The 121,896-nt window shown below is 44.4% G+C and overlaps 3 protein-coding genes across 4 annotated transcripts; 1 reads left to right on the forward strand and 2 right to left on the reverse strand.

Moving 5' to 3' along the window:
* Positions 1-27,731: 27,731 nt before the first annotated feature.
* LOC138103298 (V-type proton ATPase subunit S1-like protein) lies at positions 27,732-41,465 on the reverse strand. Of its 2 annotated transcripts, none has more exons than XM_069001503.1 (7): positions 41,377-41,465; positions 36,459-36,499; positions 35,581-35,642; positions 33,787-34,028; positions 30,603-30,653; positions 29,513-29,756; positions 27,732-28,351 (listed from the first exon to the last, which is right to left on the reverse strand). In XM_069001503.1, the coding sequence occupies exons 1-7, from the start codon at positions 41,463-41,465 to the stop codon at positions 28,049-28,051; spliced, it is 1,032 nt and encodes a 343-aa protein (XP_068857604.1). In that variant the 3' UTR covers positions 27,732-28,048. The 2 variants fall into 2 exon arrangements, with proteins under 2 accessions (XP_068857604.1, XP_068857605.1); XM_069001504.1 differs by lacking the exon at positions 41,377-41,465 and adding an exon at positions 36,746-36,809.
* An 8,146-nt stretch (positions 41,466-49,611) lies between these two features.
* Positions 49,612-51,450, forward strand: RPS23 (ribosomal protein S23). The gene is made up of 4 exons (XM_069001478.1): positions 49,612-49,704; positions 49,949-50,108; positions 50,913-51,033; positions 51,257-51,450. The coding sequence occupies exons 1-4, from the start codon at positions 49,701-49,703 to the stop codon at positions 51,401-51,403; spliced, it is 432 nt and encodes a 143-aa protein (XP_068857579.1). The 5' UTR covers positions 49,612-49,700; the 3' UTR covers positions 51,404-51,450.
* A 3,109-nt stretch (positions 51,451-54,559) lies between these two features.
* On the reverse strand, positions 54,560-116,339 carry ATG10 (autophagy related 10). Its single transcript, XM_069001477.1, has 8 exons — positions 116,266-116,339; positions 114,061-114,186; positions 109,772-109,891; positions 78,329-78,455; positions 71,711-71,808; positions 57,567-57,664; positions 57,172-57,291; positions 54,560-56,802 (listed from the first exon to the last, which is right to left on the reverse strand). Exons 2-8 carry the CDS (start codon positions 114,172-114,174, stop codon positions 56,790-56,792), a joined length of 690 nt encoding a protein of 229 aa, XP_068857578.1. The 5' UTR covers positions 114,175-114,186; positions 116,266-116,339; the 3' UTR covers positions 54,560-56,789.
* Between the last annotated feature and the right edge of the window lie 5,557 nt (positions 116,340-121,896).

Genomic DNA, 121,896 nt, shown 5'->3' on the forward strand with positions numbered 1-121,896 from the left:
CACCTGGGGATGAATCCGCCGGACGATACCTCAAGCCACCTCTGGTTTTCGGTGACTTACAATCGCATGGCGACATTCCCAGCGGAGATACAGATGCCTCCGGGGTTTGTCTCCACTGTCGGGAGTCGCAAAGTTCCGTTTAACCCCAAACCCTGACTTCCCCGGAGGTTCCCCTCCTTGGCATGCCCAGGAGCCTCAGCTCTGGTCCAGATCTGTAAGCCTGGCTTTGCTAAGCCTGGAAGGGGTTCCCAAGAGAGATCTTTGGGTGCCTTCGGGCTTTGCTCTCCGGGATGCAGAAAACACAGCGGCCGCCTACCCCACTGAGACGTGCCCTAAGCCAGGGTGGGGAAGAGCCACCCTTTCCATTTCCTAGGAAAAACACCCATTTTGGGGGTGTGGGGGCTGAGTGCTCCCCTGCTGCCGCAGTGGTGAGGCTCTAAGTGGTGGCATCACATTGAGAAGTCCTCCTCGCCCAGATTTGGAGACTGCCAAAACCGCCCTCCTGAATTCCACCTCTCCGAGATAATGAGCTCTGGAAAAAGAGGGGTTTTCAATATCAACTTCCTTCCTTGCCAAGCTGCTCAGGCTGATGTCTCACTTCCCTGAATTCTCACTGGCTCTTTTGAGCATGGCCATGACGTTGATCTCACACCCTGAATAAATTCCTACCGGTCGTCTGGAGACTTTCCCACCCTCCTATGGGAAGCCCTTTCCATCCAGGGACATACAGCTGGTTGTTGACCAGTGGGTTTACTTGAGAATTTAAAAATTCTTGCAACACACTCAATTAGCTTTGAAACAGTCGTGATTTTTTTTTTTTTTTTTTTTTGGTAACAATGACAAATTACTTCCTGAGCAAAACAATGAGATGTCAGCATATTCACAATATTTCAACATTATGTGCTAATCCATTTGTATCCACAATGATGCTTCTAGAAAAAAAAAATAGTAGGCCAGCATGATGCCAAGGATACTTCAGCTTATTATTTTTATTTCTCCTCTTTTCTCTGCTCCTTTTTTTCTTAATTTTTCCTTTCTTTTTTTTTTTCCCTTTCTTTTTTTTCCCCCTTTTTTCTTTTCTTATTCAAAGTATTCTGGGGCACAGCCTGCCTCAGCCTTGATAATTCGGAAATGAGACCAATTTCCTTCTCAACGTGGGCAGTCAAAGTAAACAAAGATAATATCCATCAGTGCTAAGAACCATTGTCCTTCTTCTGAGAGAACAACCTCATCAGAGCCAAGGATGCCAGCACTGCCTTTTCTTCTCTGGTCCAGACTGCTATCACCTCCCAGTTACTGCTCTGGAGCCTAAATCCTGGAGACAGATTTATTTTCCCCAAAGTTTAGGAGGTATCCACATCCTCCAATTATTGTCAAATTGGCTGGTTATAATAAAGCATGAAAAGGCATCATGAAAATATATTAAAACTTGTCTTTTTCTACTGGGTACCTTACCTTACACAAAAGGAAAAAATCCAACTAACCAACCCACTAGAAAACTGGGCCAGTGAGCCAAGAAGATTTATCCTCTTTTGAAGAGCTCCATTTGGGAAAACCTTTCCAGAGATTCTTTAAAAACATGTGTTTGGGAGAAGGTAATCATGAAAGGAAAAAAGAAGACTCAGCTCAACAATAGGAGCTGGATAATTCCCACAAATGTTATTACTGATCCTTGCTTCCAGGAAAAAAATCCCCTCTGGATAAATTCAGCTTTCTGGAAAAGGGTTTAAACTTAACACTTCCATTGTACTGGTGTTTTGCTTTCCAGAAGAGATAAAAGATAATGACTGACTGAACGGCATGAAATCTTCTTGCTTATCCACACCTCTGGAAAATATTCTGGGCTCCACTTCCTTCCCTTCCCACATTTTCACCCTGACATAATCTTTCCCATGTGTTCAAAAAAACTGAAGGTTTCTTTGTATCTGGAGAGTAATCAAGTGCTCACATGCCCTGGTGATGTAAAAGCCAATCTGTGTCCAAGGAAGTTCTACTGGACTTTAGGAGCAACTCCTCTCAGCCATTGTTTGTGCCTCTCCTGATGAAACAGCCCAGAGATCACCAGAAATCCTCTGCTTTATCTGAGCACCAGAGCAGCAGCCCTGGCACAGGGGGAGCATCTTAGCCCCTCCACTGACGTCTCACCTGGGGCTGAGCCAAGCAGCCAGGGAGCAGGGGCAGGTGGTGGCAGCCCAAAACGCGTGAGAGAAGCTCCTGCAAGCAGAGATGATGCTGGAGCTCAGGTGATAGCTGGGAAGAGAATTGTTTCTTGGTGCAAGGCTCCAAAGGTGAAAGCACCAAAGTCAGCTGCACTCAGCATCTTTTGGGAAAGAGCCTGGACCTGAGGTGTTGTCTGGAGTGGTCCTCAGCTGTCACACCTGCAGCAGCCCCAGGGAGGGGATGCTGCTGCTGGGGCTGTGGTCTGTGCTGGCCAGGAGGGCTCAAAGCCGGGCAGCAGATGCACACAGGACAGCTGAGGTTCCCACAGGCTCCGCTCCCCAGGCACCCACAGCTCCTGAGGAAGCAGCCCACAGCCTCGCTGGGAATGGAGCTGGTGACAAATGAGATCCTGGGAGAGGAAGTGTCAGGGCAGTGCCTGTGCCTCTGCGAGCTCCTCTGAACGGTGAAGACATTTAGTTCACATTTCAGGCACCATTTATTTCACTGGCATCTGTGGCTTTGTCTTCATTTGCTTTTCCTCGCTGAGCATCACCCTCGTAGTGAAACTATCAGTTTCTGGGGGATTTAGAATCAGAGGAAATGCAAGCACCTCTAAAGAAAAGATGCTAAAACTTGTACATTTTTACACTGCGTTCAATATTCTAGCAATCCCCCTCTTTCTCTGCTCTCTGAAACGCAGGAGAAAGAAAGGCAAAGAAGAAACTGCCTCATATCCCTAAGAGTAGGGTAAATCTCTCACAACAAAGGGTCACGGTCACCACTTTCAAGATGAATTTCATTGCCTTTCCTGTGCAAGCCAAGGTTCTTCATCTCTGTATTGATGAAAAAAATCCTGCCCTCAGGCTGCAGGAGCACAGTGGTTCACCCTAGGGGAACACGGTCTGGTTTTACCCTAATTTAGAGGATGTGAAATGCAAGAAATAGTGTTCACAGCACAGGAATGATCCAGTGCTCTTTGTTTCTGTTATCCCCAGGCTCCCTGCTCAGAGCTAGACACGCAGGGCAGATTTCTAAATGTCTCTGGCTGCAGCCATCTTAGAAACCTCCATTTGTGACAAAATCCTTTAAAGGAAACAGCAAAGGCCACAGCGTGAGGGAAGGTTGGCACCATCCGGTGTTGCTCCATCCACTGGTCCAAGAACCTTCCCAAAAATCTGAATCCAATTTCCAGGATGCCGAATGGTGACAATGTACCAGCAGCTTCATAAGCTTTTTATTTTCCGTTAAGAAACCGATTGCCTTGGATTTTGGATGAGAACTAAAACAACCCAGCTCCCTCTCGCTGTTTGTCCATTGTTCACGGGCTGTTCCCCATTTGCCCGGCTCAGTGAGCTATTGTTCCACAGGGGCACTGCAAACCTCGGCGAGCACAAACTCAAACCACATTGTAAACAGCACATGGCTTTGTTTAATCCGGAGCAAACCCCTCGGCTGCAGCTGGAGAGGCAGGCACAGCAGAGGGACCTGCCCCGTGCATCACTGCCTTTCGGCGTTGCCCACTCTGTTGCGGTGCCAGGACACTGCTGGCCTCGTTTATAATTTATTTCTGAAGGTACTGCAGCATGAAATGCTTCCCGGCGCTGGCTTTGTCGGGGTTACGGGATGCTCTGAGGGTTTCCATGCGCTGGTTAAAGCAGCATTGTCCTGCTGAGCTCTGCCAGCGAACACTCCCCTCGCTGCAGCCTTCAAACGCAGGCTGCGGATGCCCTCTGCTGCTCCGCCGCTGTCACTTGAGGGGCTCTTGCTGTTTCTGCAGAAATCCTGTTGTTCCTGCAAAGATTAACCTAGTAGGTATCATTTCCACTCCTAATAAACACGTGTGTCCCGCCAACAAGCTCTTGCAAACATTTTGCAGCTCAGAGATCTATTAACAGGCAGCAGAACAAACTGCTCATCACAGTTTAAATTGTAGGTTTTCTGTTTTGAAGAGGTGACATGCTGTGCTGGTATTTCAGCAGTTCCTACAGTATCATGGGAAAGGAGAGGAGGCCATTGTAATAAAAATACCACTTGTTAAGTGCTCCGGTTCCACCAGCATTCACAGCTGCCACCCTGGGCTGGGAGCAGTGAAGAGCCAGGTCATTGCTCTGACAGGGAGAAGGAAAACTCAGCAGCCAGTGGTCCCTCAGCCTGAGGAGCCACCTGGTCTGATCCCCAAGGAAGGACAGCAATGGGGGGAGAGTGTTAAAAGCATTAATTTCTGTCTTCTCTGGATGAGCACAGAGCATGAGGAGAGCGTCCCTGCGCAGCAGCGGGGGGAGGTTGGCTCTGTGGGGCGATCCCGCAGCACTGTCACCCTTTGCATTTCGAGCAGCTAGCCAGAATCTGGGGACAGACATGCTGTTTCCATTAGGAGAAGTAATTGATGAAGAAATCAGATACTTGTCTGATGCACTCCTATTTTTCTGCAGTGAATGTACAAAGCCCCATTTCCCTTCCCCCATTGTGTTCGAGCAGCAGGAGACGAGACTTTTCCGTTCGAAACTCCAAAACTTTTTCCAGCTAGGACCCTTCCTGAAGACTGTTTCTTACCCTTCTCCCTGTGGATGCTTTGCAAACATGCCTTTGGCTGTCTGTGGCCTCTCTCTCGCTGGCTTTTCCTCCCACACTGCTCTGAGGGCTGTGTCCCACAGAGTTTGGTGGGGTAATTCCGAGCTCTGTACTTCTACATCTGCCCTCAGTGCAGGCAGCGCTCCCTGGCTCCTGACCAGCCCCACACCTGGCCTGCACCTTGTTTCCACCAGCTGCAGTGGGAAGGAGCTCCCTCAGGGGCTTTTTTTTCTCTTTCCCCCACACAGAGGATGCCTCTCCACCTCCTCGGTGTGAGATCTCACTCCAGCCCTGGGACCGCCTTCCAGCAGGACGCCTGAAGAAGCATTTTCTGTCAGTGCTCGGTCCTTGAAATACAGATTTCCTCCTGTTAGCAGGTACTAAATTAAAAGGCAATAACCACGTGAAGAAAGCAACATGGGGAGATGATTTCTCCCTCCAGGTATAAAGAAATCTTCCGCCGCAGGAAAAAAAATTTTTTAAAATCTTAAAACGAAGAATAAATAAACCTTCCCTCTCTTGTGCACACTACACACAGCTGTAACTTCAGTGCTTTCTGGAGAAGGTCATGGAGTCCATCTGCTAATGGGTTTCCTGCCTGAGGGTATTTACAGGGAGAGCACATTTGATGGACAAGGGCCATCACGGGTGAAAACAATTCGGCAGCGCAGAAGATGAAAGCAGAGAGTGACCAGAGCAGCTCAGGGCAGTGTCCTTTGAGGACGTGTCACAGAAACAGCTCGGACGCCGCACCCTCCTGGCAACAGCTTTTGGACAAAGAAAGATGCTTAAGAAATGCATTTGACAAGGGCTGTCATGAAAAGTGCCGCTCTGAGCAGAAAACAGGGGAGGGACAGAGGGAGGGAGGGAGGAAGGAGCAGGCGCACGTGGAGCCTTCATAAGGAAGAATTCCGCTCAGGACATACTTTTTCAGGTAAATAAAAAGCAGGTCTACAAGGAAACTGGCAAAATATGCTAAGATTGTGGAAAGCGATAAAGAATTGATCAAGCTTTTATCAGTAAAGACATGATAAAACTCCCTTTTATTATTATCCTTCATATTGCAAAGTGTTAAGAGCTGGAGAAAGAACCACATGGGAAAAGTGCACAATGGGGGTTTTTTGTCCCTCAGAGCGCAGGAGTTGCACACTCCGACCATCACACACTGGCTCTTAATATTCGCATTATCCACCTCTTCAAGTGGCAGTCACCTGAAATTACTCTGATCACCCTCTTTGTCCCGTGCCCCTGCACCTCCCTCTCCTGCTGTGGCATGAGCAGATCCATCGGCAGCACTGCAAATTGCACCTGTAAATGACAGTTCCTGGCTGTCCCCTAATCCCAGCTGTCTGCTGAAGGTAGAGGCAAAGGTTTCTGTTAAGAAGAGGTTTTGAAGCCTGGTTAGTGAAGCCCCCATCAGTCAACCTGATCCTTGGCCACGTGTGGTGCAGGGATGGGCACAGGAGCTGCTCTCCTGCAGTGTGGAGAGGTTACCCCGTAGAATTGTGGTTTTAAAGCCCATTAAGCTGCCAGCCGAGCTGCTGCCAGGTGTGGAGCTTGCCTGCTTGGGCATGCTTCTATGCAACCCAAACTTGTAGCTGGGCAAGCCAGCTCTTGGCTTTGCTCCTCCAGCTCCAGCCCAGTGGGAAGCAGTGAAACCCCTGTTGTCCAAGGAGATGTCACTGTCACTCTCCACTTGGCACATGCTTCCAGTCTTTTTCTGTCATTGCTTGCAAAATGGTTTGGTTTGGGGTTTTTTCCCTTGCAATAAACTCCTGCAGCTGGCAGTTTATTTGCCTTTCTCATGTTTCCCCCCATAGTACAGGCATTGTTTCTCCCTTCCTCTCGGGCCACTCTGTTTCTCATTAGTTTGTGTTTGTCTCTTGTTTTATACGTGACAACCGAGCTCCATTATTATTACACTTTCAGCTTTCATCATCAATTCTTTTCTGCTTTGCTGCTGCAGAGGCACCACGGGGACAGTGTGAGGAGTGGATGGCCAGCTCCACAGTCTGCATGCTTTGGGTGCTTCACCTTTCCATCTGCAACAGCGAGGAGGACCAGATGTCTGAATCAAGGCTGTTGATATCTTTTCAGGAACTTTGGCCCTGCGTGAGGGCACAGGTCCCCTTCCCACAGAAAGGAAGGCAGGGAGGGGGCCAGGAGGGGTGCTCAGCTCTGGGAGCATGCAGCAGTTTAGGCAGTGTGATTGTGTCTCATTTTCTAACGTGCAGAATCAACCTGTCCTAAACTCAGAGGTGTCTCAGGGGGCAAGCGGCGAGTTGGAATGCAGGAACCATGACCATGGGGAACAATTAACTGAGACAACCTGAGTTAAAGTGAATGTGAGAGACTGGACTCTGGTTAATGACTCAAACACTGGACCTGGTGTTGGACAAGCCGGGACTGTTGGTGCTGATCAACAATTGTGGGTGCTCTGCTCATGATGCACAGAGCAGCTGCCGGGTGCAGAACCTGAGGCTGCAAACTGGGTCCCCAGGTAAGGGAGGAGGCTGAGTAAGACTCGAGGTGGGCTAATCATATCATGGCAGAGTCCTCCCTTACACACTGACCCAGCTGCAGAATCTCCCCTCTGAAGTCCCGGGACATTCACAGGTAGGATGAAGGGTTCACCTCTGATGGGCCACGATGGATTCAGGTACAGAGACCTAAGCAACAGCTGCAACATCCTAGAAGGTGTCAAGGACTCTTAAGATGTCCCTGATGCACACTATCACACCACCCCAGTGTCCCGTGGCCCATTACAGTGTCCAGTGTGAAACTCCCTGCCCTGGGGGAGGTCCCTGGGCATTCCCACCTGAACCTGGGCGAACACAAATCCAGCAGAGGTTGTGTTCCCTGAACTCTTCCCTCCACCACCCGATGGATACAGTCTGCAGCCACCAAGAAGACCAGAAAAAGAGCATCAGTGGGACTTCACCAGAATCTACAGAGTGGTGATTTTTTTTCTACTTAACCTGTTTTTCTGTCACTCTCTTTCTCTCCCCCTACTCCCTCCCAGTCCTTTTTCTTATCTTTCTCTCAACTTCACATTTACTGGTAAATAATAGTCCATACTATTGACTTTTGCATGTGGTCTCAATTGCACCTCAGCTGGGGCAGAGGCATCTCTCTAATAATTTTAATAGCCAGATCTGAACAGCGAAGGACCAGGTAAAACGACCAGCAGAAGATTTAACAGAGGGCAACTCTGCCGGGAGAGGGGATGTCCTTTCCCTCTGTTACTTTTCAGGCCACCCTGAACCCAGAGGAACCCAGAGCCCCTTCCCATGTGCTGCTCCAGCCGTGATCCCGATGGGTGTCAGGCGGGGCAGCTCCTTCCCTGTGCTGATCCCTCCTGGCAGGCGTTTCACCCCGGCACCCTCTGCTCATCACCAAAATCCCGCTGAGGAATGGGGCTCCAGGCAGGCGTTGGCACTTGCTCTCTCACACAAATGCCTCAGGTTAAGTGGTGTTGGTGGAAGGTCCCTTGAGTGTTTTCCAGTAGGATGAGCTGCTACTGGGCAATGCCATAATTTTTTCACCTGCAGGAGAATAAAGGGTGTGTGCAATTTGCTAACATTGCACTGTCACTTTTGTGCTTTAAAAATAAAAGCAGCCCGCTGCAAACTCCCACCAGCTGATCTTGACATCCCAGGCAGAAATCAGACTCTGCCCCTGGACACTAAATCTATCCCAAAGCACAGTGACTCTGCAGGTACTTTCCTTGGAGAACCTCATTTGTGCAGTGAACAATTAAATCATCATTTTGATTTTCTTCCCTGTCTGTTCCTCTTTACAAAAGAAAGCAACTCCTGTCCCACCTGCTTGATTAGGAAACTGAAATCACTCAAATTTTAAAAAATTTAAATTCCTCACGTTTTCTGATGCTTTTGAGACATGGCAAAAAGCTGTGCAAGGAATTTGTCAGAAAAAAAAAAAAACCAAAATGAAAACCTGTGAAATATTTGGCTGTTCTCTCCAGGGTTTGGTGTTCCTTTGTAAGTACATGCTCCCATATTTACAGAGCCACGGAATCACCAAGGTGGAGAGAGACCTCCAGGATCATCCAGTCCCACCATCACCCCAGCACCACCCTAACCACCCCTAAAACATGTCCCCAGGTGCCACATCTGGACACCTCTTCAGACAGTGACTCCACCACCTCCCTGGGCAACTTACTCCAATGCCTGACATCTCTTTCAGTAAAAAACCAAATTCCTAATATCTAATCTGAACCTCCCCTGGTGAACCTGAACCTCACCTGACTAAAAAGGAACATCCTCGTGGAATTCTGCAGGCCTGGTCCCATGGGATGTCAGCTCCTGAGCAAGGGACCAAAGGCTCACAGCCTACAAATCCAAAGGGCTACAGTGAGCTTCAGCTGTGGCCTCTTTTTATATCCAGAGGATGGGAAAACCCTCGGACTTCTAAATTAGGTCCAAAAAGAGATATCCACAACAAACTAAGAGAACCTACCAAAACACCAGCGAGTGCTGGGTGCGTTTCAGCTCAGGTTCCTAAGCTCCTTGGTAGATCTGGGTGTCAGGACCAACCAGAAGCACAATCTGGGGGCAAAAGAGAAGAGGAGATGGCTGTGCCACAGTTGTGAGCAGTCCTTCGGTGTGGTGGCCCAAGTGCATCTGCAGTGGGCACCATGGGCAGTGAGCAACCACCCAAACCATGCTGGGCTTCAGTGGCTGCAGGAAAAATCTTCTTGTGGCGAGTCCAAGGTGGCCAGAGTAATTTCTGTTTGAAGGCAGGCTCTTGACTGAACACTCAGTAAGGAAACAGCCACGTTTGCCACACTGTCCCACGTACAGCTTGGTCTTGGAAAGCATTCACGGTTTGAAACCCCAAAATAGCTTCAGCTCAATGATTCCTTTGTACCTTGTGAAGTTAATAACTGCAAGTTAATAAAGGCCAACTCAATTTTCCTTCAAACGAGAGCGTCAGGTCTGGTTTTAATCATTGCTGCAGTCTAGACCAGGAATATTGTCTAATTAGAACCCGGATGCAGACAGTGCTGGGGTCGCGCTCGCAGGTGAACTTGGAACCACAATTTCCGCTCCTCTCCCTCCCCCAGTTTTTAACCAGCCTGAGATGAAGGTTTCATTGTAAAATTATAAATCCTTCAGCCATCCCATGCCAAAATTAAGCCAGCAAGCATGGTTTACAGCTTCGTCATCACAATCTTTTTCATTTGCCCGTACAACCAGAGAGGGACTGTGCCAGTGAGTGAGCTGCATTTGCCATGTTTTTGATTGTGAGCCACTGACCAAGGCTTATTCTCACTGAATTTCCCTGAATCAAAGACTCAGAGCCATTTTTAAGAAGGACAGAATTACCCAGAACAGACAGAAGGATGGCATTAACAATGTGGGTGTATATGATTGGTTTATAAAAACTTGTTGCCTTCACTCAGGTGCAGTGCCCAGCCCAGCACAGCACTTGGAACACACGCCTACCTTTAACTGCAGTGGAATTCAAATTTAAACCCAAAAGTTTAGATTTAAACCCAAAAATCATGATGTTTTTTTCCCCCACCATCATTTCTACTTCGTAAAATTACCAGTGAACGAAGAGGGAGTCAGCCCCTGTCCAGTCTTTCACAGCAATGAATGTGCAAAATGATAAATAATTTGCCCAGATTTTTGCTTCTTTTCATATAAGATAAGAATTCAGATTATACATCCATAACTGCATATGCCAAGAAGTGTGTTTTCTGTAACTGTGAGCAAAATAAGGGGACCCTGTGTTTTGTTGGGTTTGGTTTTTTTTTTCCCAAAGCAAATGTCTGCTTTTCCAACAGTCATCAGACATTCCTAATTAAAAACAAAAACAAAAAACAAACAAACAAACAAACAAAAAAATCAAGCATTGAGCTTTAAAAAGAGCTAGCATTAAATTTAAAGCATGACTCAGAAGAACTCTGGAGAGCTAATGTGTGCTGCTTGACCTGGTTCACTTGTCAGACCTTATCTTTCATCAAAAGTGATTTTTATGCGGGCTTTACCTAGAATCCTTTCTTTTTTTTTTTTTTTTTCTTTTTTTTTGGCTATTATTTTAGTTGTTTTTTTGGTGGGTTTTTGTTGTCATTGTTGTGGGGTTTGGGTGGGTTTTTGTGGGTGGGGGAATTGGCTTCTGGGGTGGGGATTTTTTTTTTTGTTGTGGTGGTTGTTGTTGTTGAATGAATATGATCCAGAATTCTTAGTCTGAGAAAAATACTAGTTTTAACAATTTTTTTTTCTTTGGCTTTCCTATATGCATATGATCACAATAGCTTCTTTCTCTGTAACAGAACATAAAATAAAGCACATACTTCTGTGAGAGTGGTAATACTAGAACCTAGAATTGGGAAATATGGTTTTTGTCAATGCAGTGCCATCACTGTGAAAAAAAAAATAAAATAAAAAGGTGAATCTGCCCAAATTTTTCCCTCATCAGTTGCACAAATAGCACAGGCAAAAACAAGCAAACAAATCACGCCTGGGACTGGAAGAAGCTAAAGCACTCAGGGCATTCTGGAGTGAAGTGAAAGATATGATACTGAGTTTGCATGTTGAATTATGTATATTTCTGCCAAATACTCTCCCCTCACAGAGCCCTGAGGCTTTGAATCTGGTGGTGCAACTCATTGATGCAAGGGTGCAACCAGATTCTGAAACTGCTGCAAGTGATGGTGGAATAGAGTGATTTAAGATCTGAGTTTGTATTTCCGTGACATTACATCTGTCCCTCTGAAATTTCTGACTTTGGGCATGTATGTGTGTGAGAAAAGGTGGGAAAGGGAGAGGGAAAGGGAGAGGGAAAGGAGAAAAGGAGAAAAGGAGAAAAGGAGAAAAGGAGAAAAGGAGAAAAGGAGAAAAGGAGAAAAGGAGAAGAGGAAGGGGAAGGGGAAGGGGAAGGGGAAGGGGAAGGGGAAGGGGAAGGGGAAGGGGAAGGGGAAGGGGAAGGGGAAGGGGAAGGGGAAGAGGAAGGGGAAGAGGAAGAGGAAGAGGAAGAGGAAGAGGACTCTTCTAGAGAAAAATAAGACAAAAGTGACAATCTTTCCAGTGTAAAGATGAATTCCTCTTTCTTCAGATTTCAGCACAAACTGTGTGCTGTTCCAACCCACCCTTATCCTCCTCCTCCTTCCCTGGCCACTGTGCTGTGCTTTGTCACCTTCCCTGTGAGAAATGAGAAATGTGAGAAAAAATCATTTCACCTATGGCCACATCTGCTCAATCCTTGAACTCACCACATAAAATTCTCCTCTTAGACTTGTCCCATTCATTTACTTCTGATTTTTCGTTTCTATAGTTTAAAGACAGAGGCCTTATTTCTGCCAAGTCTAACACTGCCCTGTTTTAATCAATACTGACACTATCCATTCATTTGGACTTAAAATTATTGCACTCTTTTCAATTTGTCATTAACCTCTGCTTTCCCTGCATTTCTTCATGAAAGGATGGTTCATCCAACCAGATCTAAATCCTTTCCTTGCAAGGACTTACCCTTTGCAGGGATGGGAGCTCTGCACTGGGCAGCAGTTTTGGTGTAAATCTCCAGAATTTTCTCTGCTGAAGTTCTCTACCTTGTCTCCTCACCTTTGAGTGTCTTACAGCTCCCAGTGCTTGGAACTTCAAATCCTTCTGTAGCACCCAATTTGTGTCAAAGGGACAGTTGCATCCAGTCCCAGGCACTGAAATTGTTTCTCCACCTCCCACGGACCTGAACTGCACCCCCAAACAATTATTTGGGCCACCTCATCTGTACACACTGGCCTCTGCAGCTGCCAGCTCCTCGTGTGCTCTGCTTATCCTGGTTAGATACAGGTGTTCCTCCTCCTTTTGCCCTCCAAAGTCTCTCAGGTCCTTATTTTCCATCCCAAATGCCACCAGTTACGTGGATGGTGTGGCTTCCATCACGCTCCCACCACCAGCAACCAGCAGGGATCACAGCCCACGTGCAGGATGTGCCGTGTTCAGGAGACACGGAACGGCTCCATCCCGGAATGCCAGAACTGCCACACGGAATTGCACATTCAACGCCAAAGATTTCTGTGTAAAACTGTGCAGTTGGAGTGGTGATGCCTGGCTGGAGCCAAGCAAACCCCAGATGGGGGTCAGGCGTGTGTGCCTGGTGCACTGATGAGCACATCAGACCCTCCTCCCCATCAAAGCCGGGGAAATGCATCCTCTGGCTTATCAGGCGAGGGATCCAGGAGACAGGTAAGCCATTAATGCTCTTTCATTAAACAGGGATGAACCCTCATCTGGAACGGCCTTTGCTGCTGAGCCATCTGAGTTCAAAGAGGAGCTGAGGCTGGAAGTGGAGCTGGCTGGATTGCTGGGGACCACTGGGGAGGAGCCAGGGCCATCCCAGAGGATATGGGAAAGGCTTGCTTAGCATATCAAAGCGAGGCAGCCGGATTGATCTCTAAAAATACACCAGTGGGTAAACCCTGGGGAGGAAGAACGGCTGTCAGGCTAAATCACAGCACTGGCACAGCAACAAAAGGGTGTAAACCTCGTGATGCTGCACAGCTTCATCCCGAGGGCAGCTCCGGTCTCTGCTCCCTGGGACAGGGACAGGACCCAGGTCACAGGGCAGGCTCAGGCTGAGAGCAGGGAAAGGTTCTTCCCCCAGAGGGTGCCGGGCACTGCCCAGGCTCCCCAGGGAATGGGCACGGCCCCGAGGCTGCCAGAGCTCCAGGAGCGTTGGGACAGCGCTGCCAGGGATGCCCAGGGTGGGGTTGTTGGGGGTGTGTGTGTGCAGGGCGTGGAGCTGAACTGGGTGATCCCTGTGGGTCCTTCCAGCTCAGGATATGATCATCTATTCTATTCTATTCTATTCTATTCTATTCTATTCTATTCTATTTAAAATCTGATGGCTAACACAGAATTGGCAGAGGCAGTGAGAGGCAGAAATTAGTAAGCTTTAAATAAGCATTTGACAAGTGAATCCTAATTAGACCATGATAATGGTCTGACCTTGACACAATAGTCCATCGTATCCTCTATCGTTTTTACCTTACTATTGACTCCTATTAACCATGTCAAATTATTTCTAAATCTTTCATTCAGGAATTGTTTAAACAAAGTCCGTATGGTTTTGCCTGATTGGTAACATGGGACATTATTTTGTCACAGTTTTCTAAGTTCCTACATATCAGCCATCAGCCTTGCAGCCCACAGAAGCAAATTCTGCCAGGCAAAAGTGCACGGAGCAGCATTCTTCTTCAAAAGTAAAAATAAATAAATAAATATATAAATAAATAAATGAATGATTTTGCATCTCAGCTCATTGAATACAGTGCCACAGATGTCTTTATAATTTAGGAAATGCTTAACTTCTTTTTTTAAATGGCTTTTTTTTTGCCTTTTAAATATATTAGTATTTAAATTTTATTTCAAATAAATATTTTAAATATTTAATTTGCCGTTTAAATACAGAGTATTTTTTGACAAAAACTTATAGTGTTCCAGTTTGAAAAAAACTTAATTATTCTTTTCTGAATTGTAATATTTGCCTGAACCTAAGTTCTTTATTGAATCAATCATAAGTTCACAAAGTCTTTGGGTCGACGGAAAACTGTAGTTACACAAAACCTTTCAGCCAGTCTAATAAAGCAAGTGATGTACAAATACTTTTACATGACACAGAGCACTCTAAAAAGAAAAGAAAAAAACCCACATGTGGCATACATTAAGTAGCAGATTTCTAAGTGTAATTGTAAACAGAAAAGCAAAAACAAGATGAGCTTCTACTGCAATCACAGAAATGAGTTATTGACTCTATACCATACAACATTTTGTGAATGATCCTGGGTAAATATTTAAAACTGTTGCTGCTGGACTTGGCAGAGGACAGCAAGACTGGGGCAGTAATAAACAACGAGGAGAGAACAGGACAGAGCTGTGAAGATCCCTAATGCTGACTGAAGAACAGGAAAATCTTTATGGTCCCTTCCAACCCAAACCGTGCTGCGATTCTGCAGTGATTCCGTGGTGATTTTAGGGGGATTTTCTGGTGATCCTGTGCTGATCCTGTGTTACCACCAGCCCCTCCATGGGCTGGTGCCCCGTGGCTGGAGGGTCCTTGCTCCTCCAGACAGAAATTTCCACTGCTCAGCACCCACACTCACCCCACCTCAGCACTCCCTGAGCTCTCACTGTCTTCCAGGGACAGGCAACAGGGACCTGACAGAGCCAGAACCATTCTGTGATCTTCTACCACACTAGCAGTCTGCTTCTGAGGGTGCTTCTTTATTTGATTGTTTGCAGAAATTGCCAAAAAATACCTTCAAAAATTTCTATTTATAATCATGGTAAGGAATTCATAGAAATGAACTTTGTTTGGTGAGTTTCTTGTTTTTTCCTTTTCAGATGAAGCACACAAGATTGTCCACAGACTCCTCCCTTTTTCCATCCGCATTCCACGTCTTCCCTTCCTCTTCTCCCACAGCACCCACAGGCAGGCAGCAACAATCTGCATGCAGAGGTGCTGTCACAATGAAGGGACAGCTTTTACCTTCAGAAAACCAAAACTGTTTTTCCCCATCTACATCTTTTTAAAGATAAGAACATATGAGGTAATATCACAGAATCCCAGCACACCTGGGGCTGGAAGGGACCTCTGGAGCTCACCCAGCCCAATGCCCAGCCCCAGCCAGGGTCCCCTGGAGCAGTGGCACAGGAACGTGTCCAGCTGGGCTGGGGATGTCTCCAGAGAGGGACACTCCAGGCCCTCCCTGGGCAGCTGTTCCAGGCCTCTGCCCCTCCATGGACACAAGCTCTTCCTCCTGCCGGGCTGGAACTGGGTGGGGTTTATTTTATGGCCACTGCTCCCCATGCTGTCCCTGGCAGCACGGAACAGAGCCTGGCACCATCCTCTGGCACCAGGGGACAAACAGCTCTCTGTGGATTTCTAGCAGATCACTCAAAGTCCAGAAACCCTGGCCTTAGGACAGGGACCACTGGCTTTTCATCAGGGACCACGTGAGGAGTCCATATTCTCCACAGGAAGCCTCTTTTAAAGGGGAGAAAGGAGTGTGAATGACCTGGGACAGGGCGAAGCTTCTTTCCAGAAGCATGGGGGTGTGAGGGGTGAGCAACATTCCTGCTGTGTGTTTTGAGCACGCCACAGGTCCTGCTGGCACTCCAGGAGTAACTGCACTTGCAAAAGTGGCAGCAAAGAACAGCGAAGTCGCAGGGGTTTAATCATGCAGCAGCTGGGAAGTATTTTAAACAAGCTCCTTAGCATGCTGAATCCACATGTCCTGCATTTTTAACCAAAAAAAAAAACCAGAATCCAGGTGTTTCAGGTATCTGCAGTGAATTTTGACCTGCACTGCATCAGCTACAGGGAAAGTCCTGTCATGCAGAAGAGAGCATCTGCTCCCCATCTACCCACGTACCGTGGAAATAATCTTGCAGCCCTCTTTAGTGCTGATAAATCCCTTCTGTATGTAGTCCTAAAATAAGTAACAGCTAAAAAAACAAATAATATTAATTACCTGAGAATCTGTAGTTTAAGATGACCCAATTGTGCAGCTGTTGGTCTTTTTTCTCTAACTGAAGCAAATTCAGATTCTTACTCCACGGAATGGGTCAAAAAAAGTCTGTGCCAACCTTCTGTTTGATCTGGTCCAAACAGAAGGTTCCTTGAAGGGCAAAGATCTCCCTGAATCCACAGTAAAAATGTAAATCTTGTGGTATGGAGGAAGCTGGGTTAACTGGAAATGGCCTTGACACAAACGTGACCTCACATCTTTACACCTGCAGCTGATAAACTCTGTTCACCTCTAAAATGAAGAGTGTTGCTCCACAGCCCCAGCACATCAATCTCTAAGGCAGATTTATGTAGGTAAAGTTACCTAGGTAAAAATTAATGTAATTAAAATTAATATAACTAAAAATTAACCATGGTCTAAAGCAAAACATCTTTAATTCTGCAGAAGCGCAGTTACTTTGGCTTTACCAAGCCCATGCAAACAAAACCACCCCTGGAGACCTAGCACTGGTTAATTTAGGTTGAATAAAAGTCCATGAATTAACCAGAAAATCAGTTTTTTGATGTCTTAAGTTTACCCTGAGATCAGCAAGCACCAAAATCATCTGGGCAGTGAGGTATTGATTGGTGATCCCTTGAGAAATTTAAGAAATATTGACTTGTACGTAAGAGGGAGGCAGAAAGAGAAGGAACAGCAGAGGAATCTGTTGCTTTTCAGTGTTTCTGTTCTTTCAGCACTGATGCTGCAATGTTTTAATTCCAAGCAGGCTGCTTCCAACAGGAGCTCCAGTGTGCCAGAAGAACACGCGGGCTTTTTAGTTGCTTTGATGTAGAGAGAGCATGAGACCTCTCAGCTGCTTAAAGAGTTCAAAATAAAAATCTTTACTCATTTAGATTTCATTAATTTTTTGTTCCAGTTTCTCCCTGGACCAAATGAAAGGCTGAAAGGTATCTGTCAGATGCCTGCAGTTTGCCATAGTTTGTGGTTTCCTGCAAAGCTAGCAGGAAATTTCTGTGCACCCACCTTCTGGAAGGAGCATCTATGCCCTCGGTTTCCCCTAGGTCCTGTGTGGAGTTGCTGCACTCCACAGTAGTTAATAATAATAATAATAATAATAATAATAATAATAATAATAATAATAATAATAATAATAATAATAAATAAAGACATTTTCAGGAGGGATGCTGTGGTCAGTGCACCCTGGGGGAGGTACCTGCTAAACCTCCCTCTGCAGGGCTGGGTGTTGGGTGCAGGGTCAGTCAGGGAAATCTTAACCAGCCCTTCTCTCCTCAGTCTTCCCTGGACTTCCCTGGAGTCCTGGAAAAAGTCACAGGGGACTATAATTAAGAGACAGGAGAGGGAGATTTATGCAAGGTGCAGCAGATGATCCTGATGCAGGACATTCTGAATTCCAGCTCCCTGCACCAGCACGGGCAAGGCTGGTCCACAGCTGCAAAATACGATTATATTAATGAGGACAGGGACAATCCTGCTAAACACACTGCCTGTCTCCCACCAACCAGGAGTGAAATCAGACCTGCAGTTTGCAGATTTACCCAGAAAACATCACACAGAGCAAAACAGCATCAGGGTCAGACATGGACCTGAAGGAGGGAGCCATCTTCATGCTGCTCTAAGGTGGAAAGTGCAGCAACATCTCCTGGGGTCCTTCTGATCACTGTCTGGAAAAATGGTCTGGGTTTGCCACTCTCAAGCTCTGTCCTCTCCTGGCCTCTCCTGTTCCCACGTCCCTGGAGGACACCTGGCTGTCCATGTCCCCACACACAGCATGTGCAGGTGACACAGAGTCACCCATCCTGGCCCCCCAGTCCAGAGCTGAGGACTCCTGAGCTATTCAGCAGCTCTCATTCTCCAGGAAGGGTGTCAAGAGTCATTGTCTGGGTTTTCAGATGCTGCCTTTGAGATGCCATAAAACTGCTGGTAATGGAATCCCACGAGGGGGTGTTTTCAGAGCAGTTTGTGAATCAAGCTCTGTTAACAAATAAAGGTTTTCTTGCGTTGCACCCTGAAGGAATGTGATTCTGCAGATCCTGAGGTTTCCGGGTCATTACCACAGCTCGGGGAAGGTGTCTCTCAGTCAGGCTGGGCACTGGGGCAGCGTGTGTGGGCAGGGAGGTGCACAGGATCTGTCAGCAGGGGGAAGGTGCAGGAGTGTGGCTTTGCAGGGACAGTGGATCAGCCTGTGAAACACCTGCTCACGGTGCTTTTCTTCCAGTGGTGGAGTGCCCACCCCTGGAGGTGCCCAAGGAAGGCCTGGACGTGGCACTCAGGGCTCTGGGCTGGGGACAGCGTGGGGATGGGGCACAGCTGGGACCCGATGGTTTGGGAGGGCATTCCCAGCCTCAGGGATTCTGTGAGTCTGTGATTTGGGTAGCTGCCACCTGCCAGGGACAGCTTTCACCACGGAGCCTCCTGGAATGTGGCACAGGACCCAAATCAGACATTTGCAGTTGCAGAAGTAAAACTCACAAGCAGAGTCTCCTTACCCTAGGGGAATGATGTACTCCAGCTGCCCAAGCATCCAGAGGAGGTCACTGCACAGAGAACCAGACCCAGGTGCAGGCAGGGGAGAAAAAGGCCCCTTCCCAGTGGTGCAGAGCCACAGATCCCCTCTCCTGCTCCACCAGCCCACGTGCCCGACAGAGACAGCTCCCATCTGGGGAGAGGGAGGAGAGCACTGTCTCCCTGTGCTGACATGTGCCCAGCACGGGCTCCTCTGGGCACAGTCAAACCCCGGGGCAGCTGAAGGATTCCAGTTTCTGCAGCTGAAGGATTCCAGTTTCTGCAGCTGGAGGATCCCAGTTTCTGCAGCTGAAGGATCCCAGTTTCTGCAGGTGAGGCTGGCCAGAGCAGCCCCATCCCTCTGCACCCCAGGATTCCCTTGTGCTGTCCTGCACCACACATGCACACAACACAAATAAATTCAGCTGGCTTGTCTCAGAGATACAACCCTGCAAAGTGACCCCATCTCCTTGGATTAAAGGGTTTATGTGAGAAAATACCTGGGTTTGCATCTTTCAATAAAGTTCTTTGTGCTATCGTGTTTCCTCCTGCTGTTCAGATTTCCATGATAAGTAGTTTTGGTGTTTTTAAAGTCCTCCTGACGTGGTTGCCCCTCCCTGGGCAGTGGGCAGTTTTCAGTGCCACACTCCAGACCCTTTCCACCACACAACAGCTCCCTTTAAACTCTTCTCCAGCGAGGCACAGTCAATGCCACGAGGTTTTCAGGATGCAAGGAGGAAAAAAATTTCCCAATCTTTAATTGGAACCAATTTGGGATTGTAGGAGAGCTGCCTTCTTCCCAAGCATCTGCATTCCCCTTATTAAATAGATTGCCTTCCCCAGACTGGCAAGGCCCATCACAGCCAGCCGTGACCTGACCCTCTCCTGGAAGAGGAAGAAGCGCCTGAGGCTGGTGGCTGCTCCTCTGCCTCACATCATCCGTGTGCAGGACCACGGGAAATCACATCTGACAGCCACAAGGAGTGAGGATGGGAAGCACAGACCCCAAGGAATAAATCTGCGGGAGGGGAGGCAGCAGCACTGCCTGGGTTTGTGGAGGATAAAACCTCTCAGAGTTCAAAAGAGGTTGGGAGGCAGAGAAGGAGAGGGAGGAGAGCAGGAGGAAGACAGGAGGGAATTCCTTGCTGTCCTGTGAGGTGGGGTGAGCAGCCGTGGAGAAGGTCAGGCAGGAGTTGTGTGACAGGGCCACAAGCAGAAGCCAGCAGAGGGGAGGAGGGTGTCAGCAGCCCTGTGTGGCAGGAGGGGCACGGGGACAAGGCCACAGGCAGGATGCTGCTGGGGCTAATTAGGGCAGGTGCCAATCTTCGTGAGTGACAGCCAGGAGGGGAAGATCCCAGTGCAGGAAACCAGGCAGAGCCAGGGAAGAGGGGAGTGAGATGGGCAGAGAGAACAGGAATGAAGCTTCCCAGCAAACACGGGGCCAGAGGCACCTCCTCCTGCTGGAGGGACCCCTGGGAGGCTCCACATGGCACAGACTGCTGGGGTCACCACAGCTGCCACCTGATCCCAGCTCCCCCTGACATCCCCCGCTGCGAGGGGGGACACAGGGCTCTGCTCTGACCCACTTGTGCCAACTCCAAAGCTCACTGGAGAGATCCCGCTGGTTTTCCCAGTATTTCAGTCAGATTCCTGTGTTTCAAACGTGGCCAGAAGTGGTCGGAGTAAATCAGGCAGAGCAGCACATTCAGCCTGTGCAGTGGTTTACACACCAGCTGAGGATCTGATTCACCAGGCCAAGGAGTAATCACGACCAAGCAAAGCCTCTTTATGAGGCTAGGTGTGTTCTGTGCTTCACTCTCCAGAATTCCTCTCTGAGTTATTATTACCTGCATTTCCCTCACAGTTCCCAGCCATTCTTCCCAGTGTGTCCTGGGAGCAATGAGATTTTACTAACTCAGAACAATTCAGGCGTTATTGCAGTAACTCAGGCCTCCTAAAGGTCCACCCCATCAAACCTCTAATAATTGCAACCACTAACTGACTTCAGAGTTTGGAAGGAAAAAAGAGAAATTAGTGAGGTCCCAGCATCAAGCCTAGACCCTGCACAGCTTGCACATAAAGGGAGAGTTCCCCCTAAAATTACTTCTGTGGAACCAAGAACAACAAAAAGAAAGTACTAGAACCTGGCCTAGAAATGTCTTGCTCGCAGTTAGCCCAAGGAACAGAAGCAAACGTGCTCAGGCACTGCTGGACTGTGATGCTCCAGCCACTTCCACACAAATTGCTACCAGGGATTTATGTAATTCACTAAGCAGATTTTCAGGAGAACTGAAGATTTCCTGATCACTTTAATGACACGAAGAATCTGCCTTTGGAGAGGTTTACACTATCACTGCCGCTCTGGTGGTGACCCATTAACCTTCCCAACGCTGCAGCAAGATTGTACGTGTAATTCTGCACCTTTTTCATTTTCCCTGCAGAGTTTTGCACAATTCCAGGGGCTGCCTGGCGTATCCTGGGGACAACGGTCCCAAGGGACTTGGGCAGAGCATCAGTTTTACTGTAACTGTGTTTATACAAACCAACCCTTAAAAATTCCCAGCTGGCACCACAGGCAATGGCCCCAGTACAAAAGGGATTTAAGATTCTTTCTTGTGTTGTACAAGGAGCCAAGTCACCTCAAGCTGGCTGAAACAGAAGCAGATCTGAAATGGAAGAACATCAATACTGAGGATATGCTTGTTTGGGAACAGGTTTCAGGGTTTCCACCAAATTCATTTTGCTGATTAGGGGCAGGATGGGTCACGATCCCACACTCCATTTCACAGGCTGTGTTTGCAGAGTGGTTGAACGTGGGACTTTTCAAGAAGTGAAGTCAAAACTGTCCCTTTCTCTGAGGCTTCACATTTCTGAAGTTGTGGATATAAGTGGAACAGAGCTTTTCAGTCTCTTGAAGAGCCTTGATTAATATTTTGTGACAGAAAACTGCAGCTGGGAGTGATAAACCTGCCCAATGTTGATAAGACAAAATGCTGCAAATTCCTTTTCACTGGAAGGACCAGCTTTAGCTTGAAGAAAACAATGAGAAATCACATCCAGAGATGAGAAACTTGGATTTGGTTTTGTGCATGTGTGTGTTTTTGGTTCGGAGTGGGATTTTTTTGGTGGTTTATGGTTGGGATTTTTTTAGTGAGAGAAGACTGATAATGAATTCTTTTCATTCCAGACATATAGGCATAGCAGAAAAGCTGTAGACTGGCTCCAGGACACCTGAGAGGCAGCTCAGTGGTGTGAGAGGTATCATGGGACCAAACCAAAGTTGTTGCTTCATTTATTTGGAAAACCTACTTTTTGAGCTTCCATCCCAAGTCAATATTCGTTTTTACTCCCAAGCAGCAGCACTTACCTACAAAAAGCCTAAGCAATTATTTGCAATAACCAATTCACATATTTAGGCAGCCAGCACAGGGCACCCTGGTGCACCAGAACCAAAAAACCCACCCAGAAAAAGCACTCAGAAGTAGCTGCAAAGTGCTCAGGAAGGCTGCTCCAAAAATTTGCAGGAATTGGAACTCTTTGTTACGCTTCAAATACAACGTGAGTCATGAGTAAATTTACACTACTGACTGAAGAGAAAGAAATTAAAATGTGTGATGATAAGCTGTCTGCTTAAAGGAAAAAAGTCAAATATATATAGGTACAATTTTTAGCACTTTCTTCTGATTTCTTGCAGCTTTTGCCTTATAACATCAAATTTTGTATTGATTTACTGTCTTGTTAGAGTGAACAAATTAAGGGGTGATCTAGAAACTATTAAATCAGATTTAAGGCTGTAGCAGGTTCAGTTCATAAATGGGGCAGAAACACCAATTAAGTGTAGTGGTTTGGTTCAAAACATCCATTACTTACTTATTTTCCTTCTGTGAGATAAGAATCAGGAGAAAAGCAAAGCAGGTACAAAACTTAAAAGAATATAAAGAAGTTTATTAACAGACCTAAAAGAAAGGAAAAAAATCATACCACACCTTCAGAACACTTTCCTCCCCCCACCTTTCTCCCTTCTCCCACTGACAATGCAAAAAGACAACCCTTGAGATTTTCAGTCGGTTTACCACCTCTATAATAATCTTTTTCAGTTCACTTAGGGAGAGGAGTCTCTCTTGCTCATGCTATGGAGACATCTCCACAAGAAACAGTTCTCTCATGGCTTCAATGTCACAGCAAGACAGCTGCCTGGGTTGGTTTTCTGCTCATGTGAAAGTCCCTTCCCTCGACCTACAGCCTTCCCCACAACTGCTTTCAAGGGTCCAATCTTGAGCTGCTGGGGTACCATTTTAAGGATGAGCTGTTCAGAAGCAAAGGTTCTCTTCACATATCTCTGGGAGCATCTTCACCTCTAGGAACAGAGGTCTTCTCCTTCCCTGGGAGCAAGGGTCCTAATCACTTTCATTTCTCTCTGTTCAAGATTCTCATCAAATCCCAGCTACTTCAACATTTGCTCATTTCAGCACAGGTACTTTTGCTCACGATTGCAATTTGAAAGCTCTACCCCCCCATGCTTCATGAAATTACAGCAGGTACTCTGATGTCTCAGAGTCCATCAACAGAGCTTTACAACAGAACTTCAGCTTCTAAGCTTGAAGCATCTCCTCTTTCTCCTTACCCAGGGTTTCAGCTCTTCCTTCTTCACTTTCTTCACTGACTTTGGTGTCTTTATGGTGTTTTCTTCACTTGCCTTCACCTTTCCCTTTCCTCTGACCTGGGAGAGGATTGATGTCTGCAGGCTTCATCTGTTCTGGAGAACCTTGCAGCACTGAAAGGGTTCATCTCAGCCGGCCCGCAGCTGGAATTCGCCTCTGGCTGTTGCTCACCCCGTTCCTGCCGGGTGTGCAGCGAGCAGAAGCCGCTGAGATCTCAGCCAAGCCACGCCGAGCAGGGCCCGGCCCCGCTGGGCCGCCTGCAGCCCCCAGTCACTGTCCGAAAGCCAGAAGCAGGAGAGCCTTCCCGGGCTCTGTTCTCTCCTCAGCGTGGATCACAGAGGCGTGCCAAGCTTCGTAAGGGCTTAAAAGAGAGTTGCCAATATCCAAACCAGCCAGGTGATTGGTTCTGTTGGGTCTAGAGGAAGCTGCAAGCACCTCTTTGCAAAGAATCACTTCCGTGGCTGATGGAGCCCTCTTGAACTAAAAACCCAAACTCTGCTAAACCATGACAAAGGCCTATCACACACCAGTTAAATGCCATGTCACAAGGCTTACTGGAGATGGAGAGCACCTCTGGAGGTGTTCAATAATGGCAAAGAACCAACTCACCCTGAAAAATGCTTTCTGAGCTCCTGGGGACAGTTTCTGAAATGAGAGGTTGCATCCAGCTTTTTGGAAATCCTTGATCAAAAAAAAAAAAAAAAAAAAACAAACCAAAAAACAGAAAAAACAATAGAAATACCAAAGCTGCTATGGCAAGAACCAGTGTTTCCAGGAGGGGATGGAAATGCCAACACTTAAAAACCTTGAAGGAAAGAAATAAATCTATTTCTCTGTCCCCCTGGGATTCAGTGCTACTCAGCAGCTCATGGGCTCATGGGTTGTCTCCCTGCCTTCACAGTGACACTGGCTCTGATTGTTCCTTGTGCATTTTTGATTACTACTATGCCAAAACTCCACCACTTCAGCTCAAACAACAGTGCCTAATGTGATGCCTGAAAGTCTAGTTTCCTGCCAATGTAAAGTTGCCAAATATTGGGGTGAGGTGCAATTATACAGCATTTTGACTAGAGGAGATGAAACCTGTGAGGAACACGTGTTCATTTGCTCCTTTCAGCATTATCACAGTCTGGGAGATTTCTCCTGCTTGAGTTAAGGAAGGTGAGGCTCTTCCCTTTGGCTCTGAGTGGGAGTGGATGGGACCCTGAATTTGAAACAGGGAATGGGGTTTGGAAAGATGCTGGGAGGTTTTTTGTTTGAATGAACACACACACATGTTGGAAAGGCTGCTGTGTCCTCGTGCAGAAATAAACTATGCATGTAAAAGAAGCTTATATTTTATAAATTAGACTGTTCATGCCAGCGCACTTTACTTCTGCAACAGACATATCATTTCAACTGGAATTTTCCTGTTTCAGGACCAAGGCAGTGAATGTCTCTGTTGTTCCAAAATGTGCATTTGATAAGGATTGTTTGGCTCACAGCTTACTGGAAATATAAGAATACACATTTTTGTGGTTTTCAGCCATGGATGCTTGCTTTTATGCATGGCACCAGTGGACAGAAACTGCAATTAAGATGATTTTTTTTTTTTCTTCTGGTGCACTTTCCACCAAAGCATCAACTCCTTACAAATATATGGTTCCTCCTTCCAGTCCTGTGATGAACTTTGTATTTCCTGTCTAATTCAAGTAGTGTATTTATCCTTTCTAAATCCTTCTGTCATTTGAGTAGGATTGTGATGATACAGAGGATACCTGGCAGAGGAGCATTACCTGCCACTGCCAGGCAGAACTGCAACACAAAAAGTCACAGCAGAGATAACTCCTATGTGTACTCCTTTCCCCAGGATATCCCAGTCATCCCATGGTTTAGAAAAAGCTGATAATTGGAAAGAAAATTTTTTTTTCTTGGTAATTTTTTAAAAATTTATATCTACATTCCCACTTTTACTTCTGAAGTTTTCCGTGTAAGTTATCAGCTACAAATGACTGTCTCTTGTTCAGGAGGGCCTGGAAGAGACACAAACACACACAAGTCTTGAAATTCTGCACCAAAAAATCTGGACTGGCACGTGCTGGAGATTTGCAGAGCTGAGCCTCTCGAGCACAAGGCCTGCAGAAAACCGAGGTAAAGCAAAGGGAACAGCTGGGTTGGAAAAGGGTGCAAGGAGTGAGGGAGAGGACCAGAGGGGAAATTCCCTTATTCCCAATCTCAGTCCTGTAGAACCTCTCACAGCAACAGTGTGAAACCATGCAAGGACATGACAGGTCAGAATTATCCTGGCAGTACCATCAGACACCAGCCAGAAGGAGAAATGACCTCTGGGGGAGGGAGAGATGCCCTTGTGCCTCAAGAACCAGGGGCTTGGGAAGCGCAGCTCTGCCAGGCGAGGATTTCACATCACCAACTCGCAGCAACTTTGACACTCGGGCTGCCACTGAGCAGGGCCAGGTTTCTATTTCCTCAGCCCCAGGCAGGACAGCCCTGCTCTTGTCTTGGGGTGACTTTATGATGTTGTATCCCCTATCACTGCTCTACGCCCAGACATGAATTTTGTGCCTTTAGATTGAGCCCAAGAGGGGGGAGGGAAACAACGGAGCAAACTTTTCAAAGCACACAGAGATATACACGCTCCTCTGTGTCCTGCTGCAGCAGCAGGAGAAAAACTGCTTGTTTTTCAGCCTTTTTTCCTTTCGGCTCCTTTTCTCCAGAGGGAGACCGAGAGTTGAACGTTGTTTCCCTGGAACTTGGGTTTTTCCATCCTTCTCTTCTGGACTGTTTCAACATCAGAACATACGGAGAGAATTTTCCACCATGGCCCCGGAGGTGAACCCACACTGACCCAGCTCCCAGGAGGAGGAGAGAGAGCACACCAACAGAAGGACTCTGAAATCCTCACAGGTTTCTCTCCACAGAGAGAGGTTTTATTATTTAGCATCATTATCCTTTTCCTGTGTGTCTGTTAAATAAATAGTATTTATCTCTTTCACTTTCCTCTGGGGAAAATGTCTTTTTATCTGAATCTGCTGGGGGAGGGCTGGGTGTAACCTGCCTTCTATCAGAGGATATTTTCCTCCAGGTTTGTCCAAACTGGCACAGCTCTCCAGACCACGAGGAGCATCTCCTGTGTAGCACTGGCCCCCTGAGCTCTGTCCAGCACCAGCCACCTCTGCCAGCGCTGTGTCCAGCACAGGGACCAGCCTGGGCAGTGTTTAACTCTCACCTTCTCGTGCCAGCCTCACTCAGGTTCCCAGGCATTCCTGCTTTAGCTTGCTCCCTTCATGGAACAGACAAAAGTTTGGCAGCAACTGGCCACAGGCAGCCTTGGAAAGCTCTCAAAAGATTTTGTATTACGCCTGGTTATGTGTCAAAGATATATTTTTTTCCATCTGAAGTGCCTTCCTAGATGAACTAACCACTTAGGACTCCACAGCTAGTCTGTGTGACAGCTGTTCTAATAAACAGGATGTCTTTGGACATCTCTCAAGGTGTTTTAAGACAACTGCAGCATAATTTGCAAAGGCTACAAACAACTAATTAATTCTGTAATCTAAAATAAAAAATGAGTTTGCTTGCAAATCTGGTTTCAATTGATTTTCAATCATGCTGGGGTTTCCATTACTTGTAACATGAAAGCACTTACAGGGCTAAGAACATTGCTGTGTTCTTACTTGCTAGAAATCAGGGCCAAATTATGGCTAATTTGGAGTTCCCAAACTTTGCCTCTACCAGAAGAAAGGATGAGTGGGGCAGTAGCATCCTAAACTCTTAGAACCAGCAGTGAAAATCATATCACAGTACCCTTCTCACTGCTGGCAGCTTCCACCTCTCCGTTTATATATATTTTCCAACTGCAAATCTCCATTCAGCTGAAGTCCCCAAGGGAGACTGATGGGATTTGGTAGAAAATAAATTAACCTTGAATTACAGGATGGCTCATAATCCATCTCCTGGCAGAGAGCTGAGCCGGGACGTTGAGGGTAAGCCTTTGTGACCAGATGTCTGGAGTTTTCCCATCAGATCCTTGGGGCAAACCTCCAGCTTAGACACAGGGAAGTACCAGGATGCTGCTGTCCTGCAGCCACTATTTCATCTGTGCAGCAGATAAAAATGCAGCCTATGTGGCCCTGAAGACTCTAAAGCAGGAAAGGGAGTTTATGAGGACAAAAAGGAGGGGATGTAACTCGGGAAATAAAAGGAAAGCACATCCTGAGAAAGAAACTGATGCTGTTTTGTCAGGACACAGAGCAAATACAGAATAAGGGTGAACCTCGCCTTCTCAAAGAATAAGCAAAGAGTTTGGTTTGTGGGAGTTTTTAACCTTTATTGAATTTCAAAGTGTCCATTACTGATTCTCTCCTCAAGGCGTGGTAAGCTGGGTGAAGAGCTCTGCATTTTGGCTTTTTGCTACAGCAGTAAAGTCCCACAACATGGATATCTCTTACCCACAACGGAATTTTTTTTCTCACCTTCTTTCCCAAGGCATCTTTGAGATGATTATCAGTGAATAACTGGCTAAACAATCTGTCACCTACTTTTCCTTTCATCAGCTGGTAAAAAACCTGTACAGACTACATACAACAGTGCCAGAAGAAGAAAATACCTCTTGTTTCACTGAGACAGATACACACTGCTAAATATAGATTTTACTGAACTGTTGGTTTCTAAGTTCATAGGACTCATTCCCACTGTTTCTCAGTGGCTCCTTCTCATCCCCCATGTCATTGTCTTTCATCTGTGCAAAATAGGCAGGAGAAGCCTTGCACTCGTAGTGCCTGTCGAGAGATTTCAGGTGGATGAGCATGTGCAGAGCATAGGCCAGGACCAGCAGCAGAATCAGGGACATCACCAACCCCATCAGGATTGCAGGGGAGAAGAAGGATGCACAGTCTCTGGCGTAGGCAAAATGTCCTTCTTGAACGTTAAAACCTTGAATCTACAGAGAGAACAAGAGGGATCATGTTAAATAAAGTACTGGTCCTTCATTCATTTTCTCCTGATGGCAGTAAGAATTTCTAATTTAACACCTCCACATGGCAAATTTGTGTCTCCCACTGATTGCTGTAGTTAATGCTCAGAGTTTATCCAGGTCAGTCTTCTGGAACTGCCAGCTATTCTAATCCCCTCCACTCTGCTGCCCAAAGGATTTGCAGCTGTGTTTCAAACAAAATCTTCCACGCTCACTCTTGTTGGCCCAGCAATATTGAACTGCAGGTGTGGTACCTTTCATGTTAACTGTGCATCTCCAGCACCAGTTGTTGAGAGTCCCCAGAGTGCTTCAGACTGCACAAACTTCAACATGACAAACCAGGAAATATTCCCACGTGCCTGCCCTAGTATAAAGGTTTTCCTCACCAGTTCCACATGGGTGGTACGTGGCAGCAAACCAGCTAAACCACAGGAGGCTGCCCCCAGCTGTGGAAAACACCAACAAGTTTTACTCGTGGCTTCAGTTCTGATATGGATTTTACCACACTGGCACACAGGGAATTGACTGTCTGCTCTACTAAATCAGTCCATGGACATTTTTCACAGGGTGAGAGAAGGGGATCAGCTTCTTTCACTCCCTTTCTCAGCTCCTCATGCCCTCTGACTCTGGTATCTAAAAGCAAAACAACTTAGTCCTGCCATCTTAGGCTCCCTCACTGTCAAACACAGAAGAATTGGCACTTCCAGAAGATTATTAATCTTATCCTAAAATAAAGACTTAAGATGGGTCAGAGGAATTATCCAGTGGCTTTAGAGGCAGGCTGGGGTGACTATAATCAGGGCACAGGGTTAAAATTCCTTGGCATCAAGAGTGAAGTGAGATGAATCCCATGCCTGGGTGTGTGGTGCTGTTACTGATGCCAGGTGTGAGAGCTCCGCTCAGAACAGTGAAACTAAACTCACTCCCCACTAGAGGGAACACAACCAGAAAGACTACAAAAAATAGCCCTTAATGTCCTTTGACAGGGACAGTTTCTATTTTGTATTCCATGTCAGGAACAAGTGTAAACTGCTCATGGAAGGTCACCATCTTTCCTTGGCACAGAAGGGCAAAACTTCCCCCGAATCTACCCATGGGATCCATTTTGGCTTCAACCCACGGCATCACCTGGAAGTCAATGAAAGTGACCTCCCAGAGCTGGGAGAGGTCGTTTGCAGAGCTGGGCACGAGCAGGGCATCGTATCTCTGCAGGCTGCTGACGTGCTCGCAGTGGAAGGAGTAACTGGCCGGCGCGTGGATCCCCGTGGCGTTGAACGTCGCCTGCACTGAGTGGTTGTACAGGAGCTGCAGCCTCTGCAGGCTGAACCAGTTCTGGACAGACAGCTGGTAGTAGCTGGCAGTTAACAAGAGCCTGGAGATGTTGGAGGAGAGGCAAGTAAGAAAATGAGTCAGGGGATTGCAGCTGTTAAATTGAACAACCTTAGGACACTTGCTGGCATGGCCAGTTTATATCAGAATGAGCTCCTGCTCCTTCCGTGGAGTCTGGAAAGTGAGGGACAGCTTTCCATGGAGGGGCAAAGGCCTGGAACAGCTGCCCAGGGAGGGCCTGGAGTGTCCCTCTCTAGAGACATCCCCAGCCCAGCTGGACACGTTCCTGTGCCACTGCTCCAGGGGACCCTGCCTGGGCAGGGACCATCCCTTGGGCTGGGTGAGCTCCAGAGGTGCCTTCCAGCCCCAGATACCCTGGGATTCTGGGATTTGGGGTTGTTCGTTGTGGCAGCTGAAGGAGTTTGCTGTTCTGCCACAAAGCAGGAAGAATATGAGGGGATTTTGCCTAATTAGTGGGGAAAATAGGAATGCAACACTGGTATTGTACCTCCACCAGGGGTATGGAAAGTCACTCACCAAGAAATGCTGTTTTCATCTATCACCAAGAAGCAGACATAAAGTAAGTCACAGTGTGATGCTCAGTCTGTATTTAATCAGCAAGGCTTAGCTAAAATCTCAGACATGGGAAGATTCTACACAAAAGAGATGAACCAAACTTTTCCAGGAGTGGAAAAGTCAATGTAGAAGAAGAAATGCCTTAATAAAACAAGGCAGGTGACAGACATACTGAATGCAGGTGTTTCAATTATACAGGGTTTCTCTCACATTATTTTTGCTCAAACAAATTCTCTTTAATTCCCCAAGCAACTCTGTAACAATGTATGTTAACATGTTATTATCTGGTGAGGGTTTTATTATATAAACTTACCTGATAACAAGTCCCTTTAGATTGCCAATGTCACCAAACTTCAGGGAAAGTCTAGGTCAAAAAGCAAGTAACATCAGGATAGGAAAGAAATTCAGAAATCTTCAGAGAAAAGAGCAGCACAAAAGATTAAGCTCAGTCATACACGGAATTTTTTGCTCAGCCTACCCTTAAAGTCAGTGGGGAAAAAACCTGAAAGGATTAAATATTCCTCCAGTGAAATACACCTGCTCACCTGCTAATTGGAATGAGGCCCAGACTCCCCAGAAAGAAGAGAAATTCATGTTTAACTTCCAACACAACTCAATCCCACTGCTTCCCACCTTAGCTGATAATTAGGCTCAGTGGATATCTGCTCTCCTTCTCATGCCATGACATCTCAGGCAAGCATCACCCCTGCCTGTCATCAGAAAGTGTAAACAGACACCTTGTCCTCATCTTTGTAAATATCAGAGCATAAAGGAAAGCAGATGGAAGGGTTCAGGTTTCCACATTCCTTCCTTACCGCCACACACACGCCCTGGCTGTGAGGCAGCTCTGCAAACCTCACCTGCAGCAGCCCTGGGCACCTGAGCTTTAATAAAGTGAAAGCCCTATCAGGTTAATTAATGTAATACATGATTAAGTGGAATATATTCTTATGGCTTAGAATTAATATTTTGCCTCTTAAAACCTGCATTGTTCACGTAAGACAAAAACAAAACGTTGTGGAGAAATGCCAATTCTGAAAGACTTCCAAAACTAAAGTGGAAGGATATTTTCAAAAACAAAAACATACCAAACAAAAAAACAAACAAACAGAACCCCAAAACAAACCTAAACAAAAAAACAAAGACCAAACAAACACACAAACAAAAAATAATAGAAACCAAACAAACAGAACCACAGCAAACAGCTGGCCCTACAATTTCATAGGTGATCTACACTTCGTGGGTAACACTGGTCCCATAAGACAGGACACCGAATCCAGACATTCCCTTGCTTTATTACAAAGGGAAATCAGAGATAGTTGAGGATTAAGCGCAGGCAAATGTGGAATTCAAGTAAAAAAACAATGCAGCTTGGATTATTATATCTGATACCATTCTCTGTGTTTCAAAACCCCTAATTTTGCCTTAGTATATTTTCTATTAGGTTACGATAATTTCTAATCAGACTAAGATTTTTTCCAAATCATAGGCCAGAAGAGAGGGAGGAATGCTTGTCATCACTGTTTATATTTAACATATTTTTATTCCATTCTGTACCTCTGCCTGTCGAAACAGTGCTGGATTAGTTCCCATGCTGATGATGTATTATTCAGACTGCCTTGTTGAATATTATGATGCTATAGGCAAAAATCCTGGGTTCTTTCTCAATTTCACTTTCAGTTTTCTGGGAACATCACCAAAATGCCTGTGCACATTGTGCTGTACAATCAGAAAGAGGTAACACCTACTTTTCTGTGAAAACATATTTAGATGTACAGCTGAATTGTTGTATAGAAGATAGGTGAAACTGCTGGGATTGGTCATGTTATTTTTATTGCTGTGTGTGTCATTACAGTTTTAAACTCCCTTTGTGGGGCAGAATCAGTGCTCATGTTCAATTAGGAATCTCCCTCCTGATTTTTAGGCCTCCCAGAGTGGAATCTGGTGTGAGCCATGAGCCAGTACACTGCATGGGGGAAGAGGAGCAATCAGGCATGTGGCAAAGGAAATAAAATACCACCTGCCTTCCTAGGACAGCCAAGACACTGGAGGATTTGGGATACAGTGGGGTTAATATTTGTCTCTCACTCAGGGTGAGAAGCATAAAAAGCAAAATTTTGCTGAATGCTTCTCACTCAGGGTGAGAAACACTTGGCAAAGCTGCTAAATTCTGTTCATACTGAAGAAATTAGTGACAGGCTGGTGTGCAGAGGTCAGGTTTTCAGACACTCTTGTGCCACATGCAGACCTGTGATGAACCCACTCTTTGTGTCCAGCACCCCACAGATCACAGCTTGGGATTTGGGGTGACCATCCAAACACAGCCCTGCACCCTGTGCCGCACTGCTGGCACACACCCCGGGATAATGAAGGGATAATCAGTGATGCACAGCACCTAAGCCCCTCGTTCAGCACAGGATCCACTCTGCAACCTCACAAGCAGCTGTGTAAAACAGCTGGAGACTGAAGAGACCAACAGCTTCAGCCCCACGGGCACTGAGAGCAAAGCTGGCTGCTAAGGAGGGACCACACCACGGCAACTGTCATACATGAAATCCCTATTTGTGCTTGGTCTTTGCATATTAAGTGCTTTAATTAATTTGAGCTTAATATTTTTAAATTGAATGTTAAAATTAACCCATCAGCCCAGGTACACAGATCAAGTTTTTATGCTCTTCCTATGTTTACTGTATACTTTTACAAGTGTGTTAAGATGTGTTGGATGTATTTTTTTATGTTTTACTTGTACCTTGGTTTCAAGGCAGATTTAAAAAAAAAAACCAAAAAAAAACCAAAAAAAAAACAGTTGCAACAAACAGCCCAGCCCCCATAGCCATACCCCCGTAAGCTCCATGACTCTTATCTCAACTAATACCACCCCTCTGACAAGGAGGAGCCATTGGTGGACAGAGATAATCTGTCAAAGGGAAAACACCAATCACCTTAAACCAAAGGGGCGGGCTGTGGGCGGACTGGGGGCGGAGCAAAAGCTATAAAGGTGCAAGAGACAGACACGCCTTCCTCATTTTCCCTTCCCCTCCAGCTTGCTAAGTTCAGTGCTGGAGAAACCTACTCCTTTTCAGGGGCCTTTAGAAATATATATTTCTTTTTGACCAGCCTAGCACTGCAAGTTTTTTTTCTCTACCTGAGGTTCAGAGCTGCCTTAAGCCTGAAGCTCCTGAATCCCTGCGCTCCTGGGGCATACCTCCTGAGCCACTAGGATCCCAAATTTTTATATTTTGTTAGTTTTTGCAATTTTTCAATTTTTCTGTTTTAATAAATTGTTTTAATTTCTACAAAGAGTTGTCTCATTCCTCACAGCAACAACTGAATATGTGTCCACGAAAGGCTGCATTTATCCACACACCCCCCACTGCCTGCCATGGCAGGACATTACCAGAAAGAGCCTGGGGCTCTGCAAGGCCTGTTCCCCCATACACACTGCCCAGAGTGGTTATCTGGCCCCAGTTCCACCAGCAAAGCAGCATTCCCCTTACATGGCACTGTCCTCGCTGCAGTTTGAGTCCCCAAGGTCCACGGTGGCGCGGACACCGAAGGTCTTCTCTGTCAAATCCAGCTGGGTGTGGTTTTCAAACCTGATCATGATCCTCTTGGCCCAGAACAGGATGCAGAGGGTGCCGTTGACGGTGACGTTGAGGGGGCTGTAGTGGCTGTGGGGGAACGGCCTCCAGGGTGCTCCTTCCCACGGTCCTCCCCCGCTCAAGTTGTAGCTGACAACCTGAGGGACCACATGAGAGGTTTCTGTCAGAAGATGTGATCGCAGGAGTTGCCATCTCCCCAGAAGACATGAGGCTGGCACTGGGAGCCAGCCCTGGGCTGAGGAAGCAGAGGGATATCTGGCTGTATCTCCTTCCCACCTCGGGGATGGCACCTCACAGAACATCCAGGACAGCACAGAAGGGCTGAGGCAAAGCAAGAACCACAAGGTGCTCCTCCCAGCAGAAGATTCTCTAGGACGGCTCTAAGAATTGCTTCAGCACACTGGAAAGGACTCAGGTTGTGCAAGGACACAGCCTACCATGCTGGAAGCACACTGGGCAGCTGTCCAGCTGAGAGAAATGTCCGAGTTTACCACTACCTGCAGGCAGCTTGGCTCACCATGGCTTTAAAATCAGGGAAATACCTGCTGCAGAAGGGGATGGATCAAGTATGGATCCCTGCTTTTACAAAATCAGCTGCAAGGCTAAAACCCAGGGACTGCAGCTTCCAGGTCATCTGCAGACGGTGGGAAACTGCCACCCCTTATGAGCCAAATTTCATGGCAAAAAGATAATTCGGCTGTCAGGCAAGACAATTTGACTCAGGGCTCAGAAAGAACTAAAGAATTTAACTTCTGTTCTCAGATTTCACACTCAAATTTCCAGTCACCATCTCTGTCCTATCTGAGTAGGATAACACACACCACACCTGCATGGCTGCTTTTAGCATGTCATATGATTGCAAGTTCACATCAAAACATGAGAGGTTTTCTGAGTCCCAGGCATAAACAGCATCTTATCAGGCTCCAGAAGGGACACAGTTAAGCCCCAAGGTTTTGTCTGGGCTTAAAGAGAGATTTTGTGTGTGTGTGTTATTCAGATTAGCAAATCATAACTCTCCGCTCAGACCCCGACAGATCCCTTTTGATACTGGACCTTACATATGGCACAAGGATGTTTGAGGATTAAAATTAATAAGTGCTGACAGCAACAAGCTGAAAGCAAGGCAAGATCATGCTCAGGAAATGTGCTGAGTGGCTGTGACTGTGTTTATATAAACAACAAGGCTGTCTGCTCAGAGGTTCATATGAGAGAGATTTATTCAACACGTTACTTATATTGGTAAGCTTCTTTTGGTAAGGAAGCCTTTTATGCTCAGTTTTTGACAAGACCTACAGCCTGGTCTCAGGAAAAAAACTCCCACCAAAATCTGAAGTTTTGCTGCAGCTCTTCCTTCAGTACCAGCTGGTAGAGGCACAAGACTGGTCACAGCAGTCAAATGCCATTGTACAGGATATGGATAGAAGGATTTTGTCCTTTCAGATAGATCCTGTGCCCAAACCTGTGGTCAGCCAGCACCAACAACAGCACCAACAACAGCACACCTCAGTCCTCAGAAAAGCAGAGAATATTTCGTACAGGTGTTGAAGCAGAACTGTACCACAGTGTTTTAGATGGGTTTGTTGGCTGTCTCTTGTAAACAAATGAAAACCAATTTAATTCAGCAGTGTAAGCTGAAGGATCTAAATGTGCTGTGAAAAGGCTTCACAGATCCAGTCCTCCAGGCGTTACCTGTGCCATCGCCACTCGATTGACATTGAACTTTGGCTTCACACCACCATTGTAATGCTGACCTGCAGAAGAAGGGGTGTCATTTCATTACTAGCATGTTATAAACATCCAATCAGTTATAAAAATTTTGTACATTCTTATGCAAACAATAATTATCCCTGCACAAAATGCGTATGTCAGAAGTACAGATTTTGCCTTGGAAATCACTTGACTTCCAGCAAATACTGCCTTTAGGATATGTATTTTCTAATTTACCTTTCTTGTTCACCACAGTTCCTCTTCTTCTCACTGGACACCTTGTCACCCTCACTGGGAGGAACTCCAGTGCCCCAAAATTACAGGATTCAGTCTATATCTGTATTTATTCCCCTCAAACACAACAAAAGCTGTTTTTTTCTTCACACAGCAGATTCATCAAAGGGTATGTGCTGAATTGCCTGGCAAAAGTGTGGTAACTGTGCTGGGAACTTCTCCCCCTGCACTGCCAGAGACAGGAAGCTGTGACAAATACCCCAAACATCCCAGGATATCCCACGCCTCCTGATCTCCAGGAGGGTGAAGTTGGACAAGCACTCTCACAGCTCCATCCTTCAAACATTTAACCCTGTCTTCACCTGATTAAAAAAAAGGTGAACGCTTTTTCCTTCCACATTCTCACTGCATCTCAGAGTTGGACAGTAATTTTTTTTTTTTTTACAGGTAAATCCTTTAAAGGATTTTTACCCTTTAAAGGCTATTTTTTCAAGAGAGTCATGCCTTAACAAAATATGTGACAGAAGAGTCACCAATGCCAAGAGAAGGAACATCTGGGAATGAAATCTTCTACAGCCACACTAATAGAACCAGCACCCAGGGATTCAGCCCACTAAAAGCCTTACCATTTCTCTGGAGAGAATCTTGATCTGAAAATTCATGTGAACTAGGAGAGAGGAGAAAAAGATTTATTGTGCAGCATCTGGCTTTAAAGTCTGCAGCAAGTTTAGTGCTGAAAGCTCCTGTTGCTGCTTCACTCCAGAAAACATTCCAAGGGTAACTCAGGTCCTTGGCTGGTGAGTGCCATGGGAACAGGACAAATCATCCCAAAGCTGCAGTACCCAGGCTAAAAATGTCACTTTCAGAGATCACTCAGGTGAACCAGCCCTGACAGGAACTCCCATGTCCTTACCATGCTGACAAAAGGCCTCACCACCCCTCTTGTCCCGTTCCATGGGACGTCAGTTTTGGGTTAGGGACAGAGCCAGTTCCAGGGCACAAGCAGGGGAACCAAGGAGGGCTCGGCACCACTCTCATTCCCCAGTGAGGATCAGAAGCAACACGATGGATTTAGACCAAAAGCAGGGGTTTGGTGTGCCTTAAGCACAGATTTACACCATGTGATGATAGCTCCTGGATGATTCCAGGCCATAACAAATCCCATGGAAGTCAGCTGCAAGGCAGGGCTCAGGTGAAGAACATCTCAAGTGACAACTACCAGGCTGATGAAATTGTCAGCATTTGATTTCCTTCTTAGGCAGAAGTCTTCAGCTGGTGTCAGCACAATCTGCTTCCCTGAGCTACAGACTCAAGCCCAGTGAATTCACAAACACCGACACCTAAAGATCAAAGTCCAAGGCACCAGGACTCACTGAGCACCAGACTCTTCTCCATGAGTCACAGGAGCACTTTCCTTTCCACACCCCAGCAGCTTCCTTGGGACCTGCACCCCATATTAGTGGATTGATTTGCTCTTGTGAGCACCAACCCACACACCCTGCATGCCCTGCCCTGCCTCTGCCCCTCAGTGCCTTCCAGAGCTGCCTCACCTCCCCCTGCACATGGAAATACACTTGCATCTTCTTCTCTTGCCCCATTTCTTACCACCTTTCCAAACCACCACAGCAGGAAAATTTGTGGAAATACACCAGGGCAGGCATGTAAATATTAGGAATTAGAGCAGTTTTCAATGTTTATGTGCAAATTTCACCGTAAGTTGTTGGAATTGCAAAGTCCTGGGGAGTGTTTGGGCAGCAGGGTGAACCCTCCCCCCGGGGGATTCTGGGCAGGGGGATCTGTGTAAGGAGTGATCCCAACCTAATTTCCATCACAGCATCCTCAAGGGCAGATAAATACCTGTCCAACAAACAGTGGGACAGCCTAGAGCTCACCCTGCTTACTGCCAAGCTGAAAGAACTTTATAAAGATCTTACATTCAGAAAAGTTCAGTTTTGTTTAAAATGCATCTGGCAGTTTTATTTACATATGGAGAGACCAGATTTGTCCTCAGTTGCAGCTCTGAAATCCCTGTGGCTTCAAGAAGCACTCTCAGAGTGGGTCCTCCTTTCTCCCACTGTTTTTTGGGTGCCAGGGTTAGTGCTGGCCTGGGGTCTCCAAGGGGCTTGAGGCTGCTCAAGCCAACAGCAAACAGCCTTCAGAGATGGGTGGAAATATTCAGATTTTGACACACAGGTATCAAAAATGTGGCTACGACGGACCAAACCTTGTTTTCTTGCTCAAACAAAACACTCTCTAAGGCTGTTTTACAGTTAGGAACAAAGGTCTTGTAATTTGCTGCAGTCTTTTCTAGTTGCTCTTCATGACAGGTTGTGCCCTCCGGCTGAAAAAGGCAATTGGGGGCATTTTTTTCATGATGATAGCTACAAAACCAAGGCATGCTGAAAAGAAACTAATGTAAATTATTTAGTTATTCTGACTTTAGTTATACTTAGTTGCACCTATTTATATATCAATTCATGCTTATTTATATTTTTATCTCCTCTCCATATGCATAATCAAGCACTCATAGCTGGTTACTCCAGCTTGGAAATCACCAGGCTGTGCTACTCGGACTACAACACTGGGATTGGAAGAAGAATGGTATAAAATTGTGCAATTCATTCCATTCCCTGACAGGTTTTTATGCTGTTATGGGAAGAGTAAAGGTTAGTTCTCTATGTGTGCCTGTCCATTAAGAAAAAGGAATCCCGGCTCCTGCACACCCCATGTAGGCACAGCCACTGTGGAAGAGATGTCACGTCTCTGCTTTCAGCGTGAAGATACTCAAGAGGGATGAATGTGCACAGCTGATGAAATATTCACGTTTTCCATGAGGAATGCAGAGCACAGAGTGACCCGGGAGCCGCCACGACGTCCCACGGCACCGCAAACACGCTCAGCCCCATGTCAGGCACGTGAGGGAGGTGCCTCCAGCCAGGCCTTCCTGCTAATTACTCTGCTAATTAGCAGTGCTGGCTGCCTCCTCTCCTCCTGCACAAGGCGTGCAGTCCCATCAGGAAGGGAGATCCATCTCCCCACGCCACAGTGGCACGGCCAGCCACACGATCACGTCCCGGTTTCAGGGCAGGCACGAGTGGATGTTGAGGTCATCGGCTCTGTCAGCTGCTCTGACACTCAGCCCTGAGGTCTGAGGTGTCACGGGGGTGTGATCCGTGACAGGAACGGGTGGCTGTGGACAAAAGAGCAGCTTTTCCACCAAAAAGGCGCGCTGGGGGGTCCCAGCGCCCTGGCGTCCTCAGCTGGAGCACGTTCCGTGGAAACAGAAGGATGGAAAGTAAAAAACTGGAAGGTAACTGCACGTTAAAAAAATACATATTCCCTTTTGATTCTAAAAATGGTAATTATGTGTATAAGAGAAAAGGAACCAGCTAGCACTGAGCATTCTCCAGAGCAAAGAACTTCTAGCACACTGAGTGAGAGACCAGCTTTTTAAATTCATCACCCTTTTATCAGCCTCTCTTACCCTGAAATTTCAAAGTCATTTGATCACAAGCAGTGTATGTTTTGTTGACTGATATTTTCTCTTACCACTTGGTAAACAACTCTCCCAGATACACCCAGGCATGTATGTTGTATGTTGAATTCACCATACCAAGTACGTTAGGAACCCACATGAAATTGGATTAGCCCTAATACAAAGCACTGGAATGACTAATCACCATGTAAAACCCAATTAAATAAGATTATAAGTATAAAGAAGTGTAAATTCCCTCTTATCAGATGACTTTATCCATCTACATAAGATAACTGAGTCTGGCTTGTTTGTCTGCAAAAGTTGATAAAGACTCTTGAGGGCTTCCATGTAAACAGAGTTTTCTCCATCAGATGAGCCACATGAATAATCCTGGCACTCAGCAGGGTTGGAGTGGAGGCCACAGGCAGTTTTCATGCCATGTCCACAGTTCTCTTCTTCATATTACTGCTCTGGTGAACTGCACCAGATGGGAAAATGCACTCTATGTCTACAGAAACAGTATCCCTATTACTTCAGAGTCATCTCCCTCAGGCTGATAATCTCCAGCTGCAAAATTCCTCACCGGCTGCTGAACTGGTTTCAGTTAATTTATGAAATATTTAATTGGACAATAACGTGTGGCCTCTCAAATGCACTAAAAATAAAGTTATGAAAGGTGAGGAGCACCTGGGGGCAATGCACTGCTTGTAGTCCTAGGGACACTCAGCATAAGGAATTTCAGTGAAGTTATTAACACTATAAATGTGTAAGTTTGGAGAGACCAGATTCAGGGAAAGAGCTGGTTCCTGCTAAGAAGCATCCTAACAAAAAACATCACTGACTTTTAAATGCCTCCATGTAAGTTCTGTCAGAATGAAATATCTACAAAACCTACAACTCCTTAGTTTTTCAAATATTTAATTTGATCCAGGGAGACAGATCTCCATGAATATTTTACAATGCACTGATTACTGGGGTTTGATTTGCAATTTAATGGATGTCCAAAAAAGTCTGGATCAGAACAAGAAGATACTCAAGCTTCCATTTTTAATACAAGAAAGGGAAATTGACCTCATAGTATTTCTACCAAATTAACACTGTGCAGGCACAATCCCATTGTGCCTGCAGTGAGGCAAAATTCCCATTTAATTCACTGGCATCAAGATCGTGACTTCATCTGTTAACACTTATTGCAGTAAAGTTCAGGTAATGCTCTGCTGCTTGTTCTCTGTCAGATTTTGGTCTGATTGGGGGGGAAAAAAAGAGTGGAATTATACTAAGAAGAGCAGTAAGAAATCTGAGAGCTGGCAGAGGAGAGCAGCAAGTAAGCTATTTAATGAAAACATATTGTACTATTTATCAGTAACTGGCTACCAGATCTCCTAATACAAGCTTAAGCAAATCACCATGTCCTTCTTGCCTTAAATGCACAGATTTTACTGGCAGCTGTGACCTTCACCAGCATATTTGTTCTGTGTGTTTTTGGTGACTTTAGCCATCATTCAACTCATACAGCTCAGGCTGCTTTCACTTTCATCATGCTTGGCTCTACAAGGTCCCCTCTTCTCCCTGCAATGATCTGGGCTCACTGCTTGTCTTTCATTAGATGGTGAAGCAGCACCACTAACAATAAACCCAAATCTCCAGTAATTCTGTAAGTTTAATACTCACTTGCAATATTGAATTCACTCTTCCAATATTCTACAAAAGTAGCAAATTTTCATGCCTGTGTTTCTTGTAGTAGTTTTCACACTCTTTTGCTGTTACACTATTTGTAACTCCGTTTTCCCAGGGACCAGGGAAAGTCAGTGTGAGAGTCATTAAAACATAATGAAACGTGGCACAGATGCACAGAAAACACCCGATTTTAAACCACGTTCACAAAATTGCGTCAGAGTTACACCTCTAACGCACCGCCTGCTTCAAAATAATTAATTTCTGCATTACCTCGGGTGTTTCCAAACCTGGGCAGGAAACCACAGCCACGTCCTGGCATTCTGAACGCGGCACGAATGACAGCGTGCGAAACCTGCGCCCACCCAGCTCCGCCACCGCGCCCGGGTACCGACCTGTTCCCCGCGGGGCTCCCGTGCTCCGAGCCGCCGAGCCCGGCGCAGGCGAGCAGCAGCAGGAGCCGCAGGGCAGCGATCCCGTCCATGGGGAAGCGCGGAGCCCCTCGGCGCCCGGCACAGCAGCGCCGGCTCCAGGGGCGGGACGGGGGCGGCCACTGCGGGCGGAGCCGCGGCTGCATCCGCGCTCCAGCCCCGCTCCATCCCTGCCCCATCCCCGCTCCAGCCCCGCTCCAGCCCCGCTCCATCCCTGCCCCATCCCCGCTCCAGCCCCGCTCCAGCCCCGCTCCATCCCTGCCCCATCCCCGCTCCAGCCCCGCTCCAGCCCCGCTCCATCCCTGCCCCATCCCCGCTCCAGCCCCGCTCCATCCCTGCCCCATCCCCGCTCCAGCCCCGCTCCATCCCTGCCCCATCCCCGCTCCATTCCTGCCCCATCCCCGCTCCATTCCTGCTCCAGCCCCGCTCCATCCCTGCCCCATCCCCGCTCCAGCCCCGCTCCATCCCTGCCCCATCCCCGCTCCAGCCCCGCTCAATTCCTGCTCCAGCCCCGCTCAATTCCTGCTCCAGCCCCGCTCCAGCCCCGCTCAATTCCTGCTCCAGCCCCGCTCAATTCCTGCTCCAGCCCCGCTCAATTCCTGCTCCAGCCCCGCTCCATCCCCGCTCCAGCCCCGCTCCATCCCTGCCCCAGCCCCGCTCCAGCCCCGCTCAATTCCTGCTCCAGCCCCGCTCCATCCCTGCCCCATCTCCGCTCCAGCCCCGCTCCATCCCTGCCCCCTCCCCGCTCCAGCCCCGCTCAATTCCTGCTCCAGCCCCGCTCCAGCCCCGCTCCAGCCCCGCTCCATCCCTGCCCCCTCCCCGCTCCAGCCCCGCTCAATTCCTGCTCCAGCCCCGCTCCAGCCCCGCTCCAGCCCCGCTCCAGCCCCGCTCCATCCCTGCCCCATCCCCGCTCCAGCCCCGCTCCAGCCCCTCTCAATTCCTGCTCCAGCCCCGCTCAATTCCTGCTCCAGCCCCGCTCCAGCCCCGCTCCATCCCTGCCCCATCCCCGCTCCAGCCCCGCTCAATTCCTGCTCCAGCCCCGCTCCAGCCCCGCTCAATTCCTGCTCCAGCCCCGCTCAATTCCTGCTCCAGCCCCGCTCAATTCCTGCCCCATCCCCGCTCCAGCCCCGCTCAACTCCTGCTCCAGCCCCGCTCAATTCCTGCTCCAGCCCCGCTCCATCCCTGTCCCATCCCTGCCCCATCCCCGCTCCAGCCCCGCTCCATCCCTGCCCCATCCCTGCCCCATCCCCGCTCCAGCCCTGTCCCATCCCCGCTCCAGCCCCGCTCCAGCCCCGCTCCATCCCTGCCCCATCCCTGCCCCATCCCCGCTCCAGCCCTGTCCCATCCCCGCTCCAGCCCTGTCCCATGCCCGCTCCAGCCCCGCTCCATCCCTGCCCCAGCCCCGCTCCATCCCCGCTCCATCCGCTCTCCCGGTGCCCCCCGCACCTGCCGGATCCCTCCTGCAGCAGTGATCACTTGGTCTGGGGAAATTGTACCGGGTGGGAGCTGCTTGCTCAGGGGGAAGCAGGAATTAGATCAGACGGGCTCTAAAATCACGCTGAGGTTCCCTTCTTATCTGTACTTAACCCTAACCTTAGAGGGAGGTGAGGGTGATGTTTATAAGCAGCTCTGGAATTTCTCCTTCCGTTCACAGCAAGAATTGCATGTATTTTGAACTCTTATAATACCTCCTGTCATCTATATATTATATAGATGAGACAGATATATGTGTGTTATATATCTTGACTCTACAGATGTGAAAGCAAGACACTGCAAGCCTCAGAGCCAAATATTTGGAAGCAGTTTCCTTTCTTCAGCACTAATTCAGTTTGTGTGTGTCCAGCTGTCCGCATCAATTGTTTTGGTGCTTTGAATTCAAAGATTACTGAATGGTTTGGGTTGGAAGGGACCTTAAAAGTCACCCAGTGCCACCCCTGCCATGGCAGGGACACCTCCCACTGTCCCAGGCTGCTCCCAGCCCCAATGTCCAGCCTGGCCTTGGGCACTGCCAGGGATCCAGGGGCAGCCCCAGCTGCTCTGGGCACCCTGTGCCAGGGCCTGCCCACCCTGCCAGGGAACAATTCCTGCCCAATCTCCCATCCAGCCCTGCCCTCTGGCACTGGGGAGCTCTAGGCCAGGCCACAGCTGTGGAATGCCTACGGAATCACAGTAAATCACACCAAAGCCCACACACATCACTGTGAATACGAGGGGTTGGCTCTGGGTTGTTCTCAAGAGGTTTGTGGGTCATGCACAGTGGTACCTCTGAGAATCATGGAGTCATAGAATGGTTTGGGCTGAAAGGGACCTTAAAGATCATCCAGTCCCAAAACCCTTAAATACCAGGCAGGACACAGCCATGCCCCAATTTATAGGCACCAGACAGCTACTCCTGTCCTGCTACCTGCTGCTGTGACCATCAGTGAAGCTTCACTCTGCTGATTAACAGCTCCTGCCTGTTGCATTCCAGATATTACAGAAGGATTGGGGCTTTAGCATTGCAACCATTAAAAAGGATTTGCCATCTTAATTCATTTCTCCTTCTGGGATGCAGAGAGTATCTGCTCGTCTTAGAAATCCCCCAACAGCTTGTCCTCCGTAGAGCAGCTTCTATCCAATTTAAGGAGGAGTAAAGATACTTATGTGAGAATCCCAGATTGAAAAATGAGATGAGGGAACGTAGGATTAAGCAAAAACCACTTGAAAACAGCCCCTAAATGTTCTGAGAAGCACCAGGAATGCATGATGCTAAGCCTAGAACAATTACACCAGCACAGACACAGAGCTCAGGTAGAAAACTTAAGCAGCCCTGGGAAGGGACGGAAGCACCACAGACTCTTCTAAGCAGTGTGAGGTCACTAATGTCACTCCTGAGTCCTAACTAAGTGGAGGGAAAGGCACAGAGAGGCTTTCTGATGGTGCCTTGAGATTTGATCCATGTGCACCCATTTCCCAAGCATTCCTCACCCACTCGGGAACAAAAGCTAAGAAATATAAAATCTCTGAAATACAAACCAGCATGGCCCAAAAGAATGAAAAAATGTGTCCTTTGAGGGCAGAGAAAGTGGAAGAAAGTAGAATAAACAGACAACCCAGAAAACACCAAACACCAAACTGCAAACATAGGTTAAACCAGAACAAATCAGTGCAAATATCCTGACTTCCTCAGTGTATATTAATGCCAGGGGTGCTGATTGTAAATCACTAATCAGCAGTCACCTGAAATAATGGTGAAGCAAAGAGCAAGAAGAAAAGTCTTTCCTCACCCCTTGAATCCTGCTGATAATAACAGCAATTCAACATTTCTTAAAAATGCTGGTTTTTAATGAGGTTCCAGCATAAACAAATACACTTGGTACCTAGCAAGAAATTACACCCTCATTCTGGTGAAGAATGATGACAAAATCAGCATCTCTGCATTACTGGGCTTTAAAAGAAAGTCTGAGTAGAGCCTTGCATGCAGCAGTCCTGACAAGGGCAGGGTTAGGGGAGCTCTTGTGATTCAGTTGCTCAGTTGCTGTTGTACTTTTGTCTGGTTTGTGAAGAAATCAACCAGGAAAAGCTTCATTTTTGAACTTTTTGTGGGCACAAAGGCCAGAAATGAACCACCTGCAGGGCAAAGTCAATGGGAAGTCCAGAGAATCCCAGAATCCCACAATCCCTGAGGTGGGAAAATCCCTCCCAGCCCATCAAGTCCCAGCTGTGCCTGATGCCCACCCTGTCCCCAGCCCAGAGCCCTGAGTGCCACCTCCAGCCCTTCCTGGGACACCTGCAGGGATGGGCACTCCAAACCTCCCTGGGCAGCCCCTGCCAAGGCCTGAGCACCCTTTCCATGGGGAAATTCCTGCTGCTGCCCACCCTGAGCCTCCCCTTGCCCAGCCTGAGGCCATTTCCCCTTGTCCTGTTGTTTGCAGCCCACAGGATGGGCTGTGGTAGGCTAAAAGTGTCCAGCATTCCAAGTAAAAGGGTTAAACTGCTGTTTATCATCCTTTTCCCCCCCATTTGGAGATGAGGTGGTGGTGGTGATTGCTCCTGATGCAGAAATCCTCCTTGGATGATCAGGCAGCAAGGTGCCACTTGTCCACTCCCCATCTCCTACCGAGGCAGCCCAGACATTCCCACCCCCAGGAAGGAGACACTGCAGCTCTTACTGTACTTTAAACAATGGTTTTTTTTTTTTTAATTTACCTGGCAGGAAAGGTAATTATATTCAGTTCAAGTCAGGCTCACAGTTCTGTCAGGGCTGCGAAGCAGTCAGAGAGTGACAGGTCAGACGTGGCACCCTGCCCATCCCCAGCGTGTCACCGCTGTCCAGCCACCCCCTGTCACACAGAGTGACCACACGGACGCTCATGCACACCCCGGGCTGCCAGCTGTGCTGCCTGGTGCTGCAGCAATTGTGCACACGCTGGGTTTGCCTGCCATAAAGATGGATAATTTCTCCCTGTGGCTGCGTCTCCCCGGGCACACACAGCACAGATCATTTCCAGCTGTTTGCAGTCACCTCCCAGTGCCACATCAGGTCACCACAAAGCTTCCTAAATTAACCAAAGTGTGAGGTGTCAGCCACTTCACAGGTTTGAGCGCTGAACACATCAGTCCAGCCTTTCACTCTAATACATCGTTGTTGTTCTGATTCGCAGCGCACTGACAAAGCTACGGAAGCACAGACAGAAAATGGCCTTTAAATACAGAAAAATCTTGTCTCAGTTCCAACACAATCCTCCCTCTGGGAAACTAATCAGGCCAAAAAGCCTTTCTGCGTCCTTCTGGGATGGGATGCAAAAATTAATCCTGTTACAACTGTTTCCTGCTTCCCTGGCAGGGTGGGCAGGCCCTGGCACAGGGTGCCCAGAGCAGCTGGGGCTGCCCCTGGATCCCTGGCAGTGCCCAAGGCCAGGCTGGACATTGGGGCTGGGAGCAGCCTGGGACAGTGGGAGGTGTCCCTGCCCATGGCAGGCGTGGCACTGGATGGGCTTCAGGCTTCCATCCAACCCAAAACAGTCTGGGATTCTGGGATTACCTTCTGGTCCCTGTGCCCTTCCCCACGTCCCCAAAGGATCCATCCCATCCCTGAGAAATCCCCATGCAGACTCCAGGCCCACCTCCACCTTCAGGGAAGGGAAACTACCCCAAAAAAACCCCCACAAAAAGCCCAGTGTGTGTCACAGCCCAGCTGTCCCCGGTTGTGCAGCGCTGCAGGATGCCTGGCATCAGAGATCAGATTATACCGGGAGTTTTAGGATAAGTGGTGGGATTTTGGGTGGATTTGTCTGCTTGGCCAACAGAGACATTTAATTTTAGAAGCGCTTATCTGGCAGCAGTGGTGCTCTCCAAAGAGAACAGCTGCCCACAGTGCCCTGAGGGCTGTGCCCAGGGGAGCTCCTGTAAAAGGAAGGAGTCCCAGACTCTCTGTGGGTCCCAGAATCACAGAATGGTTTGGGTTGGACACTCATGGTCACCTTGCTCCCACCCCCTGCCATGGGATACCTTCCAGGGACACGCCTTGAGGCCACCTGTGCCTGCACACCTCTCACTCATTAGCCTTAATTGGCTTTATTCTTATTTGTTGTCTCAACTAAAACAGTTGTTCTTAACTCTTACTACTGACTGTTTTTCAGTTATTAAACTATTCTTATCTGTACCCATTTTTGGTACAATTCCCCTTCAGGAGAGGGATGGGAATGAGGAAGAGGCTCTGTGGTGTTCAGCAGCAATCTGGGGTTAAGCCATGACATATTGGATCAAAGAAAACCCCAGCCCTAATTTTGGAGAATGTGGTGAAATGAAGAAAAGCTGTCTTAACAGAAGCATCCCAAAGTCCTGGTGTAGTTTAAAAAGAAAGAGCAAACCCCAAAGCAGCTTCATGGCAAACCATCTCTTTCCCACATCTTGACCTCTTAATGAGTATTTGTCCAGTAATGCCAGTTTGTTACAGTACATTTATGTTATATTCACCAACTGCCTTCCTAGCCAGCTTTTAAGTATTCCTAATACTCCTAACACTGTAAAGCAAAGCTGCAGCACTTTCACAAGACTAACTTCCCTGGTTTTAAAATTATCAAACAGAAACTGCATTCCAACACTGGAACTGCATCTTCAAGAGCTGCTTTTTAAAATCTTAATGTTTTCTCCTCAAAGTCTTAGTGGGGTTTATGGTTTTTGCTTGGGATTGGTTGAGGTTTCTTTTGTGGAGGCAGGTTGGGTTCTTATAATATTTAAAATTTTTTTATGACTTATTCTACGAAGACTGAATGTAAAACTAGCCCTACATAAACACACAAAGCGTGCATTTTCTACTTAAGCTGTGAGCACAGGCTGTGTTAAGAAATACGTGTTTGTATGTAATTACTGCCTCTTCAGAGTCATTCCCAAAAGGGAAGGGAGCGTTCATGATTTGGATTGATGGAGTTTGGCAGCATGGACTGAGGCAGCTTTCAAAACTGGGAAGTACAAGCTTGTTTGTGTTACAGGGCTTCGCTGTGTGCAGATCTGCTCGCGGGCAGCGCAGTAGCTAAAGTCACAGTGCCCCTGGATCCCTGGAAAATGTTCCAGGCCAGGTTGGACAGGGCCTGGAACACCCTGGGATAGTGGAAGGTGTCCCTGTCCATTGCAGGGGTGGCACGGGACGGAGTTTAAGGACAGAGTTTAAGGTGCCTTCCAACTCAAACCATTCCATGATTCCATGGAAAGCTGGGAGTAAGAATGACAGAGTCATCTAGGTTGGAAAAGATCCATAAAACCAGTGAGTCCGACCATCCCCCCAGCACGGCCAAGGCCACCACTGCCCCATGTCCCCAAGTGCCACATCCACACAGCTCTGAACCCCCTCCAGGGATGGGGACCCCACCCTTGCCCTGGGCAGCTGTGCCAGGGCTGGACAGCCCTTTCTGTGAAGGAATTCCCCCAATGCCCACCCTGAGCCTCCCCTGCTGCACCTTCAGGCCATTTTCTCTTGACCTGTTGCTTCTTCCTGGGGATAAGATCCGAATCCCACCCCAGGACAGGCTCCTTCCAGGTAGAAATCCTGGCTCAAGCCCCACCAGGCCTCTGGGCACGGTCCTCGCCCAGGCCAAACGCCTTCGGTCCGCGGGACTCGAACCCAGAACCTCCGGGACTCGAACCCACAACCTCCGGGACTCGAACCCAGAACCTCCGGGACTCGAACCCCAGAACCTCCGGGACTCGAACCCAGAACCTCCGGGACTCGAACCCCAGAACCTCCGGGACTCGAACCCAGGACCTCCGGGACTCGAACCCAGAACCTCCGGGACTCGAACCCCAGAACCTCCGGGACTCGAACCCAGAACCTCCGGGACTCGAACCCAGGACCTCCGGGACTCGAACCCCAGAACCTCCGGGACTCGAACCCAGGACCTCCGGGACTCGAACCCAGAACCTCCGGGACTCGAACCCAGGACCTCCGGGACTCGAACCCAGAACCTCCGGGACTCGAACCCACAACCTCCGGGACTCGAACCCAGGACCTCCAGGACTCGAACCCAGGACCTCCGGGACTCGAACCCACAACCTCCGGGACTCGAACCCACAACCTCCGGGACTCGAACCCACAACCTCCGGGACTCGAACCCAGGACCTCCGGGACTCGAACCCAGGACCTCCGGGACTCGAACCCTCCGTGCCAGGCACGCCGAGAGGCCTCTGTGCAAGCACGGGCCCGCTCGAATAAACAAACCCTGCACTTTTACCTGTCAGTAACAATAACCAGATCACTTTCATCGGCGGTTCTGCACAACAGTAAAATATCCAGGAGCTCCTCTGCGTGGGCTGGGCAGCCTGGTTTGCTGGGAAAGGCCACCAGGCATCAGCTGGGGCACTAAAAGCTGTGAGATTGATTAGCTTTTTGGGAACGGGTGTAACGCTTTTGGAATGTAAACCACACACCCGCGTAACAAATGGTACATAATCTACGGAAGTGAGCACCCCGGTGTGGGTGATTGGAAGAGAGGCCCCCAATGCCCGTGGTGCTGTAATAAACCGAGGTCGGTTTTCTAAGTCTAACTTTGATGCCCAAGTTTTCTTTCTCCGTTGTCTCTGAGGCCGGGACTCGAACCCGCGGGCCGGAAGCTGCCTGGGGTCCTTGCTGAGCCGCCCTGCCGGGACTCGAACCGCGGTCTCCGTGCTCGCCGGGCTGCCCCTCGTGGTGCCGGTCGGTATTTTGGTCAGGCGCGGCGAGGCCAGCCCCCAGGGGTCCTGTCGGGGGAGGCTATAGGCGGCGGGTGCAGCGCTTCCGCCCTCTTTTCTCGCTCGGCAGCCGCGCGGAGAAGATGGGTGAGCGCCGCGCCTGACCGCGCCGGGGCCGGGAGTGGGGCTGGGGCTGCGGGACCCCCGGCGGTGCCCGCAGCGCTCCGCAGGCGCTGTCCGCCCGCCCGCAGCCGGCTCGGTGCCGTGCAGGCAGCGCTGCGGGCGGGGAGGCCGCGTCCGCCATTACCCGCCGCATGTCCGCCATGGCCTCACGCCTCCTTCCCCTCATGGCTCCTTCCCCCCCTCACCCCCGCCTCGTCTCGCCCCGCAGGGAAGTGCCGAGGCCTCCGCACCGCTCGGAAGCTGCGCAGCCACCGCCGGGACCAGAAGTGGCACGACAAGCAGTACAAGAAGGCGCACCTGGGCACGGCGCTGAAGGCCAACCCCTTCGGGGGCGCTTCCCACGCCAAGGGCATCGTCCTGGAGAAAGTGTGGGTGCTCCCTCCGGGCTGGATGGGGTCTCAGAGTTCCCGAATACGGAGGAATAGGGATTGGGGGTGCTTTTATTCCTCCCCCAAGCACTGGAGGAAAAAATGCAGGAATTTATTCAAAAAATGAGGGAAAAAAATAAAATATTTTAGGCAAAAATTAGTGGAAAAAAAAAAAAAGGGAGGGGTTGGCACAAATTACGGCAAAGTTAGAAACGTGTGGGGTTATTTCAAAAATCAAGGAAAATGGGGATTTTTGGCAAGAATTTGAGAAAACAAATTTTTTCTACAAGTAGGAAAAATGGGGAACTAGAGTCAAAAATAAGGGAAGAGACAAGGGTTTTTTTTGCATGGGTTATAATCCGGGTTTTAGGCACAAATGAAAATCGTGTTTATGTGTCATAGGTCCTACCTACTTTTGCCTTTTTCCCCTCTTTAATAATTTATAAGTTTCACTGGGATGCTGCCAAGGCTCCGTTTTTTTGAGCACGGTTTCTGTGATTTGGGTTGTTGGGGAATTCTTTTCTTTAGGTTTTTGTAAGCATTTTACTGAGTTAGTCTGGAGATGATTTAAGTTTCTGTTTGGCTTTGGAAGTGGTATTTTATGTATTCATGTATAAATCTGCATTAATATATATCATGTAATATTGATTGAATATTAATTCAGCACTTTTAAACAGCTCAGAGGTGTTGAAGTACAGGTAGAGTTTACACGGAATACAAGGTAAAAGAGTTAATTGTGGGTGATAATTGATGACCCTCCTGGCTCTCCACGCTGATCTCTGTGCTGGTTGGTTTCCCTTGCAGTGGCGTCGAAGCCAAGCAGCCCAACTCTGCCATCAGGAAATGCGTCAGGGTCCAGCTCATTAAGAACGGGAAAAAAATCACAGCGTTCGTCCCCAACGATGGCTGCCTGAACTTCATCGAGGTAATTGTCAGGAAGCCTAAAATGTTGTGAGGAGAAGGTGTGAATAAGGGATTTATTCTGTTAGTGCTGATTCAGTCTGTTAAGGGGTTTGTTCCCGTGGATTTCGGCCAACACCCTCGGTGTTCCCAGGCTGTCCTGGGGCAGGGTGGGCGCAGCTCGGGCGGGAGGTGCTCAGGGCCGGGTCTGTGCCCGCGTTTGGGGCTCACAGCCCGTTCTGCCACAGGAGAACGACGAGGTGCTGGTGGCCGGCTTCGGGCGCAAGGGCCACGCCGTGGGGGACATCCCGGGCGTGCGCTTCAAGGTGGTCAAGGTGGCCAACGTGTCCCTGCTGGCCCTCTACAAGGGGAAGAAGGAGAGACCCAGGTCGTAAATGCTCACCAGTGTGACAAGATCACCAATAAAATTTTTGATTTAAAAGGAGTGCTGTGCTCGTTATTCAGGGGCTGCTGGAGGAGGAGAGGGGGCGGTCTCAAAAATCTTCGCATAGAAACTGAGGTAATGTTTCTTCCTAGATCTGGCCAAAGAAACAGCCCAAACTGTAATGTTCCTCTGGGACTACTAATCAGGAATCAAAACATCCTCTCAGGGGAGTGGAAGCTGCATGAATTTTAATGCACACTTGTAAAAAAAAGTCTTCTTCACATCAGAAATGATCACTGAAGTGGTGGAAATGGTGTTTGTGGCAGCAGTTCTGGCCTCTGGTGTGAGCACAGACCTCCCCAGGTTTGTGCCCTGAAGGGATTATTGAACCATCAGCCCAAAGAGTTCCACCCGGTGTTCAGTACAAATTAACTATGGTTATTTTGGGGCAAGTCTGCCCAATTTGAGGACACCGGTTTTAGTACACTGACTTAGGTGTCTCTGAGTTTCTACCTGCTTAACCCAAAGAAAAATACATAGTTGTTCAGAGGCTTCTTAGTGAAGTAAAACCTCAGAGTCTTTACTTGGCAGAAGTCAGAGTGTGAACACTTCCCTCATTACAACTGCAGCTCATCTGCCTGGTGAGGGAACAGCTCTGCTTCAAATAATTCATGTATTTATATAGAAATTGATGCGGAACTCAGTAACTTACATGACAATGGGGTAGGAATCTACGAATACGTTGAGAATCTCTCCCGAGGTTCGTGTGGTGAAACTGGGGAAGGCAGAAGGGCAGGGGCCTCTCTCCCCTCGCGGTTCTGCATCTCCAAATTCCAAAGGAGGAAAACTCAGCGGCCGCTGGAGCAGCTCCCGGCCGGGCGCTGTCGTGAGGCCGCGTCGCCACCAGATGTCGCGACAGGAGCGGGGAGGGGGACAGCTGAGAGGGAAATGCTCGAGCCAAAAGCTTGTGTGGGCTTTGACAAAGGAAACAGGGACACTCGGCCCGACGGGGCTCCAGAGCAGCAGGAGAGCAGCCCCGGGCTGGATCCGGGCTGGGGATGGGCAGATGGAGAAGCCCTGAGGGGCTGTGGGGGAGACCTGGGACCCCAAACCCCTGAGCTGGGACCCCAAACCCCCTGAGCTGTGCTGGGACCCCAAACCCCTGAGCTGGGACCCCAAACCCCCTGAGCTGTGCTGGGACCCCAAACCCCTGAGCTGGGACCCCAAACCCCCTGAGCTGGGACCCCAAACCCCCTGGGCTGGGCTGGGCCCCAGCGTGGGCAGCAGGGCAGGGGGGATTCTGCCGCTCTGCCCCTCAGCTGAGCCCCCACCTGCAGAGCTGCCCCAGCCCTGGGCCCAGCTCAGGAAGGAGCTGGAGCTGCTGCAGCCAGGCCAGGGGAGGCACCAGGATGAGCAGAGGGATGGAGCAGCTCTGCTGGGAGGAAAGGCTGCCAGAGCTGGGCTTGTTCAGCCTGCAGAGGAGAAGCTCTGGGGTGACCTCACTGGGGCCTTGCAGGGCCTGAAGGAGCTGCAGGAAACCTGGAGAGAGACAATTGCCAAGGGCTGGAGGGACAGGAGCCAGGGAATGGCTTCCCAGTGCCAGAGGGCAGGGCTGGATGGGAGATTGGGCAGGAATTGTTCCCTGGCAGGGTGGGCAGGCCCTGGCACAGGGTGCCCAGAGCAGCTGGGGCTGCCCCTGGATCCCTGGCAGTGCCCAAGGCCAGGCTGGACATTGGGGCTGGGAGCAGCCTGGGACAGTGGGAGGTGTCCCTGCCCATGGCAGGGCTGGCATGGGACAGGCTCTTAGTCCCTTCCATTCCACCCATCCTGTGATTCTGTGATTGTGCCAATGCCCAGGAATAGCTTGTTTACCTGGAAACTGCAGAAAGAACTCAGAGAAAGATGACCTGAGCTAAGTATCACCACCAAGTCAATATTAGAGGGGTTTTAAGCCTAAATAAATATGTGTTACATACCCCAAAATCCTCCAAAACAGAGGGGAATCCACATCTGGCCATGTTTCCACCTCATCACCAAAATAAATTAGTATTTTCTGTTATTAAAGCAGTTGACCAGCATCTGACACCAGCAATACCCGACTGAACAACAACGCTGCTACAGGAGATGTTGTTTTCTAACACACTTGAGAAATGTGTTAAGAGGCTGCTCTGTAAATCCATTCTCTGTTCAAACACAGCAGTGAAATCCTCTCTCGTCTTAAGGTGAATTTGTCTTCAGGAGGTGACAGCTACAACGAGCTCTCAAGTGGGGAACTGAAAGCTTCCTCGTGGTGCATTTTAAGATTTTAATGAAATCCAAGAGATAACAACATGTGTGACACCTTCCTAATCCTGCACACTCAATACAGGGTTACTTTTGCAGCTCTGAGCTTCAGGTATGTATTTTTTTTATTCTAGGTGGTAAGAACTTATCACTAAAAAAATGCACTAAATTCCTTGAAACACTTTTAAAAGCCTACATGTTACTAAAAATAGGTATAAATACCCATACACACGCTGTTCTCTAGAAGAGAGTATTTTTGAGGAAATAATTGTAACTTCACCATTCAGAGGGAAGCGCAATTGTCCTTCCTTTGTGCTGGAACTGAATCTGTATGTGTGCAAAATAAATACAGATGTCCAAACAGACTCGTGAAACCATCATCATCATAGCAAACGGGGCAGGGGGGGAAGTTAGTGAGAAAGTCTCACTGAAATTCATGGAGCTGCAGCAAGAATTGATCCTGATTACTTCGCTGTACTTAGCTGTAATTAAGTACCTCCAAAGGAATGTTCCTGTTAGTAACCAAGGCCAGGCAACCTCAAATCTCTTGGTAGGGGGTTAAATTCTTACCTGGTCATGCTGACACAAATGAGGGATTATGTACGTGGCTACCAACTGCATTCCACAGAAAAACACATTTTTTGGCTGAGGTGAACACATAAAATTACTTCCTCTTGATGATGCTGGCAACCCAGGGCAGGTATGAGACTGTTCCCCTACAAGAAGTCCCCAGAAGTACAGAACCTCCCTCAATGTGTCTTCCCAGATTAGCAAAGATGAACAACTGAGCAAATTCACAAACCTAAACTGGAAATTTTCTCCTTGGTAGGATGCAAGAGTTCAAATAATGCATGTAGACAAAACCCAGGCGCAGATCTAAGGATCTTCAATGGGTTCACTTTATAATGAATCACAACATAAAATATAATCACAAAATAGTGCCACAATTCACTTGATTTAAAAAAATATATACGTATGATTTTTGTACATAAAAATTCTTTAAGATAAAGTCATTAAGGTGTAAGTATAAATGAGAAACTGGGTGCCTACCTCCCACCCCAGCCATTAAAAAGGAGGTATCCAAACAGGCTTATTTATCTCCTTGATCCCAGATATTTATGTTACCCTGTATCTGTTCCTCTATCTAACCCCCGTGTATTAGTACTAACCGACCTGAATTTTGGTGTTCCAGGCAAATTTCAGGGAAACATTGATCCTGATGATGACACTGTGCTGTCACCTCGTTGTTTGTGGTGTTAGGAGGTTCAGAGTCGTGGCAGGGCAGCGAATTCTCTGTTTGCTCTCCTATTTCATGGTCCTCATCATCAGCCCCTTGTCTGAGGCACTGAGGAGGGGTTTGGAGGGGCCTTTTCAGCAGGGAGGGAGCAAGGCAGAGACAGCTCCAGAATCTGGGAGCAGCTGGAGTGCCCAGCCAAGGGAATGTGTGGCTGTAGGACACCCCAGTGACCCCTGGGAGAGGACGTGTGAACACGGCCTGGGGCTGTCCCTGACAGAGGAAATCCTGAGTGCACTACAGTCTGCAGGACCCTGTTCAAGTAATCCTCCTCCTTGTTTACAAATGCTAAATTAAGGTAGAAAGTAATGGGTGCTGAGAATTTTCCCATGTCAAATAAAAATGTTTATTCCCCTTTAAATATAAATTCCACATTTTGAGGGATGAGTGCTTCTACTCTTCTGTTTCAGGGTATGACAAGTGAAAATCACAGAACAAAGGTGAACATTTAACAGCTCTTAAACCTGCTGTTACCTCTTTTTGGTGGTTTTTCCTCCTGTCTAACTCTCACTTAAATTTAAAAATGGGCTGTGGATGCTATTATCAAGCATGTCTTACCAAAAGTGTCAAAAAAATCAATGTAGCTGTGGGCCATATTTTGTAAATCTTAGACAGAGGAAATGGCTTTTCAGGTTGTTACGACCCTGAACAAAATAAATTATGTGCTTTCATTATTAATTCCAAATGACTGGCAAACAAACTCTGCACCAATGGAATGTGAAGGACTGCACCCTGTATTCCATGTCCACCAATGACAAGTAATGGAAATTAAAAAACATCATCTGAAGAACCAGAATGTGGATGCATTTCACACTGATGTGGCACGCACTGGACTCTGTGTGCAACTGACAACTGCTGAACGTACAAAGTGAAATCTGTGGTTCCATCTCAGCTGCTCAGACTCTGTTTTATACTGCAAATAAAATGGGATTGGGAGAGAAGCCAGGATGGGTGGTAGGGAAGTTCCTTGTAATCTGGTTGTCGGTGGCAGCACCACCAGGCAATTCCCCAAAAATCAACAGCTGTCAGGGGAGGCTACAGAAGCAGTGCAGGGTAGGGAGCAAACCTGTGAACAACCACAAGTACAATGAGAAACACTAATTGGGAACAGCAGCAGCTCCCAGGGGGCACAGAGAGCTTCCCTCGCAGGCAGCGGAGCACGGCAGAGCCAGATGTTCCCCACGGCTGCTCCAGGCACCTGAGCTCCAGAGCTGGACGTGTTCTCTCAGCTGCAAACTCCAAGGGCTCTGTTTGTCACAGTCCCGACCCCGTTTGCTCCCTGATGCGTGCCGTGCCTGGGATATTCCCGGGATGAGGATGTTCTGTGGGGTGGGGAACACGGGGGTGGGCCCTCACCAGGCTCTGCTGGAGAAGGTGGTTCCCAGGTGAAGGAGTCTCAGCCCATACCCTGACTGGCACAAGCTCACACCACGTCCCACAAGCACTTCTGTGTGTTTATATTGCATTTTCTGCCCCACAGACGGTGCAGATTTTCTAAAGATAGGTTCAGTAGATGCAGCAGCTCGGCTCTGTGTGCATCTGTGTGCAGCCTCACCAAGGGCACAGGCACAGCAGGCAGGACATGAGCGACTTCAAGGGCCAGTGCAGTCACAAGGGGGTCAGGGCTGGGTGGTGCTGGGGAGGCGTTACCACAACTGCAGCCAACTCCCACCATCACCAGTGGTGAGTTCTGGCCACAGAAAGGGCCATGAGCAATCATTTCCACACTGGCATGGCTGACCAGCCAGGAAGGATCCTTCACCTTCATCCCCAGGGAAGTCTGCAGCAGCTTCATCACAGTCTAACCACCACCAGTCCTTCAGCTCTGGGCTCTGAAGAAGTGACAGCAAACACCAAAAAGGGATTACATTAAAATCCTTGCAGCAGTTATGCCAGACCCCAAACCCTGTGCTGGGGGAACCAATAGAAAACACTTCTCCACACCTGAGGGAGACCCCAGGACATCAGGGACCCTCTGGACCGATGAAGGGTGTCAGCAATGGGCTGAGCCCCTCTCTCTGCACAAATTTTCATTGCAAAGCAAGTGAGGCAGCAAGGCAGACAAGTAATGAAAACAGGGAAAGGTGAGTCTCAAATGAACTGAACCATGAGCTTCAAAGGAGGAGGTAATGGTTCTGCCAGTTCCCCATCTGATCTTTGTAAAAGGAGGATGGGAGAGGAAAGGTTTCCTTTTCTCTTACCTTTCAACCGAGTCAGTGTCTGTGCTCTGCTCGGGTGCCAGCTTCGCGTAACTCAGAGGCAGATTCAGGCCCACAACTGGGCCTACAGTACTGAGCCACAGTATGATGTAATTTGTGTGTCTAGGGGGAAAAAAAAGACAGAAACAGAGCCATAAATATATTATCCTGGCTTTTTCTGAACTGCAGACAGACTCAACAGTCACAAATAACTTCAGATGGGGCTATTCCTTCATTCTTCCTATAGCAAATATATTTTAATGTTCAGGCCTGAAATGACAATACAGAAATCTCATTCTGCTTGGACCAAGAAAGTGGTTTTGGCAATTTCCACTCTGCAGCTGATTGACTTCACCTGCATTGCACAAAGCCTTGCAAGGCCCAGCAGTGCTCCTCACCTGTGGTGTTTCTGTGAGCTACCCATCACGGCAGAGATGAATTCATTGGTTCGGCAGGGGTGCAGGACAAAGAAAGGCTGCCCGAGGATGGGGTGCTCCTAAGGGGGAACAGAAGTTGCTCTGTTACGGAAGGAAAGAACAGAAAACTCATCACATGCATTTGGAAAAGACAAGGCAAGGTGCAATCAGCCCCTGATGCAACTTTTCTCACTTCCGAATCTTAGCTCACATTGCTCTTCCTATGACAGTCATGACAAATTAATATATACTGTATATATTACACATCATTCATACATATTGTCTGTTAAAAGGGAAGCAAGACCAGGAACCAGGCTATTGGCACTATTTTAGTCAAAATGTAATGGTTTGAGAAAGTAACTCAAAGTTACCGTATCAGCATTACCGGCTGCAGAGTGGCAAAGCTACTGTGTAAACCAAAGTCTGATCAAATGTAACACATACACCCATCCCCTCAGGAGAAAAGGTCTTCAGCAACCCTGAGCCCTGGTATCTTCTCAGGCTGGTGCTGGGAAATACACATGGTTCAGTTTGGAGAGGGAGCAAGAAGGGAGAAGGAAGTGCTCTCAAGGTGGCTTTAACTTCCACTACGTGGCATATCCTCGTTCTAGCCTAAAAAGAGTCTTAAAGCAGCTGCTCTCCAAGGAGCCCAGTCAAAACTGTCCTGAGGAAGAACAGAAACTTGTGTTTTGACTGCTGAGCTTGGAGTCAGACACAGTCCCTGCCACAGGGCTGGCTCTGCTGTTTCTCGCCCCGTCACTGTGGACACGGCACCGCTGCACACTCAGCCCAGGGCTCCACAAAGCTTTTATGTGATCCACATCATTTCATGTGATGAGCAGGACAAATGCTCTATCTCAGAGCCACAGCAGTGATCCCACCAGCTCCTGCACAGGACCAGCATCTCCCGCCGCCTCGGCGTGTCCCAGGGAAACGATTTTCCTTCAGTGCTGCCCAGGCCACCAGCACGAGCAAACCCCAGCTCATCCCCACGCTCGAGGAGCCGGGAATGCCACACTGGTGCTCTGGCAGGGATGTCCCCTGTCCAGCCTGGCAGAGCTGCAGCCAGACCCCTGAGCTCTGAGGTGTCGCCTCAGCTCGGGCTGAACTGCTGGCACGGAAGAGAAGGTGCTCACAAAGGCTTCCTGATACGCAGGAAAAACTCCTCCTGCAACCAAGAAACACAGCCTGGAAAACAAACCAGAAAAGCCAAGAAACAAACCCTGAATCCTGCCCTCTTCAGCAGGTAGCACATGTTCAATGCTATTAACTATTAAACAGGGGCTCTCACAGCTGAAGGACACTTGGTTCTGATGCTGAAAATGTGCTCAAGAGGATCAATCTTCATGTCTAAGAGAACTTGAAAAAACTTCCAGAAGTGTCAGAATATACAAAAGAGTGTTCAGAAAGCTTTGTTTCACACTGCAAACAGGTAACTCGCATAAGAATGCTACCATCTGCTGTTGTTAAAAGTGAATTGATGCACTTTTTCTTTGAGAAAAAGTAGTATTTTGAGTTAAAATCCCCTTTTCACTATCCGCTAGCTCAAATTCACTTAGGCCTCCAAATGATTCTAGAAAATACATAGATTGTGCCAATGGTATTCCTTAAAGATAGCATGTATAGTTAAAATAAAGAATATTTAAGTAAGGAAAGTTAACCAAAAAAAAGTAAATTGTGCAAAAATTTCAGCAGCACACACTCCCAGAAAGAAGAGAGAAGTAACTGGGGTTTAAGTGACTTAGCTATTTGAACAAGGCATGAAGATAATTCCCAAAGCTGAATATTCAGCCTGAAGTTATTCCCAACTATCCTGACCCCCAGTATTTGATTCTGCCCTGCAGGTCTTGCTTCAGGAAACCACCAGCTAGTGACACACGGAGGCCAGACCTGATTTTTTTAAAATAGCTCATTAGCTTTATATTCTACATCTACATCTTTCTTCTTTTAGTCCTTCCCCTTCTTACAGCATGACAACAGAGTGACACTGAAACCATTCCCAAACTAAGAAATTCCATGCTACTCAAAAGACAGGAACATGTCACACACTGACAGGAAAACCACAAAAGTACAAGAGATCACAAGAAATCCTGAGCCAAGAGCCATTAAGGAGCAGCCTTTAAAAAGGAAAAAGGCTGAGGTGGGGAGGAGAAGCTTGTGGAGCATCAGGGAAAACACTCTGAAAGCATCAGCTGTGATTCAGTCAAAATCCTGCCTTCCAAATCCTGTACACAATGGCATCCCTGTGAGGCTCTGATGTACACTCAAGGTTAAACCACTGACACAGCAGCTCTGAGGAGGAAGCACGGGGATGCTGCCAATAAAAATGCAGGAGTTATCAAAACCCAGGATGATTTCAGAATTGCTAATGGGCTACAGAGCCTCTCCCTGCCAGGCTCCAGCCCAGGGCTGGCCCAGGAGCCCCCCTGCCCTGAGAGAGGGTGGGGTGTCTGCAGTGGGATGAACCCCAAGTCCTTCTCAAACACTGTCAGAAGTGTGAAAATAAACAAAAGTCTGTGCTGCATCAGCTTCATTAGCATTGGTTCACTATCTGCTGCAGTCCCTGGCAGAATGATGACACTCCACATGCACTGAAATGCATCCTGACTAAAATACTAGGGCAGCAATACTACCCTTCATCTATGCTGGTCGGTGCCAGTTACACCAAAAATATGAAGTCCTACTGGGACTTCATGAAAAAAAAAAACCCAAACCAGTACAAACAGTATATAAGAATCATCCCACTTCTAGTTTACAATTAATCTTTCTCCAGTCAGTCATGCACCAGAGCAGTGTGAGAGTTTCAAGCCAATTCCCACAAGCACTCACTGGCGTTGTACTGCAAGAACCCATTTGCAGGTCGCCCACAACTCTTCTGGGCAGTAAAGCTCTGACACACAGTTCATTTGAAATCAACAGCATTATTTTCTTGGATCTGTCTATGATTTTGGATCTATCTACCTATGAGGCTGATTTACAGCACTGCCTGTTCAGCACCGTAAGCTGGAATCCTTCACACATCTGCATATCCCTCTGAGTCTGACTCAGCTGAGACGGGAAAGGAATACTTCCACAGGCAGGAACCAGCTCCACTGAATTTGGAATCTCAAAATGTTGCTTCATTTGTTTTCTGTAGGAAGACCTCTCTCCCAGGTGACCTCAGAAAAGATGTGTGGGGATAATCTGTGCCTGATGCTGTAGCTGTTACCTCAACTCCTCCCATTAAAAAACATGGAAGAGAGAGATGGATGAAAGACATGAAATGTTTCATGGGGTAGTCTGAAAATGAATCAGAGAGTCCTGGAATGGTTTGGGTTGGAAGGGACCTTAAAGCCCATCCAGTGGCAGCCCTGCCATGGGCAGGGACACCTCCCACTGTCCCAGGCTGCTCCCAGCCCCAATGTCCAGCCTGGCCTTGGGCACTGCCAGGGATCCAGGGGCAGCCCCAGCTGCTCTGGGCACCCTGTGCCAGGGCCTGCCCACCCTGCCAGGGAACAATTCCTTCCCAATATCCCATCCAGCCCTGCCCTCTGGCGCTGGGAAGCCATTCCCTGTGTCCTGAAGCTGGTTTGCTCAGGAGTGCCGCCCCAGGCTGAGTTTGAGCGAGCGCTGGCAGCACACAGCTCTCTGCTCTTTGTCTGTGCAGGTACAGCCCTCCCCGCACAGGTGCTGAGCTGGGAAATACCACAACACAGATCTGAGCAGTGGCAGAGACTGGGCAGCTCCCAAGCACAAGTATAATTACGACTAAACTTCTGTCAGATTGGATTAAGTCATTTTATCAAGCAGTCTCCATGTCGGATTTAAACCAAAAATAAACATTACTTCAGATAACGGGTAATTGTCTGTAGGTTTCTGTACCGTGCTCTGCTGCTCTCCTCCCCAGCCAGCAGGAATTTTGTTGTCAGTGTATCTCTTGTAACAGCACCATTTATTTTCTCTGTCATAACTGGAGCTCTTCCAGAGGTAATGGCTTCTATTTTCTCCAGTGCTACATTAAACTGCCTTCAAGCATCCATCACAACATTTATGGTCTCTCCATTGATGATAGTGCAGGGGATTTGTGCCTGAAACTGCCTCTTCTCCGACCTGGTTTGCATGATGTTGCTTTGCAAAAATAAATTCACTCAGGGGTGTCAAAAATTTCATGCAGGATCCTACCAGCAAACACCACAGCCAGTGCCAATTGATTCCAGACATCTCCCCAGCAGCATCCAAAACCCCAGTCACCAGGTCAGAAAAAGAAGGCAGAATTAATAAAATATGTCCCACATAATCTCTTCCATTTAGGAAAAGGAAATAGTGATGCAATTAATAAAGAGGATACAAGTTTTTCCCTTCCTCCCAGATTTTGACCACAGTTACTGAAACAAATGGCTGGGTTCAAGTAAAAATTCTTCACTCAAGCTCATACCACAAGTAATTTATGTTCTTGATTTCATGGTCTATCTTCTTTTTCATTCCTTATTTTTATACACATCAATAATAACTTACTTGTTAATGAAATCCCACTCTGCACATTCAGAAAGAAGGCAGGAAGATTTCTCTCTTCAGACTGACCCCCAGTCCCCCAACCAGAACAGTAACTGCACACACAGAACTTCGAACGTGTGGGACTTGAGGTCAAGGGGATTTTCCTCTAACAATGGAATTACTACGATGGAAACTCTATTACTATGGAATCACTGTGCTGCAAGTGCAACGTTAAGGAACTGTAATCATACAGAGAACTTTTATAATCCTGACAGAACGTGTAAATCACAGTAATAAAGCTGTTGGTAGCACAGTAATTGACAAGGGCTTCTCCATCCTACTGACTTAGGGTTACACTGGATATTGGGAAGGAATTGCTCCCTGGGAGGGTGGGCAGGCCCTGGCACAGGGTGCCCAGAGCAGCTGGGGCTGCCCCTGGATCCCTGGCAGTGTCCAAGGCCAGGCTGGACATTGGGGCTGGGAGCAGCCTGGGACAGTGGGAGGTGTCCCTGCCATGGCAGGGGTGGGATGGGATGAACTTTCAGGTCCTTCCCTCCCAAAGCAGCCTGGGATTCTGTGACCTGGGACAGATACTGTATTTATGGTCACTGACTTCAACTCACGCCCAGAAGCCGAGTCACCCTACTGGCACAACTGAGACAAGTTTCCCCGACTTTGCCATAAACAACAGACACCCCACCAAATGCAGAAGCTGAAGATGGAACAACCTGCCTTGCCTGCAACAGGTGCTGAGGAGTGACCAGGCGAGGGCCACTGGCACAGCTCTCCTGCTGCTCTCAGACAGCCAAAGCTGATCTGCGCTGGCACCGGGCAAGGGAAAGCACGAAGGGGCCCTGAGGAGACAAAGACGTGCAAACTAGCACCAAAAAGCAGATTTCTGTGGTTACTGAGCCTCTTTTTGTCGGAAGAGGCAGCAGAGTGGTTCCATTTACACTCCAGCTCTTTGCAGACGAGCAGTTGCAGTTGCCCCAGTGATTTAACGTCCCCGTTCCCCGTGTGCTCCCAAAGACACGCAAACAACTTCCGTGACAATTTTGTATTAACACTTTTACTACTTCCAACACCACGCAGCCAATTAAGCTGGATCCTGTCCTTCTTTCATCAAACACAAAGTGCAAACCAAAAAGGCAATTAAATGGCTCCGTTTTTCTGAGGAAAGCAGAGATGCCTTGGCAAATCCCACAACGCAGAAATATAAGGACACTTAACACAGCCAGAATTCCTTTGAGATGAACCACGCCTACCACTTTGCATCTGCTGTTCCAAATCCATCATGGATCCCAACGAAGGTGCCTTCCAAACCAAACCATTCTGTGATTCTGTAATTCATATTTTATGCCCCAATTCTGCCTGATTCTAGAATATTTACAGCTTTGAAAAGGTGGTGATTATTTTTTACGTTTTGTGACTTTATTTTTTTTTTAAATAGCTAACACAAGATCCCTGAAAGGCAGGAGAGGTAATGCAGGACAAGCAAAACAGTAATCAAGAATAGCCAACACTGCTGATCTGTAATTATATATTTTATATATATATATAATAAGGTTTGAATTATTAATTTTAAGAACAGGAGGAATCAAAGCAGTAGGTGACACCCAGGCATGTTTCTAAAGCTTAACAAGCTTCTTTTAAGGCTTTAAAGCTTCTCACAAGCACGTAACTTATGCATTTAGGGTTTTTCAAGAAAACTTTATACTTAAAAATTGGCAGGTCCATAGTTACATTGTCAAGAAATGGCATCTCAGCCACTTTCCTAAGAAAATAAACAGATGATTCTTCTTCCATGCTTGCCAAAAGTAGATTAATTCAGTTGTCACCATTTTTGTTATGTAGCATATAGTCTTAATTAATTACTATTTAAAATCTGTTCTTAAGTTATGAGATTCATCTAAGGTGCAAAACTGAACGATCCAACAAGCTGTGGAAGTATGGAAAAGACACTGGAGACAGATTTCCTACCCTGATTAAAAAATGATAAGGGGAAAAAAAAAAAAAAACAACCCAAACCCATACTGGCATTTGACAGAAGTGGCCTGGAAGGGTTCATCCCATAATCCCAGGCATTCCAGCGGGTGCTCCAGCAGTGCCTCCTGCCTCCCCCAGCAGCAGGCTGGGACAGCACAGGCCTGGGCTCCCTCTGTGGCTCACTCCCCCTGCATTGCTCCAGCAGATCTGCACCACAGGCAGTGGAGGACACGCTCCTGCCAGGTAATTTTGCACCCCTTTATGGACAAGTGGCCTCATGGATTTGTCTAAATGGCTTTGAACTGCTGACACCACCGTTGCCACCACTCGAGAGCGCAGGTGCTTAGGTATAAACCACTTTCTGTTAGCACAGATACCCAACTTCCATTCCAGTGGCACTTCAAATGCTTTTTTTTTATTAATAGAGTTAGAATAAAATATGGTTTCCAGTGCCTTGTGGCCACTCCAGTGGCCTTTCATACGGACCTGAGTGTGCCATATATGATCCTCACCCCTTTCATATCGTGCAATCAGTGTTGATGTCTAATTTAGGATTTTTCCATATGGGGGGAATGTTCAGTAGACAGATTCATTCCTGAGGTCATGATGGGGGGGAAGACAGAACAGCAACCCACCTCAGCTTACAAGGAGAAATGCCAGACCAGGCAGGGAACGTGCTCTTACAACTTACTCCACAAATCTCTGCTTGGGAAGCTCTCTGGAAGCAGAACCACTGATAGATAAATTATCTGTAAATGCAATGCACGGAACTGAAACAGATTTTCCACAGAAGAAGAAAATAATCAAGAGAATCAATACTATTACATTGTAATTTGTTCTGTTAATTATGAATCAGCGTGGAAAATATTACTGAATCTTTATTTCAGAATAACTCAAGTAACAATAGAAGTGGGACTTGAAAGTCTGTCCTGAATTATGCCCAAGAAATTGGCAGGGATCTTCATACTGCTTTTATCTCTACATGAAAATCATTATAGAAGCCTGGACTGGTTTGAGTTGGAAGGGACCTTAAAGCCCATCCCATCCCATCCCACCCCTGCCATGGCAGGGACACCTCCCACTGTCCCAGGCTGCTCCCAGCCCCAATGTCCAGCCTGGCCTTGGGCACTGCCAGGGATCCAGGGGCAGCCCCAGCTGCTCTGGGCACCCTGTGCCAGGGCCTGCCCACCCTGCCAGGGAACAATTCCTGCCCAATCTCCCATCCAGCCCTGCCCTCTGGCACTGGGAAGCCATTCCCTGGCTCCTGGCCCTCCAGCCCTTGGCAATTGTCTCTCTCCAGCTTTCCTGCAGCTCCTTCAGGCCCTGCAAGGCCCCAGTGAGGTCACCCCAGAGCTTCTCCTCTGCAGGCTGAACAAGCCCAGCTCTGGCAGCCTTTCCTCCCAGCAGAGCTGCTCCATCCCTCTGCTCATCCTGGTGCCTCCCCTGGCCTGGCTGCAGCAGCTCCAGCTCCTTCCTGAGCTGGGCCCAGGGCTGGGGCAGCTCTGCAGGTGGGGGCTCAGCTGAGGGGCAGAGGGGCAGAATCCCCCCTGCCCTGCTGCCCACGCTGGGGCCCAGCCCAGCTCGGGGGTTTGGGGTCCCAGCCCAGGGGGCTTGGGGTCCCAGCTCAGGGGTTTGGGGTCCCAGCCCAGCTCGGGGGTTTGGGGTCCCAGCACAGCTCAGGGGGTTTGGGGTCCCAGCTCTCCCCCACAGCACCCCCAGGGCTTCTCCCTGGGCTGCCCTCAGGCTGCTCATCTCCAGCCTGTGCCGGTGCCTGCAATTGCCCAGACCCAGGCCCTGCTGAGCCCCTTGAGATCCCCACGGTCCCACCCCTCGACCCTGGTCTCCACCTGGACATCGCCTCATTGACCCCAAGTCCCCATGTGAGACCACCCAGCCCACCCCTCACCCACCAAGGGGTTCTCCACCAAACCCATGGGTCTCCAACTCAGAGACAAGGATGTCATGTCAGACAGTGTCAGGTGCTTTGCACGAGTCCAGGCAGATGCCATCAGCTGCACATCTGCCAGCTGATGCCAGCTCCATTAAACTTCTGTATTTACTCTACATTTAGTATTAGTTCATTATTTGGTCTTTTCCTTCTATGCAATTAGCTGGACTAGATTATTGTCCATGAAGTCTTATGGGGAAATGCATGACTAAACTGTAGGGCAGCTCAACATTATTAATTAATGGATAGTTTTAAAATAAAACCTCCTTGGTAGCTTGTATAGCTTGTTTTAAACCCCAGGAGTTCAACACATCACAGAAGATTTTAGTGGGAAATAAATACCCATCCAGCTTTGCCATCCTTGTATTTTCCCCCTGTCAAACAGCTTTCCAATCTGTACTGGTAAGACTCCCTTTTCTCAGGAAGTTGTACTAATAATTTTCCAAAAATATTAGCAGGGGATCCATAGCAACTGTTGATACGACTCAAAACCATTAAGAGCGATCCTAGCAACCTTCTGTTAAGAAATACTGTATACAGCCTCCCCCACTCAGCAAAATCCCACAATATGGCAAGAAAAATTTGTATGTCTAAGAATAGCTACCTACACACATTTTTCAAACTGACTGAGCCGTAATGATTTAAATTCTCCCTATCACATTTTCAGCAAAATGTGCCTCTACAACACTGTATCAATGTGTTCTGTTCAGAGTTTTGACTCTTCCTCCTTTTTTAAATCACACTGTTAACATCCTTGACATTTTAGAAATAATGTTTATTGATTTTTCTGTTAACACTGCTATAAATTAAGTGATGTAATGGACAGGATTACTGAGGTACTACAAAGAATGTGTCCTCCAGATTCTTAACTCCTGGTTGAAAAAGACTGTGGATTAATTCAGAAATAGGTGCAGTTCTGTGCTGTGATTTCCGTAGTTTCGGTTTGGTTGACTACTTTTGGATGACAGAAGGGACATATTAAAACTACCTGCTAAGTATCAAATGACAGAAGGAAAACACCTTGTTTAGATTAAACTGAGAAATGAATGGTAGACAAAGATGCAAAATTCCTGGTCAATTACAATTATTCAGAAACTTAAGATACAGTCAGTATCAGAATGGTCTGAGTTACTTCATCTGCAGCAACAATGAATTGTCAAACCAGGAAAATGCTGATTTTTTGTTGGCAAATCCAGAACCAAGGTGTCACAGAGGAAATGTGTCCCCTCCCATGGCTGGGAGCACTTTGGTAGCAGAAGTAATTGCATCTGAACAGCATTGGTTAAAAAGGAGTGGGGGATGTATGGACACATATGCCCCGCAGCTCCCAAGGTCCTTTGGAATCCTGACTCACAGATCAATTTTTTAGGCTATTTCTGCAGGATCTTCAAGTCACCAAGTTTTGTTCTTGTTTTATGGGGTAGTTTTTCAACCCTTGAGCCTCCTGTAATAATGCAATTCGATTTCTACCCTTGGATGTTTGATTTTACATTCCATCATCACCAAGCATTGATTAAGCCTTAGCACATACACTTGATTGTGTTTACGACTTTGTTTCCTCAGGGGAAGGTCAGGCTTTATGACAACACCACTCTGTTAAAAACAAAATTGTTGGTGATGCTACTGACTGTGATCAGCTTCATCCATCAGCCTAAAAAATTCCCTTGTTAGTTTGCTTCCATACTGAAAAAAATTAATGGAAGGCATGGATTAGCACAAGTAACAGGAATCAAAAATGGACTTGGTCACCTGTGTTCATAGAACTAATTACATTAATACTCAGCTTCATCATAGTCCTAGAACATTTGTCAGAGTGTTGTCTCTCCCCCTGTTGAAGTCCTTCTGCTTTGTCTACACTTTTATACTATCCATCAGGGAAAAAAAATTATGAAGCATCAATAGTGTCTTTGCCCTTTTTTTTTTTTCAATCCCTTATTCCACTATTGTTAAATTTCAGAAGGTGCCTGAGAAAGGAATGGGTCTCAGTTTACCTCCTAATAGGTGATTGTACCCATCAATCCAGCACCATTCCACACACTCTGTGGAAAAAAAACTGGATGTGAAGGTTACACCAGCACCCTGGGTCACTTCAAAACAGGTGCGGAGCCCTCAGCCACACCAGGATGAAAATTCAGGCCCTGACAATGCCTATCCCACACCCATCCTAACAAAAAAAGCCTCTCAGTCTTGTATTTCCAACTCCACAGCGAGGACCCAACCACACAGTCTGAAGTTCTGGCTATAACCACAGAGTCACTTTCTGCTGCTTCACATCTCCCACTCATCGTCAGAAAGATTTCCAAAACGATAAAAGGTCAAATGCAGCCTCTACAGATTAATTCAGTATTAGCTATCCATTTGTTTTTTTTTAATTCCTGGTTCTTACACCACACACTACCATGTCACAAAATATGTTCACCTTAATATTTGGGAAGATTTCTCCTCATTTGTCTCACTTCTGCTCTCCACTCTCTGTTCTTTTTTTTTTTTTTTAACTTTTTTTCCTGTTCCTGTGGGGTTTTTTTCTCTCAATTTACCTCACTATTTTAGCATTTGACCATGGCACTTTTGGGCCTTCTTAATTGGGACATTACACCTGCTATTTACTGCATTCATTACACACAGAAGGCCCAGTAAGTTTGAGCTGTTTAGATGACACCACTATGTATTTGTGTATAACCAGTATCTTACACACAATTAATATAAATATTATACATCATACACATAATGTATGTTAATATATTATTTAAATTACTAATATAAATAACTAACACTAAAAAGCACCCACCAAGTTACAAGTAAACAATTCAGGAGATGGGGCTGCAGTATCTGTAATTCCACTTCTGAATCCTCCTAAAAAGAAGCTGAAAATCACAGTTGGCAACGTTTCTGGAAGGCAACAGTAATCCATAAATACTCCTTAATTTTCCTGTCATTGCAGAATTAAGCCACTTCCAGCTCACACAGATCTTACCAGGTGTGCTAAATTGATGTCATTATAAGTCATCAGGAAATACCCACAGAGACCTGTGGCAACATTTGGAAGTTTTGTTAAACAGCTGTGTGTTCTAATTGATTTGTATTATTTAAAACAGCTAAAGCAAGTTATCTCCGGATGTAGAGAAGGGATGACTGAAGACCCCAGGGAGATTTAACTCACAAGAAAGCCAATCACAGGAACTTCATTTGAGCATTTTAAGATTATTACTAGAGGAAGTGCAATTAAATCATCACCATTTATCAATTATCATTATAAAATACTATGCAACCTTATCATGTTAATTTATTTATGAGGAGGTAACTAGTTGAGTTCTGCTTTTTGCAGTAATCTAGTCAGGGAAAATATTTCAAGACGCTTTCCCTGGAAATGAGCATAACTTCCCACCACAATCAAAAGCAACTATAAAAGACCAAATTTTACCTAAAATTTGCAAATGTCATATATCTTCACTCTCTGGAGCTTGTCTCAGTTCCTGAGATATATTTTATTATAAATGTATTCTACCACAGAGAGCATAGACCAAAATATAGTTGTATCAGAAACGTGCACAGGCCTGGCACCCACATTTCATAAAATACATGGGAAAAAAGTCCCAAAAAAGTCAGTAAGCCTTTCTTTTCCTGGTCTGCCAATCACAGTGTATATCAGCCCTAGTTAAAAGTTAAGTAACACATGTAGAACCCTTGACAAGCTCAACTTTTCTTCCCAGTGGTGGAGTGCTTGTAGCATTTAAAATTTCTATCTCTTTTGGATTAAAATCCTAAACCTTTTTACTCTGCTGCTCATGTGTACTGAGTGCTCAAGCCTGATTTGATGAGTTTGCCCAGTGACTTGCATTATAGGATCTGTCCCTGCAGGCAAAGCCTAACCCACATAACAAAATGGGTCAGCAGAAAAGCAGGGAGGCAAGACAAAACTCGGTGTTTCAACTCAGAACCCTGATTCATTTGAGGGTGAAAAGCAGTCTTTTTCTTGTAGACCTGACTCTTGCTTTGATCTGAGGCTTGAAGGCCAGTTTTTATTATGTTCCATAATCTCCTTATTCAACAGAAAGTCACATTTTGCAGCTGTTAACTTTGCTAATTTCTCCAAAATGTTCTTCGTGTGCTTGCCCTGGACTCAGAGTTCGCTGTACCACCTCAGGAGAGTGTCCCAGAATCAGATTCATCACTCCACACATTTTGCCACCCAAAACTCTTGTTTTTGCAGGCATTTTTGTGTATGTATCCCACACACCCCTCCAGTTATTAGATGCAGGACAGTTTTCACTTTACTGTCCCTTAAGAGGCAAAAATAATCCCCGTGTGGGAGTGACCTCATTTTCCTTTTGGCTTGCACAACTCTGATTTCACACATTCCAAACATCCCGTTTATGCTTTATTCTCAGTAGTGTCACATTATTACATTATGTTATTAAAACCTAATTTCCTCGTCTTCATTCACAGCCAAGCCAGGTAATTAATGCTCCATGTGAAAAGTGTGTATTAAAAGAAGCTGCCAGCTCACAACTGGAATTCAGACACGCACAGCAATCACCAGAACACCCATGGCTTGGTAGGTTCTCAGGAAGCTGTTACAAGATAAATAATAGTCTGTGGCTGCAAAAACAAGAATGCTGCTCGTGTTCCCATGGCTCAGCACCATCTACAAACAGGCATCCTGTAATTAAACTCTGTTATTTGAATTAAGGGAGCACCTCTAGGACTCGGTGGATGTTACATCCTTGTCATGCCGCTGTGGCAAGAGACCTGAGTGCCTGGAAACAGCTAAAATCAAAATATGGGGAAGGGAAGGGAAGGGAAGGGAAGGGAAGGGAAGGGAAGGGAAGGGAAGGGAAGGGAAGGGAAGGGAAGGGAAGGGAAGGGAAGGGAAGGGAAGGGAAGGGAAGGGAAGGGAAGGGAAGGGAAGGGAAGGGAAGGGAAGGGAAGGGAAGGGAAGGGAAGGGAAGGGAAGGGAAGGGAAGGGAAGGGAAGGGAAGGGAAGGGAAGGGAAGGGAAGGGAAGGGAAGGGAAGGGAAGGGAAGGGAAGGGAAGGGAAGGGAAGGGAAGGGAAGGGAAGGGAAGGGAAGGGAAGGGAAGGGAAGGGAAGGGAAGGGAAGGGAAGGGAAGGGAAGGGACACTGGTATCTTGGTCTGATGGGAAAAAAACTCACTGAAGAGTCTCAGCTCTTTGTCAGATTTGCACGTGAGACCTGGAGCAAAGGGAAGACACCAGAGCAAGCAGCTCAGCTCTGAGCCATGTGTCATATTAGACAGCAACAACTTATTTTTTGTTGAGAGACCAATTTTCCCTCACTCGATCTTGAAGCTTGCAAATCTATTTAAAACCAAAAATTACACACAGTCTTTTTTGGTAATTTGATTACCAGACAATTCATGAAATGTTACACTGATATATAAGTAAGTCTGCTTTTGTATTTACCCAAATTCACAACTACTCAGAAACTGCCTGAATTTTTGAGGATTGGCTTTGGAAAAGTATTTAAAATGTGAGATACTGTCAAAGCAAACCTTAAATGGTGAACACTTATACATCTTTCAAAATCCAGGACTGAAGCAATTGCTGGTAAATGGCTCAGCATGACATGAGATAGACATATATATTTGTTTATTATTTTTATTTTAATTTTTTTCCTTGTGTCCAAGAGAGGAATAAGGCGACTGAGGATTCAGGCATGTATTGCATTCCCCAATTTCATGAAGAACCAGAGGATTCTCACCTGCTGTGTAATAGTGTCCCAGGGCCCCTCCTGCAGACGAGCCTGGTAGGATGCATGAACACTTTCCCATATTTCATCCAGAGTTAAAGGCCTTCCATCTGTGAGTGGGCACAAACAACCACCTTCAGCCAAAGCTCATAAGCATGCTATATCTTTAATACAAAACAGCAAAATTAAAACTGAAAATTGTTCAAATCCCGACTGAAGGTGCACACAGAACTACCCTAAATTCCCTGCTCAGTTTTCTTCTCTGCCACCTGAGAGTACCAGCTCACTGTTCTGATTGTAAGGTGTGAAGTGTAACTAGTTTTGTAAAGCAAAGTTTGGATAAGATGCATTTAAAACCACACAACAACATCATGAAGAGTCACCTAGTGTAAAGATAAGCAATTCAGAGTGAGAGAGTGGAGAGAATCTAAGGAACAAAACTCTGCAGATAAAACTACTGCATTTTGGTCTGTCCATAATGCTTTCTTGAGCTGCATTTATACAGCATTGTTACATCGGGTTTTTAGCTGTGATGCTAGAGTTATGCCAAGATATTAGTGTCAACCACTTAGAAAATAAGCATGTCTATTTTTAATGAATATCTGTTTATGGCAAACAGAATATTTCAATACACTTTGAATAAGTAGCTTCATCTTGGCATTTATCAGGTGTCAGAAACCATCATCCTCTGATAATTAGTTTTATTCTACTGACATTTGCATGTCTGTAAAATGAAAAAAATTTATGCACACAATTAACATTTGAATGCCATGTTAAGATACAAGTTCAAACCAGCTGCCTACAGCCTCTGTTTTACTTTCTGCACATATCTATAAAAAAGCACAGAGTTCTGAACTTATATAAGCACCGTATAGCAGAATCATGTAGCAAATAAAGTGTCTGAGGAGGTAACAACATATTAATCAGCTATTCCATGCTATCCTCATGAAGATGAGACTTGTTAGACCGTCACACCCGCTGTCTTGTGATGACAGATACCAGAGCTGTGCTGGAGACAGTCTAACATTTACAAAGAAATTTGCTACAACAGCATAAATTTACTTTAGAAGGATGTGTTTGCACTCAGATCACCAGTGTGCAGGTGACATGAAATCCCATGCATGCCTACAATTTTGTTCTGAACAGAGAAAGTCCAAGTGTAGAATCTACAGTTACAGACGTTCTAGTGCAACATCTGATTTGCCACTCCAGATTGTGCTCTGTACACCTTTCCCTGAGAATTTTCACAGTAATACTTGAGCAAATTCATGTACACGTGGAATGGATTACTCTGACTCTGTTAATCCCGTTTATAGAAATCATCAGATGTTACTGAAGTATTAGCCACATCATAGTTAAAAATGAGTTTTGTCTTTACCTCGTGGTGAATTCATTCTATTCAGGAGCACCCAGATTTGCTCTCAACACAGGTGTGTATTCTTTGGGCACTCTTACCCCCTTTTTCCAGCAGTCTGACATGTTTAGCAGCCCTGTTACATATTCTTGCAACCCACTGAGACCTCAAACATCCAGCTGGTGTGACAGAGCAGTCACTAATTGTTGCTGCTGGCAACAAGAGCCCACTGTGGCACCTGCTGAGACAAGCAGCCTCTTGCCTTTGTGCCTCTTTTTTCCCTAGATGGAGCTGAACTGGGAAGTTCAGCCAGAAAGAGAAGGAAACAGCAAGAAAGAAACAAGCCAAGAGAAGGGGCAGGAGAGGAAGGTGAAGGCTCCAGATTCACCCATCAATGCATTTATTTACTCACCATCCACCCACAAGGACACAGCTTGCTGTGTGTCCCAAGGCTTATCCCAAGTCCAGCTGGTTTCATTTTATTATTTAAACTGTTTTGACTACAACAAACTTTTCTGAGAAAACCCTAACTGGACAGTCAAGAAGCCTAACTCAGTCATGCCACCACAAATAAGAAACATTTAAAAGGCAGAAGGTTGAGTGCCCTCACAGCAGCAAGGTGAGGCTGTCAGACCACACAGGAGCTGCAGCTCTCAGCTGGCACTTTAATTTCTGCAAAGAGCATAAATCCTTTAGGCAGAGAAGATTCCATAGTTATTTTCTGAGAAAATTTTCAGGGTTCCCAAGTTGCTGTATTGTATTTTCTTGAAGTTTAGTGAGGGCTTTTAGTAATTTCTGAGATTCCCAATTAAAAGCTTTTAACAATTTCTAAAATTTTCAGTTAAAGGTTATTCGACACTTTGGGTGAAATGGTGCACAAATTGTTTGAGGCTTCATTCTGATGTATTTTATAAAGAAACAATCTTAACAAACCACTGCCAAAGGAGAAAAAAAACACTCTTACAAGCTTAAGACAATATATGATCATAGAAATTATTCTATTTCAGTTATGTCCAAAGCCACAATAAAACCAGTTCTTCCAGGATATGGTCTTTAGAGCAGCTGTGTTGCTGAGAAAGAACACGGTGGTTACATGCTTTTGAGCTCAGGAAGTAAATCTGTATTCTGGAAAGCACTTCAGTCAGGCCCAGTGTGGTTGTGAATACAGAAAGTTATGCCTTCAGGGTTGGAGGAAGTTGCCCTATCTCAGAAGCTCCCTCTCCCTAACCATGATTAGCATGGTTTTTATTGGCAGGGATTTAGCTGTCACTGAGCTGAGAGTATTTTGAGCAGGTCAGCCTGAAAACCCCACTCTTTCTCTCTTCTCCAGAGGAGTGAGGGTGCAGTCCTTGTTGACTCCCATTAGTCCTGCTCTTTCTTCTCAGTTTTTAGCCACCTTTTGTGCTCCTTCCTCTGCCTTTGCAGGAAAAAGGAGAAGTGTGAGATGAGCCACTATTTTCTTTACACACGGAGTGACGCCTGAATGGTGCCTGTGCTCACCTGTGGCTGTGCTGCTGATACCTCACTGTGGGTTTTCTAATGTATGGCAAGAGGGTTTTGAATGCCTGGCTTCAGATGGGGATGGCTCAAGAAACGACCAAAGCTCCTTGACATCTTGAAGACTAAGAGAAGAGGAAAATACCCTGCTGATTAAAGAAAGCTTACTGGACCTAGCTCAGCCCATCTGGCTGATGCCAGCACTGAAGGGGAAGGATAATTGCCTATACCATCTGTCTCCAAGAGGGCTAATTGCTGACATTAGATATCAGCAGGGGTTCATGCATTTCTTCAACTACCTATTTGGTAGTCTCAGAAGCCAGAGAAAGAAAGAAGGGCTCCGTTTCCAGAAGGTATGGCAGGCACAGGGCTGATTTGGGAGAAATGAGCCTCTGCCCTGAGCTCCTGACACTGACTGTGACTTCAGCAGGTCTGAAATTAGGAATATATGCCACGTGGAAAGTATCATGAGGCAGTGAAAAATGTTTCTTATGTATATACACACTGCCTAAAAATATCTTCTTGTACCCTATAATGTTCCCAAACACCTTTCCAGACAGACTCATCACACTTAATCACTGTTTTCAACTGAAGTATTTGTTCTTGCACAGAACAAGATCTTCCCTGTAAATCCATCCCCTGAAACTACAAAAAGTTTAGATGTCTCTCAAAATATTTTAGTTCTGTTGCAATTAAAATTTCAAACCTTAGCTTACACCACCTTACGTATCAAACTTCATCTCACAAAAAACAAAAAAAGGTCTAAAGATGAGCTCAAGAAAGTAAGTTATTTCATCCAATTTAGACAGCAGCAAGGACAAGCATACAATGCAACTTTTCTCTTTCTGCAGGAAGAAGTGACCTGTAATGGCTGAACATAACTGCTAGCAGAGAGGAGTGAAAACTGGATGTCTTCACTGACATAAGCTCCTGAGGATGCCAACCAAGCTGGAGATGACAGGAGAAACCCCCAGCAACTCTACGGGGACCCCCTTTCCTAGGAGGGACTGAGAGACCAGGTAAATGGAAGCAGGACTCACATACAGTGGGAGAAAGGCAGGATTGCATTGATTTCCTTATTCCAGAGAAGTTTGTAAAGAGTCTGCTGGAGTGCAGATTTGGACAGGCTGGCATCAGCTGCTGTCATACAAAGGGAGGAAGTGAACACTGCAAAAGCCCTCAGCCGGGCTGAAGAGAGGAATTATTGTTTCCCAGGTGTGGTGGGCATTGCAGACACTGCCAGGGAGGAAGAAGAGCTCTGAATTCCAGCTCTGTGCCCTGTGCTGGGGAAGGCAAGATGGGGCAGGGCTGTGGAAACACTGGGAGGATTACAGCTCACCTCCATCTCCCGCAGCCAGCTCTAATTAACACCAGGATCAGTATGGACAGGATCCCAGGGAAACCAGGAACAGCTCAGAGCAGACTTGTGAGGAACCGATCCTGTTACCGAGTCCACAAATAATGGTAGGAATTTAGAGTGGGAAATTGAGGTAGTTGAGGTAGGTCTGGGGAGATTGTTCCTTGATTAGTTCAGGTGAGGAATGCAGTGAGTATTGCTGGTTGTCTGAGAAACAAAGTGAGGAGCCCATCACATGAAGACTATTGCCTCAAAGGAAAAAAATTCAGGGCATTACCTAGAGCTTTCCTCACATCAGGTTTTGGGCAAGACAAAGGATACTCTGCTCAGGTATTGCAAGTGATTGTGAGCCTGTGCCAGCTGCACACTCCCAAAAATCTCACTTTGGGACCTTCAGACAGCACAGCACAGGCAGGCCAACAGCGTGCAGGGAGGACAGAATTCATCATTCTCAAAAGTGAGCTGCCCATAATTAAAATCAGAGAATACTAGCTGGAAAAAACATTGTAGGAAACACGCTTACTGCCAGTATTTTGTATCCTGCTCCCTTCAAGAGTCAGATATTGCTGAATTTAAAAGAGAATGTAAAATGCTGAAGAGAACCCAGGTGACCTGCGGAAGCATCCAAAAAAAGCCCTTGTTTTCCATTGTGAAAGGCTCCCAAGAAGTGTTTTAAAAGATAATTGTACTTGTAGGAACAATTACAGTTCTGTACTGCAAGGGGAGCTGTTGGCACATAATACCATGATTGTGCATTAGATCATCCACTGGCTCCTGTAATATCCACTTCCAGCTATAAGGAGTCATGTTTCAACACCTCCGATTCCCTGGTGCTGACAAGCTAAACAACTTGTTTTGTCTCTGTGAGCTCTTCTCTGGTGATTAACTGCTTATGGTGAATACTAATTATACGAAAGTACAGTACAGTAGAGATAGTGTCCTACTTCCTCTACCTGCAGCGTCTCCATCCTCTTCTGTAGAGACACTGCACTATAAATTCAGCAAAAACCAAAGAGGATGACATTTTTCAGGTCCACAAATAGGCTAACTCGTCTCTCACAGCAAAACTACCTTTATCCTCCTGTCTGCACAATAAGTTCAAAGGCAAAACACTGCACGTTTGTAAATGCCTGTAATAATGCTGGAAATAAATTTGCAGCAGGATGTGTGCAAATGAGTTCTGTTGGTGGGAAAGGCAGAGCAATGTCCCCAATTCCCCACGTCCCACTCTGAAAATTTACCCCAAATTATCCATTCCTGAAACTGCACCTCAGACTAAAATATTTCCACCAGGGAGCCTATGAGAATTTGTTCTTCAATTTTGAATCTGAAGTGCTTTTTGAAACGCTAACACTGCAAAATTAGAAACCATTAAACAATATAACGCAGAGAGTGATTAAATCTACCAAACACATTCAAAGCAGCTTAAGCTACTTTTTAATTAAACAGGAAAAGATATCACTGGCAACATTCAGACATCTTTATCTAGATAAAGTTAAGATATTATTCAAAACACAAAAGATGCTGATCATAGAAACATTTAGGTTGGAAAAGAGCTCTGAGAAGATCAAGTCCAAGATCAAGCCTTAACCCAGCACAGCCATGCTCACCACTAAACCTCATCTCCAAGTTCCAGAAGCTGGTCCTGCTGGCCACAGCACTGCAGGCACAAGCCAGGTGCCACTGGAGCACAGGTACACAGGCTTTGGGCAGCAAGGAACAGAGCACAGCCAGTGCTGCAGTGTGATCATTCCATGCCTGCTGATTAAACGAGTGACACCAGCAGTGGCCTCCGTGGGAGGGTGAGTGTTCCTCCTTCCTCCCCTGACAGGATTGGGGGCTGAAATCACAGTGGCCGTAGCCACGGAGCAATGGGTAACAAGAGGTACATACAAGGGAGGAGACAGGATCAGCTACTGATCCAAGAGCCAGCTTTAATATAAAAAAAAAGTCAATACCATATTGGTATTACTTTATTTTCCCTTAAGCAGCAAATTTAAACAGAAAACAGCATACATTTTTAAAGATACATTTAGACCCCAGCCTTGTGGCTCAAATTGGGGCTCCAAAGAAACAGACAGAGCTCTGCTGAAGCACTGTGGTTATGTCCACTGATTGCCTAGCCCAGCTTAAACCTGCAGCACTAAGTTTTTGCAGTCATTTCAAGAAAAGAACAAGAAAAATGACCGGCAGTTTCAGTAAACCACAGGCAAGATGCCAGGAGCCAAAGATCAGCCTCCCTCAGGCTGAGATGGTATCATCTCCTCCACGGTCCTGGAGCTCTGAGTCCAGAGCATTGCAAAATTCCCTGGTGAGCAGCCTCATCTCTTAGTTTCTTATTACATCTGCTCCTCAACTTAATACAAAATCTCTGTTTTCAGCATCTGTTGCACCCAACACATTGAATCCACGATGGCCTTACCCAAAAAGCATGCTCTGAAATACAGCACAGGCACTTGGTAGCTGCTGGAGTACAGCACATGGTACTCATAGCGAACCACTTCTTCTGTGCCGACAACTCCAGTGGCCTGAGAATCATCCAAAGGCTCCTGAAACGACAAATGACCACAGCCATACATCAACTTCTGTATGTGTACGGAGGGAAATTGTCATAAATTCAGTAAGTGCACAGAACAGAAATAATGGCAACCACCCCTTCCACGGCACTACTCATGCAAACTCCCAAAGGAACTTTTCAACACTAGCAAGAAAATCAGAGAAGTCCAAAACCTACAAAGACATCTTACACACTTACTTCCACAAACTGTGAACTGTTTGCAAGCCTTTCCAAAACTGAGGTCTTTCTAAGCTGTACCAAGGCGCTCTAAAATCTTCATGGCACAGTAACTGGCACAAGAAGGGGATTACAGCTGTACCTCTCCTCATTACATTCAGTATAGACCATTTTAGAAGTGTCTCCTTAAATAATCTGGTTCTGCTTGCCAAAAGACAAATCAAATGTATCCACCAAAAATCCTCTGATCTACTTTCTTTACAGGCTTTTTGCCAGTTGTTTTTGCTAATAATTTAAAATACATAATATAATTATAGTAACATAAAATGCAATTATAAAACTGAGAGGGTTTTTTTTTCCTGTTAGTGTATATTCCAGGTGTAAAGTACTAAAGTTTATGGTAGATTTGAAACAAAATAAATGAAAGTAACTGCATTGAGATATACCCCAGCTGCAGCACAAATTTCGTAACATTTCAGATTAATATTCCAACAGTGCTAAGCACCCCGTTGTTTGGACTTTTCTAAAAGCTGTCATAACTCAAACGTCTCTGAAAATTGAACCATTAAATTAATACTGCCATTAGGATTAAATGTAAGAACAAACTTTCCAAGAAGACACTCAGGGTGTGGACTTGTTCAGTGCTCAAACCCCCAAATTTACATGCATGAACTAAGCAACCATAATGCCCCACAGGTTGGGTGTGCATTTCACAACTTGGCTACTGCCAAGCAACTCTGAATATTGGCTTATGGTATCTGTCCAAGCAAAATAGAAAACAACTGAGCAGAAAAGAAGAACCAGCATCCTCTGAGCACTATGTTCATACAACACACAAGAAATTTAAAGCTATTTTGCATTTTTATGTCATATCCATAGTCAACTCAGCAATGCATGAATCAATATATGAAGACATATAGAAACTGATAAACTATAACAGTAATGACACCCAAGATATTTTCAGGTTTTTGTCTGATGTGACTCTCCCCAAATTTAGTGTTATTAGACAACCAGATGCTGCTGAGGCACATGGACAGAAGTTCACAAATGAAAGCCCAGACCCTGGAAAGCTGCAGACCAGGAAACTGTCTATACATTTTCGGACATGAAGTGAGAAGATCCCAGATGGCCCCGGAGCAGAGGTTTCCTGGCAAATCCTAGATGGCTGCAGGAATGGTTGATTTTAGCTTACGGGAAAACAGGTGCCAAAAGCACTGAAAGGCAATGTTTAGAAACTTGTTATCTGGTTTAATCTGGTTTTAAAAACTGTATGTGAAGAGATCCTAGAGTCAACCTGCCAGAAGGACAGTGATGATTGCTATTCTTGATGTCACAGGCCAGATGAAGACAGGTATGATATGCCCAGGTCCTACACACATGAGTGACAGACCAAGAAAGGGAGCTCTCTTCCTCCTCACACAAGTCATACCCAGTGGTTAGATGTAAAACACAGGCTAAAAAAAAAAAAAACTTCTAGAAAACACAAATTTCTTCTCTGTATAATGCTGAGCCTTCTTTAAAATTGATCAGTGCTTCACTAAGAATAACAGAAGAAAGACCACCAGCAGCCTGTGGGAAAAGGAAAAAACCAAACCCAGCTACAGATAGGTTTTCATTTGTGTAGGGGTGGGGAAGAGAAGGAGTCTGTGCTGAGAACTGAGCCTACATGGTGCTCCTCGGGCATTAATGTTTCATCAGATACCACAGCCTTGCCTCCTGCTTAGTCACCAGCTTACCCTGCCCTAAAAGATACTTCTGGAAATGTCAAGACTACCTGTTCATGTGTTAAATATCAGTGTTCTAGAAAAGACAGCTTACACTGCGTTCTGTACATAATGGTAAAATGACTAATTTGTGGCTATTTTAGATCTGCACACAAAGGCAAATAGCTGAATCCTTCTCGGGGCTACTCTAATCCCCTTTCTTCCCAGTAAACAGCATTTTCACGTTTTCTTACTTAAAAAGATACATCATTCATGTGCAATCGTGCTCTTTACAGTCTCTGTAACTACAGCCTACAGTATTTTTGCAGGAAAAGTACATTTTGTAGCCTACAAGTTTTGATGGTATCTCTGTAGCTGATGAGATGAACTTTGCTGATGAGATGAATAAAACGAGTACAGTCATTTCAGGTGATCTTTGAAACATCTAAAAATCCACAAATGGCTCACTAGAATCAAGGAGTCTCAGACAGGTTTATATCAGCCCACAAGACTTCATTTTCACCCTTTAACCAACTACTGATAAAGCCATAAGTACAAAACACAGGTGTAACTTATTTTAAAAAAAAGCAAAACTCCCACTTTATTTTTATACATGTCATTATAGTCTATTTTAACTCTTTCTTTGAATAACTGTTAGTTTCTTTCTCTTATATATATATTGGTGCTCTCTTTTTGAGCTAATGCTGAATTTTAGTTACTGTACTAGACAACACTGAGATCAAATTTAAATTTAGATGGTTTTGTAACTCTTGAAAAACATTCACATGTATATACACACCACAAAACAAATGACAAAAACCACACATATCAGCCTTAAAAAATGTCATATAAAACATTAACCAAACTGCAATCATTAAAAATGATACGAAGAAACTTATTCCTCAATTTGTTTCTGATTTTCAAATTTATTTGCATGCCCGCCATGCTTCAAGTTAAAACTGTGAATCCAGAACTGACTGGCTGCTTCCTAAACAGATTGGGAAGTTGTCATCAGGAAGCATCTGCTCCTCTATTGCTCTCAGGTAAAACCACTCCTGGGCTATCATAATGGACTATTGAGCAGATGTTTAAAAGCAATGTATGTATTAGTAAAAAGATAAGCAGCAACTACCTAATTAATCGCATTAGTTCCATCATAAATGAATTACCACTGATTTTAATTGATATCAAATTGTCCTCAACCTTTAAGTATCCCCAAAACAAATTAAGTCGATTTGTTCCTTTTAAAATGCTAAATTATTTAAATCAATAGACAAGAAACACTGCCAGGTGTCATTCTGAAGGCAAAATAACGTATTTGTAGTATTTCAATTCCTCTTGATGAGGAAGGCGAGTCTAAAACCTGTGCTAACAAGTTAATTTGACAGCAGGAGAGACTTAATAGTGGTTTTGGGTACTGTTTAGTGGCACCAGGGCAGCAGGGAGGTGTGGGTTAAGGCACCTTTGGGGGGAGACCATGAAGGAAAGGTGAGGCAGACAGGGTAAGCTGAGATGGTGACAGAATTAGCTAAAAAAATGGGTTTCCCTGCTGACACCAAACATTTCCCTCTCTCCACCTCACCTGCAGAGGCCAACTGAGCCTCCTGCTCAGCCTAAATTCCCTTTGACATTAAGAAGCAGACCCCCTTTTGGGGGAAAAGGTAAAAGAAGTGGTGCAAATAAACATTCTTCCCGGATGTCTAGACTCTGTGGCCTTTCTCCCAGTTCCCACGTTCCTCCTCTCCCTTCTTGCTGCTTTGGCCTCTGCTTACTCCTGCCTTGTCCAGGCTCCTGGGAGATGTTCCTGTGGGAACACTGCAGGACTGGGAAGAGGTGACACAGGTAATGGTAATGCTGCTTTCAGTGTGAGGAGGGGAAAAAGGAGATGCAACCCAGATTAGTAAGCAAATTTGCCTTCATTGCTTGGAATGCATTTACATCTAATTTCATTTCAGCTTCTAAAGTTGAAAATGTATGGCTCTTTTCTCTTCAGAGGTGCGCAGTCACCACTGAAACACAAGAGCTTTCAGGAGCAGCTCTTTCAGCACTCCCCCCCTGGCAAACAGGGAAATTTGAACACAGAACCTGAATGGTGGGACAGTGTTCATCAGGGAGAATTAAAGCAGAGCTTGGCGAGCAGGGTGTGGCCTTGTGGTGAGATCATGTCTCTGTTCTGGCTCCCGGCTGTTCTCCCAAGGATTCAGACCGTGCCCCGCGTTCTTGCTGCAGCCCCCGCGGGTACAGTCTCTGCAGGTCATTTTCCTGCAGGTTTTGGTCCCTCCTGTGCAGGATCTCGGCTCAGCCCCCAGCCTGGCACAGCCCTGAGACCTCCAGACCTGATCCTGCCTTTGCCCTCGTCACTGACCACGCAGCGCGGGGTCGCAGCGGTCAGCGAGGTGACCCTGCCTGGGGAGGGGGAGACTGAATGCATTTACTGATTGTCACTTTTTTCCATCCCTACTAAATATTCACACTGTGCTCAAATTTACAGGCTCTAATCAAAAGTAGCCTATTCTACCACAGCCTGTAAAAACGCAGACATCTCCCTGAAGAATTTCAGTGCAATATGAATGTTGTACAAAATCCTCTACCACCAGTTGCACCATTTTTATGTACATTGACAAACTGCTCTTTTATGTGAAGAACACATGGGGAATCCAACAACCTCCAGGTGTTTTCTGGTGCTGACATCATCAGTGACAGATGAGGCAACACAAGGATAACGGGAGTGGTCTGAAGCAGAACAAAGTTATCTTATGGATTCATTTTCTGTGTGCAGCTACAAAATCCTCCCCACTGTCTTGAACTTCTCACAGTTTAGTCATCCAAGTGAAGAACCTGGTTAAATGCTCAAAAACAAACAAAGAAAGTGGCTCAAATCATTTAGTGATGCCTGAAATACCACATGCAAGGAGCCTTCTTCTGCAAGACACAGCTATCCTGAAAAGCCACCACGTCACCAGTGGAAAACTTCAGAGGTGAGTCAAGGTAAACAGCCAGTGAATCCCTGAAATATGTCATTTTCCAAAGGAAACCTTCTGACTGAACTCAGCATCCTGGCCATGACACTATGAAAGCATCGAGTGATGTCCACTGCATGGAGATGTCCAGCATTTTCAGAATAACTATTTCCAAAAAAAAATTGCCCCCCTCCCCACCTCCCAGCCTTCTGTTATTCAAGGCATACCAAAACACCAAAACCAAGACTTCCATCCCAAAAAGACATGGCACATAAAACTGCAGTTTTATGTGCCATGCAGTCCTCATGCATGAACAATCATTTCTAACAGCTGGAAATTAGATTTGTCTTTTGATTGCTTCAAAACCACTATCACAAGTGAAAGCAAAGCCTTTTCAAGCAAAAGAAGCAGCGGACCATGAAAACAGAACAGTTGTGAATTTTGTCTTCACATAAAGGTGGGGAATTGTTACAAAACCACTCCTCATTCTTCCTGGGTTGTCACATACAAAATGCAGAATTCGGTGGCTTCTCTCCTCCCACAGAAGAAACATTTTCTCTTGTTCTAATCTAGAGTACAAAGCTGTCTGCACAGGGCTGGAACAGAGGCATGGTGTGTCAGGAAACCTCTTCCAACGGGAATGACAGCAAATCTGGGAAACGAGGCAAAGAAATCAGAGGAGACAGAGGGACACAGCTCATCTGCTGAGGGAGGATGGACCTACCAGACCACCCGAAATTCCTGAAAGGAATGTCCCCCTGAAGCTATGGACACAGACCTTGCTGAGGATCACAGCAGCCCCACCTGGAAGCTGTAGGGATTCAACCACTTCCACCACCCCCTACCAATGTTCTTTGCCAATGTTATTCCTCAGACTGAGGAATTTACAGTGGTTTTCCTTCCACTGAAGTGGGATAAGGAGCAATCAGTGATGGTGGCACCTGTACCCACACTTTTTTGGTACCCACCTTTCAGTAAGAATCACTGAATCCTGGGATCACTGAGGTTAGAAAATCCCTCACAGACATTGAGCCCAGCCTGTGACACCACCCCTACCTTGCCCCCAGCCCAGAGCACTGAGTGCCACCTCCAGCCCTTCCTTGGACACCTGCAGGGATGGGCACTCCAAAGCTCCCTGGGCAGCCCTGCCAAGGCCTGACCACCCTTTCCGTGCAGAAATTCCTGCTGCTGTCCACCCTGAGCCTCCCCTGGCCCAGCCTGAGGCCGTTCCCTCTCCTCCTGTCCCTGTTCCCTGCGAGCAGAGCCCGACCCCCCCGGCTGCCCCCTCCTGTCAGGGACTTGTGCAGAGCCACAAGGTCCCCCCGAGCCTCTTTTTGAAGGATTTTCCCATCATTTTTGTCATTATCTTCCATTTGCACAAATTGGAGTAAGCCACTACTTTGAGGTTAAGTACTATTCCACAAGATTATTGCTTCTTTTGAACTGAAGCGCTTCCAGGACTGGGCTCTGTGCTTTACAACAGGAAAAAAAGGGGAAAAAAATTGCTACACTAGAAGACAACAGTAGCAGTTCAACTGGATTTTAGGTCAGCTTTATTTTTTTAGAACAAGGATTATTATTTCTGCTTTGTGAATCGCAGCAGCAACCCAGTTTTGGCCACGCTTAATTCAACAGGGAGACTGACAGCAAATGCCTACAAACCTTTACTTTTTAGAAGACAAACTCAAATCCTCATTAATTTCTCAGATGGGAAACTGTATGAAAACGATGCCAAGACTGACAGACAGTGTTTAACAGTAATTCTGGTGAAAAAGTTACAGACAGAAATGCTCAAATTATCACAAAATCTGGTGCTGTAAAAACAAGAAATTTGAAATTACAGGTTGCAATTAGAAGTGGCTGCACTGGTGCCCACCCAGGACACTCTGAGGGAACAGCTATGACACTGGGAAAGTGACTTACTGCAAGAAATAGAACAGTTGGATGCTGCCCACTTGAAAAAGGAAATAGCATCTGATTAAGTTAATATCTGACAAAATGATACATCTTGAAAGTTACCTGAGATGCTAACCTAAGCTTGGCCATAGACTATATTAGATAAGCACAACCATTAGAAACAATCATCATAAACAATGTGGCTTAATTACAACTGGCTTATTTGGATGTGAGAGATCCAATACTATTAACTGTATGTTAGGGCTAAAGCACACGTGTTATTCTCTTACTACAAAAGCAGGAAGATGAGACTAAATTTCAAATTTAAAATAGCCTGAATTCAAAAATTTTAGCTATCACTACAAATAATTATGAAATTACTCAAAATAGTTGTGAAGTTACTCCTAAAATCTCCAAAAGAAAACCTGAATTTGTTTTTACACTTAGACAAAAAATGGTAGCACATTAAGATCCAGTGACTGTTTGCATCTGGAAATACCTAAGTGTAATAAATACATTTTTAAATGGAACAGGGGCAGACCCTACCAAGTCAAGTATGTTCAGCTTTTGTCCACTTTGAAAAGCTGTTTGTTGTATTCATATATGATATAATACAAGTGCACTTACCTTCTACTCTGTAAACACTGCTACAAAGGAAATGTAAAGTTCTGAACTCAGACTGGGGCAGGTCAAAAGCCCTTAAGTTCACTTTCAAACAAAATACTCTGTAAGAGTATTCTAAGAATTAACATATACAAAGTTATCAAATGTCACTGATCAGAAACACACCAAATGTATATTGGAGACATTCACAGTGGCTGGAGAGAAGTACTGAATTACTTCCTTTATTAGTCTGATCTCAAATGAAAACTGCCACAGAGCATTACACGTTATTTTTGATTTCCAGAAATGTGGTACATAATAAGTCTTGATGCAAACTTAACCACTTGGAATTTGCTTTACAATTCTTTAAAGCCAAGTAGAAAATTTGGATGAATTATTGACAATGTTTTTGTCTGGAATGACTCTTCAAACAGTCTCCATTTAAACTGTATTATATTTGACAAGAAAGCCAAGTACAGAATCAAGAATACCCAAATATTTCCGCTGCTGTATGTGGTGGAAAACATGCAGTCAATAACACCCACAAGCACAATGACCAGACAACACCACTGTGGCAGAAGGGTTAAAATCACCGAGAAATGGTACAGATGTACATAACTGCACTTGGCCGAGCTCATGTGATCTCACAAAAATATTATATATCTGCAAAATCAGCATAATGGCTGAACTGTTAAATAAATTAATTTATCTCATTTCGAGGAATTATTCTTGTAGTTGAATTGCTCAGAAGTAGGTGGAGGGACCTGAAGAAACTGTTCTGTATACAACTGTTCAATAACCATATCAAATTTTCCCTTCAAACTTTATAAATAACCTATATAAAATACTTCAAGCAATTAGCAAATTGTTCCAAAAAATGTTCAAACTCATTATCCCACAGGATGGGAAACAAGAAGCAAGGAAAGAGCCATTAATTGTACACATGTGCAGAGAAAGAGCCAGAACATAGCTCTGACTGTTGGGACATTTTATCTGCTCTCATTTCCCTCAAAAGCTGCTCTATAATTTATTCCTTCAATTTGATTAAGGCATCTCAGGGGTTATTCCATATATTCGTCCCTATTTGCAACTAACTGAAATCAGAGCTAAGACAATGAAGTACAATGAAGTACAGAGTTGGTTAAATTGCTCTTGCTTCTCAAAACTGAGATATTCCAAGTGTCCTGAAGGCATTTAATTCCAAAAACAGGAAGCCAGAGAGGAGAGCACTCAATAATTCTAATCATGTGCAGATCTCTTGGAAAGTATTTTCCTAAACATTTGCTGAAAGAACCTTTTACGGTACTGCGTGCTGCTGCTGGTACCCCAAACAGGGTCCCACAGCAAGGTATTTACTACTTAAATTGTCTCTGGTTATGTAAAGGAACCAATCTGGAGATGACCAAGACCATGCTTCCCTAAATTAAACTTCAGCCATGTGCAAAACCAAAGAAGCTGGGGAAGAAAAAGCAACTGAAAACATGTTAATATATTTTTAACATCCCATACGATGACTTATTCATAAGGCAGAGGCTACAAACGGTAGAGCTGCACCAAAATCAAAGACAATTCAACTTATTTTTTTCTTAACTTCAGTTTATAGGTTTCTGCAACTCAACTGCAAACCCTGAAGGAATAATTTTAGAATAAAGGCCTGGTGTCCAAATGATATTTCAAACAGTACTGCCAAGGTCCCTATTCCATAATGTTTCAGGTAAAAGAAGAGTTTCTGAGTTTGGTGAGTCTGGAAACAACACGTGAGCAGATCAGGAATTTATGGCTGCAGAAATCAGCTCCGAAGCACCAGGATCTTTCATAAGCTGAGTTCTAGAGGACTCTACCCAATTTACAGAAAAAAAGGCTAATGTTGCCTTTTTGTATCAATTTTAAAGTTTTCACAAGCATCTACACACCTGTGCACAGCAAAAGTGCAGGTATGTGGAATTCTTTTTCACAGCAGACTTCTTTCCCAGAGGACTCTGCTTTGGATTTTGTAGAATCATGGAATCATTCAGGCTGCCAAAGACCTCTGAGACCATCGAGTCCAACTGTTAACCAGGATGTCTCATTGTTGATAGGCATTCACACAGAACTGAGCTCCCTCAATAAAAAGACACCATGGTCACTCATATTTACAGGATAGTTAGTGTTTTAAACCAGGAAAAGTGTTGTGAGAGATTTGCCTGTTACCCAAACAGAGAATAAAAGCATAGATGAAGAAATAGCAAAATATAAATAATTTTTTTTTTAAAACCCAAAACTGCAGTGAGTTATGTTTCCATTATTTTTGGATGCAATATTGGTATTACTTCTTCACCTAAATTTCCTGAATTAACAAACAAAAATATTTTTATGTGGATTAACAAAGTTTTAAGATGATTACAGGATAGCTGCTTACATAAAATAAATCTGACTCAAAGATTACAATTCTACACAAGTACAAATCAAGGAAGATAGGTGCACACATCATACTAAGCTTATTTGACTTTTGGGTCTTGCTCAATCTCTCAAAAACAACCAACTGCAAGACACAAAGTCATGTGGGAATCTCATCTGCCGTCAGACTAGCAGAGATTACTGAAATTTTAATGTCTTGAATGGAAAATCAAGAGTGGGCTCTGCTTTCTAGGATCAGACAGGAATTTTACAGGTTCAAGAAGTGGCAGTCAGGATTTTGTAACAGATCTTTGTCTGGTGGACAGGGAAATGTGTTCTGGCCTGCAATGTCCAGGTGACCACAGAACAAGCATATCACGAGTCCTCCTGAACTCAGCATCTGTTGAGGAACTGCCCATGATTAGCTTTCTAAATCCATGTTTACATTTTTTTAAAGTATTTGAGAAATAAGGGAGATAGTAAGTTAAAGCAGAGAAATTTAAATGGGGAAGGACTGGGATTTGGAAGAGGCTTGAATTTATTTAAATCAGAGATACAAAAACTTCCTAGAATTTACTGAACAACTGAAAACAAAATATAGGATAAAACTGCAGATCTAACTGAGTGAATAATCACTTCACAAAGGATACAAAGAGTATGAAAAGAAAACCCCTACAGAGAACAAAAAAGAGGTACAGCAAGCAAAAAACCCCTATTTCTTGAAGCCTACGTTTAAAGGAGAAAGTAAGAGCTGCCAAAATTCAAGTTGTACTTACAAATGGCAAAAGGGATTAGAACCATTTTTTAAGGAAAGAATAATTAGTCATACAGAGCTATGTAGAAACTGGATTAAAACTTAACATTGGTTTGTCAAAGAGAGAGCAAGCCAAACGAACCTGATATCTTCCCTTGATAAGATAACTGAATTAGTGGCCAAGGAAATGCAGGAGACTCAATCTGGCTGGATGCAGTAAAATATTTGATACCAGGCCAAATGGGAAGCAGTTCTTTAAGGCAGAGAAGATGGGGATTATGTTCAAAATGTAATACATAAGAAAGTGAAAAGGGGAGAGAATAATGTGAATAGTGAAAAAGAGAATTATTGACCAGGAGACAGTCAACTAACAAAGCACCTCTAAAGCTGGGCTGTAAAGTAATCTTAGTTACAATATTCCTCAACAACCTGAGCACAAAAGCAGGGGATTGTTGACAAATTTTGCTGATGATACAAAGCTGGGCAGCACAGTCAATAAGCAGGAGATGGAAACCGTGGCAGGAAATGGGGTTTATAACACAGCATTGCCATGCTGAGATTGCCCACGAGCTGATCTCAGCTCTGCTCTCCCCCTGTCACACGGGTATTGACAGGCCCAACAAATCACAAGACAAATGCCCCTCATTCCCCGCTGCCACCAGGGATCCCACACGCACTCCAAGCCCTCACTGCCTCAGCCGTGATTTACACCGAGAACAGAGAAACGCTGAGGTTCAACCAAATACTGCCATTTCCACTCCACGAGAAAAATCCAGTGTTTTAACATTTGTCTTTTTCTTTAATCAATACGGAAGTTAAATATGAACCCTTTTCACAGGACAAAAAGCCTTCTGGTCCGAGACGGTAAATACTAAAAGAGAAAATGTCAGAATTTCCAAATTAAAGTGTGCCATATAAATCTGAACTGGCTCACTCGGAATCAGCTGGACATTCAGTTTGATAATTGTGGTAGTCTGCATTACGGCATTAGTGGGAGAACATTTTAAAAATACAGCTCTGCTGGGCAATGAAGCAGATTATTAAACCTGCTTAAAAAAAAACTTTCAGAAAAGTTTAGAACCTTGTCGTATTTCCAGTAGAACTAATCTGACCCTAGACGAACTACTTCATTTGTCTAATTAGAAAACCAAATTCCTGAAAAAAATCTGAGTTTGCAGAAAATGGATTTTCTACTCAGAAATTCTCTTGACACCCTCACCTGTACTGCAGTACCCACACAGCACTGCGCAAAAGTGAGTGTTCATTAAAACTGCAACCATAACTCTGAAAAAAAGAAAAATAAAGCCACTTCATACTCAAATAAAATCCATATATTTCATATCACTACATAAAACATGTAAAATTAAGCTAGACAGAAATTTAACCCCATTTTTCTTGTTTTTATTATCACCCAGTTTTGGGATGGAAGAGGAATGCAGACCACTAGACTAAATACTGATTATACACAGTTCTGCTGTGGAATAAAGTTTGTTCTAACTTTGAAGGATAGCTGACCATCTGTAACAAGTATCAAACAGCTCTGTCCTGAGGTTTTTTATCCTCAAAAACAGTCTTTAGTGTTATGACTTTTTTTTAAGCTGCACCATGTTTGCTTATCCTACAATTCCACCCTTAACAAAAATTAGCCAAAATTTTCAGCAATAAACTCAAGAAGACCAAGATACAACAGGAAAGGCTAAGTCATAAACAGAGGTTTGTGTTGTTTAACATAGGAATAGTTGAAAGGAAGGTAAACATTGCAAAGCAGTGATGGAATTCAAGGTAAAGCTCTTGCCTTAACATTTTCATTGAATATTTTAAGAAGGTTTTCCAATACAAAGTGACAATACAGAGTTCACTGAATATTCTGTATGAGGATTCTTTTTACAAAGTTATTTTGTTCTGTTTACTTGTATCCCCTAAAAGCAAGAGCTACTCTGTGAAAACTGAGACATAGAAGTGAAAAGCTTTGATCAAACGTACACTGAAAATTCACAACAGAACAGAGAGTATAATTTAGGTATCCTGATTCCTACTGCCAAAATGCTGAGTATTTCCAAATATTTTTAAAAAAAAAAAACAGTGACTTAACAGCTCGCTATTTTAGCAAAATTACTTCAAAACTGGTTCTGTTTACGAACATTAGCAACCTTGAAAACAAGGGATGGCAGTAAAGTACACAACACATATTTTAGATATCTTTGTTTTAAAATCCAAACATTCCAAAATTAATATCAAGTATTAACAGGCTGTAATCATCCAGTGGGTAAAATACCTATGCATTTTAAAAGTCCATTTAGTAACTGTTTAATTTTACAATTGAAAATGGTAAAAAAAAATGCTCGATGCTTCATCACAGGTCAGGAGAACCTCTAATCACAAGACAACATTATCATAACCATGTCTCAGACAACCTTGGAATACACTCTGGCACCTTCACAGCTTTAGCAACTGTAAAATCTGTGTTTTGAAACCATTTAACAAATAACTTTTTGAGGAATAACAACTGTCTGAACTAAATACTTAAGTTTAAAAACAAAGTCAATGCCAAATAGTTTTGTGAACTATTAGACATTTTTTTCAAAGGCTGGATACCCCCACATCAGCAAGAATTCCATTTTCAGCAACCTTGAGGAACAGAATGCAGTAATACCTGAAACTGGCAACACCAAAATTTATTAATTTCTTCAGGTGGTGCAAGACTTTTACCAGATATAGCCCAGGAAAACACTACAATTGTGTCTGTAGAACTAGTAATATTACCATGCTAGTAAGTAACTTCCAGTGTAAACCTGGGTCACAGAACCTGATGCCAGAGAAGCAACAGTAAAAGCAAGATTTGTTTGTATCTTTAACTTGAAAATATAATTTAAACACTGGGAGGGTTAACACTTTTGCAAATTTTGTCTTCTATTCGAAAAAGCATTAATCACAAAAACAGGTGCCAAAAGCATACTTAAAACACATCTGAACAAACTCTTTTCCCACATTTTCCTCTGTACAAGAAAATGCCAATTCTTTATACAGTCTTTGGAGGAAAGACAGACACAGGAAAGAAAAAAGAAACACGAATTTTATAACAAAAACTAAAAATACATATATTTCCTTAAAATCATGACAGATGATGTGTGTGTAACACACGGCTGGAATAAGCTTTCCAAAACAGACTGACCAGCTATGATGTATTTGCTTTGCTCCATTTTGCTATGGTTCAACAGAATTTCTGTGGCTTTCATCCCATTAATATTAGGTGCTCTTAAAATAACTAATTTTTTCTTGGTTTATCTCTTAACCACACAGGCATTAAAGGAATTGTTGATATTACAGATATTAAGTAATAGACATAGAACCAAGCCAAATTTGGAACGGGCAAAGGGAAAATTCAGATGCTAGATAGAAATATGTAACTTTGCTAACGTAAAATAGAAAAAAAAATAGTGCTATGAATTCTTAGCTATGGAGATAAGCCTCAAGAACACATGAAAAAGCATACACTATGTTAGGAAGTGAAAAAAAAGTTATTACAGATTTTAATTTGGTTTTAAGGTATAAGGTTAGAATCTGTTGAGTTCCCAATGTTTAGCATGACATATTCAATGCCCATTCTACTTTATATTTACATTTCCCTCTTTGTCCCTGGTCCTTTACACAATAACTTTAGTCCCACAGACTTGTTCCTTTGAAAAAGAGCAGGGCAATCACATCTGTACCTGTGCAGAAAAGCAAACAATTACACTGTCTGCTCCGAGCCTTGTCATTTCCATGAGGAAACATGACAGTGTTCATATTATTGCTATTGATTGCCAATCACAACTGCAAACTGTCTGAGTCACTCAGACAAAATTAACCTAAAAAGAACACATTAGTATTAGATTTTATCACATAAAACTGTAATTCTGTCAGCAGGGTTAGCTTCTTTTTTTTTTTTTTTTTTTTCAGTATAAACCTCAACTAAGGCACTCTGTACAGATACTGCCAGGGTGTTTTCCTACCACTCAGCAGCTACACCAGGTGCCTGTGGACCCCTCCAGTTGGCAGCACTCCTGCAGAGTTCCAGAAAACCCCAAACTTCTCTCAAGTTGTACATCCCCGCTGCTTTCAACACATTCTCCTTGGAGAAGACTGTCTGTCAGTTCTGCTCCTTTTCAACACCAAATGACTGACAAATGAAAACAAATTCCACCCAGGAAAGGAAAACACTATGTTCTCGGTAACAAAGCTGGAAACAAGATTACCAAGGAAAAGGTAAAAATCTAAAGCTATGAATAATCTAAAATTGTGTGTCATTAAAAATGGCATTTTTAAAGACCAGAGTCTTTCTCTGCTTCAAGACAAAGCTTGGCTGCAAAGGTGAAATAAATTACTAACCTTGCAGCACCCTTTAATCCATCAGGACATAAAAGAAGAAATTCCTAGCTGAACTTCACATGAAAACAAAACCTGGGAGACAGCTTTTTAAAAGAATAAAATCTGAGGGATTTTGAGGATCACACACTCTCAAAATCAGATCCCAGGCTTTCAGGACCCCTTATCTAGGCCAAATCACAGAGCCATGTAAAGATGAGGGTCCTGTTTCACACAGGGAAAATATTCATTCTTGTGCAATCTCTGCTTTGATTTCCTTGCTCTCCAAGCAGCCTTGCAAAATCTGATTTTACATATAAACAAAGGCATTAACTCTAAATGTGCATCTTCCACCGCAGCCATGGATAACACAAATGAACAGTGATCTATGAAACAGGAGGCCAAGGGACCTGCTGGGTGATTAAGGTCAGTATCTCGTTACCACAGGTACCAAACATCCTGGAATGGCTTTTTCTATATTTATATTGTTTTATCTGCAAATTAACAGACTTCAGGATACTATTGCTCCTTTTGGAAAGCTATTCCAGCATCTCACTTCTCTGGTTCTCGCACAAGTTTATCCAAGTTCACTTTGTAACTGTAAATTCCCATGCCAACATCATAGTTTAATTTAAGGAGCTTTTTTTCATTCCTTGGCATTTCAAACCTTTTTTGCCCAATCTATTAACAGAGATAAATCATACTTCTTTCAGGCTTTCTTTTTTCAACACTAAACAAGAATTCTTCTGCTCTTTTCTCTTTTCCCAATCTGATTTTTCCAATCAACATAAAAAATCTATTATATTTTCTTTATTTTTATTTCAGCGGGAGTAGCTGCAATTAAACATACAACACGACGCACAAGTCCTCAACATCCTTGTTTAATACCAACTCCGTCGGAGAGCAACACCCAGACAGAACCTAAACCTGTCTTTATTTCATGCCCATGAGCAGTTCACAGTAATCCTATGATCAACTAAAACATCAATTTATTTCTCCACCTCAGTCATTTCCAGATAATGAGCCACGAGCTTCTGAAGCGGCATTACCTTACCCGTACTCCCCAAGTACATGACCTTATACTTTGCACCACTAAATTTCATCCTGGTTCTGTTGTGCCAGTCCTCGAGCTCCTCTGGTTCTCTCCACAGGAATTTCCTACCTTCTGCTGTATTGACAATGCCTCCGCATATTTTGCCATCAGCAAATTTCATTAACTCTCCCTACTCCCTGTCCTGCAATTGCAACTTGAAATACAAGATTTGTCTGAGGGTGAATTTTTGTGGTATTATCACACAGCTTTGCTTTCCTATGGGCCATTGATATAAAGTTTTACTAAATGCTACATGGATTAGGAGCACTGAATTTTCTTTGTCCTGTAACTCAGTTATTTTGCCAAGTGATAGGTAATGGTTCAATACATCCACTACCTTCTGTAACACCACCTTGCATTCCATCCTATTTCCGTATTCAACCTTTACTTAAGTCTTAAGAATTCCTTCAAAAACTTTGAATGCCACTGATGCTAGACTAATAAATGTATAGCTTTTTGCCTTTTGAAATAGAAAAAAAAATAAGCAAATCCAAAACCCAACAGATTTCTGACACCTGACAGAAATTCTAGGGTAGAAGTTATTTCCTACTTTCTTCTTCATTATCTCCTCTCAAAAATTGTTTCCCTCTTGATTGAAGTATCTACTATCTACAGTAGTTACTCATCAGACCATCCTCACCAGACATCCTACCTTGTCTGAATCTTTACTGGAAATAGGAATTTATTTCTGTTTACCTGGTGAACAGAGTCAAATATAATTTTGTCTGCAATCTTTTCCCTGGGCTTCTTTCTCTTTCTTTAATATTGCTATATGCAGGGTTAAATAACCTTCTGGTATTTTGTCTCAGCATCTTTTCAGACCTATTTTCCATATATAAAACAGGTTCTCTTTCTGGAAATTCTTGAATCTAAAAAGCCTAAGCTATACTTTTGTGCCATTTCTAAATGTTGGTTTTTTTCCCTAATGACCTTGGTAGAATGGCTGCTTCTCAGACTATCCTACACATCCGATTGAAGGAAGGTGAAGTGTGCTTCAGTCAAAACCATTAAACCTTTTCCAGAAATTAAAATTTGCCCTTTGGAAATTAAGAAACATAAACACTCAAATTGTCCATCTATTTATTTTAAACAGAATCAATGAATCATACATCCTCTCAAGCCTGTTTTCTCAAGCCAGCTGTTCTGTAGTTCTTACTACATGCTAAAACCAAGTCTGAAAGAGTTTCAGGCTTTGCTCATAAAGAAACACAACTGCTGAGAAAAATCCATCAGCTGTTAAATGCCAAAGACTCTTACCATTTTTAGAAATAATAACCAGAATAGTAATTAAATTTAATAATGCCATAGTTATCAAAAAGCCACTTGCGAAAGACTAGTGGGGAAAAATAACTGTACAACTCTGACTTCAAATCCGATTAGTGACACACTCAGAACTTGTTTCAGTTGTTCTTTTTAAACTAAAAAGTTGTAAATCCTCTCAAACTGACTTCTGGTCTCGCAACAGCTATTTTCCCTAACCTATTTTTTGAGAGAAGTGTTGAAAAAGCTTTCTGTATTTTTCATACTATTTAAGAAGAAATATTTTGCTTCAGGACCAGCTGAATATAGCTGTATCTACTCTACAGTCAGAGAAAATAAATTTTTTAATATCTGTTTTTTTGACAGTGGTAGGGAAAAACTTAAGTAAAAGACAGTTCAAAAAATGGACAGGGGAAAAGAAAAAAAAACAAAAAAAGCAGGGAAAACCCACCCTTCTGCTCTCCTGATGCTGAAAATTAAACTATTTGCAATCTCACTTCTGGCATTAAGAAGTTGCTAAAAAAAAGTCTGTAAAGTACTAGAATGGGCTCATCCCCTTCCTTACCAAAGTATTGCATCAGCTCACTTCCCTCCTACTCTTCTCACTTCTTTCTATTCATCCATTCACTCCCTCCCTCTATGACTACAAATTATTAATAAGTTCAGCTCAAAGTGTAAGTGTTCAGTTCTTAATAATTATTATTTAAAAAACTTTGAGGCACATGATTCTGATTTGATTTGCTTAAGGACTTTGTTGTATTATTCATGCATGGCCATTAAATGTTCTTTAATCACTAAAGAAAACTGATTATGCTTTTTAATTACATATTACTTACATCTTTGAGGAGGGCTGTCCTTTATGAAGGACTTCACACATGTAAGGGAACAGCACATCACAGCAAGATTCCCAGACCTGGCTGAAAAAACAGACAACCAAACACCTGCTACAGGTGTTTACACATGGTTATGAGATTTGTGATCCAGGGCTGCCTTGGAAAAACAAAGTGAATTCTCAGAAACAGTTTAAAATACCAATGGACAAAATCTGCAATACCAGCTAATTGAAATAGTGTGAGAAGACCTTCCAGAAAATTAAGTGTACCTGAACAGGGATTTCATTTGAAGGTAATGAAGCACATTAACTGACAAACATCACTAACCACTCCACTCATGTTATTTTTCTCTTTCTTCTTTTTTACCAAGATTTCTGTCACAGTATTATCTCAGCCTTTAGAAAGACTTTTTTTACAAAAGAACATTAAAGTCTAGTTATTTTTAGAGGTATTTCTAGAGATGGGTTTGAAATAAAATTCTGTAATGAGATCCTACTGTGGCAGCTCTTTCCATGGAGAGACAAAGAAAATCAGTAGAGTTGGTAGATGAGGTAAAAGCCTGGAGCAGGAAATAAAGTCTAATACCACAAAACTGGTTAACAGTGGAGAAAAAAAATACCTTGCCAAGGTATCCTTACTGTTCACAGGCATTTAAATCTGCCATTCACAGGGACAGATGTTGATCAGCTACAGGTAAGCTGGGCTTCACCAAAGAATGCAAGGTTTCAATATCCATGTACTTTGCATATTGTGCCAGGAATACAAGGGCGCCTTTACTCACATTTTATCAAATGCTCTCTCTATCTTCCCAAAGCACAGCCACTTGAGAAAAGAGGGGGGGAAATCAATAGCAAAAAAGCAGCCTTTTTTTTTTTAAGCAAGCATAGCTCTTTAATCAATTCATATTTATTTTTTTGTATTGCCTCTAATTCAGATGACAAAATATTTTGAAGTTGCTTATCAAGTTGCTTGCTAAATACTGTAAGCCCAGAATTACCTGGAATTACTTTGAAATGTTTAGTCTGGCTGATTTTTCTTTCCTTCAGATCTGCATCAAGTGTTAGGCCCAAGGAAGGCGAGGACTCTTGCTGCAGGCTGGGACATTCACAAAGGCCTTTGTCCTGTGGATTCTCTGGCACACAGTAAGTTACCTCAGGCAGAGAACTTTCATGCCCTGTCCTCCACTCAGCCACTTACCTCCATAAAACTTGCAGGAGTTTAATTATCTTTAAAAAACTTTGCTCAAATGTGGTTATCATCACTCCATGGAAAGATGAATTTCTGAGAAGGGGTAAGGGCAGAGACTGAAGCACACATCACACAAAAACAGATCAAAACAGGTTTTCTAGCACAATCCAAAGAAAAGTATTATACCTTGCTAACCTTAGCACAGCAGACCTTTTGCAGACTCATCCTTCCAATGTCTAACATTTTTCTTAGAATTCAAATTTGTGCAATTATGGTTTACACAAAAACTACATCTGATGTTAAACAGCAACTGTGTTTCTATCCTTCTAAAATATAGAACAAGACCTGGGGAATTTGAAATTAAGCATCTAACAAAAGGCAGCAATTAGAAATATTTTAAAAATTATAAATTCATTAGAGTGTCTGTCATTTGTATTTAAACGGATAGCAGTAACAGCAGTAGTAATACTTTTTTTTTGAGAACTAAATATTTCTAGCTAATAGCAGACCATGGGATCAAAATTTTGACTCAATACTCTCTTCAATTTTTAACTGCACTTCTGCATCTTCAACACTGGACTAATTAAACATACATTAAACATGCATTAGAACACATGCCGTGACTCTGCTGAAAGACAAGAATCCTACAAAGGAGATGTTTAAATATATTCCATGCATCCTACTTGGTTCCAGGATTTCATTTAGAAAGCTTTTTCTAGCTCTTGTGTTCTTCCTTGCAAACCTGTGCAACTACTCAAGACACTTAACTTTGCCTTAGCCTCAAAGTCTTAGACAACACCTTCAAAATCAGAGATTCTCACTCGGATTGGCATTGTTCTGTTTTAAGTGCCTATGTGGCCTGATTTTCCCAAGCATCTTGTGCTCAGAAGCTTCTGCGGAAGAGAGGCAAAGGACCCACTGCTGCCAAGGACCAGGTCAGTTCAGACACCCGCCTCAGCTTCCAGAACTGCTGGAAATTGCATGGCCCAAATAACAACACTTAATTCTTCTGACACACCTCCCTTCCAAAAAGATCAGTATTACTTACCAACATCCCAGAAGTATGGATTTCACTGAGCATACAGGAAGGAAAACAAAAGTTTCACAAGCACTAACTGAAGCACTTAAAAAGCTGGAAGATGTAATTCAGTTTGCTTAAGCTAGACACTTAATTCAGGTTCATTTAATCAGAGCTGAAATTCCAACTTAGCTGGGGAAGAAATAACTGGTTTTGAAGGTTGCCATGACCATCTATCCAGCCCACATCTGCACAGCTGCTGGCTGAACTCAAGCAGATAAGATCTTTATTTAGAGACACTCAAAAGCACAAAAGAACTGGCAAACGACCTCAAAAGTACACTGTGGTGACCAACAGACTGACTCTACAGTGATCTCCAGAGCATTTGCAAAGGAATTGAGTCAAAAAGAGGCATAACCACTGGCTCCCACATACCTGCCTTTGAGAGCTAAGCTTTCATCCTAAAAGCCCTGAGGCCCTCAAGAGCAGACCTGGTGGCTGGTATTTGAGCCACTGCACCCACAGCACATGGAATTATAGCAGTGCCAGATCCCACACACAACTACCATGGTCACGTCAGCGCAGGCAGCACCAAAGCCTTCCGGGAAAAAAGCTGGAAAAGACAAAGGCACACCGTACAGCACCTGGAAATGTACACATGCTGAAATGAAGGTTTCCAAGGTCATCTCACCGCACCCCAATTCTGCTCACGATTTTTGAAAGCAACACAAGATTTCCATAAATGTACATTATTATGTAACATTCAACTAAAATGGGCAGAATGCTGGGAATTCCTGTAATACTTTCAGGAAAACTATTAATAAGCCCATTTACTTGCTCAATACCGCAGGACTGAAGAGACAAATTTAAATTCTGGGGCAGGATAATGTATGATAGGTGATGGCTAGCCCATCTCACTACAGACACATCACCAAAGAGTGTTACTGTATGAACATAGTTACTTCAGATGTTCAGGGAGGACCAAGAGTTGGACATTTTTACATGGTTTGTGCTCAAAAATTATGTATGAACTCCTTTATCTCATGGTCTGGCAATAAGAGCTGTGTCTTCACTTGTTTTAGTTCCTTAAACCATTCCTCCCTCTCAGAGTAACACCTTCCAGTCAGTTGCCATCTCACCATCCTGAAAATTAACCAGTCCAGATGCAACAAAGAAAATAACCACACAGATCCTAAGAAAAGAAGGAAAACCAAGGCTGTAATGTTAGCTAACACAAGCCAGGAAATTTAAAGCGGAAATTGAAATTTCAGCCTGAGATAGACGTTTTGGCACAGATATTGCATGACTTTCCTTTAAGTATTGTCAGTCAAGACCCTCGCTCCTGGGACTACACCTTCACAGCACATTCCAAATATACACAACATGCGGAGAGGCTTTGAGAGTTGATGATATTTGCATTTGGACTGACATCTTCTTGTAATATGTTTGACACTGAGCACTTCTGCAACAAAGAACTGAGCCGCTTTCAACCTAAGTCTTTTCCAAAGAATCACGGGCAACTACACAAGAATGAATAAGTGAACAGTTTGCTACAGCAGTGAATGCCTCCGAAAACAGCAAGTTTGCAGGCACCAGATGGAAGAGAACATTATTGCAATTCCTGCATCCCATTGTGTAACAGCCAACAGAGCCGTTAACGCTTTCTGGTGATTTCTAAGCTTTTTAATGTGCTTTCCTTTGAAGGTGGGGGGGTTTTTTTGTGCCCTGTCAGTCTGCAAGCTAGGTTCAGCTGTCTGGGGAAGAAATTTTATTGGCAAGCTATCAAATAGGGAAAAACACAAAATACAGATGGAAACACTAATGATCATATTACAAAAATCACTAGATGGACACAAAGCTTATGTTATATAGTATGACCTACAGCACAAGTCTTTTGTCTCTCAGATTTCTCTCTCCCATACTAGACACGTCTGCCTTTCCACAACTTTGTTGATCACTTATCCAAGAAAAATGTCTATCTCGTGATCACAACGAGTTCTTACACTTTATTGTTTTCCTCTTCAAACAGCAAACTTAAATCTTATTTAGTGCATGGCATTTTACCTTCCTCAGAATTCAGAGCAAAATGGTGGTAAGAGATGTTTGAGTCAACTCAAATAACTCATTTTCATTGCTACCACCACAGATCATCATGAGAAAGCATGATTAAGCTAAATACTCCCCATTACAGACACCCGTTTATGCCCACAAGTGTATTTTCCACTCCCAAGCATAAAGGTCCCCTGTGCTCAGGATGTGCTCTCAGTATCTTGCACTCAGTAGAAGTGAGTGTCTCATTTAAATAAGTCAGTGAGCATGTCCAAGTGCTGCCTGAACTAGTCCCTGGCAAACCAGGGCAGAAAGATTACACAACATTAACAAGCTGAATTCAAGTGAAAATAACGTGCTCTGTATTAATGATCTATTGTCTTGCTCATTCAGGAAAACACCTGTCTCATATAAATTGACAGAACCAAATTAATTTCTGCTGTAAACTAGAATAGCAATTTTGAAATTGGGGCATTCATAATCTCATTAGTACCAAATTTTAACACTGCATTGGCAGCATCATGTTGAGTACCACTGCAGTATGAGAAAAGTCTTATGTTATATACATACTTTATATATAGACACGTTTTTAAACTATACATATTAAGTCTTGACTCCTACAAGGTAAAAAAGCAGTGTCTCCTCTCTGTGTGTTGGTCTATATGGGGAAAAGTAAGTTATTTTTATGATTCATGAAAAGTAATTTCTAACTCTAGAACACATTTCCCAGCACCACAAGTTCCTAAGTCTCACTGAACTTCAATGCTCTTTAGTTATATCTAGAAAGGACCTGACCTCAAAATCACACACTGATAACACAATATAAGTCTATAATTTTCTTAAGAAACATCATATTCTGATCTCAACAAAAAAGCTAAATCGCTTTATTTACAATATTAACACACACCCAGCAGTGCAAGCTTCTTGATTAATAAGGGTAACAAAAAGGTTTATGGTAGGGAAAACCTTATCATGCAGGGGGAAGAAAGAAGTATGAGACTGCATCTTTTTCCAGAGCAGAAAATCACAACCATTCTTTGTAACAAAGGGGAGAAAAGGATTTTTTCATGTATCTTGAGAGTTCAGAGACAATGAGAATGAGATGGTGTTGGGAAGGAAACAAAACTCACAGTTGGACCTCACAGCTGAAAGGACAATAACCATGAATTTTCCACAAAGCAGCAACATATGGAAGTTTGGCCATTTTGCCTGGTTCTCAGGAAGCCACTCTGAGGCCCTAAATCTGCAATATTCACTCCGAGCCAACATGACCTGTGCGCTGCAGGCGAGCAATCCAAACACACTGAAAGATAATCATATGACACTGCTAAAAACACAGGCACTTGGCCAAAATAAAAGCATTGTTCCCATACAGATGAGCATCATCATCCCCAGAAAATTAGAGCGTAACATTGAACCACTACAATTTAATTTAAGAGAAACAAAGGCAGGCATATACGCAAGGCTGGAAACATGAAGTGTTTTGAGGTTCACCATTAAAAGTAAAATGCTAACGATTGACCGGATTGTGATTTTGTTTCTGTTGTAGTAAAACAGTATTGACAGTGTCGTGTCTTTCGTCTGCGAGTTAATGTCATTAAGTATTTGAAAATGCATATTTATCTATAAAATTTATCTACACCTGGCACAGTCAGGTTGCTACAAACACACTGGAGATTTGCTTTCAGGAATGCCACAACGTTAACATTGATCTTTCTATGATATTTAACATCACATTTCAATGCATGTGCTTTTTTGGAGAAAAATCCTTTTGCAATGTGCGTATCCTGGTGCTTAAACAACCCTGAACAACTATGACCAGTATGAGCTGCGTTCTACTGAATCCTAAAGAATGTCTTGATATTAAAATGCATAAAATTTGGGGAATTTAGACCCCCTCAAATTCTTCATTCCCATTATCCCCAGGCATACAGCGATGTGTAGGAAATGTCACAGTGGTACTGTGTCACAACATGCACTAGTTGCAATATATTAAATAACATAAAAGGAAGCCAAGGTGTGGCCAAATGTGCCACAAACACTGTTGACACGGCCATCAGTTCAGTACCTCCTCCATTCATGGCAGATCATTCTGAACATTTTTTGGAGGAGAAAAGAAGAGGGAGAGAGAGAGGTTGAACAATACAACAAGGGAAAAATGTCTTTTTTCAAAACCGTCTCTCCTATTAAGACCACAGCAGTAATATTTTTTAAATTGGAAACAGAAAAACAGATTTTAATTTCTCACAAGCCTTTCCATTGATAAAACTGCAGAAGCTGAGATCTCCTGATGTTTTGCCCAGCTACCAAGACATGCCAAGCATCAAAACATTTGATGGAAGAGTCGCCAAGACTTGTAAAAAATCGTATTAACCCATCAAGTTGAGAGGGGAAGCACACAGCCCACGTAGGTGAGTGACTGTGTGGCCTACACATCTCTGATACTGCAGCCGTATATGCAATTACACACAGTTCATCTTCTGTGGGAAGACAACCACAGTTCAAGTCCACTCTGCCACAATTTTTAAAAATTATTTCTTACAATCTCATAAAAATGACTTACTGCACAAAGAAACCCCACCAGAATGTACATTTATGACATTAAATCAAACTAGAATTATTTAATTAAATTTTAACTTGAAGAATTTAAAAAGTGTAAATACTTTACTCTGATTTTGATCTTGTCTAGATGCTCTAAAACCACCACACACATTTTTCAAAACACCTTTCTAGATGTCATGAGAAAATGCACAACATGGAAACAAAACAACAATACCCCTTCTTAATATCTAAAACACAGGATCACCAAGATAAAAGGATGAGCTTATAAATAGTTTTGTCACTGGTATTACTGCTTCCTCAAAGTCCAGATTCTGGAAAAATCACCTTCACTTCCCACAGCCTCAGTGTGTGCTCCACAGGAAATGAATGTTTATTTACTGCAGAAGAAAGACATTCTGCTGGAATGACATCACGCCTTCAACCACGGTAACTCCAACTAAACTGTCACATTCAGTTACCAAACCTGAATTAGAGCATCTTTTCCTGTGTCTGATGTAGCATTTATTTGCTAATATTAAGTGACAGCTCTGAATACCAAGACAGCAGATAAAAAGTTGAAATCACCCCATGCTAACATCTAAACAGAAAATGAATCACTTTTGGAGGTCACAAAAAGTAGTCCTTCAGCTCTCCCAAAAGCGTCATAATTAGTTTATATACTTGCTTTTGATATATTTCCTAAGATTTGTGGAAAGTTATTAGTGAGTAAAACAGAACAGCCATCAAAGAATGTGCAAGATAGAGAACTCAGATCAGGGTCCCACCACCCACAACGACAGTCAAGCCAACAGCATGTCATCAAAGCTGTTGGAAACTAAATGTAACTACTGCTAACAAGATTTGCCAGGATTCCAACGCGACACACAGAAAACGATGCACAAAGGTCTGTGTGTGGGAGACAAAAACTTCCTGTGCCTCCAGAACTTTACAGGAGCAGAAGCATTTGAGCCTCTTCCCTGAAGACTCAGGCATCCCATCAAAGAAGGAGCCCAAAAGCAGGATTGGGACTCAGGTAGCTTCTGTCACCACTCTTCTTTTTCTGAGGGCTCTCCAGCTCGAGGAAGGGGTGTAATGCCTGCACCAAAGTTTCTTCCAGCCTTGGTATTTCTAAACAATGCCGTTATTTTGCCAAGCATTTCCTTTTATTAACAACAGTTAATAAAATCCACACTGGAATATTTTCCTGTGGTTTAATAAAGGCTAATTCCACTTTCAGATTAATACATTTTTAAGCAAAATCACAAGGATCTTCACTGTGTTTTGCAACACACTTTAGAATTCTTTGGCATAAGTGGTTTCTTGACTTATTTTTTACAGGTCTCCATTGGGGTTTCATTTCTGTGACATGACATTTGAAAATGGTGCTGGTACATCAGCAACTCCACTGCTCTTGAGCCCAAAACATTCCCTACAATCTGATGTTTTAGGTATGTAATACTTGATTTTCTCCCTCTTTGCTAAGGTACTTCCATTGTTTCCTGCAGTGAGTGCCGGATTCTATTAAATGTATTTACATTTCTCTCCTTAAGCACTGTTTGCTGGGTTTTCACTTAACCATTCAACAAATACTGTGGTTATGCAAATGTTTACACTGTATTCATCTTATTTATTTTTGCACAGAAAAAAGAAAAAAGGCTTGTTCCCAATTGTAAAAATACTGGATGTGTTTAGAGAAAAAAGGATTAATAATTGCTAAAAATTGTAATTTTCTATTTGCTACAAACTTAGAAGCACAGCTGAACAGCAAATTATGGAATTAGGATGTTTAAGAAAGATGTCAGACTCGTTCCCACATCCCCCATCAGGCAGATCTTCACTAACACTCATGAACAGCTGCCAGCAAAGGTGGAGCCCACGATACAGCAAACGCATAACGCTGCCAGCGTGTTTGCTGGGGTTCAGCGCTCACTTTCCAAAGGCAGTATCAGGTATGAACAGACTTTCAGCATTCCCAACCTGCCCACTCCCGTACAAAGTGGCAGTGGCTCCAGCTCCAGGAATGGTTCCATGCTGACTCACTTCTTCTGCAATACCCAGAGGAGCTGAGACAAACCACACACTGAGAATTATTACTCCAAGTTATTGCTTCCCTTGGGCTATTTGAATAACAAAAACAAAAAGAATGCATAAAGTGAATCCAGATTTTCCCATTTTACTCTTTTAGAGTGTAAGCTCTTTGAGGCAGGAGAACTACCTTCACTTTGAATCTTGCACAGTATTTTTTACCTTATCAACAATTCATGCAGTAATGTATGTAACTGTTCTGTCCTTGCCAGAAAAGAAGACACAGTCCCATGTTCACTGATAAAGACCCTGACAGATGTCCTGAGAGGACAGATTTGATTTGGATCAAGAGAGAATACATACTGAAGATTGTTGTTGAATTAGCCAGAACGCTTTATGGTGGTTACACAAGATTTATGCTGTCTGTGGAAAAGTACAGATGACACTCAGCTGGCATGAAGTCAGAGCAGCTCAGAAAGACAACAACTGATTCAATAAAAATTTAACCAGAACAAAATGGCAACTTAAAAATTTTCAAATGGCGCCCTTGTGTTTCTATCTGTCCCTTCCTTTGCATCTCAGGCTATTTTTATTCTATTGGAAGAGACTCTAAAAGGTTTATGGCTCTTCAGCTCATATCCAAGGACTGAATCTGATCTCACCGGTCAGAAGGGCATCCTCAACCAACTTGGCCTAAAATTTATCATCAGTCACATGTCATTAGTAGTTTCTGTTTACCAATCAGGATGTTGAAATAAACATCTTGATTAAACTAAAACCACAAAAAACAGAGGATAGTGTACCAGAGGAACAGCGTGAATCCTTTTCTAGGAGGATGGCAAATGGACAAATAGGGTCTGCCTAAGACAGGATCCCCAGGCACCTCGTTAAGACAAACAGCTTGACAACTGAGACAATGCCAAGTATAAAAAGACAGACTTGCTTAAACCGTCTGTAAGTTGCTACTTTACAAAACACAATCCTCAACCAAGCATGAGCTTCACCACCAAAGTGAAATCTCGGCCTCAGTGAAGTCACCAGCACAAATTCCCACAGCTCTCAGGGGCCCAGAGCCACATTTTGTTGTATGGGGCTCACAGGGCAATATGCAGGCACCTACAGCCTGGTTAACGGTGTAGCTTCCCTTGATCACCCCTGAGGAAAAACACACACTTTTAGACTCCTCTTAGAGGAGACACCTAAAATAGGTCAACTGATTTATACCCAAAAATGCTTTCTTACCTCCTCAGGCTGAAACAAAGATCTAAGTGACAAGCTCTCTATTGCAGATATCTAAAATAAGCAGAAAGAAACCCACATAGAATTTTATTCTTGGTTTTCAGATGAAAACACAACTTGTATAAATGGAACCAGCACACAATACAGATTGCTCTGTGGAAAAGACCAGATTATGAAGTTATTCATCACTCCTTCACCAGGAAGGCTCCTGATATTTAGATACCAGTCAATGAGATGGGAAGCGGGAAACATTAACTGTCCATACTGATCAATAAGGTGAAACAAACTCCAAGTAAATTGGTTAGATACCAGTACATCCCATAAGACTAGCACATTTTTGATACCATCGTAACTGATAATCGATTTCGTATTTGAATGAAGCTACTTCAGACTATTTGTGTATTTTCTTTATTGTATCATTAGATTTCAGTGTCTCTTCAGAGACTGAAAATGAGTAGAACAATATTATTTTTGCCTCTCTGCAGTTTCATCATCCCAACTGCACCCCACTACAACAGGATATATTTATGGTTTATTCTACATCACCCCCTCTCGATGTGTCTTGGGGTCAATCACTTACACAGGAGTTAAATCCTCACTATGGATAACTTTCCCGTAACTTCACCCAACTTCAAAAATCTGTCTCTGATTTTCCTCTGAATTTTCACCTTGTCTGCCAAAACTAATGTTCTATTTCTAACCTTTGAACTGGATTTCCAGGATGAGGACAGGAAAATCCTCGGGCCTCCTATGCCCTGGCATATTCCACACTACAGAGTTTTTTTATTTTTGTCAACAATGGCTGTTCCTAACTATGAATGTTGATTACTTAGATCTTAATTTCCATATTTTTCCTTTTTTACTGTTCCTAGTTAATTATATTATTACAGGCACATGTATTGTATCTACCACACCTTGGGGGAGATCAGGGAAATATTCCAGGAAGATACAAATAACAGAGACACAATATAGAAAAATCAAGATCATAACAGTAATTCTGGAACTGAAAATTGTGAAATATGCAACTATCAGTCAATGGCTATTTTTTTCCAAAATGGGTTTAATTTCTTATTTAGAGCTTCTTTAAACTCCAAATACATAAAAATAAAATTTATTAGTTAAAAAAAAAGAGAAAGGGATAAATATTGAATGTATATAGCCAGAAGAAACTACCAAGACCACAACTTTTGCTTTTCATCAGAATGTACTTCAATAACTTATTCAAACACATTGCAGTAATTCCATAATACTGTATGATTTATGGGTACAACATATATTAAAACTAAAAAAATAAACCAAAACCCAACACCTATTTAAATAACAGATTGCTATTAGAGATGAAGTGGTCTCCTGCATTCACTATCTGTGAAAAAGAACATGCATCTTACACAGGAACTACTGTGCTGAAGAAAATGTAACCCCTCTACAGTCACCATTTTCATCTTTCTTAGCGTTAAACACACAGCTTTACTTTACATATCCATAGCAAATTTCATTTTCCTACTTGATAGATTAAATAACTTTAACAGTCTGGTTACCCTTCAGTTCAATGAAGAATGTAAATTTGACATCATCTCTATTAAGCACTGAATATTTGGGAGAAAAAAATAATTCTTTTTTTATGGTCTTTTACCCTCCATAATTTTCTAAGACCTTTCTCTTGCTTCACTCTTCATCTTTACTGCTCCTACACGACAGGTACAAAGGCTCCTTCTCAAAGAGGCTCCTTCCAACCTGCACATTACTGTGGTTCAAAACAAAGAAATCTTTCAAAATATCTCAAAGACTAATCACTTCAGTATCCTGATAAATCACAAAGCTTGGCCTGGAAACTTTTTTCAGGGTATTATTTATTATAATATTGTGGTGTATTTAAGACTCCATTTCAGTATGCTAGAGACTCTGAAGTCTGTTCTATGACATTTTCTATAACTGACACCCTCTTTCCAGAAGAAGGACTCAATAGCTTTTTACAGATGTTCTTTTAAAATGCACTCTGTAATGAAGACTTGATTCATTATTAAAAAAAAGGTCACAGTCATCAAAAGCAATTTTCAATATAAACAGTAATCTGCTGTTACAAGTCAGGACTGAAGTATACAAACACTGTTGTTAGTGACAATTAAATAACAACCCCTGAAGCACTGATATCAGCCTTCTTTTTACAGTAACAGAATTCAATATAAGGGAAAACTTGAAAAATGCTTCAGCTATTCGTTAAATGACTTAGATATCAATCCCTTTTTAAAATGCAGCTGAAACCTGTGAGTGAGCTCAAAAATCAGTAGAAATGACTGTATCACAGACTAATAGCACAATTGTTTTAAGTGCCATTTCCTTCAGAAACCAGGCCAAAAGAATACTCATTTCAGAGCAGAAAAGTCTTAAATGTACCAGAGTCTCTGTGGGGGGAAAAAAGCAATCAGAGTGCTGATGAAAAAAGGAAAGGAATTGCAGAAAAAGGTAACTGCAAAGTATACCACATCCACCTATTCAATAGCTAATAACACACAGAATACATTGCTTTCAGTCTATTATAATCCAAGATTTATTTTCTTATTTATGGTAACAACATAACAAGGGAGGGAATCCCTGTCATTTATATCCTGATTAGTCAATAATCTGGAGGTCTAATGCAGACTCAAACAAGCAAATAATTATTCAGATCAGACCAACCAGAGTTTAATGAACAGTTTTAATTTTTTGGAAGAAAGACGTTTATTCTCCTTCAGGAACACCAAGGCCATTTCATTGCCCGCCACCAGTTTCAAAGAATTGCTCAGTCTCTTAAGTCAGTTCCACAGTAGAAAAGTAGCCACTGAGTATAAAAGCCTTATTCAATAAATATCTCTTCAAATGAGTATTAACCTCAAAGTTTCCTTAATTCTTTTAACGAACATTTACCTCCAAGATAAATAAATCTTGATGTTTAATCTTTTTCCAAACACACACACACAAAAAAATTCCTTAATGTTAGTGAATCAACATGCTAAGAAATATTATCCTACGAGGATAACACCTACATAAAGGATGCTGGAATCTTTTCCATTTCTTCCCAATTTTCATCACCAGTACAGCTATACACCTCAATGAGGTGTATTAATTAGTCCTCCTATAACTGTAGGATAACTAATTAAAAGCCACTGATAACTTCAGATCTGAAGTCTTGCTGGAAGGACTAACTAGCATAGTGCTTTTTGATTTTATTGTTTATTTTATAAACACTTGAGTTTAAAAATCTGTACTTACTTCAACATGTGCAAATAACGTTGGTTCAGTGTTATCATTGTTTTTCTCCTCGAGGTCAGGTGGGATGTGTCTATTTCTTACTTGGAAGTGTGTCTTACTAAGATAACCATCACCAAGGTCCTGTGTTCAGAAAAAGAGAAAGAAAAAAATAAATTTTCTGTAACCAAAACGGTAAATGCCTTCACTGTTCTAGAAAATAAACAGAGCATGGTATTTAGGCACAGGCTCCAAGTCTTTTTATAGGTACCGATGACTGCAGTGCTCCTCAGCACCTTCTCACAGATAGTTTACACCAGTTCTTGGTGTTGAAGGAAGTCAAAGACCTGAACAGCAAAAATAAAGTTTAATACAGCTATTAATGGAATAAGACAACTGCTCCCTGGGGATCAGGATAAGTGCCAAAGAACAGGAAGGCAGTGCACCAAGGTGATGAAGAGACAAGGAGTTATTAATGATTTTGACCTATTTCAATGCATTCACGCCAGGATTAACTTCCCAGCTCTTGCAAGGATGGTTTGGTTTTGCTGTGTTTCCCCCTCTAACTTTACAAAGTTCTGAAAGCAAAACAAAGCAAAACCACTTCAGAATTTATGTATGCAGAGTCACAACTTGTTTCCTTCTCTTGATCACCTCTGAGGTCAAATGTAAGAGAAAACAGATGAAGCTGTGCCTTCTGCCGTTCCCATTTTATCATTCTGCTTCCCAGGCCACAGAGTCCACTGTAAAGGGCCCTTGTACAATTCCAGAGTGGCAGAAGAAAGGTTTAGGAGCTTTCCTGCATTACTGGCCTATCTACCTGCACATTTTATTTTTCTTAATTAGAAGCAAGAGGAGAGAAAACATTTAATAACAGACACACTCTGAAAGGGAGAAAGCATGTACAGAACACAAAGAACAGTAGTTGCATGTCGAGAATTTATTTCTCAAAGGAAACAAATAATTTGGGGGTTTATTAGCTGTTTCATTACATTTTATTTTAGACAAACAGAGAGCATATGCACAACATCTGATGAAAAAGGATTCTATTCAAAACAGTCTCGCTACAAAATTCATTAACGTAGCATTAAATTACTTGACAAGACTGCAAATTTAACTATGATTTAAGTCTTTGGTTAATCTGTCATTGCTGACAGTTTATGCCATTTATTTTGACCTTTAAACCATCACAGGTTTTATACTAACACACTAGATCTCTCTTTCGAAAGACACTGTAGATTATATGTACCTCCAAAATCTACTATGAGCTACCTGTTTACTTTGTTCTGATCATGTTTCACACATAAAAAAAAGGATAATGCTCTCTACATGTATTTTTTCCATTGATTTTTAAGCATGAACAACACCATAGGCAATTACATTGCTCACAACATCTCCTACTGCATGTCTTATTTTTCAATAAATCTCATTAAAAGCATGAACCCACCAAATTTTCTGCAGGTCCTGGCTGCAGAGCCAAGTACAGCCTGTGCATGGAGGAATCCAGTGTGCAGAGAATGGTGAAAGAAAAACCAAGCCTAAATTGGTGACAGAAAATCCATTTCTTTCACTCTCAACACCCTCTGAAGTGTCTACTTGTTCCTCTCAAGTATCTCCTCGTGGAGCTTCCCAACAGTGTCAGCAGGAGTAAAGATACCTGCAGAGATATTTGTCCCACTAAGAGCAGCAGAGGAAGCACTGCAGCCACGCACAGAGGTGAAATGCCCCACAGCACAGCAAGCTCTGCCAGAGCACCGCCGGACAGAGCCTCCAGCTCCCTGAACCGGCTCTTCCCCCCAAAGGAGTGCAGTCAATCTTCACGGCCTTTGCATTCTGTGAGCACCATGAGAAAACACGGATGGATGGATGGATGGGTGGATGGGTGGATGGATGGATGGAGACCTGGAGCCAGCAGTCCCTGTGTTTCATAGCTGCGTGTCACAGGAGGCAGGAAGGAGGAGCATCCCTCCCGTTGCACTCGGCAGTGTTTTGGACTCTGTACACTTCTATACCCCTACCAATCAAAGCTTTAGCCAGAACCTTGATCCCACAAATGTGCAAAGGGAATCCCTTCCTACTGCAGCTGTATCATAAGCAAAAGGGAACTAGTGCAGCTTTCGGTGTGATTACCTGGATTAACCTCACTAAATATGAAACAAACAAAAAGCAGAGAGAAAACAGGGACTCGTTTGCTTTAGTAAAATCTCGACTGCCACAGCAAGATTTAACTACCCATCCCTAATGGCACCACCCAAGTTCAGCTCCACCAGCTCCTGCAGTAGAGGTGCTCCTGGCTTTTTTACGGCTTTCTTCCGGTGGGAAAAAAAAAAACCCAAACCAAGAAAACACATTATAAAAATAACATCATTTAGAACATTTCACTTACAGCTATAAATACAGGGTTCTGCCTGGGCCATGTGAGCTTGTGCACCAAGAGCCAGCTCCACCAGAACAATGAGTATTTCATCATCTAAATTTAATCTCCACAGAAAACACGGGAACACAGGAACACAGTTCTACCAGCCTGGTTCACTTGTGTGGTCTCACTGCTATCAATGGGTCTATTCACGTGCATCAGGAATGAGGAATGGGATCCAAGTGCATTACATCAGCAAAATTAAGAGTGCCCCAAACTACCCACAACACATATACTGGTTAAAAAAAAAAAGGCAAAAAGACAATGAGACATCTTGTTGAGGAAAAGCCTTCTTCCCAGACTCCACACTATAAATGGATGGTCTCCATGGCCAGGTTTTTATCACACACTGAAATCACAGAGTCGCCAACTTGGCCCATTAAAAAAAGAAAACAACCCTCTTAGAATTTTTTTATATGAGAACAAAAATCTATCTCATTCTGCTATTTCCAGAAAAGCTTCTTATTTCACAGAAAGTTCAGACTTTGACCCATGTATTAAATTCCCAGTAGAGGCTCAGAGCATCTTTCTTTGTTGAACAAATCCTCACAAATATAGTCTTGGACTGAAATCTAAAGTTTCAAATGGTTTTCTGTAAGAAAGGGTGCATTGTAACACTTGGCTAATATTTGCACTCCTTTAAAAACTCCTAAACAGAACAAATCTAAGTCCAAGGTTCTCCTTCTTACTGAAATTCTGACTGTCTGTGAAGAAAGGGTTACAAATATAAATGTACAACTACATACACAAAATGATGGCATACATTGGAAAAAGCATGATTTTACTCCCCAAAATTCATGAAAGCATGGGAAACCACTAAGGCCATTAAACTCTAAAAAAAAAAAAATTCTACAATAGAAAGAATACACAGAAAAGAGAACATGAAAACCTACATGCTGGAGAAAGCCAGCATGTATCAATGTCTTCATATACTCTAACAATACATCTTTATATACTGTATTAATACATATTTATACACTATAATACAAATACTGGCTAATTTGTGTACCTATACCCATATTAGTTTGACCTTATCCTGAGCAAACTAACAGAAGTCATAGAGAATTCAGTAGATGAAAAAATACATACAGTAAATGCATTTTTCTTAAAGAAAACAGAATTTGTCAGTGTAATTTCAAAAGACAGGTTTGGTTGATAAACATACAAGTTGAAATAATACATGCTCAGAATTCCCTAAGATATCTGTTGATTCCACAAGTGGAGATTAAAAAAAAATTAAAATAATCCCACACTTATCATGCTATATGATGAAAATTTATTAATTCACAGATCTCAAATGTAACTTAAAAAATGGGGAAATCATCATGAAAGAAGTGATTCTAATGGGGTCCTTTGAGACTACTCTTAGCCCTGTGCTATTTAAAATTTTGATTAATGACCTAGAAACAATATGTAATTATTATTGTAGAGGTTTGAAAGTTATGGAGAAGCAGCATATAATGAGAACTGATCATTAATAGTGGCAGATACTTCTGGTTGCTGTATGCAACTGGCAGGCATTGTAATGAAAATACTAAGCCAAGGATCTAGAATAAAGGCTATGTGCTGTTTCAGCCTAGAGGGTTAAAGTGAGCCTTGGGTATAAAACCACGAGCAATTGCCCAGAGTAGGAGGGCTTGAATTTCACATTCACATTCGTGGTCTGGTCCTGCCCACAGCTGAAAAAGGGTTTTGATAGCTTGGCCAGGATTCAGAGATCCACAAGCCCATTCAACACATGCACTGGCCTAAACCCTATGCACTATCATGGTCTCAGACCAGCTGTGTGAAAAATTTGTTTCGTGTGTTGTTAAAGGATGTTCCAGCTTGTGGTGGTTGTCAACAGCTCAAAAAGAGCACCAAGGGTCTCTAAAAGTTAACACTCTGATTGTTTTACCTTGCTAGTTCTCCACTCCCAGCCATCTTCTATCTGCTGTGAATGTTTAACAAAGTCTTCACAGTACTGCTTGAATCTTTTCTCCTCCAAAAAGAAGTCTTCTTCACCTGCCATGCTGCAGGATACCTGCGGAGTAAACTGAATGTTAGTGCTGGCAGATAAAAAGAACACAAAAAAATTTCACTAATTTATAGCAACTGAATAGTAAAGCAAAAAAGCATAGAGAAAAAAAAACCTATTGCTTTAAAAAAAACAAATACTTTTCTTCGATTCCATTAGAGAATCATGGATACGGCAGAAGAGACCTTTGGGGGTTGTCTGGTCCATTCCCCGCGGTCACAGCAGTGTCAACTGCAGCAGGTTGCTGGGGATTGTTTCCATTTGGGTTTTGATTATCTCCAAGGATGGAGATGCCACAGCATCTCTAGGGAACCTGTTTCAGAGCTCAATTACCATAGCAGTGAATATTTTTTCCTCTGTTTAGGTGGAAACATTTCCCTATCAGTTTGTGCTTGTTGCCTCTTGTGCTGTCACTGCACAGTACTGAAGAAAGTCTGGCTCCATTTCTTTATTCCCTCCCACTACATATTTATGGACATTTAGAAGATCCCACTGACCTTCCTCTTCTCCAGGCTGATTCATCCCACCTCTCTCAGCCTTGCCTTGTATATCAAACACCCTTAGTCATCTTCGGGGCTCTTTGCTGGACTGGTTCCAGTATGGTGGTGTCTTCCCTGTACTGGGGAGCCCAGAGCTGCACTTTTAACGTGTGTTTCCTTCATGGTGCTGCACAGCTCTCTGTGGCCCAAAAATATGGCTTCAAAACCTTCCCTATCCCTCAAAGTGTTTTCTCCCAAGGTTTTAAAGATAAAATTTTTCTCAGAGAATTTATTTTTACTTGCACCCCTGTCCTCTCATCCATTTCAATGAGGATGTGTCATAAACAGAGCTGGTTCAATGTGTTTGTGGACATCAGGCAGCACTGCAGCACCACAAACAAATCACTGAATCACAGCATGGCTTGGGATGGAAGCAACCATAAAGCTCATCTTTGTCCTATGGGCAGGGACACCTCCCACTACCCCAGGCTGCTCCAAGCCCCATCCAACCAAGCTTTAGACACATCCAGGGGCAGCCCCAGCTGCTCTGGGCACCCTGTGCCAGGGCCTGCCCACCCTGCCAGGGAACAATTCCTTCCCATTATCTACTCTGAACCTACTCTTTCAGTTTAAAGCCATTCCCCTTGTCCTGTCAGTGGCTATCACAACAATAACCTGTAACCATTACAACCAGATCACACCTCTCCTTAACAAGAAATGCAAGTGACACAGCACCTCATGCAATGCTCATTATTTTTCAGTATCTGACCCTGAGTCACATCACCATCCTGTCTGCCCACGACAAAAATTATTTATTAGCACTTGAAACACTTTACTTCCAACAGCAGTTAACCCAAGGCTCTGCTGCTCTGTGCGTCTTGGATGCCAGGAAACAGGAAAAGCAGGAAACAGACAGTGCAGGTGCCTCTGCAATTCCCCAAGTGCCCCAGCCCCGATGACGGGCTGCAAACCACCTTTAGTGGAAAACGTGAGGAGTGCACAGCTCCCACACAGGGTTGAAGCAGAGCTGCGTGCTTATAGAAATCGGCAGCTGTAAAGAATCCCAGCACACCTGGGGCTGGAAGGGACCTTTGGAGCTCACCCAGCCCAAGCCCCTGCCCAGCCCCAGACAGGATCCCCTGGAGCAGTGGCACAGGAACGTGTCCAGCTGGGCTGGGGATGTCTCCAGAGAGGGACACTCCAGGCCCTCCCTGGGCAGCTGTTCCAGGCCTCTGCCCCTCCATGGACACAAGCTCTTCCTCCTGCCGGGCTGGAACTGGGTGGGGTTTATTTTATGGCCACTGCTCCCCGTGCTGTCCCTGGCAGCACGGAACAGAGCCTGGCACCATCCTCTGGCAGCCCTGGAGGTGTTTGTATGGGTTGACAGCATTCCCTCACAGTGTTCCCTTCTCCAGACTCCGTGAAAGAGCCGCGAGCGGACCCGCACGGGCCCGTCCCGCTCGGACACGGGCCCGGCCGGCTGCCGGAGGCCAAGCGAGCCCCGCACAGCTTTTTCCTTTTCCTCCTCTCCTCGGTCTTCCCGGCCCCGGCGGACAGGTTCGGGGAGAGCGGGAGGGACCAGCCCCGCTCGCCGCCCCTCACGTACCGTGCGCTCCTCCTCCTTTTCCTTTTCCTCCTCTTTTTCCTCCTTCTCCTCCTCCTCCTCCTCCCGCCGCTCCGGGCGCGCGCCCGCGCCGCTGCGCATGCGCGGCCCCGCGGCCGGCGGCGCGCGCCAGGGAGGGAGCGGGGGCCGGCTGCGCGTGCGCGCGGGCCGTGGTGGGGCGGGAATGGGGGCTGAGGGAAGGGGGGGGGGGACGAGAGGGATGGGGGAGTGAGGGAATGAGGGAATGAGGGAATGAAGAACTGAGGGGATGAGAATGAAAGGAGTGAAGGAATGATGGACTGAGGGGGATGGGAGGGATGAGGGAATGGAGGAGTGTGGGAATGAGGGGCATGGGAGGGAGGAGGAGTGAGGGAATGGAGGAGTGAGGGAATAAAGGGCTGAGGGGATAAGGGAGTGAGGGAATAAGGGGGATGAGAGGGATGAGGGAATGAAGGAGTGAGGGGATGAGAGGGATGAGGGAATGGAGGAGTGAGGGAATGAAGAACTGAGGGAATGAGGAGTGAGGGGATGAGAATGAAAGGAGTGAAGGAATGACGGACTGAGGGAATGAGGGGGATGGGAGGAATGAGGGAATGAAGAACTGAGGGAATGAGGAGTGAGGGGATGAGAATGAAAGGAGTGAAGGAATGACGGACTGAGGGAATGAGGGGGATGGGAGGGATGAGGGAACGGAGGAGTGAGGGAATGAGAGGGATAAGGGAATGAAGGAGTGAGGGAATAAAGGGCTGAGGGGATAAGGGAGTGAGGGAATAAGGGGGATGAGAGGGAATGAGAAGAATGGGAGGATGCAGGGAGTGAAAGGCATGAGGGGGATAAGGGAGATGAGGCGATAAAGGGAATGAGGGGCTCTGGGCGATGAAGGGCCGAGGGGGGCGAGGAGGGGTGGTACCGGAGGTGGCAGAGATGAGGGGCAGCAGGGCTGGAGGGACAGCGGGGAATGAGGGCTGAGGGTGCCGGTGCCTGCAGGGCGTGAAGGCCCTGAGGGCGTGGGGGAGCCTGGGCGCTGCGTGAGGCACTCGCCCACCCCAGCCCCGTGAGGGGTGCGGGCTCCCAGCCAGCCCCTGCAGGAGCCCTCCGTGTTACCTAACGCCGCCATCAGCCTGCTCCTGCCCTCCGTGGGACTTAGCCCAGCCCAGGCTGTTCTTCCACTCTGCCAAGCGCTCGGCCAAAGCAGTCCTGGTCACCTTCCTTTCCCTGCTGTATAAATACACAGTGTTACTACTTTTTGAGGAGCAGGTAGTGTAGAGTTACCGTGGCCGTGGGGTTACCTGAGTACTGTCCCTCCTAGGCTAATACCAGGAGGTTCCAGCGTGTATTCCAGTGTTCCTTCCAATACCCGGCTGCACTGTTTCTGCCTGTAGATCTGAGAATATGGGCGGTGCGCTGAAGCTGTTCTGCTCCACAAATACTGGGAGAATTATTTTAAAATCAAAGAGTCTATTAAACCGTACATGTGTCAGTGGTGAGGCCTTGACTGGCATGGCTAAGCAGTCCAAGGTAGTGTGTGCAGAATGCACTACAACACGATAGATGTAAAGTCTTTATTTTACCTATTTAGCTATAAACTGCTGTTTTACATAGTTTTAGGATTGTTGTGTTTATAGTAAACCAGAGCCAAAACCAAACCCCACCAGTCTGGAGACCACACTACTCAGGGAGAGCTTCTGTATGCAAATGGTGTGTTGTGATGTGACATTTTCCCAACTGTGCACTTCCTAATTTCCTTGTAATTTGCTGGGTGTGGAGAGCTCAGGAGGGCCAAAGCTTTTTTTTTAATTTTTTTTTTCTGAAATATTCCTGAGGTACAGCGTTTCTCTTTGTTCTTAAAATCCCTGTTAGCAGCCAAGTCTTTCAAATAAATAGTAGAGTTCTTATGTAAAGGTGATTTTCACCACTTGTGATCAGTGAAATGTTCCATCTAAGTTTGCCATTTTCAACATTAGGTGCATATATAAGCAGTTATTCTGGAGAATTATTAATTGCATTATGTACTTTGAACAGATAGGCATTCATGGATCAGTATTTTGGCTGCATACATAATTTTAAAAATCAGCTGCATAGTTTGGGTGATGCCATTATACCTACAGGCTGTGATGCTATAGCCCTTATTTAACCATCAGAACTAATTATTTATGTCATTCTGTACTGTTTCTTTTAAACATTGTTTTTTTGAAATTTGGTGAGTGAAACACCATGTTGTCACCCCTGAGTTTTGGGGGAAGATTTTTGCATTGTGGAGTGTTCTCTCTAAGCCATTTTTGCTAACAGTAAATGCATGTGGTAATGAAAAAACGTCACGTAATGTGCATTTCCTTGGAAGCTACAGCTCCTGATTTCTAATTTTAGTTTTGTTACTGTCTCTCTGGATTTTCTTAGGGAAGAATTGTTGGGTTTGAGACATGGCTCATATAAAAAGTGGCTGATAGGGCCCTGATTTTGCATCGAAGTTGGCAAAGGCTGAAAAAACAAGGCTGATCAGAGTCAAACTCTGTTCTTGCAGCACCTGGTATCAGCTTGGTCATCTCCAGTCCCGTTGCCAGGGCACTGCAGTAGATTGCAGTGTGTGCCTCTTTATCAAGGGAAATGCATCTGCTGCAGCTCTAAAATTACTGGGCAAGACGTCCCAAAATGGGGGGGGTTCTCTCTTCTCTCCTCTCTCCTCTCTCTTCTCTCCTCTCTCTTCTCTCTTCTCTCTTCTCTCTTCTCTCTTCTCTCTTCTCTCTTCTCTCTTCTCTCTTCTCTCTCCTCTCTCCTCTCTCCTCTCTCTTCTCTCTCCTCTCTCCTCTCTCTTCTCTTTCCTCTCTCCTCTCTCCTCTCTCCTCTCTCCTCTCTCCTCTCTCCTCTCTCCTCTCTCCTCTCTCCTCTCTCCTCTCTCCTCTCTCCTCTCTCCTCTCTCTCTCCTCTCTCTTCTCTCTTCTCTTTCCTCTCTCCTCTCTCCTCTCTCCTCTCTCTTCTCTCTCTTCTCTCTTCTCTCTCCTCTCTCCTCTCTTCTCTCTTCTCTCTTCTCTCTTCTCTCTTCTCTCTTCTCTCTTCTCTCTTCTCTCTCTTCTCTCTTCTCTCTTCTCTCTTCTCTCTTCTCTTCTCTCTTCTTCCTTTTGCCTGAAAAAATGCCTCAGGTTTCCATCTCATCTCTGCCACACAAGAGCATTAATATCCCTGTTCCTCATGACACTGCTTAGATGTTTATGTACTTAAATGTATCAAAAGGTCATTAGACCATTTCATTTTCTTCTAAATATATTAATATGCATTTAGAATATATATTTTTTTAATATATCATCATTGAATGATGATGATGATGAATGATCAAAATCATTGATACAAATAGCAAATTTTTATCAAATAGCAAACAAACATTTTTCAGAGTAAATTACAGTTGTTGTAGGAACTTTGTGGATTGGGAATTTTGGAACTAAACTAAATAAAGATCATGGAGAATAATCCTTTATCCGCCAGACTGAAAGATCTCTGAAAGGTCTTTTTCATCTCTTTATCCTGTTCTTTTGTCCCAGGAAATGCAGCTCCAGCCCAAACCCCTTGATCAGTCGAGCAGTTCGTGCAGCACTCCACTCTCCAAAGGAGAAAAGGTGACATTACAGCTCTCAGAGTGACAGAATTAACACCATGTACATTTAATTCCATGAATCTTCCTTGGTGTGCTTCATCTCCCAACAAAGTAATTCTTCACTGTAATTCTAATGCTACTTCTTACACTTTGTTCTTTGATGACTCCTAATTTCTGACACTGAGTGATGTTGCTAGGACAAAAAGAGATAATATTGTTATTGCCAGTGCCTGGCAGAACCCATCTTGCAAAGTTTTATAAAAAAAGGAATATTGTCAGGTGGGCCAAATCAGAAATAATGGTGTAGCCAAAGCAAAATGCTTCTGAGAATGTCTCGTGAGGCTGCTGGACAGCATGCTCAAACCATTTCACTTGTGCTGTAACACAAAGTTTCTTCATTTTCTGTACTAATATGTAATAATAAAAATAAGATACAAACAGTCGAAGGCTCAGGAGTCGACAAAAATAATCTCCATTCACCAGCCCAGCAGTTACTGCAGTCTTCAACAGGTCACTTAATTCCTCCTTTTCTGCCAGCAAAAGGAAAAATAACACTACTTGTGTGCTTCACAAACATTTTTTCTGCTTTGTTTGTTTAGAAGATTTCATAGTCAAAATTCTGTCCCATGATAGAATTTGCTAAGTGGACAGTTACTCTTTCAAAATTGTTGGCAAACCCTTTTTTCCAGTGATCACTGTAATGCCGCTGTTCTCTTGTGAAGCACACAAGTAGTGTTATTTTTCCTTTTGCTGGCAGAAAAGGAGGAATTAAGTGACCTGTTGAAGACTGCAGTAACTGCTGGGCTGGTGAATGGAGATTATTTTTGTCAACTCATATTCTGAGCCTTTGACTGTTTGAGCTCTTGGGCCCTGTGACTGTGCTGAGAGAAAGTTCAAAAGGAAATAAACTGAGAGGTACACAAACAGCATTCATTTTTCATGAAGGTTTTTATTCCACTCCAGTGGCAAACGTTTCCAGCCAACACTGAAAGAAATACTGTCACCATCCAGAAGTTGTTGCTACCTTCTGTTTTTAGCAATTTTCCCTACCTTTTTCATTTTACATTAAAGTTTAGTAATTCTTTCAGGGTTCGGATTAATTTTTTTCATTTGTTCTGTATTCTCCTCCAGTTACTGTTATTCATGTTCCTTTCTTGTTTTCTTTAATTTTTTTGTCTCCTATTAGCCCAATACATATCAAACTCAGCTGGACACAGGCTGTCTAGGAAATACTGAGGCCATTCGTATAAAAGTAACAACAGTTGAAGGTCTCAAAAGTGTTGCTCCTGAGCAGGGAAATTGAATTTGGGGGGTGTTGAGACTAATGAGGAGGACTGCTTGATGCAGAAAGATCTTTATTTTTACTTAGCTCACAAGTTCATGGTCCAAACAGCATTAAAGTATCTGTGGAGCAAAGGTCATTATTACATGAAATTACAATAAGGGAATACACTTAGAACTATAGTAAATATCTATAACTCTAATAAATAAGCAAATTACTGTCTTTCTCTCTGGCCTTATTAAACCATCAAACCTACAATGCCAGTGTCAAGTTTGCTAAAAAGTCAGAAGCAAGTTCAAAGTACAGTGTATGAAATATTTTTGTAGGTAGATCAGAACTAGGATTAATCTTACGCAGATAACATAAATAAAGCTTATTGCTAAGCTCCAGAGTAAATTACTCTTCTGGTACAGGTCTAAAGAGTTCTTCTACCTAAGGAGACTGATCCAGTTGAAGAATGAGAGGGAAATTCCTCACAGGTGATTTTTTTTTATTGCAAAATAAAGTAGTTCAACAACAGAAACTATCCAGAAGCCAGGCAAGAAGTAACACAAGTTAAAAAGTATTTCTGTATAGTTTTTTTATAGTATTTATGTACAGTTGGAATTAACACCTGTTCTTGATGTCACAACACTGCAGGCACACAACACCCTGCACACTAGGGATGTATGGGATCTATATGTTTGACCCCCAGGATTTCTGAGGATCACCACAGGCATCGTTCCAAGAGTTAGATTTAGTTTCATTTTTCTTTCTTCCTTATTTT

Source organism: Aphelocoma coerulescens, assembly GCF_041296385.1.
Source record: "Aphelocoma coerulescens isolate FSJ_1873_10779 chromosome Z unlocalized genomic scaffold, UR_Acoe_1.0 ChrZ, whole genome shotgun sequence".
In the NCBI taxonomy this organism is placed as follows: Eukaryota; Metazoa; Chordata; class Aves; order Passeriformes; family Corvidae; genus Aphelocoma; species Aphelocoma coerulescens.

Bases quoted from the DNA above. Each gene is read 5' to 3' on its own strand.
- LOC138103298 (XM_069001503.1), bottom strand. From the start codon at position 41,465: ATGGACGGGATCGCTGCCCTGCGGCTCCTGCTGCTGCTCGCCTGCGCC. The intron at 35,643-36,458 runs GTAAGGCTTTTA...CTTCTTCTGCAG, and splicing joins AGATTCTCTCCAGAGAAATG to GTCAGCATTACAATGGTGGT. The intron at 34,029-35,580 runs GTAACGCCTGGA...GTGGTCCCTCAG, and splicing joins ATCGAGTGGCGATGGCACAG to GTTGTCAGCTACAACTTGAG.
- RPS23 (XM_069001478.1), top strand. The intron at 50,109-50,912 runs GTGGGTGCTCCC...TTTCCCTTGCAG, and splicing joins GGCATCGTCCTGGAGAAAGT to TGGCGTCGAAGCCAAGCAGC. The intron at 51,034-51,256 runs GTAATTGTCAGG...GTTCTGCCACAG, and splicing joins GCTGCCTGAACTTCATCGAG to GAGAACGACGAGGTGCTGGT.
- ATG10 (XM_069001477.1), bottom strand. From the start codon at position 114,174: ATGGCAGGTGAAGAAGACTTCTTTTTGGAGGAGAAAAGATTCAAGCAG. The intron at 109,892-114,060 runs GTAAAACAATCA...TTCTGAACACAG, and splicing joins GGGAGTGGAGAACTAGCAAG to GACCTTGGTGATGGTTATCT. The intron at 78,456-109,771 runs GTAAGTACAGAT...TTGTCGTTTCAG, and splicing joins CGTTATTTGCACATGTTGAA to GAGCCTTTGGATGATTCTCA.